Source organism: Apostichopus japonicus, chromosome 6 (genome assembly GCF_037975245.1).
Source record: "Apostichopus japonicus isolate 1M-3 chromosome 6, ASM3797524v1, whole genome shotgun sequence".
Lineage (NCBI taxonomy): Eukaryota > Metazoa > Echinodermata > Holothuroidea > Aspidochirotida > Stichopodidae > Apostichopus > Apostichopus japonicus.
In genome coordinates, this window is record NC_092566.1 from 12,464,041 (window position 1) to 12,608,219 (window position 144,179).

A 144,179-nucleotide genomic window follows, 5' to 3' on the forward strand; every position below is an offset into this window, starting at 1 on the left:
CCTTTCACGAGATCTCGACAAATGCATTTAGTTTCTGCAAATTTAAGAGTTGCACCCTTTGACGAGATCTCGCCGAAGGCATTAATTTTCTGCAAATTGAAGAGTTGCACATTTGCACGCATTTCCAGATAATGAACGTTTTCACGAGATAACAAATCTCGTCCAATGCATCAATGTTCTGCAAATTGACGAGTTGCGCACTCTTGAGGAGATCTCGACAAAGTGATCGAAATTCCATAATTTAACGAGAAGAGCTGATCTCGTCTAATGCATCGATTTTGCACCCTTTGACGAGATTTCGCCAATTTCATTAATTTTCTGCAAATTGACGAGTTGCACCCTTTGACGAGATCTCGCCAAAGGCATTAATTTTCTGATTTCGAGATTAGTTATCTCGTCAAAACGTCAATTATCTGGAATTTTGGTCATTTTGTCGAGATGGCGGCAAAGTGTGCAACTCGTTAATTTGCAAAAATATTGATGCATTAGACGATATCCGTTATCTCGTTCAAATTCGCTATCTCGTCATATTTCTGGGAATTTGTCGCGATTTCGTGAGTGTGCAACTCGTTAATTTGCCCGAAATTTATGCATAAACTCATCAATTTGCAGGAAATTTATGCATTGGGCGAGATTACGTCAAAATGTGCAACTCGTCAATTTGCGAAAATTTAATGCATTGGACGAGATTCGTTATCTCGTCAAGACGTCAATTATCTTGAATTTTGGTCGTTTTGTCGATATGGCAGCAAAGTGTGCAACTCGTCAATTTGCAAAAATGTTAGACGATATCCGTTATCTCGTTCAAATTCGCTATCTCGTCTAATTTCTGGGATTTAACATCATTTTCTCGAGATGGCAGCAAAAGTGTGCAACCCGTCAATTTGCAGAACGTCGATGCATTGGACGAGATCTCGTCAGAGCGTGCAACTCGTAAATGTGCAGAAAATTGATGCATTTGACGAGATATCGTCAAAGGGTGCAAAATCGATGCATTGGACGAGATCCGCTATTCTAATGCATCAATGTTCTGCAAATTGACGAGTTGCGCACTTGAGGAGATTTCGCCAATTGCATAAATTTTCTGCAAATCTACGAGTTGCACCCTTTCACGAGATCTCACCAAATGCACATATATTTTGTAAATTGGCGAGTTGCACACTTTGCTGCCATCTCGATAAATTTCCAGAAAATTGGCGTTTTCACGAGATAACAAATCTCGTCCAATGCATCAGTGTTCCGCAAATTGACGAGTTGCACACTTGAGGAGATCTCGCCAATTTCATGAATTTTCTGCAAATCTACGAGTTGCACCCTTTCACGAGATCTCGACAAATGCATTTATTTTCTGCAAATTGAAGAGTTGCGCACTTTGAGGAGATCTCGATAATGTTCTAAAATTCCTGAATTTAACGAGAATAGCGGATCTCGTCCAATGCATCGATTTTGCACCCTTTGACGAGATTTCGCCAATTCCATTAATTTTCTGCATATTTAAGAGTTGCACCCTTTGACGAGATCTCGCCAAAAGCATTAATTTTCTGCAAATTGACGAGTTGCACATTTGCCCGCATTTCCAGATAATTGAACGTTTTCACGAGATAACGGATCTCGTCCAATGCATCAATATTCTGCACATTTACGAGTTGCACGCTCTGACCAGATCTCGTCCAATGCATCGATGTTCTGCAAATTGACGGGTTGCACACTTTTGCTGCCATCTCGAGAAAATGATGTTAAATCCCAGAAATTTGAACGAGATAACGGATATCGTCTAATTGCATCAATTTCCTGCTAATTGGCGAGTTGCACATTTTGACGTGATATCGCCCAATGCATAAATTTCCTGCAAATAAACGAGTTGCACATTTTGACGTGATACCGACATAATGACCAAAATACAAGAAAATTGACGTTTTGACGAGATAATGAATCTCGTCCAATGCATTAATTAATTTTCTGCAAATTGACGAGTTGCACACATTTTGACGTAATCTCGTCCAATGCATCAATTTTCTGCAAATTGACGAGTTGCACATGTTGACGTAATCTCGCCCAATGCATAAATTTCCTGCAAATTGACGAGTTGCACATTTTGACGTAATCTCGCCCAATGCATAAATTTCCTGCAAATTGCACATGTTGACGTAATCTCGCCCAATGCATAAATTTCCTGCAAATTGACGAATTTATGCATAAATTTCGGGCAAATTAACGAGTTGTACACTTTCACGAAATCTCCACAAAATCCCAGAAATATGACGAGATAGCGAATTTGAACGAGATAACGGATATCGTCTAATGCATTAATATTTTTGCAAATTGACGAGTTGCACACTTGGCCGCCATCTCGACAAAATGACCAAAATTCCAGAAAATTGACGTTTTGACGAATATAACGAATCTCGTCCAATGTATTAATTTTCTGCAAATTGACGAGTTGCACATTTTGACGTGATCTCGCCCAATGCATAAATTTCCTGCAAAAAAACGAGTTGCACGCTTTGACGATATCTCGACAAAATCACCAAAATCCCAGAAATTTGACGAAATAACGATTATCGTCTGCGTCATTTTCTCCAAATTGACGAGTTACAATACAATAAATTTCCTGCAAACTGAACGAGTTGCACACTTTGACGTGATATCGACCAATGTATAAATTTCCTGCAAATTAACGAGTTTATGCATAAATTTCGGGCAAATTAACGAGTTGCACATTTTCACGAAAACTCGACAAAATCCCAGAAATTTGAAGAAAAAATATTTGCGACATTTGACGAGATCACGCGTGCAACTCGTCAATTTGCAGACAATTTATGCATTGGGCGAGATCACGTCAAAATGTGCGACTCGTCAATTTGCAGAAAATTGATGCATTGGACGATATTCGTCATCTCGCCAAAACGTCAAGTATCTGGAATTTTGGTCATCCGTTATCTCGTCAAATTTATGGGATTTCGTCGAGATATCGTCAAAGTGTGCAACTCGTTAATTTGCAGGAAATGTATGCATTGGGCGAGAGCACGTTATAAAATGTTTAACTCGTCAATTTGCAGGAAATTTATGCATTAGACGATATCCGTTATCTCGTTCATATTCGCTATCTCGTCAAATTTCTGAGATTTCGTCGAGATATCGTCAAAGTTTGCAACTCGTTAATTTGCAGGAAATGTATGCATTGGGCGAGATCACGTTATAAAATGTTTAACTCGTCAATTTGCAGGAAATTTATGCATTAGACGATATCCGTTATCTCGTTCATATTCGCTATCTCGTCAAATTTCTGAGATTTCGTCGAGATATCGTCAAAGTTTGCAACTCGTTAATTTGCAGGAAATGTATGCATTGGGCGAGATCACGTTATCTTGTCATATTTCGCTATCTCGTCAAATTTATGGGATTTCGTCAAGATTTCGTGAAAGTGTGCAACTCGTTAATTTGAAGGAAATTTTTGTATTGGGCGAGATCACGTTATAAAATGTTTAACGCGTCAACTTGCAGGAAATTTATTCATAATACGAGATGGCAGCAAAGTGTGCAACTCATCAATTTGCAGAATATTGATGCATTGGACGATATCTCGTCAGAGCGTACAACTCGTTAATGTGCAGAATATTGATGCATTGGGCGAGATCCGTTATCTCGTGAAAACGTAAATTTTCTGGAATTTTGGTCATTTACTCGAGATGGCAGAAAAGTGTGCAACTCGTCAATTTGCAAAAAAATTAATGCCTTTGGCGACATCTCGTCATAGGGTGCAACTCGTAAATTTGCAGTTTAATTAATGAAATTGGCGAAATCGTCTAAGGTTGCAAAATCGATACATTTGACAAGATCCGCTATTCTCGTTAAATTCTGGAATTTTGGTCACTTTGTCGAGATCTCAAAGTGCGCAACTCGTCAATTTGTAGAACACTGATGCATTGGACGAGATTTGTTATCTCGTGAAAACGCCAATTTTCTGAAATCTTATCGGGATGGCAGCAATCATCTATCTTAAACTATTCTAAACAACTTTCTTAACAAACTATTCTTAACCAAACTAACCCTGGATAAATTTTACCTTTAGTATGCGAGACTGTTGTCACTTCATATTCCTTAAATACGGTGTTAATAAATGATGTATTTCTTTTCCTTACGTCAGTGCATTTTATTTTGACTCCAACATTTGATATGGTTTAACTTTTATGCATTATTGGATCAAAACATGCCAGAATTGTACATGTTGTGGTCAACTTTGGTCAAACTTCTTTATCTATTTTGTTATTACGCTTGTGGTAAGCTACCGCTCTATGGAACAAATATTCAATCTTAAACTATTCTTAACATTTTTCTAAACTCCAACAATTGATATGGCAGAAGGTATGCATTATTTGACCCAAACTATTCTAAACCAAACTAACCCTGGAAAAAATTTACCTCTAGTATGCGAGACAGCGTTGTAAGTTCATATTCCTAATTTCTTTGCAATAAATGATGTATGTTTTTTCCTTAAGTCAGTGCATTTTATTTTGACTCCAACATTTGATATGGTTAAAGGTATGCTTTATTAGACCCAAACATGCCAGAATTGTACGTGTTGTGGTCAACTTTAGTTAAACGGCGTAATCTATTTTATTATCACCCTTATGGTAAGCTAACTCTCTATGGAACAAATAGTCTATCTTAAACTATACTGAACAACTACTTCTAAACAAACTAGTCGCAACAAACTATTCTAAACGACCTTAAACTATTTTGGTGCTCACCCCGAAACAAAATTACCTCTAGTATGCGAGACAGCGTTGTAACTTCATATTCCTTAATACGGTGTTAATAAATGGTGTATTTCTTTTCCTTGCATCACAGTGCATTTTATTTTGACTCCAACAATTGATATGGCAGAAGGTATGCTCTATTTGACCCAAACATGCCAGAGTTGTACATGTTTTGGTCAACTTTAGTTAAACGTCTTAATCTATGTTGTTATCACCCTTATGGTAAGCTAATTCTCTATGGAACAAATAGTCTATCTTAAACTATACTGAACAACCTTCTAAACAAACTAGTCGCAACAAACTATTCTAAACGACCTTAAACTATTTTGGTGCTCACCCCGAAAAAAAAATACCTCTAGTATGCGAGACAGCGTTGTAACTTCATATTCCTTAATACGGTGTTAATAAATGGTGTATTTCTTTTCCTTGCATCACAGTGCATTTTATTTTGACTCCAACAATTGATATGGCAGAAGGTATGCTCTATTTGACCCAAACATGCCAGAGTTGTACATGTTTTGGTCAACTTTAGTTTAAACGTCTTAATCTATTTTGTTATCACCCTTATGGTAAGCTAACTCTCTATGGAACAAATAGTCTATCTTAAACTATACTGAACAACCTTCTAAACAAACTAGTCGCAACAAACTATTCTAAACGACCTTAAACTATTTTGGTGCTCACCCCGAAAAAAAATTACCTCTAGTATGCGAGACAGCGTTGTAACTTCATATTCTTTAATACGGTGTTAATAAATGGTGTATTTCTTTTCCTTGCATCACAGTGCATTTTATTTTGACTCCAACAATTGATATGGCAGAAGGTATGCTCTATTTGACCCAAACATGCCAGAGTTGTACATGTTTTGGTCAACTTTAGTTAAACGTCTTAATCTATGTTGTTATCACCCTTATGGTAAGCTAACTCTCTATGGAACAAATAGTCTATCTTAAACTATACTGAACAACCTTCTAAACAAACTAGTCGCAACAAACTATTCTAAACGACCTTAAACTATTTTGGTGCTCACCCCGAAAAAAAAATTACCTCTAGTATGCGAGACAGCGTTGTAACTTCATATTCCTTAATACGGTGTTAATAAATGGTGTATTTCTTTTCCTTGCATCACAGTGCATTTTATTTTGACTCCAACAATTGATATGGCAGAAGGTATGCTCTATTTGACCCAAACATGCCAGAGTTGTACATGTTTTGGTCAACTTTAGTTTAAACGTCTTAATCTATTTTGTTATCACCCTTATGGTAAGCTAACTCTCTATGGAACAAATAGTCTATCTTAATCTATACTGAACAACCGTCTAAACAAACTAGTCGCAACAAACTATTCTAAACGACCTTAAACTATTTTGGTGCTCACCCCGAAACAAAATTACCTCTAGTATGCGAGACAGCGTTTGTAACTTCATATTCCTTAATACGGTGTTAATAAATGGTGTATTTCTTTTCCTTGCATCACAGTGCATTTTATTTTGACTCCAACAATTGATATGGCAGAAGGTATGCTCTATTTGACCCAAACATGCCAGAGTTGTACATGTTTTGGTCAACTTTAGTTTAAACGTCTTAATCTATTTTGTTATCACCCTTATGGTAAGCTAACTCTCTATGGAACAAATAGTCTATCTAAAACTATACTGAACAACCTTCTAAACAAACTAGTCGCAACAAACTATTCTAAACGACCTTAAACTATTTTGGTGCTCACCCCGAAAAAAAAATACCTCTAGTATGCGAGACAGCGTTGTAACTTCATATTCCTTAATACGGTGTTAATAAATGGTGTATTTCTTTTCCTTGCATCACAGTGCATTTTATTTTGACTCCAACAATTGATATGGCAGAAGGTATGCTCTATTTGACCCAAACATGCCAGAGTTGTACATGTTTTGGTCAACTTTAGTTTAAACGTCTTAATCTATTTTGTTATCACCCTTATGGTAAGCTAACTCTCTATGGAACAAATAGTCTATCTTAAACTATACTGAACAACCTTCTAAACAAACTAGTCGCAACAAACTATTCTAAACGACCTTAAACTATTTTGGTGCTCACCCCGAAAAAAAATTACCTCTAGTATGCGAGACAGCGTTGTAACTTCATATTCTTTAATACGGTGTTAATAAATGGTGTATTTCTTTTCCTTGCATCACAGTGCATTTTATTTTGACTCCAACAATTGATATGGCAGAAGGTATGCTCTATTTGACCCAAACATGCCAGAGTTGTACATGTTTTGGTCAACTTTAGTTAAACGTCTTAATCTATGTTGTTATCACCCTTATGGTAAGCTAACTCTCTATGGAACAAATAGTCTATCTTAAACTATACTGAACAACCTTCTAAACAAACTAGTCGCAACAAACTATTCTAAACGACCTTAAACTATTTTGGTGCTCACCCCGAAAAAAAAATTACCTCTAGTATGCGAGACAGCGTTGTAACTTCATATTCCTTAATACGGTGTTAATAAATGGTGTATTTCTTTTCCTTGCATCACAGTGCATTTTATTTTGACTCCAACAATTGATATGGCAGAAGGTATGCTCTATTTGACCCAAACATGCCAGAGTTGTACATGTTTTGGTCAACTTTAGTTTAAACGTCTTAATCTATTTTGTTATCACCCTTATGGTAAGCTAACTCTCTATGGAACAAATAGTCTATCTTAATCTATACTGAACAACCGTCTAAACAAACTAGTCGCAACAAACTATTCTAAACGACCTTAAACTATTTTGGTGCTCACCCCGAAACAAAATTACCTCTAGTATGCGAGACAGCGTTTGTAACTTCATATTCCTTAATACGGTGTTAATAAATGGTGTATTTCTTTTCCTTGCATCACAGTGCATTTTATTTTGACTCCAACAATTGATATGGCAGAAGGTATGCTCTATTTGACCCAAACATGCCAGAGTTGTACATGTTTTGGTCAACTTTAGTTTAAACGTCTTAATCTATTTTGTTATCACCCTTATGGTAAGCTAACTCTCTATGGAACAAATAGTCTATCTAAAACTATACTGAACAACCTTCTAAACAAACTAGTCGCAACAAACTATTCTAAACGACCTTAAACTATTTTGGTGCTCACCCCGAAACAAAATTACCTCTAGTATGCGAGACAGCGTTGTAACTTCATATTCTTTAATACGGTGTTAATAAATGGTGTATTTCTTTTCCTTGCATCACAGTGCATTTTATTTTGACTCCAACAATTGATATGGCAGAAGGTATGCTCTATTTGACCTAAACATGCCAGAGTTGTACATGTTTTGGTCAACTTTAGTTTAAACGTCTTAATCTATTTTGTTATCACCCTTATGGTAAGCTAACTCTCTATGGAACAAATAGTCTATCTTAAACTATACTGAACAACCTTCTAAACAAACTAGTCGCAACAAACTATTCTAAACGACCTTAAACTATTTTGGTGCTCACCCCGAAAAAAAAATTACCTCTAGTATGCGAGACAGCGTTGTAACTTCATATTCCTTAATACGGTGATAATAAATGGTGTATTTCTTTTCCTTGCATCACAGTGCATTTTATTTTGACTCCAACAATTGATATGGCAGAAGGTATGCTCTATTTGACCCAAACATGCCAGAGTTGTACATGTTTTGGTCAACTTTAGTTTAAACGTCTTAATCTATTTTGTTATCACCCTTATGGTAAGCTAACTCTCTATGGAACAAATAGTCTATCTTAAACTATACTGAACAACCTTCTAAACAAACTAGTCGCAACAAATTATTCTAAACGACCTTAAACTATTTTGGTGCTCACCCGAAAAAAAATTACCTCTAGTATGCGAGACAGCGTTGTAACTTCATATTCTTTAATACGGTGTTAATAAATGGTGTATTTCTTTTCCTTGCATCACAGTGCATTTTATTTTGACTCCAACAATTGATATGGCAGAAGGTATGCTCTATTTGACCCAAACATGCCAGAGTTGTACATGTTTTGGTCAACTTTAGTTTAAACGTCTTAATCTATTTTGTTATCACCCTTATGGTAAGCTAACTCTCTATGGAACAAATAGTCTATCTTAAACTATACTGAACAACCTTCTAAACAAACTAGTCGCAACAAATTATTCTAAACGACCTTAAACTATTTTGGTGCTCACCCCGAAAAAAAATTACCTCTAGTATGCGAGACAGCGTTGTAACTTCATATTCTTTAATACGGTGTTAATAAATGGTGTATTTCTTTTCCTTGCATCACAGTGCATTTTATTTTGACTCCAACAATTGATATGGCAGAAGGTATGCTCTATTTGACCCAAACATGCCAGAGTTGTACATGTTTTGGTCAACTTTAGTTTAAACGTCTTAATCTATTTTGTTATCACCCTTGTGGTAAGCTAACTCTCTATGGAACAAATAGTCTATCTTAAACTATACTGAACAACCTTCTAAACAAACTAGTCGCAACAAATTATTCTAAACGACCTTAAACTATTTTGGTGCTCACCCCGAAAAAAAATTACCTCTAGTATGCGAGACAGCGTTGTAACTTCATATTCTTTAATACGGTGTTAATAAATGGTGTATTTCTTTTCCTTGCATCACAGTGCATTTGATTTTGACTCCAACAATTGATATGGCAGAAGGTATGCTCTATTTGACCCAAACATGCCAGAGTTGTACATGTTTTGGTCAACTTTAGTTAAACGTCTTAATCTATGTTGTTATCACCCTTATGGTAAGCTAACTCTCTATGGAACAAATAGTCTATCTTAAACTATACTGAACAACCTTCTAAACAAACTAGTCGCAACAAACTATTCTAAACGACCTTAAACTATTTTGGTGCTCACCCCGAAAAAAAAATTACCTCTAGTATGCGAGACAGCGTTGTAACTTCATATTCCTTAATACGGTGTTAATAAATGGTGTATTTCTTTTGCTTGCATCACAGTGCATTTTATTTTGACTCCAACAATTGATATGGCAGAAGGTATGCTCTATTTGACCCAAACATGCCAGAGTTGTACATGTTTTGGTCAACTTTAGTTTAAACGTCTTAATCTATTTTGTTATCACCCTTATGGTAAGCTAACTCTCTATGGAACAAATAATCTATCTTAAACTATACTGAACAACATTCTAAACAATCTAGTCGCAACAAATTATTCTAAACGACCTTAAACTATTTTGGTGCTCACCCCGAAAAAAAATTACCTCTAGTATGCGAGACAGCGTTGTAACTTCATATTCTTTAATACGGTGTTAATAAATGGTGTATTTCTTTTCCTTGCATCACAGTGCATTTTATTTTGACTCCAACAATTGATATGGCAGAAGGTATGCTCTATTTGACCCAAACATGCCAGAGTTGTACATGTTTTGGTCAACTTTAGTTAAACGTCTTAATCTATGTTGTTATCACCCTTATGGTAAGCTAATTCTCTATGGAACAAATAGTCTATCTTAAACTATACTGAACAACCTTCTAAACAAACTAGTCGCAACAAACTATTCTAAACGACCTTAAACTATTTTGGTGCTCACCCCGAAAAAAAATTACCTCTAGTATGCGAGACAGCGTTGTAACTTCATATTCCTTAATACGGTGTTAATAAATGGTGTATTTCTTTTCCTTGCATCACAGTGCATTTTATTTTGACTCCAACAATTGATATGGCAGAAGGTATGCTCTATTTGACCCAAACATGCCAGAGTTGTACATGTTTTGGTCAACTTTAGTTTAAACGTCTTAATCTATTTTGTTATCACCCTTATGGTAAGCTAACTCTCTATGGAACAAATAGTCTATCTTAAACTATACTGAACAACCTTCTAAACAAACTAGTCGCAACAAACTATTCTAAACGACCTTAAACTATTTTGGTGCTCACCCCGAAACAAAATTACCTCTAGTATGCGAGACAGCGTTGTAACTTCATATTCTTTAATACGGTGTTAATAAATGGTGTATTTCTTTTCCTTGCATCACAGTGCATTTTATTTTGACTCCAACAATTGATATGGCAGAAGGTATGCTCTATTTGACCCAAACATGCCAGAGTTGTACATGTTTTGGTCAACTTTAGTTAAACGTCTTAATCTATGTTGTTATCACCCTTATGGTAAGCTAACTCTCTATGGAACAAATAGTCTATCTTAAACTATACTGAACAACCTTCTAAACAAACTAGTCGCAACAAACTATTCTAAACGACCTTAAACTATTTTGGTGCTCACCCCGAAAAAAAAAATACCTCTAGTATGCGAGACAGCGTTGTAACTTCATATTCCTTAATACGGTGTTAATAAATGGTGTATTTCTTTTCCTTGCATCACAGTGCATTTTATTTTGACTCCAACAATTGATATGGCAGAAGGTATGCTCTATTTGACCCAAACATGCCAGAGTTGTACATGTTTTGGTCAACTTTAGTTTAAACGTCTTAATCTATTTTGTTATCACCCTTATGGTAAGCTAACTCTCTATGGAACAAATAATCTATCTTAAACTATACTGAACAACATTCTAAACAATCTAGTCGCAACAAATTATTCTAAACGACCTTAAACTATTTTGGTGCTCACCCCGAAAAAAAATTACCTCTAGTATGCGAGACAGCGTTGTAACTTCATATTCTTTAATACGGTGTTAATAAATGGTGTATTTCTTTTCCTTGCATCACAGTGCATTTTATTTTGACTCCAACAATTGATATGGCAGAAGGTATGCTCTATTTGACCCAAACATGCCAGAGTTGTACATGTTTTGGTCAACTTTAGTTAAACGTCTTAATCTATGTTGTTATCACCCTTATGGTAAGCTAATTCTCTATGGAACAAATAGTCTATCTTAAACTATACTGAACAACCTTCTAAACAAACTAGTCGCAACAAACTATTCTAAACGACCTTAAGCTATTTTGGTGCTCACCCCGAAAAAAAATTACCTCTAGTATGCGAGACAGCGTTGTAACTTCATATTCCTTAATACGGTGTTAATAAATGGTGTATTTCTTTTCCTTGCATCACAGTGCATTTTATTTTGACTCCAACAATTGATATGGCAGAAGGTATGCTCTATTTGACCCAAACATGCCAGAGTTGTACATGTTTTGGTCAACTTTAGTTTAAACGTCTTAATCTATTTTGTTATCACCCTTATGGTAAGCTAACTCTCTATGGAACAAATAGTCTATCTTAAACTATACTGAACAACCTTCTAAACAAACTAGTCGCAACAAATTATTCTAAACGACCTTAAACTATTTTGGTGCTCACCCCGAAAAAAAATTACCTCTAGTATGCGAGACAGCGTTGTAACTTCATATTCTTTAATACGGTGTTAATAAATGGTGTATTTCTTTTCCTTGCATCACAGTGCATTTTATTTTGACTCCAACAATTGATATGGCAGAAGGTATGCTCTATTTGACCCAAACATGCCAGAGTTGTACATGTTTTGGTCAACTTTAGTTAAACGTCTTAATCTATGTTGTTATCACCCTTATGGTAAGCTAACTCTCTATGGAACAAATAGTCTATCTTAATCTATACTGAACAACCTTCTAAACAAACTAGTCGCAACAAACTATTCTAAACGACCTTAAACTATTTTGGTGCTCACCCCGAAACAAAATTACCTCTAGTATGCGAGACAGCGTTGTAACTTCATATTCCTTAATACGGTGTTAATAAATGGTGTATTTCTTTTCCTTGCATCACAGTGCATTTTATTTTGACTCCAACAATTGATATGGCAGAAGGTATGCTCTATTTGACCCAAACATGCCAGAGTTGTACATGTTTTGGTCAACTTTAGTTTAAACGTCTTAATCTATTTTGTTATCACCCTTATGGTAAGCTAACTCTCTATGGAACAAATAGTCTATCTTAAACTATACTGAACAACCTTCTAAACAAACTAGTCGCAACAAATTATTCTAAACGACCTTAAACTATTTTGGTGCTCACCCCGAAAAAAAATTACCTCTAGTATGCGAGACAGCGTTGTAACTTCATATTCTTTAATACGGTGTTAATAAATGGTGTATTTCTTTTCCTTGCATCACAGTGCATTTTATTTTGACTCCAACAATTGATATGGCAGAAGGTATGCTCTATTTGACCCAAACATGCCAGAGTTGTACATGTTTTGGTCAACTTTAGTTAAACGTCTTAATCTATGTTGTTATCACCCTTATGGTAAGCTAACTCTCTATGGAACAAATAGTCTATCTTAATCTATACTGAACAACCTTCTAAACAAACTAGTCGCAACAAACTATTCTAAACGACCTTAAACTATTTTGGTGCTCACCCCGAAAAAAAATTACCTCTGGTATGCGAGAACAGCGTTGTAACTTCATATTCCTTATTTCGGTGCAATTAATGATGTATTTCTTATGTAATTTTATTTTGACTCCAACATTTGATATGGTTAAAGGTATGCTTTATTGGACCCAAACATGCCAGAATTGTACGTGTTGTGATCAACTTTGGTCAAACTTCTTAATCTATTTTGTTATCACCCTTGTGGTAAGCTACTGCTCTATGTAACAAATAATCTATCTTAAACTATACTGAACAACCTTCTAAACAAACTAGTCGCAAAAAACTTTTCTAAACGACCTTAAACTATTATGGTGCTCACCCTGGAAACAAGTTAACTCTAGTATGCGAGAACAGCGTTGTAACTTCATATTCCTTATTTCGGTGTTAATAAATGATATATTTCTTTTCCTTACGTCACAGTGCATTTTATTTTGACTCAAAAAATTGGTATGGTTGAAGGTATGCTTTATTGGACCAAAACATGCCAGTTGTACATGTTGTGGTCAGCTTTTGTTAAACGTCTTAATCTATGTTGTTATCACCCTTATGGTAAGTTAACGCTCTATGGAACAAATAGTCTATCTTAAACTATTCTTAACATTTGTCTAAACAAACAGTTCTAAACAAACTATTCTAAATGACCTTTAACTATTTTGGTGCTCATCCTGGAAGAAATTTACCACTAGTATGCGAGACAGCGATGTAACTTCATATTTCCAAATACGGTACAATTTCTTTTCTTACGTCACAGTGCATTTTATTTTGACTCAAACATTTGATATGGTTAAAGGTGTGCTATATTGGCCCCAAACATGCCAGAGTTGTACATGTTGTGGTCAACTTTAGTTAAAGGTCTTAATCTATTTTGTTGTCACCCTTGAGGAAAGTTATCGCAATAGGACAAAATAATATATCTTAAACTATTCTAAACAACCTTCTTAAACTCTTTGTGCTTTTCTGGAAGTTTCCTGTAATATGCGAGACAGGGTTGCAACTTCATATTCGTTAAAAAAAAGTGTTTATAAATTATGTATTTCTTTTCATTTGCTCAAGTGCATTTTATTTTGACCCCAAAATTTTATATGCTTTAAGGTATGCTGTTTTAGCCCAAAACATGCTAGATTATTAGATATGTCGGTCAACTTTGATCAAATTTCAGAAACTATTTTGTTATCAGGGTAACCTCGAGAATGTGAAGTAAACAATCTGTAAATGTATAACCGACCTATTATCTTTCTATTCTTAAATAGCACCCTAAAGCACCATGACCTGAAATCTTTCAGTACCCGAGAGATGTCATTTAATCTTTTATTATGTATTTTCGGTGATTAATCGTTCATTTATTGAAGTCTGCATTGCAAATGTTATTAAATGGTGGTGTAATTTTGATAAAGCTAATGTTGAAAGTAGTTACATGTAAAATGTACGATCTGTTAATGTATTATTGAATTATTATCTTTCTATCTTTGAATAGCGCCCTCAGTGACCATGACCTGAACACTTTCAATACCCGAGAGAAGTCATGAAATCTTTTATTATGTATTTTCGGTGATAAATCGTTCATTTATTGAAGTCTGCATTGAAAATGTTATTAAATGGTGATGTTATTTTGATAAAGCTAATGTTGAAAGTAGTTAAATGTATTGTTTCCTTGAGAATGTAAAATGTACGATCTGTTAATGTAGTATTGACCTATTATCTTTCTATTCTTGAATAGCGCCCTCAATTACCATGACCTGAACACTTTCAGTACCCGAGAGATGCCATGTAATCTTTTATGATGAAATTTCGGTGATAAATCGATCATTGATTGAAGTCTGCATTGCAAATGTGTTTAATGGTGATGTTATTTTGATAAAACTTATGTTGAATGTAGCTAAATGTTATGTTACCTTGAGAACTTAAAATGTTCAATCTGTAAATGTAATTTTGACCTATTGTCTTTCTATTCTTGAATAGCGCCCTTAATTACCATGACCTTAAAACTTTCAGTACCCGAGAGATGTCATGTAATCTTTTATTATGGTATTACGGTGATTAATCGTTCATTTATTGAAGTCTGCATTGCAAATGATATTAATGATGATGTTATTTTAATAAAGCTCATGTTGAAAGTAGTTAAATGTATTGTAACCTTGAAAATTTAATATTTTTCATCTGTAAATGTAGTATTGACCTATTATCTTTCTATACTTGAATAGCGCCCTTAATTACCATGACCTGAACATTTTCAGTACCCGAGAGATGTTATGTAATCTTTTATGATGGTATTTCGGTGATTAATCGTTCATTTGTTGTAGTCTGCATTGCAAATGTTATTAAATGGTGATGTAATTTTGATAAAGCTAATGTTGAATGTAGCTAAATGTATTGTTACCTTGAGAATGTAAAATGTACAATCTGTTAATGTAGTATTGACCCTTTGTCCTTCTATTCCTGAATAGCGCCCTTAACTACCATGACTTGAAAATTTTCAGTACCCGAGATGTCATCTTTTATGATGAAATTTCGGTGATTAACCGTTCATTTATTGAAGTCTGCATTGCAAATGTGTTTAATGGTGATGTTATTTTGATAAAGCTTATGTTGAATATAGCTAAATGTATTGTTACCTTGAGAATTGAAAATGTTCAATCTGTAAATGTAGTTTTGACCTATTGTCTTTCTATTCCTGAATAGCGCCCTAAATTACCATGACCTTAAAACTTTCAGTACCCGAGAGATGTCATGTAATATTTTATTATGAAATTTCGGTGATAAATCGTTCATTTATTGAAGTCTGCATTGGAAATGTTAAAAATGGTGATTTTATTTTAATAGAGCTAATGTTGAAAGTAGCTAAATTTATTGTTAACTTGAGAATGTAAAATGTACGATCTGTTAATGTAGTATTGACCTATTATCTTTCTATTCTTGAATAGCGCCCTTAATTACCATGACCTGGACACTTTCAGTACCCGAGAGATGCCATTTAATCTTTTATGATGAAATTTCGGTGATAAATCGTTCATTTATTGAAGTCTGCATTGCAAATGTGTTTAATGGTGATGTTATTTTGATAAAGCTTATGTTGAATATAGCTAAATGTATTGTTACCTTGAGAATTGAAAATGTTCAATCTGTAAATGTAGTTTTGACCTATTGTCTTTCTATTCCTGAATAGCGCCCTAAATTACCATGACCTTAAAACTTTCAGTACCCGAGAGATGTCATGTAATATTTTATTATGAAATTTCGGTGATAAATCGTTCATTTATTGAAGTCTGCATTGGAAATGTTAAAAATGGTGATTTAATTTTGATAGAGCTAATGTTGAAAGTAGCTAAATTTATTGTTACCTTGAGAATGTAAAATGTACGATCTGTTAATGTAGTATTGACCTATTATCTTTGTATTCTTGAATAGCGCCCTAAATTACCATGACCTGAACACTTTCAGTACCCGAGAGATGTCATGTAAACTTTTATGATGAAATTTCGGTGATAAATCGTTCATTTATTGAAGTCTGCATTGCAAATGTTATTAATGATGATTTTATTTTGATAAAGTTTATGTTGAAAGAAGCTAAATGTATTGTTACCTTGAGAATGTAAAATGTACGATCTGTTAATGTAGTGTTGACATATGACCTTCATGTTCTTGAATGGCGCCCTCAATTACCATGACCTGAACACTTTCAATACCCGAGAGAAGTCATGAAATCTTTTATTATGTATTTTCGGTGATAAATCGTTCATTGATTGAAGTCTGCATTGAAAATGTTATTAAATGGTGATGTTATTTTGATAAAGCTAATGTTGAAAGTAGTTAAATGTATTGTTTCCTTGAGAATGTAAAATGTACGATCTGTTAATGTAGTATTGACCTATTATCTTTCTATTCTTGAATAGCGCCCTCAATTACCATGACCTGGACACTTTCAGTACCCGAGAGAAGCCATTTAATCTTTTATGATGAAATTTCGGTGATAAATCGTTCATTTATTGAAGTCTGCATTGCAAATGTGTTTAATGGTGATGTTATTTTGATAAAGCTTATGTTGAATATAGCTAAATGTATTGTTACCTTGAGAATTGAAAATGTTCAATCTGTAAATGTAGTTTTGACCTATTGTCTTTCTATTCCTGAATAGCGCCCTAAATTACCATGACCTTAAAACTTTCAGTACCCGAGAGATGTCATGTAATATTTTATTATGAAATTTCGGTGATAAATCGTTCATTTATTGAAGTCTGCATTGGAAATGTTAAAAATGGTGATTTAATTTTGATAGAGCTAATGTTGAAAGTAGCTAAATTTATTGTTACCTTGAGAATGTAAAATGTACGATCTGTTAATGTAGTATTGACCTATTATCTTTGTATTCTTGAATAGCGCCCTAAATTACCATGACCTGAACACTTTCAGTACCCGAGAGATGTCATGTAAACTTTTATGATGAAATTTCGGTGATAAATCGTTCATTTATTGAAGTCTGCATTGCAAATGTTATTAATGATGATTTTATTTTGATAAAGTTTATGTTGAAAGAAGCTAAATGTATTGTTACCTTGAGAATGTAAAATGTACGATCTGTTAATGTAGTGTTGACATATGACCTTCATGTTCTTGAATGGCGCCCTCAATTACCATGACCTGAACACTTTCAATACCCGAGAGAAGTCATGAAATCTTTTATTATGTATTTTCGGTGATAAATCGTTCATTGATTGAAGTCTGCATTGAAAATGTTATTAAATGGTGATGTTATTTTGATAAAGCTAATGTTGAAAGTAGTTAAATGTATTGTTTCCTTGAGAATGTAAAATGTACGATCTGTTAATGTAGTATTGACCTATTATCTTTCTATTCTTGAATAGCGCCCTCAATTACCATGACCTGGACACTTTCAGTACCCGAGAGATGCCATGTAATCTTTTATGATGAAATTTCGGTGATAAATCGATCATTGATTGAAGTCTGCATTGCAAATGTGTTTAATGGTGATGTTATTTTGATAAAGCTTATGTTGAATGTAGCTAAATGTTATGTTACCTTGAGAACTTAAAATGTTCAATCTGTAAATGTAATTTTGACCTATTGTCTTTCTATTCTTGAATAGCGCCCTTAATTACCATGACCTTAAAACTTTCAGTACCCGAGAGATGTCATGTAATCTTTTATTATGGTATTACGGTGATTAATCGTTCATTTATTGAAGTCTGCATTGCAAATGATATTAATGATGATGTTATTTTAATAAAGCTCATGTTGAAAGTAGTTAAATGTATTGTAACCTTGAAAATTTAATATTTTTCATCTGTAAATGTAGTATTGACCTATTATCTTTCTATACTTGAATAGCGCCCTTAATTACCATGACCTGAACATTTTCAGTACCCGAGAGATGTTATGTAATCTTTTATGATGGTATTTCGGTGATTAATCGTTCATTTGTTGTAGTCTGCATTGCAAATGTTATTAAATGGTGATGTAATTTTGATAAAGCTAATGTTGAATGTAGCTAAATGTATTGTTACCTTGAGAATGTAAAATGTACAATCTGTTAATGTAGTATTGACCCTTTGTCTTTCTATTCCTGAATAGCGCCCTCAATTACCATGACTTGAAAATTTTCAGTACCCGAGATGTCATCTTTTATGATGAAATTTCGGTGATTAACCGTTCATTTATTGAAGTCTGCATTAAAAATGTAATTAAATGGTGATGTTATTTTGATAAAACTTGTTTTGAAAGTCGTGAAATGTATTGTTACCTAGAGAATTAAACATTTTTAATCTGTAAATGTAAAATTGACCTATTGTCTATCTATTCTTGAATAGCGCCCTTAATTATTAGACCTGAACACTTTCAGTACCCGAGTCATGTAAATGTCATGTAATCTTTTATGATGTATTTTCGGTGATTAATCGTTCATTTATTGAAGTCTGCATTGGAAATATGTTAAAAATGGTGAGTTACAAACCTTAAGTGGCACTGTAGGTAAAAGTGAATCACGTTATTCTATGAGGTATTGGAAAGATTATTATGTGCTCGTGTTACCGATCACTTGGCGTAAATTAGGCCCTGTTATCAGAATGTTGTTTACATGTGCAAGTTATTTGTGAGCGTTTGCAAATCATCTTATTCATACTGCTTATTAAATGTAATTTTAACTGTTTATTATAAGATGATGCTTGGATGGCTTTGCCATGACATACATATATAGATACTTGTTCAATCATTTAAGCTACTTTTGAGAGCATGAAGTCACGATTAGGGGTTCATTGTAGGTAATTCTTTGCGGCGTACTACATAGAAATGTCCACAACGTGACTCGTTGCTAAGGGACGTCACCTCGTCAATGTTCCACTTCACTAATGAATATTCATTAGCCTCGGATTATCGGCTTTATGGTACAGTGTTTATGAAACTATTCCTAACAGACTATTCCATTCTAAACAAACTATTCTAACAACCTTCTTAAACTATTTTGGTGATCATCCTTGAGGAACTTTACCTCACCGGGACATTAAACATCTATTGTGTTCATTTAGAATTTGTCGGAGAGCAATTGGTAGAGTAAAGACCTCCAGCAAAGTATTTTTTGAAAACTTCTAGCATTTCAAGCATGCTATGAATGTATAAATCAACATCAATAATCAGGAAATATCTTTTTGACATACACAATTTGTATTTCTAAGCTTGTCATTACCATGAGTACTCGATAGGACCAACAACAATTCCAAAAATTTTGATAAAGCTTATGTTGAAAGGAGTTAAATGTATTGTTACCTTGAGAATGTAAAATGTACAATCTGTAAATGTAGTATTGACCTATTATATTATATTTCTATTCTTGAATCGCGCCCTCAATACCCATGACCTGAAAACTTTCAGTACCCGAGATGTAATGTAATCTTTTATGAAGAAATTTTGGTGATTAATCGTTCATTGATTGCAGCCTGCATTGTAAATGGTATTAATGGTGAGTTACAAACATTGAGTGGCATTGTAGGTAAAGGTGAATCACGTTATTTTATGAGTTATTGGATAGATTATTATGTGCACGTGTTATCGATCAATCGGCATAAGTTAGGCTTTGTTATCACACTGTTGTTTACATGTGCAAGTTATTTGTGAGCATTGGAAAATCATTTCATTCATACTGGTTATTAACTGTAATTTTAACTGTTTATTATAAGATGATGCATGGATGGCTTTGCCATGGCATTCAGAGATAATTGTTGAATGATTAAGCTGCTTTAGAGAGCATGAAGTCACGATTAGGGGTTCATTGTAGGTAATTCTTTGCGGCGTACAACATAGAAATGTCCACAACGTGACCTGTTGCTAAGGGACGTCACCTCGTCAGTTCTCCACTTCACTAATGAATATTCATGACCTCGTAGTATCGGCTTTATTACACACTGTTTATTATTTGTAACTTGTTTAAATGGTACATTTACTCTAGATTCGTGGCGGAATTCACGCTGTTTATTAAGACTTAAGTGCTGAACGTGATTCCATGCAGTAAATTTGGCATTCAGATATTATAAATTAGAACGTTAATTTGTTGTTTTACAGGAAACCTACAAGCAGTGACACATCTTAACTTATTTAGCAGAGAAACGCAGAATGGCAACCAAGGTTAGCAATGTAGCCAATTCGTACCTATCCGTGTTTAGAATATTTTGTACTGGTTAAAGTGACGTAATTAACTGTTTTGATCAAGATGTTGTTTCAACATTTTATGTAAATCCCTACCTTAATTCTGACTCGGTCAGATTATTGTGATAGCACATTTTATGTTAAATGTTCATTTAGTCAAAATGCACTATGTGCCGGGTTTATGTACTTTGCTTTTCTTTTCTTCTCTTTTCATTTTTAGTTTTCATGTTGATGTTTCAATAAAGTGGAATATCATCAGTAAAGAAATCTTATTGTTACCATTTCTGAGTCTGTAAATGCTACACTATCCTTGTAATGATGCTCGTCTGTTTGATGCTATAAATTTCATTAAGGAAATTAAGGCCTAGCTGAATAGCAAAACGTATATATGCACATGTAGTATAGCAATATTAAATGTATAAATCTACATCAATTATCAGGATATAGCTTTTTGACACGTTTTATGTCCTTTAATACAATGTTTTACGTGAGCCAGTGCGTTTGAAGCAAAATGTTTACCCTCATATCTGATACAAACAAAATCAAACAATGTAAATAAATGATAATACTTACATACATTTCACGGGATGATTTCTTGCAGAATCCTGTATTACGATCCCACAAGTTTCAGAGACCTTAAAGCATGCCCCCAACACGTCACGTTACTCTTTAGGTACAAAATTGAAAGGGGAAAGTTTTGATATCCATGTCTGAAATTGCTTGAAAGAAATAATTCTCTATGAAAAGTTCAATAAAACTAGAAAAGCAAATCATGTACAGACAATTGGGGTAAAGAAAAAAATCAGAGGTACTTGTTGCAAACAAAAGAAAACCCCCGAAAAGCATCAGTGTTAGCTTTTTACTTTAATGAATAAAACTTCAATAAAATTAAGCTCTTCTCTATATACAGACTAGTACAGCCATATTAAATCAGGAAATATCTGTTTGACATATACAATTTGTATATCTAAGTTTGCCATTACCTTGAGTACTCAAAAGTGCCACAACAATTGGAGACATTTTTGGCCAAGCTGGTGTTGAAAGTAGTTAATGTATTGGTTCCCTGAGAATGTAAAATGTACTATCCTTCTAACCATGTTCGTCTGTTTGATGCTTTAACTTTCATTAAGTCCTAAAATAAGTCCTAGTGGAAAAGCGAAACGTATGCGAGACAAGACAGCATTGTAAATTGATATTCCAAAGATACTGTGTCAATAAATGATGTATTTCTTTTCATTAGTTCAGTGCATTTTATCTTTACTACAAAATTATGTTTAAAGGTATGCTGTATATTCACGAACATAAATTACATTACATTAACACATATAACAAATTAATTTCAATTACTTGCAATAGAATGAAGTCGCTGAGAACCGGGCGTGGTTCCTGGTAGGTTGGCGAAAGTTGTTCTGTACAGTTTGGCTAGTCAGGTTTTCGGAAGAGCGTGGTTTTGAAATATATATTTTGTAGAAAAGTTTTTCTTGAAAGTAAGATTTATATACATCATAATCCAAATTGAGAACATCCAAATGAACGAGAATATCCTCCAGGTAAATGGATTGACGGAAAGTAAGTTCAACTAGCGAGAGAGAGATATGAGCCGTCATAGATATATTCATTGCGTATGATACAGTAAAAACCACGTGAAAACAGGCACGGGCAGAACAGAACGGCAATGTAAAATTCGGCAAAATAGAACGGCGTTGACAGATAATTAAAAGATAGGCAACATGTGTAGTGAAGAGAGGACACCCTTCTTGTTGGGAGGACCGAATTGAACTTGGCCAATTCAATTAAATCTATTGCCAAAGAGGAGCTTGCACGGCGTAGAGATTACGTAACACTTTAATTGTATTAACACAGCTACTGCCAATGAGGAGCTTACACGGCGTAGCGATTACGTAACACTTTAATTGTATAAAAGCAGCTACTGCAAAAGAGGAGCTAGCACGGCGTAGCGATTACGTAACACTTTAATTGTATTAACACATTCCTAAGGTTGACACAATCAATTAAACTACTTACGTTGTTTAAATGTATTAATTCATTCACAAGGTACACAAAACACAATTAACTACGTACGACAGATGTACATTCCTCGAATAGATGCACAGACCTCATAGCACTAGTACAGCCATATTGAATGTATAAATCTACATCAATAATCAGGAAATATCGTTTTTGACATAAATAAATTACAAAAGTACTCCATAGAGCCACAACAATTGAAGCATTTTTAAAGCTGCAGTGTTGAAAGTAGTTAACGTATTGGTTCCCTGAGAATGTAAAATGTACTCGCATGTTCGTCTGTTGTGTGATGCTTTTACTATCACTTTCATGTAAGACAAGTAAGGCCTACTTGAATAGCAAACCGTATGCGAAACAGCATTGTAACTTCATATTCCTAAGAAACTGTCAATAAATAATGTATTACTTTTCATGTTATTTTGACTCCAATCTTATAAAGGCCTATGTTCAAAGGTATGCTGCATTGGCCACAAATATGCCAGATTTTTAAATATATGGTCACCTTTGGTCAAACTACTGAAACTTTTTTGTTATCACCCCGGAGGAAAGTTACCTCACTGGGCACCCGATACACATCTGTACATTTTTTTTTTTACCACGGTAACAACTCGTTCGTGCTGGTAATTCCGCAGCATGTGCTATGAGATACACGGTAGGTAACTGTACCCATGCTATATAAGTCAAAGAATTATCGGGAGCAAGTGCGTTTGTAATCAAGCAGTTCCGTCGTCTGTCAAAGTGCAGGTCCATCGTCTTCCAGCAGTATTGCTTGCAAATCCGGGTGATTCTTCTTTTTTAAATTAATAATCAATCGAAGTTAGAACTACACCCAATACGTGAGAAATGTCATTGTAATTATTAGGAAGCCTAGGCCTAAATGGTATAATTGTCAAAATATTCGTACTCAGTTATACAGTATGCTATATAGCCTAGGCTGAGCCTTAGTATAACCAGAACTAGCTGTTACTATAACACTATGGCATGATAAAGACAGGTCAGACAACTGTACGTGGCTATACACACCTCTATCAAAAACAATAGGGATATTTTACTCAATGTTATGAATCCACACCAAGTATTAGATAGGTGTACACAATTTCCATCGTTACATATCATGTAAAAGGTTTTCAGAGTTTAACCTCTGGTGACCTATAGGAAATTTGACCTCACAAGCAATAGGATTCTTGTACTCAATATGGCAAATCCATATTTATGACAAGTATCCATGATTTCTACCATGAGAAATCATGTTTCCAAGGCTTTCAGGCCTGGACAAATATTTTTGAAAGTACTCGCTATTTGCCGACCGTGACTAACAACCTACTTGCCAAATTCCACTCGCCTATGATTGTTGGTCAAGTCTACAAAGTACAGGTCTGCAACATCAATACTTTCTATGAACAAAGGCAAGGCAGTTAGGCAGATGCATGGTGCTACGCAATTGCGCATTAGAAAGTCATGTTTCTTAGCAGTACGAAATCAAAACTTATTCCACCAAAAGTAAGTGTTAAACAAAGTAAAACATGACGCAGAATCATAAATTAGCAGCTATAGGCCTACTGTAATGTCTCAAACAATTAAAAATACAACATTTGTAAAAATACCTACAAAGATAGCTTGGCTTCTGTTACATTACGGCTCCTATACTTAACTAGGTATATACTATACAGAAACTAGGTGTGTGGGAGTCCTAAGCATATACAGTACCTCACTGCTACTTTGAACAGCTGCTCAATTAGAGCGGCGACTTTGTACAATTTCCCAATTAATTATCTGTGTTTTAGCTGCAGATTGATGCGCTAAAAATATAGCTATTACTCCATTTCACTGCCTAAATCAAAGCGATCTTTTACGCAATGTTAATCTGAGGTTGTAAGAGCATATTACTTCCAAAATTCCTAGCAGTAACAACAGCAAACTTGTCTCAAAACTCATTAAATTGTTCTATAATTTGGGAATTATATATATTATACTTTGCGACCCTGTCGATGGTAGTTTCACAAGTTATTGCCCCAAAAAACACATTTTGACCTTTGGTGACCTTGAATCACACCATGTTTATTTAGGGAAAACGTGCCCCTACTTCTTGTCCAAATATATCCATGTCAGACTTCGTGTTGCAAAAATTAGCATAATTTGGCAGTATTTTTGCACATAAGCACCCTTGAATGGCATTGGATGACCTAATGGTTTTTATTAAAAATGTTCCCCTTGATGATGTGCACTCTGGCCTAAATTTGTTATTTGCTCCGATGTAAACACACAATGTAATTGTTAAAAAGTTATCAAAACCAACCTTTGGCCCCTCATACCTTGAGAACCTGGTGTCCGATTGAAGCAGGAATTGGTTTCCTCTATATAGCACACAGAGCTCTATCTTATATCAAAATATTGACAAACTTTTTTTCTTTGCCCTGTATCTCCCAAAATGAGCATATTTTTCAAGATTTGACCTTTTGACCTCATAGTAGGATGTAGTTTGACACACTGATCCAAAAAGCAACATGGCAAGCTTGTAAGACCATCCTAACCACATGTAAGTTTATTTAAACCAACCAAACCTTGACCTCTGATAACTGCGCACAGGAACGTCGCACAGGGTCAACCCATGGACAATATTGATCAGAAGGTACCTTTGAGATTTCAATAAGGCTACAAAAATTCAAATAACCAAAGAAACTAGTACAGGTCACTGGAGGTCAAAGGTTACCCAGATGCGGGTTGGCTATTGACATTTGGTTCTCAAGTTATTGCAAAAATACTAATTTTGGACCACTAATTGACCTTTGTGGACCTTGGATCATGTTACCATTATGTATGGAACAATCCCTTACCCCATTCACAACTAGTCACAAAATATCAACCATGTCGGACCCAGTCAGTGGTAGTTCACAAGTTATTGAGGAAAAAAACCCATTTTGACCCATAAATGACCTTTGGTGATCTTGGATCACATCACGATTATTTTGGAACATGTGCCCCTACTTTATTCACAACTTGTCCCAATATACCAGCCATGTCAGACTACCTGACTAGAAGTTGTTGCAAAATTAGCATAAAATGGCAGTTTTTTTGCACATAAGCAACCTTGAATGACCTTGGATGACCTGATGTTTTTTATTAAAAATGTTCCTCTTGATGATGTGTACTCTGTCCTAAAATTTATTTTTTTCTAAAATGTACAAACATAATGTTATTGCTAGAAAGGTATCAAAACCAACCTTTGGCCCCTCATAACTTGAGAACTGAGTGTCTGATTGAAGCAGGAGTTGGTTTCCTCTATATAGCACAAAGGGCTCTATCATATATCAAAATATTGACAATATTTTTTGTTTTGCCCTGTATCTCCTTAAATGAGCATATTTTTCAAGATTTGACCTTAGACCTTTTGACCTCCGGGTCAAATGTAGTTTGACACTCTGATTCCAAAAAGCAACATGACAAGTCTGTATGACCATTCTAACTGCACTTAAAAAAACAAAAAATTTGACCTCTGATAACTTCTCACACAAAGGTCGCACAGGGGTCATACCATAGACAATTTTGATTGGAAAGTACCTTTGAGATCCGATTATGGCCACGAAAATTCAAATAACCAAAAAACTAATACAGGTCACTGGAGGTCAACCTGAGGTCAAAGGTTACCCAGATGCGAGTCCACTACTGGATTACAATAGTGTAACTCCAAAAGTTGACGGACATTTTGTTCTCAAGTTATTGCAAAAAATACTAAGTTTTGACCCCTGATTGACCTTTGTTGACCTTGGATCACATTTCCATTATGTTTGGAAAAGATCCCTTACCCCATTTTCAACTTCTCCCAAAATATCAACCATGACCCTGTCAGTGGGAGTTACAGTATTGCTTGTTTTAATATTTTAGATTTTGGCCTCTAACTGACTTTTGGTGACTTTCACAGGCACCAAAAACAATAAGGTCCATTTACTCAATATGGTTCTCATAAACACCAAATATTAGAGTGGCCCAAGCTTCCCTTCTTGAGATATCATGTTTACCAGCGAGGCCTCACACACACCCATGTTTGTATTACATGCAGACCGAGGACCCCAATTTATTTTCCATTGTTCAAATCCACGTACCCTAACCTTAACAATATCCCATACAATAGAATTCAACCATGGACCTGGAATTCTTTTGTTCAAGTCCTTGGTCAGAATACAAAGCAAACGCACCCACACACACCTACACACACTTTCCGCCTGCATGAATGCATAGGTTACGATTATCATCGAAACCAAAAAGATATGCAGGCTCACTGCAACTTCTTAGGCCAGCTAGACTATGTAACTTATCCATGTAGTAAAATAAGCCTGGTAGGGGTAGTCCTTGCATTTAAATTTCTAATATTGTTAGGGCTATATAATTATAACAACATTTTGTGAGTTAAGCATGATTAATGCATTGGCCCCAAATTATAGCATGCTAAAAATTCTAGGTTTCAAAATGGAGCCTACTAAGTACCTGGATCAGGCCTTTAGTTTTAAATTTGTTAGCTCTCATGAACACACAAGATGATTGAATGTTCCAGCGAGGTAAATTTTCTCCAGGGTGGTAATAAAAACACTGATTCAAGAATTTGGATCAATATTTGTAGTATATAGTTGGCATTTACTCAACTTAAAGCCCCATCCTGCATTTGGTGTAAACAAACTTCAGTGCCTGCAACCACACCTTCTAATTGATAATTCTTTCTTGGCTGTTTTGCAAGTTCAGACCTGAACTAGCTGAAGCAAGCTCTGTTTACAAACAAAACCATGTTCAAATGATATTTTGATCCATGCAATCCCCGTGTGCACGTGCTTGAAGCCCACTGGCACATTCTCTGCATGAGCACTGCACTGTAAATTAACACACCAGCTGTTCTCATTATTTTGAAGATATTTCCTCATACTTTAAATTATTGCCAAAAAATGTGGAAACTGAATAAGAAGTTACTAAGTGAAATGGTTTGAAATTGTGGACTATCTATCAGTTCTGAGGGAGTTTATTATTATTTGTTTAATATTGTACATTCAAACTCAGTATATGGATTTTTAAGTCGGATCCTATATGCAGGTCCGGATTAAATGCTTAATGATGTTTCACCATGTATAATTGGCAGTGGCGTAGGAAGGTACTTTTGAGTGGGGGCTGAAGACTGATGGCCGGCCTGGGGGAGGTGTCTAAGGGGAGGGGGTGTCCCCCTCCCCTTTGGAATTTTTTGCATTTCCAGGTGGCCTCAGATGCAATTTGGTGCAATATAGCACACTTCAACACCCACTCCATTTTGTAAACTTAATTTTGTATTTTCACCTGGCCTTAGATGCAATTTGGTGCTCCAAATGAGATTTTTTTTCTCATTTGGAAATGAAAAGGAGTTTTCTGACTTGCGAAGCAGGGGGCGGAATGATACTTCCACCCCTCCACATTTTTCACTGGGGGGGCTGGAGCCCCCCCAGCCCCCCAGTTCCTACGCCCTTGATAATTGGCACCGGACAAGGAAAACAGATATTTGTTTCCACATGCGTGGAGATCTATAAGTGTTACTGTTATTTTGTCCATGTAGGTTTGTTAAGCCACAGCACCTAGTTGTTAGCCTAAGTATATCCCATGCACTTACTCTCATTTACATTTCTGAAATTTGACAGCCTCCATGGTGATATTGGATAAGACGAAATTTATATACCTTCTCCAGTAATGAGTGGAAGGAGCAATTTTATTTTGCAAATATAGGGCACCTTCAAACTTGCATTAGCTCAGGCACTTAATAATTGGGCACGACAAATTGAAAAGGGGGAGGGGCAGGGACACATGCCCCTGTAACCCTGGCAATCCACTACCCAGCTGTACACCACTTATCTATAGGTGATACTATGCATCATGATTTGATTCAGTGTAGAAGAGGATTTTTACAAAATTTTAGTTACTCTTATCTTATAGAAATTAATGATCTGCATAAGTTGCTGCTATATCACTTTTACTTAATCATGAAGGATTTCATAGCCATGTCCATATTGATTAAAATGACAAAAATGTATTTGTTCCCGGCACAGAAAATATGCAACGAAAGCCAAAAAAGCAGAAGCGTCTTTGTCCACTTAATACCGAAACCCCGGATAGAACAGTGACCAAAACGCCTTGAACTACTTTACTGTAGGTGCTGCTGACAAGACATCATTAGACGAGACTTGTTCCAATGATGTGTTCCATCATAAGGCTGACAAAATGCAATAACCTGCCAGTATAATACAGAAAATCATGGTTGCCGGACAAATACGCCCCGGACAAATACCCCCCCGGACATATACCCCCTGGACTCATACCCCCGGGACAAGTACCCCCCGGACAATCACCCCCGGACAAAAACCCCCGAGGACGAATACCTCCGAGGACAACTACCCCCCGGACAAATACCCCCCGGACAATCACCCCCGAGGACAAATACCCCCGAGGATAAGTACCCCCCAGACAACTACCCCCGGTACAACTACCCCCGGACATACACCCACGAGGAAAAATACCCCAGAGGACAATTAACCCCACCCCCAGCAATTACCTCCGGGAAAACTCTACCCGCACAAATACACCGGCACAGATACCTCACCCAGGTTACTACCCGAACTAAACCAGAATACGCCCCAGCCCCCCCCCCACCACGAGTCTGTTAACCAAGCGGACCTTTAGCTGGTGAACTCCGTAGTACGAAAGCCCATTAGCGCCTGAAAGAACATTTTTTTAATCTGGTATATCAGATTATTATTCTGATATATCAGATAATTATTCTGATATATCAGATTATTATTCTGATATGAAACGTTAAAGCATCTGACAATCAAAAAATGCATGTAGTAATTATACTGCGAAAGGGACCACTGGCGTAGCAAGCGGGGGACAGAGGAAATAATACCATCAGAAATGTTGGGATCGCAAAAGCGATTGTGAAAAGAACGAGCGATCAAAAACTATTTTAGTACATGGATGTGTAACTGATTGCTCCGATTTGCATCCAAGGGCATTTCGAAAAGAGATATATGCAGGCCCATACGCCGGGGGGGGGTGGTCGAATGGTTCGGACGACCATCATATAAATAAATATTGAAAATAAAGGGGCCACCCCTCCCCTATAAGACTCCTCCCACAGGATACAGATCAGTATCGTGAATTCGACCCCCATGGCGAAATCATGCGTGCGTGTCTGATTTACAAAGCAGAGTGGAAATGGGGAAATGGTGATGGTCGTGGGGAGGAGTATAAGGGAAAAGCGCATTTTGCACATAATGCGAAGAACGCGTATTGTATGTAGAATGTATGTAGCTCTAGATCTCATTTGAGAATCACGTTACATGCCAGTGATATCCAAAACAGTACACATGACAAATTTCTCCTATCCCCAGTCTCTTTTCGGTCCAACAACAGCGAATAATTGTCGAACAGTGGCACTCCAGGCTTCTGTGAATATTTAGTTTAAATGAGAGTTAAAGATTGGAATAGAAAGTAAGAATGCATATGATGTCATGCATGTATTACAAGTTGCAAGTCTGATTTAATCATTTTTACTGCAACTGTTTTCATTTATGACAACTGATGTCTCTAACTTTGTTTGTTTAGCCTACCTTCTGTTTGTATTTCAACATGACGTCATATGACCGTAAGATCGGACACGATAATACGGCTGAAAAAAAACTTTGCGTTTCGTGCGTAATCGAGCTCGTGCCGCAGTCGAAATTTATGGGCTTTAAAGACTAACCCTAGTCGATTTTTTTTTAACTCTACAACCCCAATCCTAGTCCTACCAGTCCTAGTCCTACCAGTCCTAGGTACTTTACTCAGAGTAGCAGTTCCATGGAGCGACGTCGCGCAAGTAATTTTGTGTGTATAACGAATTTACATATACCAGACTTGCGTGTATACTAATTTTGTGTTTATATACCGGGGCCCCTTGTCGACTTGTCTCGTTTGTGATTTAATCTTCCTTGTAGTTTCGCACAGAGCTCAGAGTACAAGAGAGGTATGGCGGGCCATCGGTCTCAAATCATGGGAGATCGACTTATACCGATTTAAATCAACATATACCAGTTTCCTTCGACTTATACCAGTTTCATTCTACATATCATCGATTTACTTCGACATATACCAGTTTACTTCGACATATCATCGATTTATTTTACTTATCATCGATTTAAATCGATGATAATTAAATAAATCGATGATGTGTAGAATGAAACTGGTATATGTCGATTTAAATCGGTATAAGTCGATCTCCTATGATTTGAGACTGATGGCCCGCCATAGAGAGGCAGGTCTGTAACTATTACAATATGATCCTGTTCCTGGGGTCGTCATTTAATGTCCCAATCCGACAGACGTGAGTCAATTCTCAGCCTTTAGCCACTTTCCGGAATGCTGAGAGAGTAGGTAGCAACCTGTCCGTCGCCACTGCAGGAAAGCCTTGTCGAACCTAACTAATGAACACAGTTAACCCGAATCACAGTTAATCCACTACAACTGCAGTACAGCTATTGGACTGCACCGGAAATTGAAAAAAAATAACTTTACAGCTTTTGACAGCCATACTCGAGATGGGAATTGAACCTGTGGGACCAGCGTCACAAACACACAAAATGGAGGCGTGAAGAAGCGAAGACCTTAGGAGACATTTTAGTAGGGGTGGGGACCTTGAGGTGTAGTTAATAAAAACACACGCTCAATGCTGATTGTGTATATGTGACATCACCATGAATTTGGATGCCCCAAATCCCCCAAATTTACCAGAAACTCCTGGCGGCGCCAATGATGTTAGTATAGTCTTGCCTTAGAAGGGTAACATATTACACCATTTGGCATCTAAGCACACTTTCGTACAGTAGAAAATCTCTTAAAGGTGAAGGGACACCCCATGAAAAATCCCGGGTAAGCGCCAGCCCCTACCGGCCTTGGTAAAAATTATTACAAGGAAAACATATTATTTTTTGGCTTATGGGTGGCAATTTGTGGGCAATGTAGCAATCACTAATCTGTTTATAGTTGGAATGTAGAATTATTATTTCTAGGGAAAATTAAATTGATTTCTTAGATTATCATCATTCTTTTTGCAAACAGAATGACCAGAGAATAGGTTTTTTTTTCAAATGGTAGTGACGTCGTGGTCTCAAGCCTCTTTCTTTACTTATGTTTCATACAATCGTACATACTATATATTATGAAACCTTACAGGCAATTCTGCTGGAATAACGGGCTACACCGTAACCGGGTTTGACCATGATAGCCCAGCGGTCCATGAAACAATGAATGGGGGGGGGTTATGGATGATTATGCACACCAAACTAGAGGGGTGGACGTGGTTGTGCTTGCCCCGCCCCTCCCTTCTGCTCCTCCCATCCTAAAATGGCGTGCACTGACAGGAAAATAGCTTAGAATAAGCAAAACAAGAGGAGCGTGGAGGCCGAGAGGCTAATGCTTTTGTTTTATATACAATACTGTTATGTTGTGTCCTTGGGCAAGGCACTTTTATCTCGACTGCCCCTCTCCATCCAGGTGTATAAATGGGTACCTGTGAGGTAACTAAGGTGTGTGCGCTGGATTCTCAGCAGCCAGCCTGATGACCAGGGATTCAAAGTGCTATGCGATGGCTGTGCCATATAAAGCGCTATACAAAAACTAACATAACATAACAAATCATCAAGTAAAATTACTCAGAAGAAAACTTGAAAATGGTAAGTCACAATAAGCCGGAATTGTTCGGAGAATAATAATACAGAATAGTGTCACTATAACAAATAGTAAATTAATAGTTACTACCAGCAGTGAGCAATTCCCAACCCAACCCCCGGGCCTCGGTCCATTGTCAAACCCTATCCAGGAGTTTTGGGGCTTATATATGAAAAGCTCGAATCTTTTTAAAAATCGGGAGGAGGTTATAAGGGCCAGGGCAAACGACGACCCTAGTGGTGCCAGTTTAACCGTCACCCTGCCCCCATTGTAAATATGCTCTCGGAGTTGCCCGAGGGAACAGAGTATATACTGAGGCCCGCGGGAAACTAAACTAAAACTCGGCGTATCCGTCGCTGCATCCGTCTCCTATAGTTTACGGCATATGTCCAGGGGTATATTCGTCCGGGGGTATTTATCCGGGGGGTAATTGTCTAGGGGGTATTCGTCCGAGGGGGTAGTTGTCCGGGTGGGTACTTGTCCGGGGGTTTTTTGTCCTCGGAGGGTACTTATCCGGGGGGTATCTGTCCGGGTGGTAGTTGTCCTGGGGGGTAGTTGTCCGGGATGGTATTTGTCCGGGGGGTATCTGTCCGGGTGGTAGTCGTCCGGGGGGTTATTGTCTGGGGGGTAAACGTCCGGGGGGTATTTGTCTGGGGGGTATTTGTCCGGTCACGAAAATCATAAGTGCACGTTGAAATTGACCCCTGCCTTATAGTGTTAATTAATTTGATATTTTCAACTTCTCAAGGTACTTCTCTTTGTTTATCCATTGTAAAGGGAATGGATGTCATGCTGCAATCTAACTAAGAGATGCAGGAGGTCTGTGCTACATGTAGGTATATCACTGGAACTATGATGTACTTTAAGTGGCATACTCTGTACATACATGAACATACACATGTGCAGGGACCTTTTTATGAGGTTCCTCAATAATGCTCAAAAATGGCATTTGTGGGTTGTGCCCTCATTTGGCATTTCCACCATACACTGCCCCGCCCCCTTGTTTTGGTAAATGTAAACACCCACACTTGTGCATGATGCCAAACTCAAATTGTAATAGTCATGTTTCAACCATGTGGTTTGTGTGAGTAAGTGTTAGGAATTACATGTTTTGTGGTTCGCTTGCCCATGAACTGTTATGGGTCTGCATTGTCAGTTTCTTTTTGTGAATAAGCACTTAGCATAATAACAGGGACATATATCCTATAGCTAACATATATACAATCTGGCATCAAGATGTATTATGCCATGTCATAAGTCGTCATGACAACAAGCTATCCCAAACTTGTGCGTAACTGCCAGTCCCTTTGCTACTCGTAAGAGTTGTGATTTAAATAATTCTTATTGGCTTGGTGTTTGTTGACTTTACCCAATTTCATCCCCGCTATAGTTGTCGTTTCTACTGACACTATTAGGCAGTGGAGATGTCAGGATCATTCAGGCCCACAGAATTTCAAAAAGAAAGCAGGTTAGTTTCTGGACCATCCTTTTGCTCATTCGTGATAATTGCGTTCTTTAAGAATGCTACATGGGTGCAGCTTTTCTCAAGAGAAATTCATTGAGGAAAGTAAACCTCCTTATATATATAGCAGTTGATGTAAGGTAATCTTAATAATAAAACACTCTAGATCAGGAATCTGTGTATCTCAATAAAAGGAACAAATGTAAAAGTTACATTCAGATCCCAGTCTAATGACTGAATTAATTGGTTCAGAGTGGTACTCATGTTCAACTCTTGGCATTACTCGCACATACAGGTTGGTCTTCTTGACCGGTGCTGCATATGAACCAATTTGAAGTCACCTGCAATTTATACTACATGTCATTGCAGTGTAGGAACTGCTATAACAGTTGACTAGTATATCGTTCAGTGTGGTGTGATCTCCATGCATTGCGCTGGATTATTACCACTGCGTATGGACATGCTGGTGTTGACAATGAGAAGATGTTAAACTGTATTAACAAGTGTTTTCTGCGTAGTCAAGTAATGCCGTCCGGTATGTGTCTCAAGTTGCAAGATCTTCATGCATTGAACTGTAGCAGCTAGGCATATTTTCCAAATAAGAATTCCAAAAATTGTCTCTTGAGGCTTCAACTTGTATTTGCCTGCAACTACAGGCAATTTTAGCTGTCTTCGAGATTTAATATATCGCAAAGGAATGATGGGCCAACTTCATGAATTTATCTATTTGGATGATGACTGCATGCATATATGCAAAGTAGTAAATGAATTAAATCCATCAACTATTTATATACAAGGGATTGGCGACCCTCTTTTCTTTTCAGTAATATTATGTCATCACATGTTTCTTTGTTGACAGTCTCCAAATCCACATGGAAATATTGTCAAATTTACATCTATTAGCAACTCAGGTGTGTATTAGCTAGGTTTTGTAATTTTCAAATGATTTTACCTTTTAGTCTTAAAGACAATGAATTATCCAAGGTCTTTATGATAATAAAACAAAGCCAGTTATATTATAATAAACACAGCCCCCCTCCTTATCACAGGTGCAAGGTTTATTCATCTCCCTAGTCCAATTTGAATGAATGCAAATTTTATTAATTTAATTCTTTCAGCCTTGAATTAGCCCTTACTGAGGATCCTGGAAAAATAACTCTTCTAAATGCTCATATCACAAGGTTAGTACATTTTTACCTATTATTGAAGATCTCTTTTTACTGCATCCTAATATTATGTGCTGGGATGCCCATGTTGGTCACTGATGTTCAAGTTTCAATGCTTACATATGTATAAGAATACTTTTGCTATTGCTTGTCCACATTACCATGTAGTGCACTTCATTGTTCTTACTAGCCTATATTTTAAGGCTGCTTTACTTCCAGAGGTGGGGAACTCCCCAGTCTTGAAAACAACCCATGGATTTAAGCGCTATTGATTGAAAACCAGCCTACAGTTTCATCTTGACCTCAATACATGATAAATAACATCTCACAAGCTATACAAAAAAAGGTGAGCTTGTGTGTGCTTACATGATGACTGCAGCCATGCACAAAAGATCCATGGTGAGCACAGTTGCAATTATACATTTGATGTCTGTTGAAACTACCCATGCAAGAAAGCACACATTGAGACAGGACTAACAGCCGAAGCTGGGTATAACTATAATAAATTTAAATTGTTTCTCGTATTGAACTCAACCAAAATGTGCACACACTCTTATCAAAGATACTTTAATTAAAGATCCAGGATATGGCCCATTCAGACACAAAGGCATACATACAATGTGTGATAGCTAGGCTGACTTGAATATCAGAGCATTTTGAGCAGTCCTATCATGATGATCTGTAACCGATGGGGTTGACCGGCCTACCTAGTGCCATGCCTGACAACAAGGATGCATCCAAACACAAGTAAAATGCTAACAACTAGTACTATGTTATGGCAAGCCATGTGGGACAAACACCGCGTAATATATCCGCATATTATTATGAATATGAATATATATACATGAATAATTCAAATATATACGCTTATATATTATTGGCCATATGTTTCAAATATATCCGCGCATTAATTCGAATACATATACATATTAATTTGAATACATATGAGGATATATACATGTATTAAATCAAAGATATGCACAGATTGATTCGCACATACACGCATTTGCTGTGTGCATACATCCGCGATAAATGTTTCAGTGGCGGGTTTAAAACACGAAACTGCACAAGTACAACTTGAACGATCGCACTATTGAAAAGATGGATGCGCTACCAGCAATTTTACATGCCCGGAATAAACAATTAATGATATAGGACTCAATCGAAATTCGCTCAACGATAGGCAATGGTCATTTTCAATTACACCAACCTTTGGCATTAGTTTTGTTTATTATTAGTGAAAGCAGGTGTAAATTTGTAGGCCTATGGTCTAGCTCCATAGCCACTTCAGTACTAGGCCTTACTGCTACTACTGTGTACTATAGTTACTAACGTTGGGGCTTATTCGTGGCAGCATTAATAATTCCATGGCTTAGCTACATCAGGTAGCCTACTGCTGTATGGTTAAAGCAGATTTAACCTCCCCACCCCCCTCCCAAGAAGGCTATTAAGCCTCAAGTAAACATGCAGAAAACTAGAACAATCATAGGTGTCAGCACTCATTTGTTTGGAGAAATACCAGTCTTGATAGAGGTGAATACACACTGATCAAGAACTTTAGAAAGTGAAAAGGATCTGTTATGGTGAATTAGTAGTATAGAGTCAGTAAGATAAGTGCTAGTAGCAGAAGTATAGTAAAGGCTCCATAATTGACGCACCTTCGTAATTGAAGCGCCATCAAATATTACTAGCAATGATACAGCTGGCAACCTAAACTTTTTGCAGTCAAGCAAAATTACATTTTAATGAGTTTGAATCCATTTCAGCTATTTGACCAAATTGTGTGTTTTTTCTAAAGCTTTTACCACCCTCGCCCCAGTTTTACATGTTTTTTGGGCATTTGGAAATCTTACACCCTAAAACAACATTTACTCAATATGATACCACTACTTTCTGGGACCTGACCTGTCTGAGCTTAGAGGCTCAGAGCATAGCAAACAGCATCCAAAGTCAATGGATGTGTACTAAGGCCTACACGACAGTTAGCTTATCGAAAAATGTGTCAATTTAGTAGGGGTATGAAAGAATTTAACACGGCAGACATTTTGTGGTCAAATTCTGCTCAATTGTACGTTCTGTTGGCAGAGAACAATAAATATTTTGAAATCACTGGATTTCTGAGGAACTGCACATATGAAAAATGCACACAGTTGAGTGTTTTGGATTTTTCCTTGATAGATATCATTGATCAAATCTTTAAAGAAGAACGATAGTGACAGATAAAAAATCTCTCATTTTCATATATAATGTAGTTTGTAAGTTACCAAGCAACATATTTTTTTAATTTTCCAAATAGCACACCGGAAAGTTATAAAAAAGGGAATTAAAACATCGTTTTTTCGCCTCCGTAATTTGGGAATTTGCAAACACTGCAACGACCTTGAACAGCCCTCAGGTCAGTGAATGACGTCACTGTGATGATCTTTTTCTGTTGTGAACTGTTCAGTACGGAGCTGTGCGTGCATTTCGTGTCAGCATAACTGTTATTTTCCGGCATAATGTTCAAGACAGAAATAGATAATGAATATCATAGTGTTTCTTGATTTCTTCACCACGTGTTTACAAGGTTTTTTTTACGAAATTTGCGGCGATTTCGCAACGATTTCCCAATATCTGAAGAGGTAACTCGCAAGCTGACCCAAAGTAACGTAAATCTCAAGATCACGTTTTTGGCGGGTTTTATACAGAGTGATGTATGAATGTGCTCACTTACCAGTCAAACTGGCACAATAACAATAGTGATGATAGTCTCAAACGTAGATTAGTATAACATCCGAAAGAAAATCCAAAGTTCTAAACAAAGTAGATTCGCTTGTATGCACTAGGCCTACTGTAAAACATAAACGTTCCTTGTTCCGTGCGTCATGAAATCCAACAGAAAGGTTTCATTGAGCTTGAAATACAACTGCATTTGAACTCAATCGAGTTGTTAGTCTAGCTCGAACAATTTTCTCACTACATGCAATGCCTATTACGTTTATTCACATGCGTGCCTCGTGGTTTGGGCTTCAGGAGGAATCGTATTCTAGCCCAACTTCACGTAGGTCCGCAAACGGTACTTTCACAGGCTGTGCAAACATAAGTGACAGTGTGCTCTACCGTAAGTAATACTTACATGATGTTTTGTTTCGCTCGAGCATACACACATTTCCTATTCGTATTACATTTAAAGTGGTTTGCAGGGTATGAACACATCTCTGCCCCAAAAAAACTCTGCCTAAGCGACGTCCATGCCCCAATTGAAAATTTGCACGTTGATTCTCTCCTCACATACCGTAGTCATTAGGTTGTTCACGTCTGACATGTCTTCCAGTTCCAACACTTACTGTTGCATTTATCGGGATATATATATAAATAATGCGGCATAAAAGCATCAATCTTTCAAACTTTTATTACTTTAGTGACCTTGCCACACGCAAATTTCAATTGGGCCCGAGAAGCATCTTCTGTGAAGTGGGCAGAACAAACTTTCACATTCTTGCCATGAGAAACTCCTGGTGCGATGAAGTCTTTCCTGGTTCTCCTCACAAATCGTATCCAGAGTTTCCGATATCTCTCACTACTTTTTCCGCTTGGAAAATTGAGAAAATTTATTGTAGAGTCCACATTCGTTCTGTTGCATCCCCCTACAACGCAATTTCTTGGATTTTGCTAGTGGTTTACGTTGTTTGTCGAGTCTAATATAGAGTAGGTTGCAACTAAACTTACACACTAAGTGCACACTGCTGAAGTACACTACGCCGAGCTCACGTTGTTATCACCATAATGACGTCACATGTCACTGTAGATCACGTGATCATCATATCGCTTTTCGCGAAAAGCCCAATTTTTGTTTAAAAATCAACGAGTTTAGGAATTTTTTTTAAGCCTTTCCCAACATCGGATTGACTTGAATTTTCACATGTGTAAAATGGAAACCAACTAGAATACTCTTGAATAAAATCGTATTTTTTCGTCGATGGTGAAAAATCACTATCGTTCATCTTTAAGTGTGTCAATTATGAGCGCACCAATTTTACATGTCTATTCACTTCAGTTTGAGAAAAAGTAATTAAATTTTTAATTTGAGCTCATAGTCCTACCAGCAATGGTCCATCTGTTCATCTATCTTTTCAAAATTGTTCAAAATGATCAGGACTATATGCTTACATGCAATTACAGAGTTTGATGCAACTTACAGACAATGAACATTTGTGGATGGGCCATCAGGAGTGGTGAAAAATTTAGGTCAAAGTTCATCGAGAGGTTGAGCTAGCCGAAACCCTTAAATAAACCAAAGCTAGTTGTATATATGATCTTACAGCATATGTATATATGCGATTACACATTTAAGGATGACCATCCAGGTGTGAAATTTATTTAAATGACAACTTTGGACTAACATGGATCTGTGAGTATTTGTATTTCAACAAACCATGACAGATGCAGGTACAGTATGTCATCTTGTCGGCCCAACAGTTTTAATCCATTTATTAACTTCCAGGTTTCATGTAAACAGGGAAGCCCCCAACCATCAGGGCACAACACGAAGAGGCTTAAACGTGGTCACCCTGCAAAGGCGGATAAAATGAAGATTGTCACTTAGTGGGATCCCGAAGCAACAACAAGGCCTTCTTCATGGAAAGCACTGAAGGGTTGTCCAATGCTGGCTTAGGTTTGTTCAAATTAATTTTCAGAATTGTATGCAACTTGGACAACAGTTGTGTACAGTTTTTATGTGGGTAGTGCCCAGTACATTCTGCGTCTCCCATGTCAATGGATCTCTTGTGATTTGGTCACAGGATTCCATGGGGCAGGGGTGGCAATCAGGAGTTTGATTTTAAGGCTTATTGTTGGGGTCAACAGTGGTGGAGAGATCTTTGTGAAACTCATAAAATTTATCTGGCAGTTTGTATTCTGTATGTGTATGAGGCCTTTAGTATTTAGGACTGGAAACATTTAACATAATAACATAATGTCTTCAGCTTGAGAAATACTAGTCTACTTTCAAATTCAAAATGACTTAGGCGGAAGATATATCACTTCATATTCTGTCATAATGAACTGCTTTGCTCATTAAAACAAAATTGTAACCTTTACCAAATTATTATCTACAACAAAACAGGTGACCTTCTTTCACAAATACTAAACCTTTTCAAAGGTACGAACTGCAGCACATTTCAATCCATTATAGACAGAAACTTATGGTAGGTACCTTGCAAAGGCTGTGCAATTTTGATGCATTTCTAATTTTTTATTTTTGCCTCTTCCAATACCGCGTAGACGCCGCTATTGGTTGAGAGTCCCGCACAGCACTGTGTCAGTCGTAACGTGTTTGTAAACAATCAATCTATTTTTAGATTACAACTTATTACGCAAATAAGGGTAGGACCAACTGTTGGCTATTTTCAGAAATGTCAGAAAAAAATTCAGAAATTGGTGAAACATTAGAAAACGGGGAGAATAGAATATGAAACCGGGTTGCCGTGAGATTCGGGTAAAAACCGGGATATTTGATGGGTTTGCTGATGAGTTGTGTATGTTTAAAGAACAACTGTGGAGACGCAAATTTTTATTGGGATTTTCCATTAATTTGGGAGTTTAGATACCCATAATCAACATGTGTAAAAAATAATCTTCGAAAACCTACTATAATCCATCAAAAAACGGGGAGAATAGAATATGAAACCGGGTTGCCGTGAGATTCGGGTAAAAACCGGGATATTTGATGGGTTTGCTGATGAGTTGTGTATGTTTAAAGAACAACTGTGGAGACGCAAATTTTTATTGGGATTTTCCATTAATTTGGGAGTTTAGATACCCATAATCAACATGTGTAAAAAATAATCTTCGAAAACCTACTATAATCCATCAAAAAAACGACCACGAAAATGGACATTTTGGGTAGTCACGTGACATGAATCTCTGGAATGTCTGAAAACAGAGATTGACCCAAAGGAGCCTCTGGTCACTGTGTGATGTCATTGTTTGTATACCGCAAAAATCAAACGCTGAAATAGGCACTGTTTATACACAGATAGGGAACAATTGTACTGTATTGACTTCCAATTTCGAGCGTTTGAAAAGCTGTTAGCTTAAAACAGGAACACATACAGATAAACAACTAGTTTAAAGACAATTTTAGGCAGAAAATTTAGTAGATTAGGTTATTTTATTAACAAAATTTCCACTCAAATGGAGGCATCGTTTACAAAGCGGAGCGTCAATAGGTACATACAGTACAATATACTGTAGAACATGCAAGCAGCTTGCCGATTCCGTAATACAATTTGATCGCAAGATACCGAAAACTGAACAAAAGAATAGACCTAAAAGATGCCTCATGCTTGATATGTGACGGGAAAATGGCTTATCTTACTGTCAACAAGTTACCAAAAAGACACTAAACATAATCGAACAACTACGAGAAGACGCTGACCCGAATCAACCAGGGTAGCATATTCATGACTAAGCTTCAGCTGAACATAGTACTTACTCGTTTTAATATCCAAAAGTACAAACAGAAAAAGTATCCTTTCAATAAACCAAATTTAGCAGTGAATATCCAAATCCACATTTCTCGTTCAATCCTGGGCGAAATACTAACGTGACTCTGTGTAATTCCAAAGAGTTAGGTCTAGTTGACCAGTAAAATCCTACAATCACAAGACAGTCTCTAACGAAATAAAACGTCCAATCGCTACATAGAACCATTTTTATTCAACTCCTTGGACCATGCAGATGGTGGAATAAACATGACAGACAATATAACACATAATCACGAACTCACGATACTGGAATACAACAAATGAAATAGATAAATGCGATGAAATTCTAACATGACTATTTACACATACTATGTGTGCAAACCCTGACTCACTACAATTACTAACAATGCTACCCTAGGCACGGTATATACCACTGACCTCAGTGGTATATACACGGTCATCTCTTGCAGTAAATATTATACTGTCAATTGCGTGATATAATGTTACATGTAAGGACGTTCAGGGCGTGTATACGAGGAGACTTGAAAGGGTCAATTTCACATTAGCTATGCCCGACACAGCTGTCGACAGTTATATAATTTTCGCAGAATGAGACATTTGCAGCTTATACAGAGGCAGGGTCATGCACATAGACTCATGGGCATGAGATACTCCGGGTGCTGAAAAATCTTTCCGCGTAGATCTCACAAAATTGATCCAAAGTCTATGGCGTTTTACGTCTGTTCTTCTACTCGGAAAGCTAAAAAAAGCTGATGCTTTTGTTGGCTGAGGTATAACTGCAACCTCCAACAACACAGAATTGTGGCATTTCGGGGAAGAAGGAGTAATATCGTTGATGTTTTTGGCAGCTCAAGTATACAACTTTACACACTAAAAGTATTGTTGTGAGTGAGGTATACCAACAGTGACGTCACATGGTCACCTGATATCTTAGGAATGTTTCAGGAATGGTTTCTTAAAAAACTGACTTTTCTTCCCATTTTTCACGTATTTAACGTCCGAAATTGGTAAAGTTAATTACAGCAATGTAATTGGAGTGAGTTAAGGATTACATACATGCAAAATGGTGGGATTTTATGTTCATCGAAAAGTCTCCATAGTTGGTCTTTAAAGAGGCTATGAAATGGAATAAAAATTCTTTATGATCGTATTCTGTACACTCGTAGCTTTCCAATGATACCCACTTTGTGTCAAATGAAGCTTGCATACTCGAGGAATAAACGATCAAAAATTCGAGGGTAATAAAATTCTAAATATTGTTGTATTTACGGTAATGCAGTGTGACGTCAGTCGAGGAACTCAGCTCACTTCCGAGAACACTTCCGAGAACACACTACAATACACCGTTGCAGTGCTCCGTATTAATTGAGATTTGATGTTTGGAGTTTTGTTTTGACGTAAATTTATCTCGTAACTGTTAAATATGCCGAGCCGATATGTGGTATCAGGTTGCTCCACCACAAGTAAAGACGGATTTCTACTGCAAGCTTTTCCAAACGATGACAGAAATCGAAGAATTTGAACATGACTCGTTCAAAACACTACACATACACAACGTTACGAGTGCCTGTAGGCCTATACTGTTGCCAAATTACTTGTTATGACCATAGCTCAGGCCTCCTCGATGCAGCAAATGACGATTTTTTTTGGTTGCCTAATATTTTGCACAAAACTTAAAGCCAGTTTGTTTTAGAACAATCACTACTAGATCTGCAAGTTTTCTTTGGTGGTAAAACTGGCGTTGTGTTGTGATTTTGCGTAACAGTTGGATGATACAAAGACACGGGCTAGCCTGTTATACAATGTCTATTAGTTAGGTCTAGACCCATGGTACCACTACTAGTAGGCTACTATATGGTTGCACTTGCACTTTACAGAATGTCATATTTTCCTTGCACTGTAAGACACAACATTCTAGAAGCTTCACTAGGAAGTTAAGTAGCAGGATCATCGACATTCAAGATAATTTAAATCAAATGAAGGTCTTAATAACGGTGGTTTTGTTTATGCTCAACCGACCAGTTTCGGTTCAGGGTCGTCCAACCGTTCTGCTCTGGGACTTTGATCGGCAGCGACGAGTCTCGGCCATCGGGATCGTATTACAATTCTTCTGCAAGGGGCTTAATTGAAAGGGAAAAACACCGATAATATCTTCATCACCCTCGAAAACTATTTCCTCCTGTTCTTCTTCAAGAAAATAATTTTTGTCAAAGCTAACGAATGTCCTGAGAGGTGAAGTCCCATTTCCTCGGAATCGGAAGATTCGGGAGAAGACATTTTCGATTGATGAGAAGAGTGTTGTGGTTACATGTATATTAAACTGTATAACGCCGTATCGGTAAACAGCGGGGAGTCGGCTTTGGCTGAAATGGTTCCTTTGATGATGTCAGATGAACTGCGGTGGGCAGCTTTGCTTTTTTTTTTACGAGTGGCAGCTTGAGAGGTCTCTAGGGAATACTTTGACAGCGAATTTCTGGCGTTTGAAGCCGTATTTATGGAAAGTTGTGCATGGGTATGTCAGGTATGTTCAGGTATGTAAAGTTACATATTTCCATTTACATAAGTGGATCACAGGCAGAGATCCACAATGTCATCTTTCCAGAAGTTCTTGAAAAACTTAACATTCGTCATGCATATATCTTTTATTTATAATGATCCGGATCAGATGTTATCAGATGATCATCTCTCCATGGAGTAAACTTATGCATTGATCTAGATGCATTACACTTGAGTTGTACTCTGATCCTATCCTGCTATTCACCAGATGTTGGTAAAAAAATCATATTGGAAATGTGTCATGTGCAGCTGCTGATCGAATAGTACGTATACTCCAAAATGATCGTTGTCATGGTTGCATAGCCTTAGGGTGGCAATACTAGAGTATGCATGGCCCACACGCACGCAATCTATTTAGGATTTAGCACATGCATGATACAGGACTGGAATTTCCTGCAAGAATGCATGAGGTCACCGGATATCTCGGGTCACTGTTGATGCGGGAGTGTTCACTTTGCAAATTAATCTCGACATCCAGAACAGATCCTAGTCTCTGCCAGCATCAAAATAGGAGGATCTGATCCGGAACTGCGTTGAGGCTACAACCGTGATCTGATCCGGATCTAGTGAAAAAGCACCCTAAGAGAACCGGCAAAATGCAAAAGAACATCTTTATAGAATGACCAGAATGATGTATTTCCAGTGAGGGCATTTGTGCATTCCCACACAAAACTGATTAAAAAAGACTTGTATTTAATAAGTCCTCAAAAGTCCCAACACACGCATTCGGTTCGTTACCAGTTACAACCCCCTCATCAAATCTTTCATTCGCTCCATCAAACAGGAATTTGCTGTATTCCAAGACAATCAGTCTGTAGGAGAATTGTTCAAGGTACCCCCCATGCTAGCATTTCGTCAACACCCCAACCTTACATTTCTTCTCACTTCCTCTAGACTCCCTCGCTCAGTTTCCACCTCCTCAGGCAATTTTCCTTGCGGTAAACCTAGATGCCAAATATACCCCCATATTACCCCAGGCACCGTGGTCAAGATTCCCAATGTTGACTTTAGTCTAAGACCCCCTTCCCTCTCTTGTGATTCTATTAATGTTATTTACATTTTCTATTGTGTACTTTGCAAAGAGCGCAATTATGTAGGTGAAACAGGCTCCCGGTCCGCTTACGTTTTAATAATCACAAAAAATCTATTCGTGATAATTTTGCAGGATTCCCAGTTTCCGAACATTTCAATCTTCATAGTCATTCTCTAAAAAACCTAAAATGTATTTTAATTGCTTCGAACTTCAAATCAACTACTGAACGTAAACGTAAAGGAATCGATTGGAGCTTTCGTATTAAGTCTCACATCACCGGCCTCAACAAAGACTTGGGACCCCTTAACAACTACCAGTTCTACAAGCATATGTAATCCGTTCTTTGCTCCTTAATCTGCTTCCTGTATAGTCATGGTTTATTTGGTTTTAATTCCATCATTGCAACTTACACTTATCTAGCATCATACTTTCATTGTGTCACATTTTGTACTTTTCATTCGACTGCCAAGTATTGCTGACGAAGGTCCCAGGGGGACCGAAAATTCCAATATATTTTCTAAAACTTACTCCTTATTTGTCAATTATGAGTCATATCTTATTTCTCTGGTTTTCTCTAATAATGTTTTCTTTTGGAGTAAACGTGGTTTTCGTTATATTATATATATATATATATATATATATATATATATATATATATATATATATATATATATATATATATATATATATATATATATATATATATATATATATATATATGTTCTTGATTTTCCAACTCATTACGATTTTCATTTATATATTCATTTGCCTTTGTCGTTTACCTCCATTGCATTAACATAAAGTCTGTTCAAAGTATCTCTTTCGAGATCCGGCTTTAGGAATCACAAATGATTTCGAGTTTGTTAGCATCATGTTTGATCTCTAGAGTAAGGCAAAATATGTCACCAAAAACAGAAGTATAGTATTGTTCGATACAGGTGACAAACGCCTACAGTGGAATTACGACCTTCCTTACCGGTTTCGAACCTCTGGACATACAATCAGCGTCCATAGCCTAGTGGTTAGGGTGTCCGCGTACAGAGCGGAAGGCCCGTGGTTCGAATCCCGAGGCTGGAGGCTGGAAGTTCTTTCACTGTTCTTGATTTTCCAACTCATTACGATTTTCATTTATATATATATATATATATATATATATATATATATATATATATATATATATATTATATATATATATGTAAGGGTGTTAGCCACTGAAAATAATTGTTTGTTTCTTGATCAGAGAACCCTGGGTTTGGTGTGATGACCAAACACAGAGCAAGACGCATAAAAAAATGGAAAACTCAACTGGATTGGATTAAATTAAATTATAATTACGAATAACAAACAATATACAGCTGATCTGGGCCCAGAAAAAGAATTAAATAAAAGGACTTACAGTTGTTAGGTGTGCACCCCAATAGTTAATGTTATTACAATATGTTTAATTTAAATGCTGATTCTGGTTGGCTGGCCCGCTGGTGTCATCAAGGGTGTCATCAGATCTTCCACGACATCAGTATAAATGGAGTCCTCCAATGGTCAAATAATATAAAAGGAAATAGTGTTCCAGCATAGGGTTCGTCAAATTACAATATAAAAGGAAATAGTGTTCCAGCAAGCGTATTACAGAATATCCATATATAACAAATATTGTGTCCCAGACAGCCAGATAAAACAGTGGATTGTAACAGTGTTCCGGACAGCAAGATAAATCAGCGATAGTAACAAATATAGTGTTCTGGACAGCCAGATAAAGTGGTGATATAAGTAAAAAATATAGTGTCCCAGAAATCCAGATAAAATAAAGAAGGATTACAGAGTTTTCCAATCAAATTTGGCATCCAACACCCCACTAGACATTGGTCTGGAGGCATCATGCCGAGTAAATGTGTTATGGGTAAGTTTTAATTGCAAGCAACTTTGGTGATATCTCTATTTTTATAATAGTTATAACAACGTCATTCAGTTCAACAACATGTGAATGAAAGTGAAGTTGCATACTGAAAGTAGACATATTTACAAACTTGTTAAAATTATGAAATTACTGCAAAATATCAAATTTCAGTGAGTACAATAATTGTTGAAGTCTTCCACTATGTGACAATTTGCAATTAAGTAATATTAAAGTGACATATGTTATCCAGCATGCATGTTGTCTTTTCCTTTTGATACTACTGTATGTTGACATTCATTACACGGTATGGTTGAGGTTCCCCACCCCTTCACCCCCAATTGAGTATATTGTGGTTCCCCACCCCTACACCCCAATTTAGTATATTGTACTGTCATTCATTGCACTTTAAGGACACTGTGACCTGTTAATGGTCACATCCTATATGGGTGTCACCACGATAAGATCATAGCACCTAGAGTTCCTGAAGGAGTATCCAACAATATGGATGACCCAGCTTTCAGTTCAATCATTTATTATATTGTTATCTTGTCCAATTGTATTACAACTCATATATCTTATGATATGTCAAATCTTTGTATCTAGTCTACTGTTTCATATTCTATTTGTGGCTTACAGTCTCTTCACTCACTTGGATGTACACTTACATCATTAGATTCAGTATGCTTTAAAATCAGCTAGAACACTACTGTCAGTCATAGTATACTACTTGTATTGTCCTCATGTTTTAGGTGCTCTTCCTATGTACATGTGCGGTCACTATTATCAGTCACAGAGGCCACACAAATAGTGTCCTCACATTAAATATTCTCTTCTGTAGTACATTTGGGACACTATTGCCAGCCATAGTGTTCTTATTTATTCTATTTTAACATTTTAAATTCTAGGCTTCAGTACATTTGTGAACATTACTGTCAGTGAAATTGTCCTTACTTATATTGTCATCATGTTTAACAACAATTCACATCCCTTAGCATTCCACTCTAATCTGATTTGCATAATACTCATCTAGCAAATTTACATGTCAGTTTTATTTTTACATGTACATTTCTACCTTTTCTGTGCATTTCCAGGCTTTGCTTTGACACAGCAACTTCTCAACTACTTCTAACATTTGACCATAATCTGATATTGGTTTACCATATTGATTACTATTTTGGTAATGATCAAAAGTCATTTGAGTTCAACAGGGGTTAAATTCTGACCACCTTGTATACACCAGAGCTAGAATAGAAGCTTGGACAGGTCTCATATTTTGGTACCGTTGTGGAACATTGATTAACAAGGAGCATTTTCTGGGCTGATGATGTTAAAGGTCCTCTCAACACCTGGGGTTAGAAATGAAAACTGTTAACATGATATTTCAAGACAGGGAAGCTTGAAAAGATGTCATGTTTACTATAGTGATGAATTGCATTAATACAACAAGTCAGTGAATTGTTGTATTAATGCAATTCTTCCTTAAATTTAAGGTCAGTAACTGTCATTGTCATTAGACTTGTTTTATTAATGTAATTCATCCTTAAATTTAAGGTCAGTAACTGTCATTGTCATTAGACTTGTTGTATTAATACAATTCAACCTTAAATTTAAGGTCAGTAACTGTCATTGTCATTAGACTTGTTTTATTAATGCAATTCTTCCTTAAATTTAAGGTCAGTAACTGTCATTGTCAATAGACTTGTTGTATTAATGCAATTCTTCCTTAAATTTAAGGTCAGTAACTGTCATTGTCATTAGACTTGTTGTATTAATGCAATTCATCCTTAAATTTAAGGTCAGTAACTGTCATTGTCATTAGACTTGTTGTATTAATGCAATTCATCCTTAAATTTAAGGTCAGTAACTGTCATTGTCATTAGACTTGTTGTATTAATGCAATTCATCCTTAAATTTAAGGTCAGTAACTGTCATTGTCATTAGACTTGTTGTATTAATGCAATTCTTCCTTAAATTTAAGGTCAGTAGCTGTCATTGTCATTATACTGTTAGTCACACCTAAGCTTTTTGCTGCACTACTAAGATCAAGTATATTTTGCACATTCACTCAACAGTATTTCACAGTAAAAAAATAATACTCCTATTACAACATCCACAAGGCATTCCTTGAACTTTAGTTTTCCATTGATATCTATTCACCAGCAAACTCATGACAGTGACGATGATTTTGAAGTTACTTTACCTGTATTGGAAGATGACTTGATAACAGCCATTAGTGAAGATCTTCAAGATGTAAGTCATAAATTCGAAAAACTTTTGAATATATCACAATTGTGGGTATAATAAATGATGTACGAAATATAAATTCAAATAAAATAAATTTCTCAGTATCTGTTGATATGTCAACAAACATATACTTATAATATTTATAGCTTGCTTTGCATGTTTTGGGTAACATGTCAGCAGGGGCAGTAGATGAAGAATCTTTTACATGGTATGTCTTATATGGCACCTCTGGACCATTTCATGCATGGATGTGTGGTCAGTACGATTGAAATATTTGCAGTTGTGGCATCATTTCCCCAAAATATCACCCTTCAAAGTGGGTATAGGCTGCCATTTGGACATGTGACCAAACACCATGGTAGGAGTATCATGTTTGTACCTTGTACACCACTTGGCACATACAAAGGGGTATATGATGGTTAAACTATTTAGGGGTTATTCTATAGCCCACGAGAGGACGGTATATCCATTTCGCTTAACATGAGTCCAGAGCGCATTTCATATCCCATTTTCGGAGTCTTTGTTTACCACCATACATTTAGTGTTAATATATATGGCACCAATGCTATCATGGTATATATCTGGTGTGAAAGTAACAAAATTATGCATTCTATAAGGGAGGATGCTCCAAATATATTTTGCATTGGTTCACTGCAAGCCAAGGGTGGAGGAGGGGTAAAGTGGTGGCTGGAAACAGGGGAAATGTTTTGGAGTGGTGTAACACTATAAATAGGCACAGTTATTGGTGAAATACCAAGGAATACTAACTATGACATTAATGTACCATGGTTACCAAAGACGAAAGGGAGGGCACCACACCCCTTCCCCTTACTTCCATGAAAAACAAAGGGGAATCATTCACAGCCCCCCCCCCCAAACGGTGTGTATGTTCACCTCTATATATATTTAGTGTTATCAGATATCGCATTAATGTTTTTAAGGTTTAAATCTGGTTTAAAGAAACAAAATTATGCAATCGATATAGGCGGCAGCTCCCGATGTGATTCTGCATGTCAGTGGTGGATGGAGCGGGGGGGGGGGGATGGGGTTGTGAATAAGGGTGGTGACTGGGCACAAAGGGGAAAGTGTAGTGGAGTGTTGAAACAGCACAGTATATATAGGCAAAGCTATTGTAATGAAATTTCCTGGAATACCAACTTTGATGCAATGTACAGGTAACCCATAGACAATAGGTAGGGCAGGACGCCATGTCCAATTAGCTGCATGCAAAACAAAGGGAAATTATTCACAGTTCTTACAAGGGTGTAGGTTAACCTCTATATATATTTATATAGTGTTATCAGATATGGCATTAATGTTTTAAAGGTATATTTCTGGTGTAAAGGAAAGAAATGCAATAGATAAGGGAGGCAGCTTCCAATGGTATATTGCATTGCTTCACTTCACGCAATGGTTGGAGGATGGGGAAGTAAGGGTGGGGCTGGACACAAGGGAGAAAATGTATCGGAGTTGTGTAACATTATATATAGGCAAAGTTATTGTAGTGATATATCCTTCAATACTTACTTTGATGTAATGTACAAACAAAAGGAAGGCCAGCACATCCCCTCCCCTTAAGCAGCATGAAAAAACAAAGAGATATAATTCACAGCCCCCAAAAGTGGGGTGTATGTTAACCTCTCCATACATTTAGCATATGCAGATATGGCATTAATGTTGTAGGCTGGTCCTTATCTGGTGTGAAAGAAACAAAATGATGCAATTATTAAGGGAAGAAGCTCCCATTGTGATTTTGCATTGGTTCACTGCATGCTAGGGGGAGAGGATGGGTAAGGTTGGCCCCTGGACATTAAAGGTAAAATGTTTTGGAGTGGTGTAACATCATATAGGCAAAGTTAGTTGCGAGATCATCCTGGAATACTAACTTTCAAGTTAATGTGCAGGTAACCCATAGACAACTGGTAAGGCAGCACATCCCAGGCCTCTCCTTAGTTGCATAAAAAACAAATGGATATGATTCACAGCCCCCCCCAACCAAAAATGGGATGTATATTAATATCTACTTATATTTAGTGTTATCAGATTTAGCACTTATATTTGAAGATCTATATCTGGTGTAAAAGAAACAAAATTATGCAATCGATAAAGGAAGCAGCTCCCAATATAACTTGGATTGCTTCAGTGCATGCCAGGGATGTAGGGGGCGGGGGTAAGGGAGGATGGACACATAGAGGAAAATGATTTGAGTGGTGAAACAATATATTTAGCCAAACTTATTGTTAATGCTTAAGGAATACTAACTTTTATGACAATGTACAGGTCACATAGAAAAAAAGTAGGGCCAAAACCCCCTCCGCCTAGTTGCATAAAAACAACAGGAAAGGCTTCACTGTCCAAAAAGTAGGGTGCATGTTAACTAGTATAATTATTGTCTTTCAGATATTGCATCAATGTTTTCAAGGTCTATTTCAGTTGTGAATTTAAGTAACAAAACTATGCAAATAATACAGGAGGTAGCTCTCAATTTGATTGTGCATTGGGTCTGCATAGCAGGAGATGGACAATGGTTAAGGGTAGAGATTGAAGAAAAAGGGGAAGGTGTTTAGAGTTGGTAACATAAGTAAATGAAATATCGAACACTGTTAATGGGTGGGCAGGCTTTGTACCTCCCCCTTTTTGCAAGACAGATACATTGATTCACTGCATACCAGGGGTGAAGGATGTGTAAGGGCAGCGATTAAGAGAGAGAGGAAGATGTTTTGGAGTAGGTTCATTTAGTTTATAAATGGTATAAGTGAAATATCCAGGACTGCTACTACCTTGACCTCAATGGACAAGTCAGCCACTGAAAAGGGAGGGTGATACATAACACCTCTCCTAAGGTAAAAAACCAAGGTAAATTGGACAATTTTCCACCCCCTCTCCTATAGTATAAGGTTCAATCATGGAAAACAAACAATGAAGCTGAAAGTACTTGTTCCAAATTAGTAGAAGTGTTAAAAACTTTGAAAAAACACCTTCCTCTCCAGTGTAAATGTACAAAAAGACAAGGATGGGGAAATGTACTGCAAAGTGAATTACTACATTTTCCATCTTGTTCCATCTGGTTGCCTACATAATCTACAAAAGATTACAAAAGCATAAACACAAATGAAGACATACTAGATGCTACTTTAATTGTCACCTTTTATTAGCGTACACATGGCTCCGTAATCTTGTCTCAAATTCTTCCCCGGTTTAAAAATAAAAGTAATGCCTCCCTCTGTCCTAGCGACAACAGATTCATTCCTTACATGTGGCATTCTCATCCTTATCTATAAACAGGATGTGGATCTGGGCACTGTTACCGCAAATTTCTCAGGTGTCCGAAATTCCAATCCGTATCTCAGTTCTGGATACCCTATAGGCCTACTGTGTAATCCTAGTGTGCATTATGTGCGAGCAACTTCCTGCTGGTTCACGATGGTGCTAGTTTTACGGAAGCTGGTCACTTCGCCACACAATCATTTCACCCAACTGCCATTTCGCCCAACCTTACCATTTCGCTCAACCAGCCTGGTCATTTCGCCCATCCTTGATTAAATATTATACTTCAAAAAGGAAACTTTCGGGAATTGTTAACGTTACGGGATATGAACCGAATATTAAGGAAACTTGAGAATGGATCAGTGTTTTAGGATTTAGGTTTGATAGGTTTGATAAGAAACGTTCGGGAATTGTTAACGTTACGGGATATGAAGCAAATATTAAGGAAAGTTGAAGTCATGGTTACATTGATACAATGGTTACATTGATTAAAGGTAAGGGTTCTCAGCTAATCTTGTCTCCCCGTATTCCCCCTGTATTCCCCGATTTCAAAATAAAAGCAATGCCGCCCTCTGCTATAGCGACAACAGATTCATTCCTTTATTGTGGCATTCTCATCCTTAGCTATAAACAGGATATGGATCTGGGCACTGTTACCACAAAGATCTCAGGTGATCGAAATTCCAATCCGTTTCTCAGTTCTGCGTACCCTATAGGCCTACTGTGTAATCGTAGTGTACGTTATGTGCGAGCAACTTCCCGCTGGTTCACTTGGGCTTTAAAATTTTTTTCTATTGGCTATGAAACAATGCATTTAATAAGGGAAAAACAATCCTCGGTGCGACGGGGGCAAACCCTTTTTATTCGCTGGCATGTTGTACGACAACTACAGACCAAGGGATCTGCTGCACTTGAAATAATTGCATCGCTACTTTGTGATAAATTGCTCTAATCCATTATGTAACTGTTTCATAGATAAAAAGTAGTATCCTAAGGGTCCACACTTTTTTAGTTTTGTAGCTGGCAATCCACAAAAAAACAAACCAAATAGTGATAAATGGCCTCAGCACAGTTTGGATAGGTCTAATTTACGGTAGCCAAAAAGAAAGGCGCGGTATGTTTTAATTGTTTTAATGAGCAATGAAAACAACATTATTGATAGAATGATTTGCGCTAAGTACTGAATGGGAAGGTCATCCGAGAACTTCAGGCTGTGCATTGGTATACATTTCTTCCTTTTTGAGTTAGTTGAGGCTTCATACCATAGGTTCTGTTTCTGTAGTAAGGTGTGATTAGATATGGGTAAGATCAGGGACTCCTTGTTAAAGCAGTATTTTGCATTCTTTTCTATGTTTTTTCTCAACCTCACTGATTCCACGATGCCATAACGACATACATCTATTCAACTTTGTTCTTCTCGAAGATATTTTCCGTTGGGATCCAAATAAACCTCGCCCATAATATGAATATTTTAAAGGTACGAACGTCATTGGCCAATACGTATTACAACACCACACTTGATTTGTGTAGATTGTCTACGGCAGTTGTACCAGGGAGCTGTTAGAGTCCAGCTCGCTGGTTGTACCAAGTTACCAACTCGACGTTTGAATCTATTTTAAGCAATGGCTCATAACTAAACCTGCATCTCTGATTGGTTGGATTCAAACTAGGGGGTTGGGGGAACTGTATGCGATTAATATAAAATGTGGAATTTGTTGGTGGACACTTTTCTCATTATCTGCAAATGTCCTTAATTACTCGCCAATAAACGCTTTTGGCAGGGAAAAAACTTGGCTAATATTTTAGTTTGCTGTTTTGTGATTGCATATATGTAAGAAACTTGATGGAGGTATCAAAAAGTGGAAAACGGAGACAAAACGAAAAATGCTGCTTTAAGATAAGGCCTTTGTGTGTGTGGGGTGTGTTAGTGTGTAACCACATTGCCAAAATGAGGCGGTGGGAGTACCAATCTGAGGGAGGGGTAAGGGAGAGAAAACCCCAAAAGATGAATGACCTTCAGCACAGGGGTAAACTGGACTCCTCCAGCTGTCTTTACTACATTTTACTGCATTACTACAAACATATGGTGGCTTCCACAGCAACTCTCGACCAGGTATGCCGTATTAGTCCCAAATATACAAGTTTTAAAACTGGTTTTATTACCACCTTTGAGGAAATTTACCTCATTGAGACATTCTGGCATCTTATGCTTTCAATTAGAATGCCTTAGAACAATTTGGACAGTAAAGACCTCTAGGAACTTTCTTTTTCTAAATCTTCTAGCAATTATAGCATGCTAAATTGGGCCAATACTACATAGCCTAAAAAAAATGTAAGTGAGATAGTGGTAAGTTTTCCCTGCTCATGGTTATTGTAGTTGAACTCAATGTAAAGAACTGGACAGATGCAATCAATGTGTTTAAATAAAAACATGTTACAATACTGACTTACCTAACTTTAGAATAAGCAATACAAACAAAACTAGGGCAGTGTTCCAAATACGGAATGCAGGAACATATACCCAAATAAAGGCTAGGAGACGCCCTGCCTCCGTTGTGGTGGACCTTTCTATGATAAGTTTAGCAGCTTTACATCGAAAGAAACTTTGACAAAACATATAATAAATAAATGCAGTGAAACCAATATTCAATCATTTAGTTTATTAATATGACACAGTTGTAACTTTTATGACATCAATTATCTTTACTCAAAAAATTCTGCGCGCTTGGTGCCAACCTGTGGTGGCACTCCACTTAGTGTCGAAAGCGCCCCTACAGACCATTCTCACCCCCCCGACCGATACCTCTTGCTCTGCCACTGCCAGTCTCCACTGGGGTACAGCTGCTGGAGTGCATCAGCCTCTGTTGGGGCATAGCCTTTTGTTGAGGAACTGGTGTTGTCTTTTTGGTGGATCAGTTTGGATACCAACCTCTCAAGTTTCTTAATTGGACACACACCTTCGACTGAAAAAGACAAATAATACCGGGATATGCAGAGTTAATAATATATCAGAATGCATACTGTACACGTAGCAGGGATGTGCTCAGGAATATTTGAGTGCCGGGCAGATTGTGCGGTAGTGTGATCCACACCCTGGGAGAGGGATCTCATGGGTGGGGTACCCCTCCCCACTGGAAAAATTTTGCACATGAAGTATGCTTAGGGTGGTGCTATTTTTCCTATTTTGTGCCATGTATTCTCCCAGATTTTGTTTATGGTAAAAATTTGTTAAATTATCATCAAAAAAGTGCTGGACGGAAAAGGTTAACATACTGTTTGTGCTGGGCGGCATTCAGAACTGCTGGGTGCAGCCGCCCGGTGCCGCTCAGTGTGAGCACATCCCTGACATAGTGAATTATATAACTTCCAACATAAATTACTGAATACCACATTTTGCCCATTACTAAATAGTCAACAATCCACATCATAAATTCATCACACCTGCTTAATGTTTTACAGTATGTATAGTGTCAACTCTGCAAGGATTCAAGAATGGTTCATTTACTAATCTAGTGCAAACCTAAACTAGTGATGTGCAACAATTTCTATTATTATTTTTATTTCTATGTTAGTAGTATACACCTGCAGTATAATAACTTATCTACTAATACGTTACATTCACTAAATGTTGTAACGTTTGATGTTACAATGGCAATGTCCCAGTAGGCTTGTTCATACACTAATATGTCACCAAATGTTATCAGGGATGCATAATTGCATTAAAAATATAGCTAGAATTTGCTTATTTCCAAGACTAAAAATTACGGCATATGCTACAGTTGTGCCCTGAACAATAAAGTTTTTAAAGACAACATTGAAACATGATATGGTATTTTATGGGCGACCATTCTAGTTCTCTCACAAATCAGTAGTATCACTCAGCGACGTAGCCAGGAATTTGAAAGGGGGGAGCACTTTTTGTGATTGATATGGATTTTCAAAGTTGTAGGTACGACTATCTGAGCGGAGCGCCACCATCAATGGGCGCGTAGCGTATAAGAAAATTTTTGGTTTTACAGATGGCCGGAAACGGCCCTTCCCGAGTGTTCATTCTGGTTCCCTGGCTTCTTGCTAACTTGATTCACCTCATTCAATATCACTTTTAAACCCCAAGAACAAACAAGTTAATGTATTTAAAATTAGCCAAGTACATGTACAGACTAGTTTTACTTTTCAACTTCTGATACTTGTAGATACAAAGATAGGCCAGAAATGTTCACGGCGCAAAAAAAAAAAAAAAAGTAGGACTAAAAATGGCAAAAAATAAAGAACCAAAATGAAACAAGCAAGTAGGCTAAATGTGACTACTCTGGCATGGCAGGGGTCTTGTTTTCAAGCTCAGGAAGTGCCATTTCCTGCAATCTGGGAGGCATATTTTCAAAACTAACTCCATTACGCTACGCACCAACCATGGTGGCGCGTAGCGTAGTTTGACCTACCAATCGTCCCCCTGATAATTATGATAGATGGCCACACTCTGATCCGCCGTACCAATCCCAAATAGCTTCCGACGCCCCTGGGTAGGCAATATGTATTTTATTATGCAGTGGCCAACTGTAGGCTTGTAATAGGCTATAGGCTAAATTTAGCTAATTGCATCTGCCAAACTAAGTAAGTAGTTGAATCAGTAGACGTGAATGTTACTACGATTATAATCCAGTTGACGTGTAAGATCAAAAGAGCACTAACAAAATACCATGCTAAAAAAAACAACAGTTTTTAAACTTTTTTTCCGACACTAAAAAGGGGGGGGGAGCAGTCGCTCCCCCTGCTCCCCCCTGGCTACGTCCCTGGTATCACTTTCCTTTGTATAATTTTTAGAACTGCATGATCAGATTATGTGAACAGTAGAGCTATGAAGCCTATGATGTTATATTTTGGCAAATGCCTTTAATTTTTATATCATGATGAAATTATCAATCATTGTAAGACAAACTCAACGACCCCACAGAATGGTGCGTCATATCCGATGAATTGTGTGACTAAGGGGTCCTTCAAAGCGCACATTTGGTACGTGATTACAACTACAATATGTGTGCCAGTGTGGGTCAATGTACCATGCAGGGTCCATCACTGTCACAGGGGCGTCGGAAGCTATTTTGGATTGGTACGGCAGATCAGAGTGCTCAAGAGTGTTGGAATAAAAACAATTTTCACCAAAGGTGACCATATTTGAAATCTGGCCAATTTTGGACCAACACAGCAGAAGAGAGTAAAATACTACCAATATGAGCTGAAGTATGACTCATTGCTGTTGAATGTGGGTTCACAGGCTATGTGAGGGAATGGTACACAAATACGGTGCTACTACATGCTTCTATACTGCTTTTTCTTGTTGTAAAAATATACACCAAACAGAGTCATTTTTACTCCTGAAAGTGAAATTCCTCCCCTTTCTTATGACTTTTGAAGTAAATAAACCATGGAGCTTTATAGCTCCATGAATAAACCAATAATACGGAAAAGAGGATATGCAAAAGGTTTTTCCTCCAGTTTATTCAATTTCAGGCATTTGACAGACCTTTTGAAAACATCTTAAAAAAAATCTTATATTAAAGGAGAACACAGTTAATAATATATGCACTTCTATATTCTGGTTAAGTGACACCTTGTTTCTTTGGCTTTCTCTGCTTATAGTAAGTATATTCTGCTCTACTTGTAAAGGAATCAAAAGATAGATGATAAGAAAAGGGTCTTAATATGATGACAGCCAATGAATTAAATGGATCTATAGAGGGTTAAGGGTTGTAAATACATTATAAAAAGAGGACAACAGTGAATCAACTGCCTTAAAATGTGTAATAATGGAAGGGGGGGGGGGGCTGCCGCATTAGAGAGAGTGCAGGGAATTGATGTGTATATCCTTTAAATTGGGTACAGTCTGTGCTTGTGCATATACACTCATCATGTGATATAAATATATATACATATGTATATATATATATTTAAACCAAATGTCAATACGGATGCAGTCCGTTTAGCTAATTTTGAAAAAAAGTAAAAACTACTTTCGGTCTGTGACGTTTTTTAGTGATATTTAGTAACAAATTGTGACTCGATTAGACAGGCGCATAGCGAGGAATTTGCCAAGGGAGGGGCGAAGATTGTAGTCAAACTATCTAAGCGTAGCGCCACCATGTATTGGCGCGAAGCGTAAAAGAAAATTTTGGCTGAAAATGCCTCCCAGATCGCTGGAAATGGCACTTTCCAGGCTTTGTAAGTTGCATCTAAGCATTTTCTATTTGGAAATTACTAGCAATATCATAAACAAAATATGCTCGAGGGGAGGGGAGGGCGGGGCGCTGCAGGCCAAAAGTTTTTGTGAAAATTCTGGCAATATGCTGAGAATTTTTGGGGCACCTACTGAAAGTATAATAATTTTGCAATGTGTTTTTCAATGGTTAAACTTATATTATTAGTATAGAATGTTATTGGCATGTGATGTAATAACCTATGAATGCCTATATGATATGCACATTAACATGTTGAACCCACAGGGAGCGCGTAAAAAAATTTGTTCATATTTTAAGGGCAAATTGTTACAGACCCCCAAATCAAATTAGGCTCCTACGCCTATGGTGCCGCCGGCGCCAAATATGATTTGGATAAATAATCTCATGCATTATTTTCTATTTATAGCCACAAAAAAAAATCTATGCCACCAAATATTGGAGGGGTAATTAGATACTATATCCCCCCACCTAAAATATTGGGGGGACATGTCTCCCCCGCCCCCCATGATCACCGCCCATGCCCAGAACTGCAATTACAATTCCTAATTGCCAAACAACCGCACTCAGCGTTGCCTAAAATTTAATGTCAGAATTGATTTGACGGCTGCATGTAAAAAATATAAAACTTTTTATAAGTTTCTCTTATACAGGTACATATATTTTTTCCTATCCCATGTCAATAAATATTATTCTACAATCTGTATCTGTATTCCATTCATGGGTGGTGAGAGTCGGGTGTCTTTTGAGGAACTTTTAATTTTTGCTGCTGCTCGTGAATCTGTGCCTCTTTTGGGATTTGATCCAATTTCATCTGTAGAGGTGTTGCAAAATGATGGGATCTATCCAAGGGCATAGGAACCGGGGGGGGGGGCTGGGGGCGCCAGCCCCCCAGTGAAAAATGTGGAGGGGCGGAAGTATCATTCCGCCCCCCCACTTAGCAAGTCAGAAAACCCCTTTTTCATTTCCAAATGAGAAAAAAATCTCATTTGGAGCACCAATTTGCATCTAAGGCCAGGTGAAAATGCAAAATTATATACAAAATGGAGTGGGTGGGTTGAAGTGTGCTATATTGCACCAAATTGCATCTGAGGCCACCTGGAAATGCAAAAAAAATCCAAAGGGGAGGGGTCACTCCCTCCCCTTAAACCCCTCCCCAGGCCGGCCATCAGTCTTCAGCCCCCCCACTCAAAAGTACCTTCCTACGCCACTGGATCTATCCCACTGCAAACACTTGTTCGTTGGTTCTTCGGGTACCGAGGGTCCATACCACATACAATGCTTGGAGGAATCATATGGAGACTGGAATTTTAGAGTCTCCAATATTTGGTTTGGGATAAAATTAGTGTATCCCATTGTCCACATCATACATGTTATCTTATTTACTTACTGTATAGGGTGTATATGAGTGTTGGCTATGTGGGAATTAAATTTCATCCTGAAAAATAGATTTAAGTGCAATCCATACAGTAGAAATGTTAATGTGCGTGCATTTCTGGCTCCTATTGGGGATAAATCTTAAGATACACACCCGTCAACGGGGATACTCTGAGAAACAAGGATATCCCCTATTTTACTCATCAAAATACAGTCAAACGGAGTGTCAATAACATGCTCTGAGGTTGTTAGTGAGATCTGAGCATGTTCCCCACTTTCCAGGGTTTAAATGGCATTTAGGTGTAAAAAGTGGGCCTGGCATTTTTTCCATACACTGGTATAAGCCTGTTTCACAACATCCGATTGGCACGCCACAGTTCCCGGGCTCTCCACAGACTGTGTGTACACCGAGGACGAAATACACAAAGATATTGATCAACCAAATGCAAGTAATTTTTTTTTCAAATTTAAAGAAGGAGACGACTTTATAGTTAGAAATCAGCCGACTGGTATATCAATATTATAAAAAGTACACAAACTAGCAAATCTAACAACTTAAATAAGGGTAGAGTCGATGCAGCAACTTAGCCTTAATGTTCATGTTAGGCAAGTATGGGCCTAGCTTTAATTTTAACGTTGCGGTACACCATCAAGTGCCTTTTTAAGTTAGGCTACAATTGGACCAAGAGGGGTTTTCAGGTAGAAATGTAATACTTATATTAACAGAAGATAAAATGTATCAATTGGTCAACATGTCATTTTCTTAGATTTTACATGTTTCACTGGGATCCAAGGGATGTTTAATTAACTGCCATGGAATTGTGGACAACCAACGTTACCATCAGTGCATCACCTCCCCACATTGATGATCGTGTTATTACTACATGGCTTATGACATAGTTTAGACTAAATTAGTACATGCAATGTCACGTATTGTATTTGTGCAGGTGTAGGCCTACATGTAGCCTAATACTTTTGGTCCAGTCTTCATTCTATGTGTAATTAACACTTAAGATTTATCTAGGACAATTAGCATTAATTAGTCCTTGAAAAGCTGTGTCATTGAAGTGGAAAATGTTTTACATGGAAAGGAGTTGGGGGGGGGGGTAGTCCACAACTACATGTATGATGTGCAGTATGTTAACACTATTTGGTAGAAGACAGTGATTGAAAAATGTAATTAAAAGTTTGCTGTCCATAAATCTTGGTTGACATTTGAAAATTACATGAGATGTTCAGACAAAAACTATGGTTCTCTACATTGCTAATATGGTGATGAAATCTGTTTCTCTGTACAGTAGCAAACATGCGATTGGCATTGGCAATGGAAAAAGTCACTGTTATCATACAACCTCTTTTTTATCTCGAGGGGAGGTTGATGAACGATAATATTAGTCCATGTGTCAAACCAAAATGTTACGGTATGCTGAAATTACAAAATTAGCTAAACTGTCTACAGAGGTCTGTGGTTTTCTGACATGCGAAGCAAGGGGGCGAAATGATACTTCGGCCCCCCATATTTTTCACAGCTCCCCCGGTTTCTACGCCCTTGCCCTCACCAATAACCATAAACTGATTTTATTTACTGCAGGTAGCGGAGTCGTAACAGATTCCTTTGAAAAGGGGGAATTTCTCTTACAATACAGTGGAAATTTGCTTACGGCTACATAAGGAGATCAGCTGGAAAATGAAATACATCTGGGTTCAGATTCTTCATCAAGGGCAAGGAATATTGGTAAGGCATTGGGTACTGTGAGAAGTGTATATACAAAGTCATGTTAAGTTCAAGGTAATTTTTTGTTACTTTTTTCCTAGCAATCCGTAGTTGTTGAAAGAATCTATGAGTTTTATTTTCATACTCGGGAGTCTACAGTTAGTCTTCGTCCCATAAGGACTTATTTTAGGAGTTCTCATTTCTTTCGGCCCTTTATTGTTAAACCGTTTCTTCTATTGTTCTTGATTTGGAATCCAAATACTTCAATAAAATCTACCACTGGAAGAAATGAATCTGATTTGTTTCCGGAACTGTTTCTTATATAATCTCGTTATTTCAGACTTATCCTTCGGACATAAGAATCTTGTGTAAGGTGCCCACCCTAAAACGAACTAAGTATATTAACTAAAACCTGGCCTTTCAGTCTTTTTGTTGTCATGTAACTGTCAACTTTGCTCTCAAGATTCCAGTCTGATCATCAACAACACTTACTCTTAAAAGATGTGAACATTGCAATTCATTTCAGTTCCAGCATTTCCGGTTGCTGTAGGGGAAATCACTCTGGGAGAAGTTGAAATGTATGGCTTACCCTGTATTTGTTATAGCACATGTATCCATTTATTGACCATAGTTGAAGGTAATTGAGATAAACTGCAACACCCATTGAAATAATGTAATCAAGTCTGCATTTGTACCTTCTCTCCCTTCATTTATCCAGATAAACAATGTGTAATGTATATGACACTACTTGGTTTACCTAGGAGTTATTAAGGCTGCAATTTTAATAATTATCTTTATTGATTCATTGTTATTAACAAACACAGCTATTTCATTTATAGTATTGATGCAACTGAAGAATCAACGTCTGGTCGTAAATTAGGAGGACTAGTAAAACCATGGAGAGAAGAGAGAAGTGAATGTCAAACTTTCTACCCAGCATTGTGCCTGATTTTGCATCACAGAATATTGAAAGGGGTGAAAAATTGCTATATGGCGTTGGAAACTTACCGTGGAAGAATTGCACCCAGGTAAGACTATTTTTTCTAACATAATTATCAATTTGCTTCTTCAGCTGTCTTTGACAACCCACACAAATTATTTCCATCATTTATCACTTCCGCAAACTCTAAAATCATGGAACTGGGACCACTACCACCAGTATCCTACATGGTCCCAGTTTCTTTACCAAAGGGGTATGGCTACATGGTAGGAGTTAATTTCCATCTTCTTTGTATCGTTAACTGTTGTCAAAGAATACAAACTACAAGATCTCATAGCCATTCCATTGACCAGACTGTTATATTACAATATATTGAAATCTTAAAGTCAAGTTTTTCATCGAAAATGAAAATGAAAGTGAAAGTTAATATCGATTAATATTTTTTCCTAGCAGACAAAACAAGGCAGAGAAAGTCCCCAACATCCACGTTGTGTGGCAGGAGATGTGTCTCGAAGAGTGTCCGGGAAGTCTAGTAATAAAGGTTAGTCAAAAAACTTACATTTTATCTTCAACACCTATTGTAAAATTTGAAAAAGACTTAATTAACATATATATTATGAACAATTAAATTCACAAGGGCAGTAGAGGTGACCCCAGCTCAGTGGCATAGCCAAGGGGGGGGGGCATGAGGGGGGGCGACCATGAAAGCTTGTCACCCCCAGTAAGAAGACACCCTCCCAGTAAATGGTCAAGCTTCCCCAGCGCCCCCCACTGAAAGAAAACCTGGCTATGCCACTGCCCAAGTTCCCTTAAGTATAGCTTGGATGTATCCCCACTTTCAGTGTACACGTTCCTCAATGAACATATAAAGATGTATAAGATATATGTGTATGCATATATATATATATTTATATATAGTAGAAAAGATGAGGACAACATGTAATGCCTTTAAATCCAACATAATATTTAGAATAGAATAGAAATAACTAAACGCTACACAAATTTTCGGACACCCTGGTCCTTCGTCAGGCATAAAAAGAGTGATTGAAATCACGATGGTCTACCGTAAGCCCCAGACTGCTCAAAGTGCTTAAACCCGGAAATATATATATATATACATATATATATATATATATAGATATATAGATATATATGGATATAGATATAGATATATATATATATATCTACATATATATACATATATATCTTCATATATATCTACATACATATCTATATATATATATATATATATATATATATATATATATATATATATATATATATATATATATATATATTATTAGAGAAAACCAGAGAAACAAGATATGACTCATAATTGACAAAAAAGGAGTAAGTTTTAGAAAATATATTGGAATTTTCAGCAATACTTGACGAAGGTCCCAGGGGGACCGAAAATTCCAATATATTTTCTAAAACTTACTCCTTTTTTGTCAATTATGAGTCATATCTTATTTCTCTGGTTTTCTCTAATAATATTTTCTTTTGGAGTAAACGTGGATTTTCATTATATTATATAGAAAAATATATATATATATATATATATATATATATATATGTAACGACTACTCGCCATGTACCTACGACATAGGAGCAGCGGGGTTAGGGGTGTTTACAATGACTCTAGTTGTCAGCTAGAATAGAGACGGAAGCTTAGAAATTAATGAAAAACATACACAAATCAGTAAGCAAAAACATTTATGATAGGGTACGACTGGCTTCTATATTCAGCAAGGTCCAGCAACCACTCAACGACACATACCATCAAGGAGCAGTACTGGTCTACTATAAACTATATGGTCTGAATATGAACACATGAAATCATAAACACAAATAATAATGATAACGACTCAGTTTGTGTGAATACATATGCATTGTAGCATTCCCACAACTTCAAACTGATCAAATACGACAAACTCTCTCTTGAAGTCTGTTATGACTAACGACACTATATAACTAAAAAAATACTGCACTCGGACATATGCGCTGTCGTGCCGATCCAGCATCTCTAGACCGCTCGGGGAACCATTGGGTGGAGTAGCCCCTTCCCTAGGTAGTTCAATACAACCAGCGTCTATATAGGAACGACCGGCGTCTATAAGTATTACCCGGCGTCTAACTGCCCAAGGCAATCAACAGAGTGTGTATCTCAGAGTACATGTATACAGTACGACCTGAATAATCAGAATATGCAGTATATCATGAAGACATATGAAATTGTCTTCAACTCTCTCAGGAGTGGTAAAGGTGTTGCCTCTGCTTGTGTCGGCAGGTGAGAGATGCATCCATTGGATGTAGCTAGGTTTTTAAGCCCTAAACATCTTAACTTCACCCTTAGAATTATAAGGTGGCCGATGACCACAAACAAAGAAGAGTTGTTTTGCCTTTACAGTTGAGAGAAGCCAGATGCTGCTTCCTAACAGGTATAACATAAGGGGTGTTACCACAAAACACACATTGGGAGCGCAGGAATGCGTAAGGGATGAGAACAGGAAGCTCAGAAGTAATCAGAGCCAAGAAAATTAATAAAGGGAAACAAAGAAAGAAAAGTGGATAAAAGATAAACATCAGGCCAGAGATAGACTCCTTGTCTCTCTCTAGTTAACCACTACTTACTCCCAACAGACATCCATTGTATTAGGAGTCAATGCCCTATGTACATGACATAGTTACCAGTACAAATGGAGGAGTTTGACCACATGGGGAAAAAATAGTAACAGTGGCTAAAATAGCACTCTGCTACACACATATATATATATATATAGTTATATATATATATATATATATAGTTATGAATGCGGGCATATGTTTACATTCATGCATGGTAGCTGGGGCTTATGTGTACCTTGGGCATATGCTTACCAACTTCTTGGTAAACATAAGTCTGAGGCATTACCAATTCAAATATCGTGCTTTGTGTAAACAACTTTCACTTCGTATGTAGCCAACATGATGGTATTTATCAGAAATTAACTTAGAATTGTTTGTATGTTCTTGCTATAAAGAGCATATTCAGTGCAAATCTGAGCCTTTCTCAACAGTGTATATAACGATATTTTAGCATACGGTGTAGGTATGATATATGTTAATCTCAACTTTCCGAGCAATATACGGGAAAACTAGGATATATATATCAGCGACATTCAGAATTTGTATTATAGACACATGATTGCTATTCTTGGTGAAATTTGGAATATTCTGGTTGCAAAATAACGAAAATTGGCAATTTTAGACCATTGCAGTACGAGACTTCTAACGACATGGCGCCATCAAATGTTAGACACAGCACAGAGGTAAACACTGTTCGTACGTATGCGAAGTAGGCTACGACTGTTGTACACATCCTGAACATCACCCAGCAACGTAAGTATCTCATTTTAGCTGTAATTTTATCGGTGAAAGACTACCTATAAGGTGCTCACTTGAAACCAACGCTTACACATTACCTGAATATCCAATATACTTCTTCATGGGAAACTTGTCGCCAATAACAGCAGTATTATTGGATGGAAAGTGTGCATATTAGCCGGTTGTACGGCATACCTTAGGCAAGCCTAAGCTAGGTACTATAGCCTTAGGGTAGGCGGTATCGAGTGTGCCAAGCCGAACAAGTACCTATCTCATTCATTAGGCTACTTGTTTATATTTAAAGGTCATGAGTAGGGGGCTTTGGGGCTTCCTTGCTGTTCTAAAGAATGGTAGCCTAAATTTACGTGTTACTACTAGTAGTATCATGGTGGGCTCATAATTGATGCACTTAAGCATAGGATTATGTGTTTTTCATATGTGTAGTTCCTCAGAAATGTAATGATCTCTAAATATTTAAGGTTCTGTAGTGTAGGCCTTAGTATATACATCCATTGACTTTGGATGCAGTTTGCTATGCTCTGAGCCTCTAAGCTCAGACAGGTCAGGTCCCAGAGATAAGTGGTATCATATTGAGGTAATGTTGGTAATTTTTAGGGTGTAAGATTCCAAATGACCAAGAAACGTGCAAAACTGGGTGGAGGGTGTTAAAAGCTTAAGAAAAACCACAATTTGGTCAGCAAATAGCTGAAATGGATTCAAGCTGATGAAATATGTAATTCTGCTAGACTGCAAAAAGTTTAGGTGGCCTGCTGAATCGTTGCTAGTAATATTTGAAGGTGCGTCAATTACGAGGATTACTATACTATTACTACTGCAACTTACGTGTAATGTATTGCATGGTGATACCTAGTACTACGTACTACAGTACTGGTAGTCCTACAACTTACAAACTACGTGTAGGCTAATCAATCGCAAATTCAACTAATTCAATGCATAACTCACTAAGAAAGTAAGTATCACATATATCATGCTGGCAAATCAAAGCAGCTGTCACCACTGCCATTACCACTCAACAATTTGAACAATAAAGTACTACTGTAGTAGTATTGGGCTATTTTCTTTGAATAAAGGACCCAAGGAGTTCTCAATCATCGTATTTTTCTGATGAAATGCAATTGGTTTTTGATTTGTTAGTGCAATGTGAATTGTGTAATTTCAATCGAACAATGCTTTGATTGAGAAATATTGGAAGGTTTTGCTGTCAATTAATTTGGACTTAGGCTGGGCAATTGTTTAATCAAAATCTTCATGGCTTATGGAAGTGGATTGACTTCATTTTAGTCCATATATTTATAAGATTCAATCAACAGGGAACGTAATGAGTATGCTCACGCTTCCACCTACCTTTTGGAGATAAAGCCCACCAGCCTGCTATGCTTGACTAGTGTAGAATTTTTTACTCATTTAAGGCCAGACACAATTGTTCAAATAGTGCAGATTAGAGAAAGGTGTCTTTGAACTCAGTCACATCTATGTATAATACTTATATAGTAACATAACATATCCTAGGCCTATACTGTTACTTTAGTCTCAGCTGTTTGTGACCATCCATCTTACACCTATTTTGTATTTCAGACCTGTAGATGAGGTTATATCCAAGATTAAGAAAAACTAGCCATTTGCAGGCAGCTATTAACTACTGCAAAGAGAAAACAGATCACACTTCATTGACATCTTGTTGGATAGATGACAAAATAGGTACAGTACATTGTTAAATTTTGTATATTTCCCAGTTAAACTTAGTACAAAGCATTTTGTCAGAGTTTATATAACTTAAAGATGTGCTAGCTATATTCCAAGTTCCAACATTCAACATGCCAACTCTACAAGAGATAATGCTCAAGCCAAGCTAGACATGATCTGAACCTCTCAGAAGCAACCAGTTTAGCAACATTCATTATTTCATAGTCTTTGTAAACTGAACTGTACCAGAAGAACACATACTAGAGAAACACATTAGAAGAATGATGTATATATTTTCAGGCTAATTTGAAGTCAGAGCTTTTCTTTTTACTACTACTACAGTCTACAGCTAGAATGTAATCTCATAAGCTTTGAAAGTGATAGCATGCTTAATATGGGGCCAGTAAGTACAGATCTTTAAGATACAATTAGTTGATTTGTTGCAGTTTCTGTGATCATGGGAGATGTATAAGTCTCACATCTCAATTGCTACACATACCAATTTTCTGCAAAATTTTAAGATTTTGTGTCATATGTTATTATACAGAAAAGGTCTTGATCCGGATTCAATAGTCTCTTTAAAGCTTTGATATGAGTTTGATATAAACTAGTGTTTGCACAAGTAACCCAGGTACCCACCCAACTGATTACTACCTGGTTTCGAACATACTACCCGGTTCCGACGTAAAATGTAAAGTTATAGTTTTGTACAAAATGTATAAGTTAATTTTTTCAGGAAACCTATTGCCGCATTGTTTTAATGTTTGCCACAATGCCCCCGAAAATAAATTACAGTTACTGTAGAAATGTTGATATGCCTCGAATCCATAGTCGCCATAGTCACAAGCTGCTATTTCATCAGTAAACACGTCTGATTCTTCTAGAATTGATGTATGTTACGCCTAATGTTCAGTTGTAACGTAAGAACAGGCCTCGGAATATGGCCAATATTTTTGCTCAAAGTAATGATGCACAAGTAAGTGCAAACTTCCCAAGTTAGTTTGGAGTAGTTTTTAGTTGTTATGACTTCTTTATGTTATGTTCTGTCTGGTAAAGTACCGTTTGGTACCTGAACCTCCCCCCCTTCTCCTTCATATCTCTACTTTCATCAATTCCCCCCCCCCCTTCTCCTTCATATCTCTACTTTCATCAATTCTTTAAAGTGCATTGAATGTCATTGATATTCAAATGAATTGAGGGGTATTTTTTTCTCTTTAGCAGCTAGAGAATGAGGAAGAAGCTACAGACAGTGATGTCAGAGATAATTCTGTAGTACCCTTAAGTTTTTGTTGCACTTGTTTTCCATTCTGTTGTTTCGGACAAACTTGTTTATAAGTGTAAGTAACAGACATTTATGGATAGGGTGGCACCTGTACATTAGCTCTTTTTACCACACAGAAAAGTGATGCTCTGATAAGCCCTTTCTCTGGAGAGTTAAGACTTTGTATTTCTTTGGAGGTGTGTGTGTGTGGGGGGGGGGGGGGAGGGAGGATAGCATGGGATTGGCTGGTGATCAGTTTGTTCATGGCTGAGTGCATGAATTTCTTGTTGGTTCACCGGTCAAAAGTTGGCTGACTGCTGGTTTAAGTACATTGGTTTGAAACCACAAATCTATTTCATATAATACACTTATATTTAGTGTTGCCCTTTATTTCAAATACTCTTTCATTATACTTCATTCAAATCTACAAAATGAAATTTCTTCCAGGCAGTAACCAATGACAGTTCCAGCCTGGAAAACATGTCCTTTTGTGGCCTTATGATTGATCATCTAAGAAAGATTCATCAATAGAAATTAAAGCTGTGTAAAACAGAGCAATATAATCATGCTCATCTAATTAATACTGTACTTCGTTTAACAGCCTTTACTGTACATTAACTTTGACAAAGGCTTATTTATTGATTGTTTACTTGGTTGATTAGTTGGTTATGTTTGATTATTTGCATATCTATTTTTATTGCAACCCCATTAAAAGAAAACATTTAATAAAATGGATAAATCTAGGACTATGTCAATGTATTAAAACTATAAGATGTCTCTTTGCAATTGCAAAGCAAGAAAGCAAATTGAAAAAGCATGTGTCAATGGAGCAATAGGATCTATATAGTTCATGACCCTGACCTGCTAGGATCATCTGAAATAAACTTAATGTTGACATTGTAATAATGTGTCAGAACTCATTCATGCTTGCTTCATATGTTATTCCATACAGATAGCAATTATCCCTTACTCATAACTTAAACCTAAACCAGTCCCATGATGAAATGTTGAAAGGAATAATATATATATCCTAAAGTATTCACTAGAAAGCGGACAAGTCAATACCAAATAAATTGGAAAAAGGCAAAAAGAGTACTGCATAGAATCCAATATTAAAGCACTATAGTGAGGTTGATCTGTATACATCTTATTGCCATTTATGCATTTGGGATTTCTAGTGGGTAAACTTCATGTTCATAGTGTATATCTGATATCTGTAAATGTTTGTTCATTCATTCAATAACTTTTAGAAATTGTGTATGCCCAGTTAGAATACTCACTCCACCCCTGTAAAATCACATTGAGAGTTGCTTCCAATGTTGATTGCCTAATTTTGTTACTGCAGGCAATACTGCATGTGCAGAGGTTAACTTTGACCCCTTTTTACCCTGTTTGTAATGGGGAGAAACATTGGGGCTGTGAAAACTTATCCCTTGGCTTCTGTTTTGCAACAAATGGCAAGGGGAGGGGGATGCCTTGTCCTTCATTGCTCTGTACATTAAGGTCAAAAGTAGCAGTGCTGGACATTTCACTATTAATATGGCATACTTAATAATGTTTCCCCACTCCAAAACATCTCCCCCTTTCTCTTCAATCTTGACCCTACCCCTCCTCTAAACCTGTTATGCAGACCCAATGCAAGATCACCTTGAAAGTTTCCTCCCTTTTAGATTGCCTTATTATGTTATTGATAACTTTCAATTTATGAAGAGGTAAACATAGACCCCAATGATCCATATTTGCAATGGGCCACAGGGATTTATTGTGGGCTATCAAATGTTCCCCCAGCTGGCTACCATCTGGAAGCTAAGGGTAGATTTCTTGGTGGTCCTGATTTATCCCCCCCCCTCCCTCTTATCCTCCCCTCCTTGTGTGGCTAAACTACAGGATATATCCCTACCCTACTTTTCTTCTTTTTTATTATCTAACCGATTTAATTTCACGGTAGTATTCTATATACTTCTCTAATATACCTTTGCCTAGCCCTATATGTAATAATGTTAACCTACTCCCAAATATCTTTGTCACATTTTTCCTTTAATCTCTACCCTCACCCATTCTCCATGCCCTTGTATGCATGACACAATGTAAAATCAAATTGAGAGGTGCTTCCTTTATTGATTGTCTAAGTTTGATAACTGCAATACTCAATGTGTAGAAGTTAACATAGACCCCAATTTACACTGTTTCCAACAAAACGAGCGGAAGGGGGGGGGGTGATCATTGGGGCTCTGAAGTGTACCCCCAGCTGGCTTCCATCTGGAAGCTGAGGGTAGACTTCTTGGTGGTCCTGATTATGTTTTAAGGTCTTCCCTGTGGATGCTCTGCCTCCTCCTCCCCCCTTGTTTGTCTAAGCTACTGGGAATATTCCTGCCCTGTTTTTTTCTACCTAAGGGATGAACAAATGTCAGCGGTATTGTTTAAAAAACTTCTGTTATACCTTCCATCTGGAAGCTAAGGGATGACTTCTTGGGGGTCCTGATTTTATTTCTACGTTGTTGTTTTTTGGGTGGGGGGGGGAGGGACATTCTGCCTTTACCTACCCCTCTGGCTAAGCTAAAGGGTTTGCCACACCCTACCATTTTCTCTGCCTGACTGGTACAATCAAATGACTTTTCAAATTAGGTAGTAGTCCTGGGTACATATTTCATGTTGTGTGTGTAGCCCCATTCCAGACTTTACCTTTCTGTTCAGAGCATCTCTACCCTGACCCCTTCTCCACCCCTAACAAAGAACCAATGCAGACTTTCATTGACATCTGCCCTCATGGAGTGCCTCATTTTGTTAGATCTGATGAAAGTCAATGTGTAAAGGTTGCATTGACCCCATTTTACCCTATTTGCACTGGTCCCTTGTGAATCATTGGGGAGGGGGCTGGAATGTTAAACGAACTTGCTGGCTTCCATCTGGGAAGCTAAGGGTAGTCTTGTTGGTGGTCCTGATGTTGCTTCCAACTTCACCTGGGGATGTTCTGCCTCTGCCCCCCTACCCTTCCCCTTGCGTTTGATCCCCTTCCTTTTGATAAGCTACCGGGTATATCTCTGCCCTCCTTTTCTGTTGCCTGGCCGATAAATTAATGTCAAAGGTGGTATTCCTATAAACTTACTAATACCTTTGCCTATATGTACTTAAGTTATCCCAACCCAAATTATTTCTCTTGATCACTCTCAATGTTAAAGATGTATAGGCCCCTAACTAAATGCTATACTTGCTATATGATTTCAAACTGCACTTTTCCTGGAGGCATTACCCTCTAAACTTTTCCCATAATGCTAAATAAGCAAAGAAGATGGCTGAATGTCCCAGTGAGGTAAATTACCTTCAGGGTGGTAATATGAAGAGTATAAAAATTATGACCATATTCAATGGACCATATTTGAAAATCTTGCATATTTGGGGTCAATACAGCATACCTTTAACATAGACCCTTTTTACCCTGTTTGCAATGGGAGAATTATTGGTAGGAGCCGGGCTGTGAAACATTTCCGTTCTGTCTTGAAGCTAAGGATGTTAGGGGAGGGGGTTTGTTGGAGTTGCCTTGACCTCCATTGCTTTGGCTATCCTGTATTTTGAGGTTAAAGGTTAAGCAATAGTAGTATTTCATTTATGTACTATTTTAGCCCATGTTAAAGAACCCTCCCACTTTCTGTTCAATTCCCACATTTACCATCATCTACTCCTGGTATGTATTGAACCAATGCCAAATCACATTGAGAGATAACTCCCTGATTGATTTGTAATTTTGTTACTTTTACACAAAATATTGTATACCTTGAAACTTTTGCTATAACCTGTGTAGGTTTAGTGTACACCCCATCGAAGGGTAGGGGGAATGGTGATGGCAAAGGGGCTGTAAATTTGTATCTCTTGGCTTCCACTTTGCAGCTGAAAGGATGTACATACCACATGGTATATGTCCCACCTATTTTCTCTTGCTATAAGAATTTGACTCTCCTGTACAAAAAAGTGCTATAATAATAATAATAAATGAGACTTATATAGCGCCAAATCAGTAAACAAAAGTTACTGCTCAAAGCGCTTTACAGAGAAAGTAAATTAATTTACAAAAGAACAAGTGAAAAAATGGGTCTTAAGTAGACTTTTGAAAGTAGAAAGTTTATAGCATGTTCGAATGTGATCTGGTAACTTGTTCCAGAGATAAGACCCAGAGTATTGGAAGCTTCTGTAACCATAGTTCTTCAATCGTGGTTTTGGAACAGTTAAAAACAGTTTGTTGGAGGAACGAAGTGTGCGAGTTGGAGTATATGGCCTGAGAAGTTGTGACAGGTACACAGGCCGTTCAAGATGATGAGCACAGAAGGTGAGAAGAAGTATTTTATACTGGATTCTGTAGCTGATAGGTAGCCAATGAAGTTCCTTCAGAAGTGGGGTGGTGCGACACTTTCTTCCTTTCCTTTTCACAATACGGGCAGCGGTGTTTTGGATCTTTTGGAGTTTCTTGATGGTCGAATCAGGAAGGCCAAATAAAAGTGAATTAAGAAAATCAAGCTTTGATGTCACAAACGCATGGACCAGTATCTCACAAGTCTTATTATCGAGGTAATTCCTCATCAAACTGATTTTCCTAAGTTGCCAATTTGCAGAACGACAGAGATTAGTAACGTGATTTTCAAGTGACATGGTCTGGTCAAAATATGCACCAAGGTTTCTAACAGTTGAGGAGATATTAATAGAGTCTTTACCAACAGTAAGTGGTGGAAAATTAGGTGTAACTTCAGAGAAACGTGATCGAAAAACAATAAACTCTGTTTTATCACAGTTTAGTTTCAACTGATTAGTTGTAAGCCAAGTGTTTACAGCACTTATACAGGTTTCCATTTTATGAAAAGCATTTGGCACATCATCCTTATCGAAAGCAAGAAGTAATTGAGTATCATCCGCATAATGATGGAAATGAACACCATGGTGCCGAATAATATCACTCAACTCCGCAAGATATAAAGAAAAAAGAACAGGTCCAAGTACAGAGCCCTGTGGAACACCAGTAACTAATGGACGAGGAGACGAGAGAACATCTTCAATTTTCACCTGTTGATAACGCTCAGTAATATAAGAATTGAACCAGGATAGAACAGTACCACCTAATCGATACTTTTACTGCAGTCTTTCCAACAAAATGGAATGATTAACTGTATCAAAAGCTGATGATAAGTCTAAAAGAACTAAAAGGACAAAGCAGTCTTCATCAAGCTTGGATGTAATAAAATTATGAACTGCATTGAGGGCAGTTTCCGTACTGTGACCAGACTTATAAGCTGACTGGTATGGTTCGAGAAGATTCTCCTGTGTAAGATAATCCATTAAGCGAGATAAAACTGTCTTTTCCAGAACCTTTGAAACGAAACTCAAGTTCGAAATAGGGCGATAATTTTTTAAACAGTTTCTATCTAAGCTGGTCTTTTTAAGTACAGGAGTCACATGAGCAACCTTAAAGGAATCAGGTACGGTTCCTGTTGACATAGAAGTATTGACAATATTCGTGATGAGAAGAATGAGTTCTGCTGAACAACCTTTAGCTAACCATGTTGGCAGCGGATCAAGCATACACGATTTTGATGGAGAGTTTTTGATAATTTTAAGTATTTCATCTTCAGTAGCTTCAGAGAAACTGTCGAACGAAGATGCAGGCAATGGCTCAGTCAAACAATTTGCAGAAAGATGAAGACTTTGACGATTTAACATAGTACAAAGTTCCGAGATCTTCTTGGAAAAATAAAGGGAGAATCTCTCAGATAACTCTGTATGGCAGGAATAGTTCGGCAGGATGGCACACTTCTGTTTATTTGAAAGAAAATCAACAGTCTTGAAAAGATCTTTAGGAGATGATGTATCCGCAATAATAGTGGCGTAATAATTTCTCCTTGCAATATAAATTTTGTTCTGCACAACTTTACAATGTTCCTTAAAAAGTTCTCTATGAACAGATAAACCTGTTTTGCGCCACTGACGCTCGTGCTGTCTCCTAACTTTCTTAGCTTGGACAATATCATGACTAAACCAAGGTTCAATTTTCTTGTCAGGTTTGACGACCTTCCTAATAACAGGGGCATGTTTATCAAAAATAAAACTCAATGAATCATAAGTAGAAACAAGTTCAGGGAGTGAACCCTTTTGATCAACCCTGCAAATTGGGCTATCATTGATATCAGATCTAAACTGAACCAAGTCAATATCTTGTGTCCTACGATAACATATGACTGGTTTATTCACAACAGTGGTCTTTGCACAGTTAATGCTACCGGTAATAATCATATGATCAGATACATGTGGATCCATGACTCTGTATAGTAAGCAATTACCCTGACATGTCACACAATTGAATAGAAACATGCTGATAACAGCTAATCATATATGGTGTAAAACAGTTTTTGAATAATCTATCATTTGATTTTAAAATGTTGAATATAGGACTTTTGACTTCATATACTATTTTAATTGTACATTACACTATCTCGTTCAGCTATAGTTATGTTCAATCTTCCTGATCTTCCAAAATTATGATGTGTTGGATATTTGTTTTACAGATACACACACAAACTGACTGCAACAACAAGACAGATGGAAAATATTCAGTCTCTAAATCAGATGAGGATGGTGAGTTCTGACTGTTTCTCCACAGGATTGTCCTTAGCCGGCTAAATAAATGTAGCATCTTGTAAAATTCCAGCTAACTGCACTCTGCTTGCTTTTATGTCATCTTTATGTTACTGTACAATAAACCACATATAAAAAAGTGAGGTATATGACTAGAACAGAACAACTGTTGAAGATATAATCTTATCTAGGTCATACTGCTGTATTGGCCCCAAATATAGCATGCTACCGCAAAAAAAAGTTTCCTACAATTATGTAATCCACCTGCCATGGTCGTAAAATGACCTCATTTTAACAGTTATCCTGCACTGCCTGGCTCATATCTTTCCTTGTATCAGAATCTTTGTGTATAGACACTGTTTGGTAAACTACACTGTAGACATATAACGATATATTACTAGGCAGTGTTTACACGAAGAACCTCAGTGTCAACAAACTGTGGAGGCTACTTCATAGTGACCAAGGTCATTTATGAAAGTGGCAGGTTGATAACATAATTACGAAACTTTCCTAGCTATTGCAAGTTATAAGTGGTCACAACACAACAGATTTTGCAATGTAGCATTTACACATATGGAAATACAAACTTTTCTTACTTTGGTAATAAACTGGAAACAACAATTAAGGTTATTTAGGGACCATTTTCATCTAAAGGCTAGAGGGTTCAGTTGAAATTCAAGGCCAAAGTCTGAAAACCTCAAGTAGCAGTGGGTACATTGTTTAGATATTAACTCTTTATCTTTAGACATTGATCAATTTATAAAGAAGAATTCCACTCAAAAACTTGCCTGAATTCATCCTTTCATATACGAATCTAGTCAGACTATAATCAAGCATTCACCTATCAGCATGTCCGATATGAGGAGAAGGAGCATGGGGAAATTCATCCTCATCACAGTAAGCTGGTCTACCATTAATACTCATTTACATAATGACAAACACACAATCTGTAGGCATACATGACACTTTAAGAGGGGGTGAAATGGACAGATTTATTTGAATCATCATTTTCTATACACTCGTAGCTTTCCAATGATACACAATTTGTGTCAAACAAAGCTTGCATCCTCCAGGAATAAACAATCAAAAATTCTTGGGCAATAAAATCTTTCCAAAAAATTGTTGTATATATGGTAATGCGCCGTGACGTCAGTGGAGGAACCCAGTGCACTTCCGGGCGCTATTTTTACATTCTTAAACGTCTGAGTACACACAACAATTGGTACACTGAGTACACGTAACAATTGGATGATACAACTTACGAAGGCTAGCCTGTTATACAACGTCTATTAGTTAGGTCTAGACCCATGTTACTACTACTAGTACTATAGGGTTGCACTTGCATTATAAGTAACACAATTTCTAGAAGATTTGCTACTATGTTAAGTAGCAGGATCATCGACATTCGAGTAAATTTAACTCACATTATGGTCTTAATAATGGTAGTTTTGTTTATGCTCAACCGTCCAATTTCGGTTCAGGATAGTCCAACCGTTCTGCTCGGGGACTTCCATCGGCAGCAACGCGTCTCGGCCATCAGGAACGTATTACAATTCTTCTGCAAGGGGCTCAATTGATAGGATATAACACCAATATCTTCATCACCCTCAAAAACTATTTCCTCTTCTTCCTCAAGAAAATAATTTTTGTCAAAGCTTTTGAATGTTCTGAGAGGTGAAGGCCCATTTCCTCGGAATCGGAAGATTCGGGAGATGACATTTTCAGTCGATGAGGAGAGTGTGTTGTATTTACCTGTACGTAGTAAACTGTATAACGCCGTTACAGTAAATATCGGGGAGTCAGCTTTGGCTGAAATGGTCCCTTTACTGACGTCATATGAACTGCAGGTTTTTTTCATAAGTGTCTGCTCGGGAGTTCTCTAGGGAATACTTCGACAGCGCATTTCTGGCTTTGGCAGCTGCATTTACGGGAAGTAGTGAATGGGTGGTGTTGAAGTAATGTAGATGAATAATTCTAAGACATGAAAATCCACCATTTCGTCCCCTCTTTAACTTCCAAGTTATGTCTCATACAAGAGTTGAAGTTTGGTTAAACTCATGTGTTTTTGCACCATATTGACTGAAAAAAGCTTGCTTTGCTTTTGGAAATGTCAAGAAGTAAAACCATAGTCAACCAGGAAGCTCGTAGCCCATAGTTTTTATGTCTATGTTACTTCAAATTTAAGGCAATGAAGACTCGCCCCAAACCGTGTGCGGCCATCTGAAAAAAATTAAATTTCTGTTGCTTGCAAGTGTCGCTACAAAATGCCGACAGTAATGAAATGTGATACCTTGTTATCTTTAGCTGGACCTGAGATGTCCATCGCTGTATCGTTTGTATACTGTGCTGTGGGTATTGACGGTAGCTGTATATACTGACTGTACACTACTGTCTAATTACCAATGGTAGCAAGCTGTGTGTATATTTTATGGCATTGATGATGGTGTCTAACACTTCTGTTACACCTCATTCGAAACTAGGTCAGATAACAGGCATTAGATGTTTCTTTTTGCGCGAGTCTTCACACCCTTTAATTGCCATCATAGTTTGTTTTGGGTCAGCCAGAATAAAAGTTTGAAACAGCTTAGTGTAGTAAGAAATTAAGTATTTTGTTTTTCGTTTAAAATGTAAAAGCCTGTATTATTCATTCACTTCATCATTACATACCGTTGCTACACAACATTGCTAATCTGTCATTCACATGTAGTATTGGTTTATTGCAATGTGAAATCAAGTGGTGAAACACACACAATGGACAAGAGTGGACTAACTACACTGTAAGACAAGCCTGGACTAACTACACTGTAAAAGTCCTTGTCCCTTAAATCATTCTGAACCACAATATGGCTATGTTGATGAATAATCCAACCAGAGTTCATAAGTATTTTAAGCTGTTATCATATATACCACAGGAAAATTTATACCAGAACCTGATGAAAGAAGCATGGAACTGGGAACACTTCATGAAAGTTGTGAAAGTGTCTTCATCTGAATTTATTGAAATCTATATTTCTTTTTAATTAAAGAAGACATCAATGTTGATATCAGTAATGATTGGCTCTGTGTACAGTGAATGTAATTGGGCAGTTTGTGGTGACTGTGGGTGTTACCAATGCATTTGCAACCATGGTTTAAGTGCAATTTGTCATTTCTTTTACTTCTAATTTACAGCTCATAAACCGCTTCAACAAAGGCAAGGATGTCCACAGAGATTGTCACAGTGCCCATTCTGTTCAAAGACCTTGGCTGGATCTCGACAAAAAGAAATCAAGAACCATTTCAATTAAGAATTTTGACCAATGGTGACCATATTTGAATATATAGCATATTTGGGGCCAATAGAGCATACCTTTGATACACTGTTCATTTCTATCACTTTACCTCCATTGATTCATTAATGTGAAATTTAATTTCTTATCAGTACAACTTTCATGTTTAATCAAAGCAAAATTGACAGTCTACTGTTCATGTGATGCTCATTTGGATGAATCTCAAATAATAGTTAAAGTAAATTTCACATGGCTTTACTAATCAGCTTAGTTTGTCATCAATATATCATCATGATACACTGTTGTTACACGATGCACATTACAAACATTGTACCATGGGTGATTCATTAAAATTGCATATCTGATCATCAGCACAATCTTCCTTCTTTCAGAGCAAAAATCATTTTTATTCTAGCTGTTCTCTTGTTGTTATGTGACTGTTCATTGCCAATTTTCCAAATTATTTATCAAAATGTTCTTCTTTTTCAACACACAATATTCACACAACACATTTTTCTTAGAGAGTTTTGTTTATTTCCCCTTCTTAATGGTTGAATCAATGTGCCACATTGGAATAAAAAAGAGACTTTAAAAAGAAATAAAAAAGAAAAAAAGGTTTAGCAAGTTGTTGAACAGTCAACACCAATTGACTGTTATTAGTCACAACAAGTTCAACAAGATACTTACAAGTTTATACAATAGAAAGCAGTAGAGGCTCCTGCTGTGTTTATCATTTAAGTCACAACAGGTTGAAACAAATTTCATTGGAATTTTCTGTATTAACGGCGAGAAACCAAATATGTCAATTCGATAAAACCAATACTAATCGATGCCCTATTGTATGCCACTTATTTTGGCTCTCATCTCTTAATCATAAGTGTCTGCATGTGTTATGTTGAGACTCTTGTCACTGAAGCTAATTATCACCAGTATAGCTGTCTTCATTCTATAAATTGAATATATTATATTGAATTGTATTGAATTATTGTAATGAAATGACCTAATGTTAATATACATTTTTCATTGGATCATTTTGATCTCTGGAGTTGTTTTTGCATTGTTGACTTTAATTATTCAACAAGGATTTTCCTAAAAATAGATGACATTTGCATTCAGTGTTGTAGCCTTAATTGACATAATTTTGCATGAAAAAAATCACCTAATATACTGTCATACATTAATTATCTCATGCATTCTGTGTTGTATCTTTGACCTCCTATGCATAAAATAACCAAGCAAAGTGTCAAACATTGGAATTCTTCATTTCATGCATTTTGTGCTGTAGCCACCATGTACTCCACTTAATGTTAAAGAAAAAGCACCCTGGTAAATATGCATTCTTCATTTCATGCATATGTATTGCAGCTATCTTTGATCACCTTCGCATGAAAAGAAATCACCAAACCTACTGTGAAAGTCAATATTGAAAATGACTTAAAATATGATATAGATAGTCCCACCGTTCAGATATAATTTGTTTATTTAAATGCACACTGAAAGTGCCTTTATACTTGGTATGTTAAGGATCATGTATGCACTTTTAACAGTACAGTTAACAATTGAAATGGTAATAACTGTCTGAAAATTGCCCTTTAGTCATTGTTGTCTAATCATTCCCAGTAGCTGGAGTACTACTCAGTCTAGCACACATACACTAATACTTTTATGGCCTGCATTGACAATCCCATGTTCAAAGACATTCACCATTTATGAAGGACAAAAGGCATTGTAGTCAAGCCTAAGTGGTCTTGTGGAGCCAGATTTGCTGATAAAACATTTTACCCTTAGGTTTGCAGGTTAAAGAAAGCAACATGAAAGCTTGAAAATAAAAGATAAAATAAAAAAAATTATATAAAAGACAGAAGGAAACAAATGCCTCATATTCCGCTATTTTGTGGTACCGGTATTATAAGATATCAAGGCCAGAATTCTGCCTTAATTAAGCATTTCATAGTGATGCAATCCTCTGTTTCAGGTATTGTTTAAAGTGAAATGTCACAAATTGGTATTGTCCTATATGCATAATAGACCCATTCATTAATGGTTCATCCACCTGTCCTACTTTTGAATATATTTGTTAACTCACAATTGAAATATTATGTAACATCTTGCCAGTCCAAACGCTTTGCATAAGTTTAATCCTCTTGGGATTACATAACAGAAGTAAAACCCTTTGTGTACGTTAATAAAATGTGACAAATTAAAAAAGCATGTAGTATGTCTTCATTTGTGTTAGTGCTTTTGTAATCTTTTGTAGATTATTTAGGCAACCAGATGGAACAAGATGGAAAATGTAGTAATTCACTTTGCAGTTCATTTCCCAATCCTTGTCTTTTTGTTCATTTACACTGGAGAGGAATGTGTTTTTTCAAAGTTTTAAACACTTCTACTCATTTGGAACAAATAATTTCAGCTTCATTGTTTGTTTTCCATGATTGAACCCTATACTATAGGAGAGGGGCGTTAAAATTGTCCAATTTACCTTGGAGGAGGTGTTATGTATCATCCTCCCTTTTCAGTGGCTGACCTGTCCATTTAGGTCAAGGTAGTAGCAGTCCTGGATATTTCACCTATACCATTTGTAAACTAAATGAACATACACCAAAACATCTTGCACTTTCTCTTAATCGCTGCCCTTACACATCCTTCACCCCTGGTATGCAGTGAACCAATACATCTGTCTTGCAAATAGGGGGAGGTACAAAGCCTGTCCACCCATCAGCAGTGTTCGATATTTCATTTACTAATGTTACCCAACTCTAAAACACCTTCCCCGTTTTCTTCAATCTCTACCCTTACCCATTCTCCATCTCCTGCTATGCAGACCCAATGCACAATCAAATTGAGAGCTACCTCCCATATTAATTGCATAGTTTTGTTACTGTAATTCACAACTGAAATAGACCTTGAAAATTTTGATGCAAGATCTGATGACAATAAATATACTGGTTAACATACACCCCACTTTTTGGACAGTGAAGCCTTTCCTGTTGTTTTTATGCAACTAGGCGGAGGGGGTTTTGGCCCTACTTTATTTCTATGACCTGTACATTGTCGTAAAAGTTAGTATTCCTAAAGCATTAACTAACAAGTTTGCCTATATATATGTTTCACCACTCAAAATCATTTTCCACTTTGTGTCCACCCCCGCCCCCTACATCACTGGCATGCACTGAAGCAAAACAAAATCACATTGGGAGCTGCCTCCTTTATTGATTGCATAATTTTGTTTCTTTCACACCAGATATAGACCTTCAAAACATTAGTGCTAAATCTGATAACACTAAATATATGTGGAGATTAATATACACCCCTTTCTTGGTGGAGGGTGGGGGTGTGAATCATTTCCATTTGTTTTTTATGCAACTAAGGGGAAGGGGGTGTGCTGCCTTTCCTTTCGCCTATGGGTTACCTGCACAAAGTTAGTATTCCAGGATAATGTCACACATAACTTTGCCTATATATGATTTTACACCACTCAAAAACATTTTACCCTTTGTGTCCAGGGCCCACCTTTACCCATCCTCTCCCCCTAGCATGCAGTGAACCAAAGCAAAAACACATTGGGAGCTTCTTCCCTAAATAATTGCATAATTTTGTTTCTTTCACACCAGATAAAGACCAGCCTACAACATTAATGCTATATCTGCAAATGCTAAATGTATGTAGATGTAACATACACCCCAGTTTTGGGGGCTGTGAATTATTGCTCTTTATTTTGTTCATGCTGTTAATGGGAGGGGGTGTGCTGGCCTTCCTTTTGTTTATTTGTAACCTGACATTACATCAAAGTTAGTATTGTAGGATATCTCACTACAATAACTTTGCCTATAATGTTACACAACTTTGATACATTTTCTCCCTTGTGTCCAGCACCACCCTAACCTTCCCCCTCCTCCAACCATTGCGTGCAGTGAAGCAATGCAAAATACTATTGGGAGCTGCCCCTCTTATCTATTGCATTTCTTTCTTTTACACCAGATATATACCTTTAAAACATTAATGCCATATCTGATAACACTACATATATATATATCTGTAGAGGTTAACATACACTCCATTTGTAAGGACAGTGAATAATTTCCCTTTGTTTTGCATGCAGTTAATGGGACATTGTGTCCTACCCTACCTATTGTCTATGGGTTACCTGTACATTGCATCAAAGTTAGTGTTCCAGGAAATTTCACTACAATAGCTTTGCCTATACTGTACTGTTTTAACACTCCACTACACTTTGTGTCCAGTCACCACCCTTACTCCCAACCCACCCCCCCCCCCCCCCCGCTCCAACCACCACTGCCATATAGAAGCACATTGGGAGCTGCCACCTATATCGATTGCATAATTTTTGTTTCTTTACACCAGATTTATACCTTACAAATAGAAGTGAGATATCTGATAACACTATATATATATAGAGGTTAACATACACCCCATTTTTGTTGGGGGGGGGGTAGGAGCTGTGAATCATTTCCCCTTTTTTTCATGGTAGTAAGGCGAGGGGGTGTGGAAAGCCTTCCCAGGGATGTCTCTAGAGGGGGTGTGGGGATGTCTTACCCCCCCAATCTTGGTAAAACTGACGATAGTTGTAAAATTTGAGTGCGACAGTCGGAATTTCCTACTGTCACACTCTAATTTCTCCGACTGTCGCACTCTAACTTTCATACATTCTTGTAATTTTTGAGTGACCTAAAATTTTCAGTCAAAATTGACCTTTAATCAGTCATATTTACCACGTTTTCCTTGTCACATTGAGAAATTGTGTCTCGCGATCCTTATACCCCACCATACAAAACTTTGTATGATATTGAATACTCTAAAAAAATGCCTAATAGAACTACTGTGCAATGTAAGCAATTATAAAACTCAATGCTAATCTACGGAAGCTTTAAAGTGCCATCAACATTTGTTGATCAATTGTTCACTTCATTCCATCTGAGCAATTGAAAATTTTTTTGCAAAATGTTTAATTGACAACTTATCGTATCTCGTCAACTCAACATTTTTCTGCAAAATATTTAATTGTTCACTTCCAAACGTTCAGTTGGAATGAAGTGAACACTTGATTTTTTTCTTCATGTGAGTGATAAATAGCCCCAACCCTCCCCCCCTCCCCCTTAGAAAATAATATTAAGCGCGCTAGGAAAAAGCACTGCATTTTTTGGTAATTTACTATGTCGTCAAATATAATTTGTTGAAAAAAAAGTTTTCCCCTTTGTTACGTTAACATATAGCTTTTGTACTTAGTAGTCTATGTAGCCTATCAAGTAGATAACTTAACTATAAACAGTTGCTTACTTGCTTAACCAGAGTGATTAATACGATTGTGAAGTGAGGGCCAGTGGTACAAATGTACCGAAATAAAGATCGAAACAAAAGTGCAGTTGTGAAAGATAGGTACCGTGTCTGACTGACACTGACCGTATCGTTGGCGAGGATTGCGGGGGGGGGGGGGGGTACAAGGCAGCAGTCGCAATTTTCTGGCTCCAAAACCCATCCAGTTGGAATTTCAGACAGTACACCTCCCCCCCCCCCCAATGATCAGGCCTTAGCTACATCCCTGACCCTTCCTTTCGTCTTTGGTAATCGGTACATTAATGTCATAGTTAGTATTCCTGGATATTTCACCAATAACTGTGCCTATTTATAGTTTTACTCCACTCCCCTGTGTGTCCAACACCTTCCACCGCCTCACACACCTCCCCCCACTCACCTTTCACTTTCCACCGCCTGGCACGCACCTTCCACCGCCTCGCACACATCTCCCACCCCTCCCACTTACCTCTCCCCTGCCTCACCTTCCACCGCCTCGCACGCACCTTCCACCGCCTCGCACCCACCTTCCACCCCCTCCCACTTACCTCCCCCCGGCCTCACCTTCTCCCCTCGCACTCACCTTTACCCCCTCTCACTCATCCTCCCCTGCCTCACCTTCCACCACCTCGCACACACCTTCCATCCCCTAGCACCTTCCATCTCCTCGCACACACCTTCCACCCCCTCACACTCACCTCCCTCCTGCCCTCCTGCCCCACTTTCCACCGCATCGCATGCACCTTCCACCCCATCCCACTCACCTTCCACCGCCTCGCACCCACCTTCCATCTCCTCACACACACCTCCCCCCACTCACCTTTCACTTTCCACCGCCTGGCACGCACCTTCCATCGCCTCGCACACATCTCCCCCCCCCCCCCCCCCCCGGCCTCACCTTCTCCCCTCGCACTCACCTTTACCCCCTCTCACTCACCCTCCCCTGCCTCACTTTCCACCACCTCGCACACACCTTCCATCCCCTAGCACACACCTCCCCCATCGCACTCACCTTCCAACGCCTCGCACACACCTCTCACCACTTCGCACACATCTTCCTACCCCCCCACTCACCTCCCCCTGCCTCACCTTCCCCCCAAGCACTCACCTTCACCCCTCCCACTCACCTTCCCCCTGCCTCACCTTCCACCGCCGCGCACGCACCTTCCATCCCCTCGCACACACTTTCCACCCTCACCCACTCACCTCCCCCTGCCTCACCTTCCCCCCTCGCAATCACCTTCACCCCCTCCAACTCACCCTCCCCCTGCCTCACCTTCCACCACCTCGCATGCACCTTCCATCCACTAGCACACACCTCCCCCCTTGCACTCACCTTCCACCGCCTCGCACGCACCTTCCATCCCCTCACACACACCTTTCCCCCCCTCGCACTCACCTTCAACCCCCTGGCACACACCTCTCACCGCATCGCACCCACCTTCCACCCCCTGCCTCACCTTCCACCGCCTCGCACCCATTTTCCATCCCCTCCCACGCACCTTCCACCCCTTGCACTCACCTCCCCCCACTCACCTTCCACCGCCTTGCATGCACCTTCCACTGCCTCGCACACACCTTCCACCCCCTCACACTCACCTCCCCCCTGTCCCACTTTCCACCGCATCGCATGCACCTTCCACCCCATCCCACTCACCTTCCACCGCCTCGCACCCACCTTCCATCTCCTCGCACACACCTTCCACCCCCTCACACTCACCTCCCTCCTGCCCCACTTTCCACCGCATCGCATGCACCTTCCACCCCATCCCACTCACCTTCCACCGCCTTGCACCCACCTTCCATCTCCTCGCACACACCTTCCACCCCCTCACACTCACCTCCCTCCTGCCCCACTTTCCACCGCATCGCATGCACCTTCCACCCCATCCCACTCACCTTCCACCGCCTCGCACCCACCTTCCATCTCCTCACACACACCTCCCCCCCACTCACCTTTCACTTTCCACCGCCTGGCACGCACCTTCCATCGCCTCGCACACATCTCCCACCCCTCCCACTTACCTCTCCCCTGCCTCACCTTCCACCGCCTCGCACGCACCTTCCACCGCCTCGCACCCACCTTCCACCCCCTCCCACTCACCTCCCCCCGGCCTCACCTTCTCCCCTCGCACTCACCTTTACCCCCTCTCACTCACCCTCCCCTGCCTCACCTTCCACCGCCTCGCACCCACCTTCCATCTCCTCGCACACACCTTCCACCCCCTCACACTCACCTCCCTCCTGCCCCACTTTCCACCGCATCGCATGCACCTTCCACCCCATCCCACTCACCTTCCACCGCCTCGCACCCACCTTCCATCTCCTCGCACACACCTTCCACCCCCTCACACTCACCTCCCTCCTGCCCCACTTTCCACCGCATCGCATGCACCTTCCACCCCATCCCACTCACCTTCCACCGCCTCGCACCCACCTTCCATCTCCTCACACACACCTCCCCCCCACTCACCTTTCACTTTCCACCGCCTGGCACGCACCTTCCATCGCCTCGCACACATCTCCCACCCCTCCCACTTACCTCTCCCCTGCCTCACCTTCCACCGCCTCGCACGCACCTTCCACCGCCTCGCACCCACCTTCCACCCCCTCCCACTCACCTCCCCCCGGCCTCACCTTCTCCCCTCGCACTCACCTTTACCCCCTCTCACTCACCCTCACCTTCCACCACCTCGCACACACCTTCCATCCCCTAGCACACACCTCCCCCATCGCACTCACCCACCCTTCCCTGCCTCACCTTCCACCACCTCGCACACACCTTCCATCCCCTAGCACACACCTCCCCCATCGCACTCACCTTCCAACGCCTCGCACACACCTCTCACCACCTCGCACCCACCTTCCACCCCCTCCCACTCACCTCCCCCCGGCCTCACCTTCTCCCCTCGCACTCACCTTTACCCCCTCTCACTCACCCTCCCCTGCCTCACCTTCCACCGCCTCGCACCCACCTTCCATCTCCTCGCACACACCTTCCACCCCCTCACACTCACCTCCCTCCTGCCCCACTTTCCACCGCATCGCATGCACCTTCCACCCCATCCCACTCACCTTCCACCGCCTCGCACCCACCTTCCATCTCCTCGCACACACCTTCCACCCCCTCACACTCACCTCCCTCCTGCCCCACTTTCCACCGCATCGCATGCACCTTCCACCCCATCCCACTCACCTTCCACCGCCTCGCACCCACCTTCCATCTCCTCACACACACCTCCCCCCCACTCACCTTTCACTTTCCACCGCCTGGCACGCACCTTCCATCGCCTCGCACACATCTCCCACCCCTCCCACTTACCTCTCCCCTGCCTCACCTTCCACCGCCTCGCACGCACCTTCCACCGCCTCGCACCCACCTTCCACCCCCTCCCACTCACCTCCCCCCGGCCTCACCTTCTCCCCTCGCACTCACCTTTACCCCCTCTCACTCACCCTCACCTTCCACCACCTCGCACACACCTTCCATCCCCTAGCACACACCTCCCCCATCGCACTCACCCACCCTTCCCTGCCTCACCTTCCACCACCTCGCACACACCTTCCATCCCCTAGCACACACCTCCCCCATCGCACTCACCTTCCAACGCCTCGCACACACCTCTCACCACTTCGCACACATCTTCCTACCCCCCCACTCACCTCCCCCTGTCTCACCTTCCCCCCAAGCACTCACCTTCACCCCTCCCACTCACCTTCCCCCTGCCTCACCTTCCCCCTCGCAATCACCTTCACCCCCTCCAACTCACCCTCCCCCTGCCTCACCTTCCACCGCCTCGCACGCACCTTCCATCCACTAGCACACACCTTCCCCCTTGCACTCACCTTCCACCGCCTCGCACGCACCTTCCATCCCCTCGCACACACCTTCCCCCCCCTCGCACTCACCTTCAACCCCCTGGCACGCACCTCTCACCGCATCGCACCCACCTTCCACCCCCTGCCCCCCATTTTCCATCCCCTCCCACGCACCTTCCACCCCTTGCACTCACCTCCCCCCTGCCCCAATCCAGTGCTATATATATATATGTATATATATATATATATATATATTCCTGCTACTCCTTGTCACTTTCGGTGATCATGCACTGAAGAAGAGCTAGTTTTGCTCGAAAGCTCTGCAAAAACCAAACATTGGCTGTTTTACTTCCAATCACTTACCTAATTCAATTATTGTATCTCACTCGAGATCCAGCCTTTCTCTAAATGCAGCATAGTTGTTTAACAGTTTTTCCGTTATTCCTATATATATATATATATATATATATATATATATATATATATATATATATATATATATATATATATATAAATATATATTGGAATATCACATGTAGATACCATGACTACAAATCTATCCGTCTGTCAACAATTACATACAAATTGCTATTACTTGTGCATTCCTTTGCAGATAGGATGCACTTGGTCACAATGATCACCAAGTAAGGGGGCATCAGTGGTGGTGTTCAGGAATTAGAGGTCAAAGAACATAAAGGATTTATATTCAGCTATTTTGTGAAAACACAAGTTATAATGATTCAACAATTTGAATGGGGTGAAAGTGAGAGTTGTTAAAAATTGTCTTTGACTTTTCCACATATGGGATGTCAGGAACTTGAGGTCAAAGGTTATTTTGGGTCATTCTCTGCCATTTTAGGAAACCACAATTGTTAGATGTGTAGTTTGCACATATACTATGAAACTGCTTATAAAGGTTTGTTTGCAATCAAAATGCTATTGCATAAAACGGCTTCAATTTTCACTTTCAATGTTCTAATTTTTGCTAATCTGGGTAATTTTTGTCTTCTTCAGTGTAACTCAATAAATGGAATACTTCATATGATCCATCGCAGCAACATTGGTGATGCAGTTTTAAGTTGTCTAGTTAGCTTAATTAATGTTAACAAGTGCTTTTTTCGTTTTGCCCTTTTCTCTCTAAGGTACTGCTGAAAAGTCACCCTTCTTGTAGAGGGTCACACAGATCCAGTGACTGATACCTTGATGGCCAGCTGCAATAGGAAGAACATCGTTAACTTGGCAGAAAATGCCTCACAAGCAGCAGGTGAGGACTTCATATCAGTAGCAGGTTTGTATCCAACCATAGCAGAAGATGTGCTGTCACAGAATTAACAGGAGGTAGATTTGTAGTAGATAACAGAGCTTCAGAGTCAGCAGAGATGGGTTCAGGGTTCAGAGGATGGTAATCCAGAGTCAGCACAGGGAGATACAGAGTCAGTAGATGGTGATCGTGAGTCAGTGGAAGATTGTTCACAACCAAGCAGTGACGATTCTGATGTTGAATCATATGTTCCTGATTCAGATGATGAATGTTCTGTGCATTCAGATGTTATTCCATTCAGAAGATGGGCAAGGTCTGTTCCTATCAATGGTCAAGGACCTCCTGCTCAAAGCTGCTCAACTGCAGAAGAAAAAACAGCCCTAGCAAGAGTAAAAATGATTCTGACAGCTATGAAACAGCAAGCACATCACATTCATGTACCCAGACGGAAAGCAAGGTCTATGTTATGACAACCCATAATACTGCAAACGGTAGATGTTATGACAAATCCGCGTACTGCTTTGTTTGCTCCAGGCTTAAGAAATATCTAAATGTTCACATTCTCCAGCATAGCACTGCAGCCCAGGTGGCTGAGTGGTTGACTGCAAAAAAAGGACCAGAAAAAGATAAACTTTGGATAAAAATGAGAAACTATGGAAATCACTTGCATAACTATGAGGGTACTAAGCAAAGAATAGGGTGAATTGATAGTTGTATATCGACTACAGAAATGTGGAGACCCCCAATGACTATCAGCCTTGCTTGGATTGTCTTGGTTAGCTGTCTCGTAATGAATTTTACATGCACAAATGTAAACTTAGAAGAGAGCAGGATCATGAGGAGAGTGAAGAACAGAAAAGAAGACATTCTTTCCTCCAAGATGCACGAATGCTCTTACCACCACCAATAGGTGTTCCTGCTGGCGATGTCATTCACAGACTTTTGAACTCTTTGCTATGTGATGATGTATCGGTTTGTATCAGAGGGGATCCTATTATAGTAGAGTTGGCTAGAAAAATTTGTTTCAAACATGGACATGACAAAGAGCAGTTCAAAACCTTAAGGACCAAGCTAAGAGAAATAGCTTGTCTTATACTTGAATATCAACAAATCAGTGGACAACACAGTGCTACCTTGGCCGATCAAGGTTTGAACTTGTGTGTTTGTGGATTTGATGAAGAGACCCACCAATACACTAAACTAAGTTTGGCACTTAACTTGGGCACAGTCTGAAGAAAGTGGCTATGCTTGCAGTCAGCAAGGCTTTGATTGAGGAGAACAAAGAAAAGGAGAGGCAGGCCCGAGATGTCATCACCTTAGTCAATGAAATTGGGATTGGGAAGTGTCATCTCATGCCTTGCGGACATTGTACGAAGGCAAAAGAAACAACCCCAAACTGGTCCCTCTAACAACAGATGTTGTTCTTCTCTTCAAATATCTCAGAGGAGAGGCAGAGAGCAGCTATGCTGATTTGAAGAAAGCCAAAGCTGCAGAGAAATTAAGAAATGTCGGAGAAACCTTGCTGAAGTCACACTGACACAGATACTTTTATTTAACCAAAAACGGCAGGGCGAGATTTCAAAGCTGACAATGGAAGACTATGCAAAACTAAAGAAAGGAGAATCACATGTTCTAGACATGCAGACTTTAAGCAAGTTTCAACAGAACCTGGCAAAAGTCATTTGGCCCGTAGAAATTGTTGGAAAACACGGCAGATCTGTTCCTGTTCTGATCACAGAGAATGTAAAAAGTGCTGTCGATGAGCTTGTAAAGCATTGAGATGCTGTGGGAATAGAACCCCAAAACCTCTTTGTATTTGCTATCCTAGAAGGGTGCATAAATTCTTTTGTGCATGTGGTGCAAAACAACCAGAGTTGGTTCGATCAACACAGCTAAGGAAGCACATCGCAGCCATGTCCCAAGTAATGGCCCTGCAAGACAACGAACTAGATGTCCTTGCCAACTTCTTGGGTCATGACGTAAGGGCTCATCGCAAGTATTACCGCTTACCTGATGCAACTACCCAAGTTGCCAAAGTTTCAAAGCTTCTGATTGCTCTTGAGGGCGGCAGTGGAGACCCCGGACAGGTTTTGCAAGGAAAGAGTTCGGAACAACTAGACTTGCAGGAAAATTAAGGTAAAGTTGGATATGTCAATTCCCCCCCCCCCATATTAGCTACCTCACAAAATGTTGTTTAATTATCCATGGGCCCTGAACCCTTCAAAATTTAAAACTTGGGAATCGCCATCAAACACAGATCCCAGGATTTTGAAAAGTATGGTAAAGTCAGTTCAATCACTAGATTTTGTGCTAACAACAATAGTAAAAGTGATTTGCTGTTTACTTACATAACATACCATCTTTAGACACTTTCCTTGAATGCATGGAGTATCATGGTTCCCGAAATCCCTCCCTTCTCCCTCTATACCTACACCTCATGGAGCTTTTTAACTGGACAAAGTTGCTATAGGAAAGCCAAGAGGGCAGTTAAGATATTTGGTACTAAGTTTTAAACCATGAAATTCTGGTAAACTGCTGGAACTGGAGGGAGCGTATTTAGTGGGGATACACACTGTTAAAATCTACTTGACAGGGGATGTCCACAATAACATCAACTATGATAGAATGACTACTTTATTTTCAATTGATATACATATCCGTTGGAAATTGGATAGTAAAGTGGGGATGCACACTTTTGTAAAACCAGTAGGTATAACTTAAAATATGACAGTTAAAAATTATTGTTTAGAATGACTACTGTATTGTCAATTGATATGCATGTCAGTTGAAACCTGGGGAATGAAGAGGGGATTCACACTTTAATAAAACCAATAGACTCTGTACATCTAAAATAACATCAAATATGACAGTTAAGAGTTATTAATGTTAAGACTACTGTTTTGTGAATTGAAAAACATATCAGTTGGAGCATACAGAATGAACAGTGGCGTAGCTACGGGGGGGCCTGGGGGGCCGAGGCCCCCCATGAAATTGGCTGGCCCCCCCCACTGGCCCCCCACTGGGAATGGGGTAAAAATATGTTGTAAAAGGAAAAAAAACACTCATCAGTGCGATTCACTAATATTTTTTGTTCAATAATTTTGGAAATAGAGTTACACAATTTTCTCGTCTACATCTGGCAGAATAAGAATAAAACAATATCTGTAGTAATCATGAGAATGGTCACACAGCATGGCATGGCAATGGTCGATGCGACGATTGCGACCATACACCACAAACCTTGTGCATGTGCTGCGCGATATCGATATCTGCTGAAAATATGTTCAGTGCTTCCACCTAGCGCAACAATCTATCAAAAGATTGGCTCCGTTTGTACTGAGCCGAGGCATCAGGTATTCATATATTGCCTCAAGTCAAATGAATATATGTCATTGAATATTCCACAAAACAACTTTTTATGGCCACGAAACTGTCGAAACATGATTTTCCACTACTGGTAGAGATATAAAATATTGGGAATTCTGAAATTCCTGCAAACATGCGGCTGTGCCTGTTCACTACTCACTACTGTATCGCCTTAAAAAATGATGAGTGGAAATTGTTTCTCCAGGACCGTATCGTATCGTGGGTATCGAGTGCGTCTGATATACGAACGTATGTAGTACGTACGTCTATGATGATATGCACTGTACTGTACTGATCACGCGTACGATAAATTTTATTCACAAATTACAGTCAGAATATGAGAAGATTTCGGAACTATTCAACATGCACGTACTGTAGAACATCAGCCGCATCACCCCGTGACCAAAAACGGTAGTACTTGCTACACTCGATGTCGTCGCCATGTATACCAATACTCCCCAAGAGGAGGCATTAGATATATGTCAAGAAGTCTATGAAAGACGGAAAAAGCGAATATGGAATAAATTAAATATCTTCCATATCCATGCGCAAACTAATTGAACTCATCTTCACAAGAAACTGTTTCGAGTTCAATTACCAATTCTATCTACAAAAGATCGGTTGCGCCATGGGTAGCCAAGCCTCTCCGGAAATCTGCGATATCGTCATGCATAGACTTGAAAACCAGATTTTACCGACAGATAATAAAATCTTAAAATGGCTCCGCTATAGAGATGACATTCTATTGCTCTACGACGGTACACATCAGGAACTTGAACAACTAGTAAAAAGGTTGAATGAAATTCACCGCTTCTTAAAGTTTACCGTAGAAATATCACACACCTAGGTAACATACCTAGATTTGAAAATCTTCAAAGGTCCAAGGTTCGAATCCAATGGGTTATTAGACACTAAAGTCTACACCAAACCCACGGAAACCTTCCAATACCTCGACAGAAACTCTGCACACCCACTTGCCACTTTTAAAGGCTTCATTAAAGGGGAAATATTACGATACACACGTCTCTGTAACAACGAGACTGATTTCTTACAGAAAAAGAACGCGTTCACAGAGAAACTTTTACTCCGTAACTATAAGAAAGAGGAAACTGCCTCAGCCACGAAAGGCATAAAATTTGAAAACCGTAGGCATTACCTCACTACCAAACCTAAACAAAAGAAACCACCACTGGTGTTCAAGCTTACCTATACACCCCATATCAAAACCACGCATTTGAAAAAAAGCACTTTTGACACATTGCCACTTAATTTCGCAACACGCGGAATTATCCAAACTGTTTCCAATAGAACCGATTCTTGCCTACGAAAGGGCCCAAAATCTCAAAGATTTACTTGTTAACTCAAGGTTTCGTACTAACGAAGAATCAGCTGACTCTCAAGGTTCACACGAAGCTCTTTTAGATGCTCTTATAGCTGCACTATGTGTCCATAAAAACTTGTGCACAGAAAATAGATGCATTTTGAGAACGAGACGCTCATGCCGAATAAAATATTCAAAGGCTTACTACTGATGAAGCTCCTCCTATAAAGTTTGAGAGCAGAAACCGGTCTAGTTGGTCATAAGAACCTACGCTAGTCTTTCCTACTATTAAAAGTACACTCAATTCACCTAATAGGTGCAATTATGTTTCACCATGAGGAGCATGCTATAAGTTCATGTTCCTCGGGCCCTCCCTTAAAAATACTTCAGGTTCTTGGCGACTAAGTTGCGTTAGATAGTGTACAACCGCCTACACCCCCATTTCAAACCCAGATTCTGATGACAGCTGCCTCAAGAAACCCAATAAATGGCCTAATTAGCACTGAGCCACCAATGTGGACCATTACCGAAACATTGATGCGTGTTAGTCTTCCATCCCCTTCCTCTAATGCTATTTAAGTCCACATGTGGGCATATCCTGCAAACCTACCGGTAGCCCACAGGGGTTTGAGTTGGGAGAAAGGCCTTGACACCTTGAAACGACAAATGATGCCAACTTCCCTCAAGTTAAAAGTCTGGCTGAGTTGGCAAGGCCAGTCAGCATGAAAGAGAAAAAACTTTTTTTGCATTTCTGTCACCAAAGTTGCACATTTTTTTGGTTGCTATTTTGCCTCACAGGTGCCATCTCCTGCGATCTGGGGGGTGCTGAAATCTCAAATTTTCTCTGTACGCTCCGCGCCAACCAAGGTGGCGCTCCGCTTAGATAGTAACCTCCGGCCCCCCCCCACAAGAAAGAACAGCCCCCCATGGCCCCCCACTCAAAAAATCCTAGCTATGCCACTGAGAATGAAGTGGGGATACACACTGATATGAAAACCATAGACTGGGGATATCTACAATAACATCAAATTTGACAGTTAAGAGTTCTTAATGTTAAGATCTGTTGTACTGTCAATGTAACTCTTTTACTTTACTTTACCTTACAAGTACCATTTCCCTGTAGGACATCTCATGCTACATTGTAGGAATTTGCAAGTAATATCAAATGGTACTTCTCTTAACACAAGGTGCACGATTATGATTGAGCTTAAATTGTTGGCCCAAAATGTAGCTAATCTAGACAAAATTACTCATGGGCTCACATGTGACATGGTGCACAGTTACCATTGCAGAAGTTATTTATAGCATGGTATAGGTAGGGCCAATACAGCAGATCTTTTAGTGAGAGGTTTACTTAGCAAATGAGGTTCTTGATATTGTGAGACGGTTAAAAGTTGGCTTAAAAACACTACTGTAAATGCTGTGCATTGGCTCAGGTGGTAGAATATGTCGTAGCAGACTGTAGGGGACAGTGAATGGGTTTTAATTCTATTATTATGCCAATCAAATAAAATGCCCAACTTGTTTCACACTAATATCAATCTGTCCTTTGCCAACTTCTGATTATAGTAGTATTTGCCTCAATCAGGTAGTTGAAGAGTTACACCCCAAATTTTAGTCGTAAGAGCCTGGTAGTCCATCTAACTGCATTCACCAGTGACTCTGATGCGATATCTTTCGCACAGGTTGTGGAGAATGCAGGTCCTTGTTCAACTGTGAAGCCAATTTCTAACCTTCCTCAATGCTAGCCATCAAAAGTCTTGATCCTTGACCCTACTTATTATGATTTTCTTTTTTCATGTACAGAAGTTGCAGCAGAAGTAGACTATGAGCAAGAAGATTCTGATCAAGATGACTCAATTGATCAGCCTGGTGATATCAAAAAAGGACACTCTCTGAATTATGCTAAAAAATTAGGTATAGAAATTTACTGGATTGAATATCTTTGAGCTCTGGTTTAAAGTTTAAAAAAAGAAGAAAAACAAAGAGAAAGCTTAAATTGCAAACAAAATTGAATGCTTTTTCCTGCTGTGTGGTCCAGAAGATGTCAGTTCAATAAATTCACAACTTTGTAGATGATCAGTTGGCATTACATCTAGAACGTAGAGCTTTGAAGAGCAAATTGGAACAGTATGCTTATGAAATGGGGAGGAAAAACAAAAACGTTTTGAAAGAAAAAGAAATGTCAAACGTCAATGCTTTGATTCACATTAATACTCCTTAGTAGTCATGCTGTTTAAAACACAATACTTAACAAGCTGAGATTTTTTATTTGAAAATGTAAAAGTTCTCATATTGCTTTTATATATCGTCTCTCATTGTAATTGTTTGGAAAGTGAAGTTTTGTTTACATGAAAACTATCTGTGTGCGCAATATAGTTACTATCGCAGTACATAACATGAAAGGAGACATTGTCATCATAGCCGACCACCTGAAGTGCAGCTTTAAACAGTTTCTGTGTCTTGATCTGTACTATCTCTTTCAACTTTTTTAGAGCCAATGCCCAAAGACAAACAGAAAAAACACCTTGGACCACTCAGGAGCAAGCAGCAGTCCATCGTCACTTATAGGTCACTACATTTGCAGCATCAAAGTTGCCTGGAAAGTCAGCAATAGTGAACTGCATGAGTCTGGAACCATGTCTTTGTAATTGAAGGTGGACTAATATTAAAGATTACATCAGAAACAAAATCTGTTGTATTGCACGAAAGGGATAGAAAAACTTCGTACAAAAGTAAGGAGTTCATATAATAACTTCTTTACAGGTTGCAGTCTGAAATTAATATATTTATTCATTTCAGACTGCAACCTGTAAAGAAGTTATTATCAGTGAATTTGACGCAAGAGTTTTGGACACAAAGTTCACTTCTCTGCGACCTTCTGTTTTGTTTGAAGTAGTTTAATTTTTTTCAGATGGAAGCTTTTACCTAATATTTCTTAGGGTTTTAAATGTTTTTGCTTTCTGATATGTTCCGTCATATTATGCTTTTTCTTCCTGTACACTGGAAGTAATATCTGCTCAAATGCACAAAAATGAAGGAAGTGTTTCACAGAAGTTAAGGAGTTAGTATTCATTTTAGCAAGATCCTTCTGGATTTTAACCTGCAAGGAAGAATTTTTTTTGGCGTATTTTTGTTTGTTTGATATCATTTAAAACTGTTCAATGGCCTTTAAGTATTTAACAAGTTCACTGAAAAAAGCTTAATAAACGGTATTGTTAATTTTAAGGTATTGTTACAGAAGGATTAGTTACCTATTGAAAACTACCGGGACCGAAACCTTAGCAGATTATGTAGAAAGTCACTTAGTTAACAATTGGTGTGGAACAAGTTGGCAACTTTCGCTGTTCATAGTGGCATATACCAGAAGCTCCTCATATTGAGCAAAGCATTCACTGAAAAGAAAATGATTTGTTATGTGATATGTCAGGTGAAAGGTTGCCCAAGCATAAATGACTCTTGCCAATATTGATTTTAACATTTTTCTGTTTGTTGTTTGAAGTAGTTTACTTTGTATGCCTTCAGCTTTAAATTTTGTTTTCTTTATTTGTTCTGTCTGTACATGCTTTTTCCTGTACACCAGACATTATATCTGCTCAAATGTACAAATGTGACTGATTTAGTTTGTGTGAGTTAATTAGTGTTTATGGAGATCAGCAAGATACTTTACACCGCAAGGAAGAAAGAAGAAAATCGCTCTATGGCCTTTGAGTATTGAACAAGTTCACTCAAGTAAGCTTAAAATGTGGTATGTGCCATTTTTAAGGTATTGTTACCTTTTCAATACATGTGGCACCAAGCTTTGACAGTTTATGAAGGTACACCCATGTACGGTTAGTTACTGAATGGTGAAAATCAAATTGAGTTTGCTCATCAGAGAACAACTTTGTCATCAGGTGATATGTCATGTGATATGCTGCTGAAGTGTAAGTGACAGTATGTGACAAAATAGAAATCATCTTTCTACACCTTATGTTTTTACTTTCAAGTGGTTTTGTTTTTGTAATACATAAAATAATGCATTTGTCTTTACTGAAAGTTGCTGTTTTGTTTTCAACTGTTTTGTTTTTAACTTTGTTGCTAAACTAAAAATAAAGAGGGTGAAACTTAGAAAAGGTGTGAATCTTGTTTGTGTGCATATCTTGACTCAATATGGATGCAATAATATCTGAGGTAGTAGGTGGATATGGGCCCATTTTTTTTCTTACTCAGATGTTTCATTGAAAACACAGGTACAGGATTTATAGCAAGAAAAAGAAATGATATGGTTTGTGTGTGTATAAACTGACTCCTTGCCTGTTTCCTGCTTAAATAGCCTCGAACCACCAGTGGTGTCTGTATTTTTATAAATCTCTCACTTTTGGGCGAGACCATTACCAGCTACTAACACTGTTCACCATTGCTTCCCTTTTTTACCACAGCTCCCCTCAGAACATTTACAAATATTCATAAACCTCAACATCTCGCCAGTAAGATTCCATCAACACAATCATAAGATGATGGGAGATAAATTGTCTTTTTCGTATGAACTTGGAAGGAAAATTGCATCGTTAAATTGATAGAAGAGGAAGTAAGCTCTTTATAATCCTCATTTGATACCCTCATTCGTCACTGTAGGCCACACTTTCTTTCACGGACCCTACATGCTCTCACGAACCCCACTCTATCTAGAAGGGTCCGAAATACCAGGTTCAATACCACTGGTGCAGACCTGTGATGTTATGATCTCTTGGAAAGCAGTCATTTTGTCAGATATATTACACTGTCAAAGTTTATTCTTTGACTACTAAAAGCAATGAAGGCATCTACTGTAGGCAGTGACGTAGCCAGGGGTGGGGGGCGAAATCCCCCCATGAAAGCTTGTCGCCCTCCAGTCGCCCAACCACTGGGAATTACACGTGCGAAAAATATTTCATTGGTCTGAAGGTCTCGAATCTCTATGATGACCACTCATGAACAACCCTTTGACCGCGGACCGGCAGTAGGCTATAGTTGCTGAAAAACAGGACGTGACAAAGCACATAGGCCAGGTTTTACTTCTGGGACGTACCCTGATGCTCTCAAAACCGCTAAAAACCAAATTTTTAAGAAAGGAGACCTATCGTTGAGAATCAGTCAATCACCCTAATAATGTTTCAGACGCAATCTTTGATGTCAGTTTGACATATAGTTTGTTAGGATATTTAAGAACATCGTTCCTGTAGGCCTATGTCTGGGGCCCTGGGGTCATTCCTCGACCAACTTGGTGCAATATAATGTGCCCATTTCGAAGTAAATTTATACACAGATTGTTAGTTGTCATGGGTTTGAACAAATGCATATTGAGGGGTATTCTATCCTGAAAAATGGGGCTGGGGTTTCCAGTTCGCCGCATCATTTGTCAATTTGCACTTGGTTCTAATGTTCATGTCCATTGGAATCACTAATCACAGAAATAATCCACCAAAAATTAAGGCCGCATGAACTTTATTGCAGATTTTCTGATTGATGAAATTGTCATATTCTCCTGAAATCACGTAACTAGATGGCTGATATCCAGCCTGGCAAGTGCCATCTCCAGCGATCTGGCAGGTATTGAAATTTTCTTGGTATGCTGCCAAGGGCGGCGGAACCGGGGGGGCACAGGGGGCACGTGCCCCCTCACTTTTCCTCAGGTTAAATATGTGCCCTTTTTCTACATAAAAATTGAGGTGTCTCAAGTTAGCAAGAGGCCAGGGAACCAGAATGAACACTCGGGAAGGGGTGTTTCCGGCCATCTGAGGGGTTTGTAAAACCAAAAGTTTTCTTGTACGCTCCGCGCCAACTGATGGTGGCGCTCCGCTCAGATAATCATGAATATAACTGCAAATCCTGGCTACGCCCCTGACTTGTAATGAATTTCTGTGGGTCAAACTCAAAGCTTTTTCGAATGGAAAAAAATTGTTAAGATATTAACAAGGAATAAACTCTAATTCGGAAGATTCCAACATTAGCAACTAGCATGATTTCAAATCATTTTGTCTCAAAAGAAAACTTGTTCCTTGTTTCCCAATTTGCACATTGGATATTGCAGTGCTAGTATGCATATTTTCCTTAAGGGGGGGGGGGGGGCGTTGATGGAGTGATGTGTATACGCAAATAAGATAATACAATAAGAGTTATGAAGGGTATTAAATATACGGCTGCATCAGTCGAATCGAATTTCTGCAAAGTGCCCTTTGATGTTGGTGCCCCCCCAGATTAAAAGTGCTTCCGCCGCCCTTGTATGCTGCGCACCAACCGATGGTGGCACTCCGTTTAGATAGTACTTGCGTCCAGAATACTCTGATCGATTACGTCCCACCCCCCCACGTTTAAAATCCGACGCCCCTGCTTACAAGGCCCAGGAAGTGCCATTTCCTTAACAGTACAGACTAAAGCTGTCAATTCGATGAATTCTTATCAATGAATTTTCCATTGTTTGCTACGTAGAAGGTTTAAGTTATCAATAGAAAATTGAAATTTTATTCCACTGTCTGCAGCCCACAAGGTATCCTGGCACTCATACAACATGACCAAAATAAAGCATCAATAGGTCAATTTTCATATTCCTCTATTTTAAGTTATTGTTTGGCTTCTAATACCAATGAAGGCATCTACTGTAGGCTGCATCTTAGATATATTGATATCACATTTAAGTTCTGTACCCCACAAGCTACACTGGTACTCATATTATATTTTGTATGTCCTACTGGGCCAATAATAAATTAACAATACAGATTACCACTGTCAATCCAATGAATTCCCACAAGGAATTTCTATTTCTTTTAGTTCTCAATAGACAAATTGAGATTTTATTCCACTGTCTGTACCCCACAAGGTGTCCTGGCACTCATACAACATGATCATGGTACAGCATCAATAGATTAATTTTCATATTCCAGTATAAATACACTGTCAAAGTTATTGTTTGGCTTCTAAAAACAATAAAGGCATCTACTGTAGCCTGCATATTAGATGCATTAAGGTATATTTGTATAACATATAAGTTCTGTACCTCACAAGCTACACTGGTATCTACATTAGGCTGGAACTTAGATGCATTGAGGTATATTGAAGCCAAACAATAACTTTGACCAGTGGAATATGAAAATTCACCTATTGATGCTGTATTCTGGTCATGTTGTTATGTACCCACAAGCTACATTGTTACTCAAATAATATTTAGCCTAAGCTCATTGACTTGATTCTTTTATACCCTGACTTGACTATATTTGACTTAATTCCAAGCAATCGTTCTCTGCCCCTGATCTATAATTCAATGCAAGGTATGTTGTTTAACCTTGAACTTAATTAGTTTTTCTTTAACACCACCATCATTATATTTTTTGTCCATGGTACAGCTTAAAACTCTTTCAAGTATACTAAGTTGAGCTACAGCAAATCACGATTAAACAACACCACACCATACAACATGATCCGAAAAAGTTTCATTCAATTTAATTAACTGTCCAATTGTTTAATTAAGGAATAATTGAAACGCTAATGTGTATGCTAGCCACCATTGTTCCTCACAAGGTATCTTCATCCTCACTGTTACCCCTAAGGTATCCTCACGCTCATTGCTGTTCCTCACAAGGTGTTCCCCATAAGGTATTAAGTGTCAATGTGTGTGTGTGAGTGCGTTTGTGATGCCCAGATTGTAAACACAATATCTCAAGAAGGGAAGGTCAGACAAATTTCATATTTGGTGTGTAGAAGTACCATATTGAGTATAAGAAGTCAAAGGTCATTTGGGGTCACCAGGGGTCAAATTGTGAAAACGTGAAGTGGAATTTTTCTGGTGTGTTATTCTTTATTGATTTACTATATATATATATATATATATATATATATGTATGTATATATATATATATGTATATATATATATATATGTATATATATATATATATATATATATATATATATATATATATATATATATATATATACCACTGTAATCTGCTTATAACTGTCAATGAGTTCAAGACCTACAGTGCATGCTCTATGCTTATTCATGGTTTGTTTCATTTATTAATAGTTGCTGTAATTCTCCTGCTATTGTCATGTCTATTACAAATGCAAAATGTATGTTAAACCTCCCCAGTGAAATAAATTGTAGCAGATGGTTGGCATGCTCAGTAAATAAATAATAACTGTCTCTTTTTATAGGGAATTCAGTTTTTGGAGGAGACTGGCTATAGTTTACTCAGTGATGTATGGAACGCCAAAAGGGCAATGTATTTTGTTGTCTCCTTTGATGTCTCCTTCGATGCTGTTGTCTAATTTAATGTTGTTGTTTACTTTTATGTTGTCTCCTTTGATGTTGTTGTCTACTTTTATGCCGTTGTCTACTTTCATGTTGTTGTTTACTTCAATGTTGTTGTCTCCCTTAATGACGTTGTCTCCTTTAATGTTGTTGTCTCCCTTGATGCCGTTGTCTACTTTTATGTTGTTGTCTCCTTTTATGTTGTTGTCTCCTTTGATGCTGTTGCGTCCTTTAATGCCGTTGTCTACTTCAATGTTGTTGTCTACTTCAATGTTGTTGTCTCCCTTAATGCCGTGGTCTACTTTAATGTTGTTGTCTCCCTTGATGCCGTTGTCTACTTTTATGTTGTTGTCTCCTTTTATGTTGTTGTCTCCTTTGATGCTGTTGCGTCCTTTAATGCCGTTGTCTACTTCAATGTTGTTGTCTACTTCAATGTTGTTGTCTCCCTTAATGCCGTTGTCTCCTTTAATGTTGTTGTCTCCCTTGATGCCGTTGCCTCATTTAATGCTGTTGTTGTCTACTTCAGTGTTGTGTTCTCCTCTGATGCCGTTGCCTCCTTTAATGTTGTTGTCTTTTTTGATGCCGTTGTCTCATTTGATGCCGTTGTCTACTTTGATGCTGTCGGCGCTGTTCACCAAAAGCAGTATGGTATGACGTCGTAGTACGTAATATAGCGCGCATATATGGATTGATCAGTATGTACGTGCACATAAATGTGACGGCGCAATCAAGTACGTTTATGTTCAGAAGCCAGAATAGACACGCAAAATGTCAGAGCGAAATCAATTAGCCCATCTTGTCCGTCTCGGTTACACCAACAAAATAATAGCAGAAATGATGGGAGTCTCTGTTAAATCAGTCAAGAACTTACGAAAGTCCTTCAACTTGAGAAAAAAAGATATTTGTGGTCAAGTTACAGGTACGGGCCTAGGCCCTATGGCCTAGTCTTTTTATATTTAATACAAATAATAATAGTACTAGGCCTATGTAGCTAGATAATACTGCTAATGCACGGCTCAACTCTAGTAACTCAAACTGTATTGTATTGTAATATACCTACTACTAATAGTAATAAAAAGTACTAGGCCTAGGCTCATTACTATACAGCCTGGTACCTTGAGTGACTCAAGCTTAAGGTCATTACATTCAAATTCAATGGGAATCCGGGTACCAATATATGTAACACTATATATATTACAATATTGTTGACCTTGTTAGGGTTATTAGGTGATATATTTTGAAGTCCTTCTAATATGCAAAACATTCATAACTGACAGTGCTTAGTTTATTTTCTCATTTGATTCTAAATACAGTGCATGGAACTTGTTCAATGATACCTTAATCACCAAATCTCTGTTTTTTCTGCTTATAGATCCACAACTCGATGAAATGGTGACTGCAGCCTTGACAAGAAACCCAAACTATGGGGAAAAGATGGTTCATGGACTGCTAGCTTCCAAAGGAATTAAAGTTCAGCGGCAGAGGTTGCGACAGTCTCTTCGCAGGGTTGACCCACAGGATGAGAATAATAATATTGTTATTGACTTGATCCACACAAGTGGTGTGTGTGTGCATGTCTCTGTCTGAAGTTAAATGGGATTACTCTCCAACGTGGTATGTATAGCTTTGAATTTAATGAGCACGAGAATTCTATTGACATTTTTGGTCAAAGGTCATTTGCAGCCAATAGAGGTCAAACACTGAAAACCATATAATCAGACTTGCTCAACCATGTCAACAGAGGTCAAACACAGAGAAGAGGGAGGTTTGGATGAATCTCAACTTCTATATATTGAGAGTTGATGAACCATTCGTGATAATAGCATAGACATCATTATATAATACCGTACCTTCTCAACACCTGTACACTCACTGTGTCCAGAATCATAATTGAGCCAAGTTTCTTAACAGCCAAGGTACAATGAAATGTTGTAAATTCTTGTTTTCAAATGACCCCATAATATCCAAATGAAGTAAATTGATCATTATGTTACTTATTTGGTCTTCACAAAGTTTGACCACAAGAAATAAATTTAGTAATATGATAAATAATATAAATGTGGCAGAGGTTTATTGATGTACATTTGTCGTCTATGTTTGCATGTGACCTAAAATATGTTTTAACATAACTGTAAGCTAACTTGTGTCAGTAAAATCATTCCTTTTCTTACAGGAGTTGAAAGGAGAAAGGCAACAACATTGCACAGAAGGCAGTATCATGTGGAAGGACCAAATTCTGTTTGGCATAAAGACGGCAACCACAAATTGATAAGGTATATACTAGTGTTTGCACCGACTACCCGACAGTCACGTCACTACCGGATCCTATTTTATTACCCGATTTCCACCTTTAAAAATGTAAAATTCTGGCATTTTTCACGTCTGAGCGGTACCGGGTAATGTATCCGGTGCGCCAAGCGGTATCTGGCAGTATAATATCTGGGCGTGCCGGCCACTAAACAGAAGTACCAGGCCTGGAAGAAAACACGCCCGGCAGTGCTCGACTTTGGTAATTACTGCCCTGAACATTAAAATAGTGCCCGGTGCCCAAAAATTTGGTACCCGGGTACCCGACAGGTAGCAGGGTCCGGGTACCCTGGTACAAATTTTCTACCCGGTGCAAACAATCGGATCAAGTTTTATACATTCACATGGAATGCAATGAAATTAACCTAACATGTGATTAGAGTAAAAATATGTCCTGCAGGAGGGGCAGAAGAAAATTTGTGGTCACTATGGTCTAGTGTTTACACGGGGTTACCCGGGTACCCACCCGACAGAATGCCACCTGGTTCCTTATTTATCACCTGAACCCTCAAAATCATCATGTGCAGGTCTATCACTCATCAAATTTGCAATAAATTTGAAAAGAAACCATGAAAAATTATATACATAATGTACCCAATTACAAACAAACTGTTTAATTATCAGTTTCAATGACAAGTATCTTTGAATACATCCATTTTTGCTGGTACAGAATGTGCATTACCAGTATGTGATACAGTGCATTTAGTGTTACACAGATCATAGTGGAAATAAAATTAGGGTACCCGAGGGGTAATGTGTCTTATTACCTGAGTCCTAAATTTATTACCTGTGTAAAGACTAATATATACATGCACAGTATTGGATAGAGTGAACATTAACAATTATTTAATGCATTCTGGGGACCAACACTAAGAGTATATGATCACATGCATTATACTCTACATTATGTCATCTCACTATCACTAATAATTCCCCCCCCCCCCAAAAAAAAAAAAATACAGCGGCAGCATTGAATTTAGTAAAGTCATATTGTGTAGTAAAGTCAAGTTGTATAGTATAAATGCTATGTAAAAGGTAAATTGATTGGCAAATGTTAAAAATGGTGGAGCATTTTGCTATATGATACCAATTAAGTCCAACACTGCATATCGGTGATGCAGGGGCCGCCTGGTTCATAGACATTCGTGATGAACCAAGGGCCACTTTTGATTGATTAGGGGCAAGTTAATACAAAGAGTATGGTCAATTGGGCTCTGTATACAATGGATGAAATTCAAATTTAATTCCAAATATGTTAAAGCCTATGCATAACTAGAATAAATATTGCTAAATTATTGCAGATTTGGCTTGGGTATGTGACATTGGCCCAAATTGCTGGCTTTCTATTAAATTTGCTTTGGAATGACCAGGAGCTACTTTCTCTCAAAAGTGACCCCTGGTTCATAACCATTCTAGTAGAACCAGGGGTCACCAGGGGCTAAATGGCCCATGGCTCCTGCTTATTTCGAGCCTTGGATGCAGTAGAATTGAATGTTTGGTTTAGCATGCCAATATAAATGTACCCATTAATATAGATTTATGCATGTCAACCTTGTGTGACCTCAAATGTCCATTGATTACTCCCAAGTGATGTTCGCTTCATTATTATTTGTGTACTCATTTTACTCAATACGGAGTAGTACTTACAGATACCTAATGGTTAATTACTATATGGTGACCTGAAATGATATTTATTTCAAATTTACATTTCATACTATACAATTTTTTTCAAGGTGGCGGTTTGTCATTCATGGTGGCATTGATGGCTATAGCAGGATCCCAGTCTTCCTTCGTTGTGCTTCTAATAACAGGGCAGAGACTATGCTCTCATCATTTCAAAGAGGGGTATTAGATTTTGGACTCCCAGCAAAAGTGCGCTCAGACAAAGGAGGTGAAAATGTTCTGGTTTGTTCATTCATGATGAACCATCCTCTTCGTGGGCCCGAATCAAAGCCTTTCATCACAGGTCGGAGTGTCCACAATCAAAGGATTGAACGCTTATGGAGGGATGTTTTCACGGTAGGATGATATGTTTTACAAACTTTTTTGTAACTCTTATTTATGTTAGGGAAAATGCACATTGTACTGTCATCACATCTCCACATTTCATGATAGATGTCAATACAATTTGACACTTGGCTTATTTATCGTTCTCCTATTTCACATACCGTATATGTTCTTGAAACAATACTGAAAAAATTATATGACTCAAACCCACATATAAAGAATTATATTTTTCAGATACAAGTTTATGATAATTACAACAAACATATCAACTTACTGCGCAGTATCCAGTATTTTTGTTATAAGCGAAAGTTTTCTGTTCCATGATAGTGAATTCAGTTTGAGATATCAGCCTAAAAACCTCAAGATATGCACAAAGGCATTGTTATTCCTTGCCGTATTGGTTTTGGTGGGTCAAATACACGGTATGAACAGTGTAGGAACTAAGCGAGGGCTGAGGGCGATTATCCCCCATTCAAAAAAGGCCCTGGAGGGCGAATTTGCCCATACATATAGTGTAAGGAAGACAGATTTGGGCAAATTTTAGCCCCATCAGTCACAAAAGAGCCCTCCTCAGCCAAAATTTATTTGATACCCTGGTCAAATACTGTCTTGCAAAAATAACTTGAGAATACAAATGCCTACTACATCAATACTTGGTATGTGAGTTTTTTATATGGAGTACAAACACTGTTCTGCCATTCAAGTAATTGTTTTTTTTTATCGCCTATCGGGCAGGTAGTCCTGTTTTCAGTACTTATTCATTTTTCACAGGGATTCAGTTTACACTGTACTACTCATGTTATTGTTTATACTTCATTAAGCAAGCCACCTTTGACTCTTCTTATCTTTCTCTCTGCTGCCTGCTCTTTGGTCAGATCAGTTTGAGCTATCTGTAACTTCATAGCACAGCTCTGTTATGAAAGGTCAGCAGGGGGCAAGTCAGGATGGAAGAGTTGTTGATAACTTTCTCCTTGACCATACATGAGGAGGGTCTCATGGTAATGGGAGATTCACACTTATTTCTTTTCTCAGAGACCTGTGTTGTTTTTCATTATAGACATCATTCTGTTTTCAGCTTTATAGTAAGCAACACCGCATCCGCCTTACATATCGTATGCAGTTTCATTAGCTAACGTTTTCGACCTGGCTCAATTATAATCTGTAAGTTTTCTCTTTGTCTTATATGTTAGGTTAATTATTGTACTACCTTGCTTACCATGCACATGTCAGTTAATTAAGATTGTTAATTAGACATAATTAATCTATTTGTTTTCCAATTAAGAAGTATTTACCTTGTTTGCAGGTTTGCACATAATATGTTGTTTATTAAATATGGGCGACGCCATAACTATAAATATTTACTTGTGACTTGAATAAGTTAATATTAATTTAGTTACACTTGGGTTTTAATTACCTTAACCCCTGTTCAACTATGTTTATGCTCACATATTCATGTTCCTATCAGAGTTGCGTAATACTTACGTTGCGTATTTTCCGTTCGTTGAGATGGATTGTTGTTACTAATTAATCTTAATAGTTTTTGCTCATTTGATACTCTGTTTGTTCTTTAGTAAACTTTGTTATTAATTCTTCTTAAGACAAGTTAAGAGAATTAATTGAACCCCAGAGTTATTCGACTCTCATCACATTATAGTTATTCAGTGTAGAATATTGTACTGTGGTGAGCTTCATTTGGCCTATGGCAAGTTCGAAGTTCACCGTTATAATCTTTCATTTAAAACATTCATAGTGTTGTATTTAGCATCATTATTATTCAAGTTTATCATATCCTTTTATTTCAGTTTTACCGCGATAACATGAGTGAGGAATCTCAATACAGTTTACAGAAACGTACTCCTGTCTTTTTCTCGTCATTTCGCTGGTTAGCTAGCTGTCTAGTGTCGCATATCTAGACGCGTCTGCGAGGGCAGCATAAACACCATATTGTTTGTTGTGATATTACAAGGTCAACAGTGGTCAATGAAAAACTTGTAAACACAAGAACAGTGTTTTACCAAATCCATATATGTAGGCTGCCCATATGGTGTACAAGAGCCTTTTGATTTTAGTGCCTCTTTAAAGTCATTTTAGGTCAACAAAGTTCAAACTCACCTTGTACGCCTCCCATCTTCAGAAGCAATTTTTAGCTACGTACCCAATTATGGTGACTGTCTGACTGCATAGATTTCTTTCGCATCCGGCAAGGAATAAAAATAGCTATGCTAGGATGACCTCTCCTACAAATTGGTTATGTGCATACAGATTTGGAAGGCATTTTATTATACTTGGGTATTGCTTGTTCTGGTAGTTTATGGTGACGTCATATATATTTCATTCTTGATGAGTCTCAAGGTGTAGGAATACTGTTAGCATTTGTCCCTGCATGTTGAGTTTGTTACATTTGTGAAAATCTCCAACCGAAAGTTAGAATTTATTCATACTTGGTATTAATGTGTTGGTAGAGAGTGGGTACATGGTAATACATGTTCAAGTTGATTGATGCATATTTATTAGGGGGCGGGGCTTAAGTTTATTTTCTCTAAAATAGCTTGTAAACATTGTTACTGAATAACAACAAGCTGGATTGAAGTCATACTTGGTATATAGATGCGCCATAGTGAGTAGAAGAACCCTATTGATTTTGGTGCTCATATCAAGAATATTGTTGAGGTCACAGGGTCAAATGTAAACATTCTGAATCATACTTTGTGTGGAGGTCATAATCTTTGAAGTGCTAGTTTGTGCAGTGTTTAATGTTTTAACATGGCAAGGAATCACAAAATATTTTTTTCTGGTTACCACTACTGACCACAGATGATTTTCGAAACAACTGGGATTTCATAACAACACATATTGCATGAGGTAACTAACTGCATACAAAGCATTGGCTCAACTGCAAGTTAGCATTGTATTATAGGCTGATTGTGTTCTTGGTATTAGCACCCAATTTAACCTCATAAAAATAACCCTATGAATTTTGTTAGGGGTATTTCATGTCAACATGGGTCAAACCATGAACACTTTGTAACATTAAAACGGAATCATAGTTTATTCTGGTTTTATTTATTTCAATTTGTTAATGTTTCAACAGGGGTGTGCAAGTACATACTACACGCTTTTCAGCAAACTAGAGGATGACGGCCAACTAGACATCGCTGATGATATTGATCTGATGGCATTGCACTTGGTGTTCCTTCCAATTATAAATGACCACTTGGGGATATTTCAAAGAAGCCACATGCATCACAAGATCAGAACTGCAAACAACAAGACCCCCCTGCAGCTCTATCATACAGCCATAGATGAAGGACATCATGTGGATGTTATCAGTGAGGTAGATATATATATATAGTAAAGGTGGTGGCACTCATAGTGTTCACAATTTTCGTTACACTGGATATGCAAAGTTTGTATGAGGTTCATGTGGACTCACCATTCTAAATCGTGATAACATAAGAAAGGTATTTGAGGTACTTTGCAAGTATGTGATATTTAATAGGACAATGAGCAATTTCAACGTGGAAACTTTACGAGTGCCAACCCCTTTAGATATTTAAAATTGACAGTGCATCTTCCCATTGTCAACATTTTGTAGTGATGGAGTCTCATTAGATTTCCAATGATGCCAAGAGAATGCAGCTGGAATCTACATACTTATTTTGAGGCAGTAAATATTCCACAGACTATAAATATTTAAATTATCAGGTTAGGGCCGCCTAATTAAACAAAACAAATGCAAATTAAAATGTACGAACATAGAAACATTGTCAGAGATAAATACACTTCATATATTATGGCTTACAATATGCAATTTATTAAAAATAGCAATACCAGAAGGTAAATAGACAAATTTTTGGATACCCGACGGTTCCCATTTTTTTGTACCTGTGTAAACATTAGTATCTATGAAGTCATGATGGTGTGTGTGTATGTGTGTGACGCTCCTTGTAGTCACCATAAGTAGACAATGCCTTGGTGAATCAAGTTCGTACTTGGTATGCAGGTTCTCCATAATGAGTTCAATAATCCTACTGTTTTTGGTGAAAGTCAGAGGTCAAACTCTAACATCTGTGTGAATTCCTTCTAATCGGCTCATATTTGGTATATTGATTCCTTGTGGTTAGTACATAACCACTATTGTTTTTGGTGTAGGTCAAAGGTCAGGAGGGGTCAAACACTGAAAATCTGGAAATATCGAATTGACAGCTTGTAATCAGCATAACTTAACAAGGTTAGCTTGTAGCCACTTTATACTTGTTTCTTAAACATGTATACCATGGGTATTAAACTAATATAAGTATCACATACACACAGGAAGTCTTGGATATAGGAGACAATTAAGTGCCCTTAATCTGAGAAGGATATAATGAATTTTAGGTGTGTTTGATGAGGGGGGGGGGGGATGGTAACCACCAAAATTGTGTAAATATCTTGTCAACTGGATAATCCAAGCTGGACGTGCATAAACCTGTCAAAATTTGCAATACTGGTGAGCTCAAGTGATGTTATATATTGCACATTAACCAATAGTTACAACAGTTAGTTATGTATCCTGTGATCTCAAATTCTCTTACATGAATTATACCATAGTCTGATTATTACATATCGGTTATTCACAACTTATATAACGTGACATAGACTAGCTCACAGTGATGTGTTCAAGGGGTGTGGCATACCCACACAAACCCACTCCTACCCCACAACCCTGGAAATTATGCACACACCACTGAGAGTATACTCATTATGTATAGGCCAAAACTATAGCTAGCGTTAATTGTAGAGTAATAAGTTCTTCAACTCCAAGCTTTATTTAGCAAGTAGCTGGGCCGAGTAGTGGAGTAGTATACTCAATAATTCTTCATAGTCAAATATACAATCTTACTAGCTACTGTGTATTCTGGTTATTGAGAGCCAATATCCTTAAAACCAATGTGCTGGATTATGGAGTGTGCCCTTGGAGCATGAAAAAGCAAAGCAAAAAATACAGCAGCCACATAACCAGAAGAAGAGTCTTAGTCTAGGTTGGGAATTTGACCACGAAGATGACCACATATACATCACAACACTTGCCATACATGTACATTTTCAATAAAATTCATTAAAAAACATATGGCAAGGAACAAGGAACCACTATGCACAGTTGCGTTCTTATTTTTCTGTAACATTCTTTCAGGAAGAGATGGAGCACTACAGACATCAAGATGCAGGTTTTGTTGCTGATGCTGTCAACGTGCCAAATGGAATTCAGCTAACAGAGGACCAACAAGCAGCATTCACCCGTGAATTCAACCTGGATGTTTCTGCACTTCGTCTGGAACAAGACCAGATCTGCTATTTCGTTGCAGCCAAAGACTTTTTGCACAACATTCTCAACAATTAATTGGCATTGAAAACAAGTACTGCAGATGAGTGTGAAGAGGATGTTACACTATACTACAGTATAAACACAAAAACAGTTTTTAGCTCAAACCAGCATGCTGGTGTGAGCTATTGTTACAGTGCGGCGTGTATCACTCTATCCGTCAACAATTGGTAAAAACCGCTCCCACTCGCAGTGTTTAATGCAATTTCATGAAACTTGGACACAAGGACCATTGGGTATAGGGCCATCAGAGATGGTCCGAAATTGTTAATAGAGAAGTGTAAAAGGGGGAATAGTATAGCGGGGAAGGAAATGTAATTTTGTGAATACACTCAAAATGCTTCTTTTCCTACCAATTCTATGGTACTATTTAGAGCATTTGTCACATTGGTACTTTGCTAGTGCCTTCTTTGGGTTGTTTAGGATATTTTGGGCCTAAGTCACCTTGGGGCCATAGGGCCATTTTATGAAATCACTCAAATTGAGTTGTTTCCTACAAATTTCCGGAAATTTGGTTTGGCCCTTACATTTTTGGGCCCTTAAATTTATTAGATATTTTGGGCCCTCATTTTTTTCAAAGGGGTGGGGGGGAGTGGGGGTCAAAATTTTCTTTGAACATAAAATTTTTGGCCCCATGGACCCAAAATTGGTGGAATCTGAAAAATAGCCAGAAATTTTGTGGGACAAAAAGTTTTGTGGGCCCTACATTTTCGGGGCTCTGGAAGGTATGACCTTATGCACCATTTGTTGATTCCTTGACAGCAGCAAAGTCACGGTCAAGCTAAAGTGGTTACAAGCAAGGGATGTCACATGTGTGACAGCCCTTGCTTGTAACCACTTTAGCTCGAAGTGTAATATATTTAACTTGAGTGGAATTCAATTAAGCTAAAGTGAAATAAAATTTGACTTAGGTAAAATGTATTTACTAAAGTGTAATATATAGAGTGTTAAGAAAATCCAAACTCTCTGTCCGTTTTTGGTTGCAAAGAGGGTGTAAATTGATACTAGAGAACTAATGGTGCAGAGCTCACACCATAAGTGGGGTCATGTTATGATACTGTGCAACACTCCTTAGAAGAGGAGGCATTTTCTAAGGTGTTTACACAAAATGACACCCAAATGACCACTACATGACCATTGACCCCAACTTCCTGAACACCCCCAAATGAAGCACCACGATAGTATCAATATGACAAACAATCAAGACTGCGCCATAAACACTGCAGGAAAAGAATCTTTTTCAGTGTTTTCATGAAATTACCCAAATCCCCACAAGATAGTATCAATATGACAAACAATCAAGACTGCACCATAAACACTGCAGTAAAAGAAGCATTTTCAGTGTTTTCATGAAATTACCCAAATACCCACTGACCCTAAATCCATGAACACCTCAAATGAAGCACTCCAAAAGTAGCACTATGACACACAAACATGACTGTGTCATAATTATTCATTTCTATGGCAGTTTTAAGCTAGATACAGCAGTTTTAGGATAAAGTATATACATATAAGCATTGTATATGCTAGATAACGTAAAATGCAACGTTACCTCAGGATAATACTCGTCACACCATGTAGTATTTGTGAAGGTAGGCTGCAATTATTAAGGGCCAGGTCAAGGAAAATCAGAACAAAACAAACTCTTATAATCTAAAGTCCAATTTTGTGATCAAAATCAATGAAATTTGTCAATGGAAAAAAAAAAATGTTTGGAATAAAACAGAATAACAACAAACATTTGCATAAGATATGTTTCATAGTAAATATATTAAACAATGGCATCAGTGATTCTGTAGCACAAACTTACTTTGGTCGAAGCCTTTGACCATTAGTGACAGATCCTGTATGATCTAAATAGCATCCCTCAATATTGATAGAAAAACATTATGGATGGAATGAAACAGATACCTAACATAGGCTGAAAGAAATAGTTACTGCACACAATATCAGCAAACAGAGTTTAGGCTATATAAATCACATAAGATAAAAAATAAATAACCATAGGCGTAACTGCCCTTCCAGTTTCGGGCAGTCAGGAATTTTTTCAGGAAAATAATAATTGCGTTTCTTCAGGAAAAGAAATTTTTTAACATAAATTTACTTGAAAAGTTGCCAAATATAGCACCAGATTGCATCTAAGGACACTTAAGTATTCATAGAATTCTTTAAAAGGAGGGTGACACCCTTTCAAACTTTGGCCCCCCCCCTCCTTGATATACTACATCCGCTGCCCATGGAATTATCCTTTCTATAAAATCATGCAAATGTTTATTTTGTAAATAATAGTGACCTAGCTATTGTTGTGAAAATAGCATCCCTGAATATTGATAGAAAAATATGTTACGGAATGTATAAAACAGCACTATAACGTAGGCTGGCAAGAATAGTTATTGCATAAAATGTCATCAGCAGCAGCAGTAATAGATGCAAATAAAATGTTTATAAATCACACAATGTTTGAGCTTTACATAAATAAGTGTCCTGCTATATCTATCCTTGTGAGAAATAGCATCCCTGGATATTGATAGAAAATTATGTTATGGACGGAATAAAAACAACTACCTAACATCGGCTGGCAAGAATAGTTACTGCACACAATTTCAGCATCATGGTTAAGTATTGGATGCAAATAAAATGTTTACAAATCACACAATGTTTGAGCTTTACATAAATAAGTGTCCTGCTGTAGCTATCCTTGTGAGAAATAGCATCCCTGGATATTGATAGAAAATTATGTTATGGACGGAATAAAAACAACTACCTAACATCGGCTGGCAAGAATAGTTACTGCACACAATTTCAGCATCATGGTTAAGTATTGGATGCAAATAAAATGTTTATAAATCACACAATGTTTGAGCTTTACATAAGTGTCCTGCTGTAGCTATCCTTGTGAGAAATAGCATCCCTGGATCTTGATAAAAAAATGGTATGGGCGGAATAAAAACAACTACAAGTGATAGCCTGTCAAATAACATACAGAACATGCCATATAATAAAATGCCAACCTTTACCTGTTCCAAAATCAACAGGGTTCACATACTAACTCGGGGCAACTTGCATACATGTACCAAGTAATATATTCATTAAACACACTGCTGGTTTAGAAGGTTACAATGTCTTCAGTTTTTTGACAGATTGAGGGCACAAGATGGCCTCCGGCCGAAAATTCCCAAACATCGACAATAAAGAAACCTTATCTGAATAAAAATTATTTAAAATGATATTTGACGTCCTCCATATGAATATAAGTTGTCCTCTCACAATGGGCAGACTTAAGTGCGAGATTTATCCAATGTTCAGATGACCTATTTGTTTGCGAGCTAAATTGTCAAAATATTGTTTATGCTATGCCATTCATGAATATCAATGAGAGTTTTACATGTCATGTGGGTATGTGTCCCTGTCATACAACCACACTTGAGTTTGAACAAAATCAGACTTACGGTTATGGAGATATTGAAGTTAGAGGAAATTCACTTTAAGCACCACCTACTCATTAATATTCATGTAATACCCATGCTTTTAGTGACTGACCCATTGATCTCTAATGACCTATCACAACTAGTGATTACACATGTATACCTGTCAGATAAATTGCTACACGGTTCCTAATTTGTTACCTGAGCCCTCAAAATCATCATGTACAGGTCTATCACTCATTAAATATGATAGGAAACCATGAAAATGAAATATATAATATATTAATTACAAACAAACTGTTGAATTATTAGTTCCAATGACAAGTATCTTTGAATACATCCATTTTTGCTGGTGTAGAATGTGCTCCAGCATTACCAGTATGTGATACAGTGCATTTAGTGTTACACAGATCATAGTGGAAATAAAATTAGAGTACCTGATTACCTGACAGGTAATGTCTCTTATTACCTGTGTAAACACTAATCACAATTAGTAGATTTCAATTACTCAATCTGGGCCAACCCACATACTAAATATGAGATCAAGTAAAGTTCAACTTCTTGAGATATCGTGATTACGCATTGATTATGCATTTCAGTTTTAACCTCTACCAAAATCAATATGGCCTGAGACCTTAATATGAGGAACCTATTGAATACATCCTGTTAAAGGTTTTCACTCTATGATGACATTTGACCAGACCCCAAAACAATAGGGACCTAGAACTCATTATGGGTAATCAGCATACTGAGTAAGAAAATAGTTGAATGTTACTTTATCGAGGTATCTTGATTACAAGCAGCTTTACACGTACACACACCATCATAATTGCATAAATTCCCTTTGCCTATAGCAAAGAACCAAATGCAATAACTGAAAATCATTATTGCCAACTCCTAAAACTTATTACAAAGCTTATTTTTTTATGCAGCGGCCCCAATACTTAAAAATGATCTTTCATCATAAATGCGTGATCATACTTGAAGAATCTCATGATCATCATTTCAGTTTGCATGTACGTGCTTCTAACTACTTTGGTTAACTAATTAAAACAATTTTGAATAGATATATATGAGATAGATTGTGAACTATTCATAACACCACCACAATAGTTCAAACAAACTGATATGAGCTAAGACGAGCAGCTGTGTTGCACAAGTCTACATCTTGCCAAAGCCTGGAGAACACAAAATAGCCTCCATCATCATGTCTGCAAAGAACTTGGTGTCTTCCACACCCCTTGGGAGGTGTAATTCCAGCCCGCAGGTTGACGCAATTGGGAGGGGTTTTGTTCCATCACGGACACTGAAAAACTCCATATCTATTTGTTTGTGAAATCCTGTTGGGGGTATTCCATCAGCGCCAGTGCAGAACCGGAGGATATGATGTAGTTCAATTTTAATGTTGTCTGTTGTGCCATCATCCAATTCTATGTCCTGAGAGCAATCACCAGCTATACATGAAATAGAATATAAAAGTTGCAATAGATCGACTTCACATATTGTAACATTGCTTACCCCCAATACAGATATGCTAGTCTTCAAAATATATTCCAGTGTTCTTAAACCACATAATCATTATTTTTTTAGTAACAAGAACGCAACTGTGCGTAGTGATTCCTTGCCATATTTTTTAGGAATTTCATTATTGATTGTTGATAAAGATTGAAACAATATTGTGGGGGTTGAAACATTCCAGTGTGGTATTTGTGGTAGCCAGTGGTGACAGAACCAGCTGGGTGACAATTGAACAAGTTTGATTGTTCGTGGCCACAAAAATTTGAATAACCAAAGAAACTAATACAGGTCAGAGGAGGTCAACCTGAGGTCAAAGGTCAACCAGATGCTGGTTGACTATTAGACTACAATAGCGTAACTCCCAACCTTGACAGACATTTTGTTCTCAAGTTATTCAAAAAATACTAGTTTTTTACCCCTAATTGACCCTTGTTGACCTTGGATCACATGACCGTTATGTTTGGAAACGATCCTCTGCCATATTCACAACTAGTTCCAAAATATCAACCATGGACCCTGTCAATGGGAGTTATTGCTTTTTTAAATATTTTGGTTTTTGGCCCCTAACTGACCAAAAACAATAGGGGTCATGTACTCAATATGGGTAACCTTCATGCCAAATATGAAATGTGTACAGGTTGTCGTTCTTCAGATATCGCGATTACTAGCAAGTGTCACAAACATACATATATACATACATACATACACACATGAAGTGACCTTTGACCTCTTGGTAATACCTGTAGGGTGGATATATTTAATATGAGTATAAACCTACTCAATACGGGCAACCAACATACCAAGTATGACATTCAATTAGGTTTCCCTCATTGAATTATCATGATTACTACATTTTTTACTACATCTGACTTATGACCTCAACCAAAACTAGTAGCATTTATCTACTCATTATGGTAAACCTAAGTACCAAATATGAGCTTCATCAAACTTTTACTCATTGAGTTATCTTGATTACAAGGTTCTCAGTGTTTAAACTCTATTGACCTCTTGGTAAAACTTGTACCGTTCATCTACTTGATACTAGTAACATACATACTAAGTATGAGGTTCACCCAAGTTTCTCTCATTGAGTTAGTCTGATTACCAAAATTAATAGCACTTATTTACTCCTCATGGTCATACTATGTTCCAAATATGAGCTTCATTTAAGTTTCCTCCATTGAGTTAGCTTGATTACATGGATTTATCATGATTTGACCTCAAATGACCTTTGAACTACGGTAAAAATAATGGGTTCCTCCTCAATATGGGCAACCAACATAATAAGTATGACATTCGATTAAATTTCCCTCAGTGAATTAGCATGATTACTAAATTTGTTACCATAGCTGACCTTTGATCTCAACCCAAAAGAATAGCATTTATCTAGCTATGTACCAAATATGAGCTTCATCCAGGTTTTGTGAGCTTGATTACAAGGTTTTCAGTGTGTGACCTCTGTTGACCTTTAACCTCTTGCAAATTAAATAGCTTTCCCCCATTTTCCCCCATTGAGAAAGCCTGATTACAAGCTCCTGTCACACATACATATGCAGTCATGTCTACATAGATTCATTTGGATGTTGCCAAGGAACCAAAAACAAATATATTTTATTTCAACCATTTATATTTATGACACTTACTCCAAGCCTTGCGTAGGAACTCTTCCCAGCAATATATGGTCTCCTCCTCCTTGTCACGATGTGCACAATTCTCTGACCACCTAATGTGAAATAACTTCTTGACAGAAGAGAAGGTAAGAGGGTGGTCACACATGACTAGAAGGCACCTGAATGGTGCAGGGTCTTCATGGATCATACTCCATAACTTCCCAACACTGTCGAGACCTCGCTTGAAGTCATCTATTTCAGACTTGCATCTAACATGAGAGAAAAAATCCACAATGATGATTACAGGGGTGCAAAAAAAAACAAATCGACAAACAACATTTTATCAATATGTAGAAAATAAAGTTGCCCCAATACACATTACAAAGGAGTACTAACTGTCAAAAGTATGTCATTTTCAACCAATCAGCATAAGCAAGACACAGAATATCCATACGTTGTCATAAATATATAACACTTCATACATGATTTCTTACTCAGTGTATTGGACGTTGCTTTGGAGCGACTATTATGTTCCTTTTAAAACATTGAAAAATGTTGTACATAAATACAGTTAAAGTTGTCATACATAGCACCATTTATTTATAATAGCACCCTTAGACCTCCACATTACAAGTGCAATTACACATTTGCACTACCAGAAGATCATATATGGCTTAGTTGGCAAATGAAACCCTTATCACAGAAAGTTGTAATCTCTTCATCTGTCATGCATCAGTATTACATTTAAATGGTCTACCGGTAGAATGGAGTGGCAATGTACCATTTCACAACCTAATGTGCCTATTGTGGGCAATTATTGATTTTATAATAATCCGTCAATATATGATTTTTTCAGAAAGAGTTAACAGACTGTAGACTGATAGGAGGATAGATAGATAAATAAAACAGAGTGGTTTCCTGGTATGAGCTAAATACTAGCAAATATACCTGTAATAGATGTGCTGTTTGAAAAGGGTCTGTAGAATATCCTCCTTGTTTGCCATTGACATGCTGTATATAGCAGGGCATCCGTTGTTGGCAGCCCAGTCACCAACCATAGTTATGGTGTCTTCCAGCAAGGCTTCTGATGAACAGTTTTCTATCTGCAATGCCAATAAACATGACTCTTCAGTTAACCTTGTTGGTATTTAAGTTTATACAATTCACCAAAAAACTAATATTGGACTGAAGGTGTGTAGTGAAGGTTAAATATAGGGCCACCAATGATGATCCATTAATTTCTTTAAAGTGAAAAACTAAAAATGTAGAGGTCCCAAGTTAATTTCTACATTATTATTGAACATATCTACATACATAGGTGAGACAATCAAAGCATGTTAGACCATCCGGCCTATGACACTGATTACAAAGAATCTGTAACCGTACAGGTGATTGGGATGAATGCAGAGGATCAATTTGATGAGCAATTGTTGACGGATAGAGTGATAGACGCCGCACTGTAACAATAGCTCACACCAGCATGCTGGTTTGAGCTAAAAAACCACATCGGTTGTACCATAGAATTAGCCTAGTACCACACAGCAATTCTTATGGGGGAGATTTCAATTTTGGACTATTTCAGGGGCTCTTGTCGGTATTTCCAGTGCAATTTGTTTTCCATGCAACGATCATTGCTTACAACTTTCACAAAGATCCCCAAATGTGTTCTGCTGAACATAGGAGGGAATTTCCCCTTCCCACTTTCACACCCCACACCATTACAAAAGCTCACACCAGCATGCTGGTATGAGCTAAAAATTAGATAAACACAAATACCCTATATGATTACAAGATGATTCTAACACTGATTCTAACCCATTACAACGAAGAGCCCATTCAGCTATTACCTTCTGCAAGTGACCCATCACATCTGGATCAGTAACATCTTCAGTGGAGAATTCCTCACTTGGTTTATTGTCACACATCATAGAATAGAGCCAGGGGTGTAGCGTAGGGAAACCAGGACCGCCATGAAGAATACTCCATGCAATTATTTGACCAGCAAGTCGATAAAGGCCTTTTTCTAAAACAACAATATCATGGGTGAAGTATAGCTTGCCAGTCTTGCCCTCAAAGATTCCCAGATGTGATAATTGCTGTGTGGCTAACCTGATGAGAGATAATGTATCATTATTTCACAATTGATTGAATGCAGGCCCATTTGAAAATACTTCATAATAATGATATTTTATCTTGTTTATAGCATACTAGTCATCCCATACAAGTTACGCACCAAGTATGAAGACAAACTGAAAAGTGGGTGGGGGGGGGGGGTGTTGGTCAGGATGAAAAGCCAAAATTTCAGCGGATTACTTTAAGCCTGTTTATTGTCCAATTCAAATTTCAAGTAAACACTGCTGAGAAATGTGACTATGAGGTTGCTATTGTTTAACCCCCATTGACTGCAAATAACTTTTAATCTCTTATATTTGCACAAATCATGTTGAATTTCACTCAGCTCACTGACAATTCTTTTTAGAATATAGAAATTACCCAGAAAAACAACAAGGTTTTGTGATTCATTGCCATGTAAAAGCAAAATAGGTGTCAATATTAAAGTTCTGTCAGGTTGGCACAACTTGGGCTTGCTGGTTTCAAAGTTTCCAGCATTTTACCCCTATTACAATCAAATGACTTGTAACATGTAGCAGAATCAGTAGGTTCATTTTCACACTGATAAGTTATGGTGGTTACAAGGCTTTCAGTTTTTGGCCCCTCTCAAATGACCTTTAGGGATCTTGTACTTATTATGGGGATTGGGGAACCTACACACCAAGTTTGAACTCATTCCACCAAGGCATTGTCCATGTATGGTGCTTGCATGGAGCCAGGGGTCGCATTTTTGTGCGTCTGTGCATCCAGGACGCACTGATCACGCTGTCGACGCGTGAAAAAAAAATAGCCTCTTCTCAGTGCGTCCGAGTATTTTGAAATTTCCTAAACTGCCGGAAAAAGTGCATATCGCCTTCTGTTTTGGTCCACATTTTTGTTTACTCCTCCTCTCATACTTTGGATGTTCATTTTTTGGCATGACATCTCCGAATTTGGAAAGTGCCCTCTGTGGGTCAAAATCGCCCCAAGCCATTGTCCATGTATGGTGCTTGCATGGAGCCCTCTTCCACAGGGGATTTTTTTTTAGGAAAAAATTGAAAAGAGCCCCTGTTAGGCAAAAATTAAATCCTACCCTGGAACGACTTTGAACTTCCGCTTACTGGCCTACTGGGTTAGTGAATAGTAGCTCTCATCGTTGGGAAAATGGCAAATTGACTGTTGAACTCGGACCCCTTAATATTAGTCCTGGACCCCTTAAAATCAGAGGTAGCAATTTTTAAGGTGTCCAAAAACATGAGTTCGGACCCACTAAATTTGGGGCTTGTCGCTACCCCTGCATGGAGCATCACCCACACATATAAACACACCATCATGAATGCATAGATTCTGCAAGGAATAAAAAATCACGCAACAGTACAGGTGTGACAACTTGACAAAGTCTGATTTTCACACATCAGGTGGTTCATGTGAAGTAGCCCATTTAATTTATTGACAGACATATAGATAGACTTCTGCACATTGTCTTAATCTATTGGTATATAGCCAATTTAGTCTAACACAAGTTACTCACGTAAAAAACTCTCTTCTTGGACCTCCAAGGTCAACTGCCTCCTCCCCAGAAAAACAAATGACTGGATCCTTAAAAAATGAAAACCCTGCTTGGGAATTTATGGCATCTGCTGCACATTTGAGAATTTTCCTCCACCTAACAACAACGTGGAATTTCTCCTCCTCTCGCAACAAATGATATTGCCCCAACTTCTCCTGCATCCTTGCTTCTAGAATGGTGTCATCACTGCAAATAAATTTAAAAGAATAATCTTAATTGCACTTTAAGAACGGTAGAACATATTCTACAATAAGTACCAGTGCTGAAGGACTCGAGTCCGGACTAGGTCTCGAGTCCTTTTTTTTAGGACTCGGACTCTGACTTGAAGGACTTGGACTCGGTCAAAATGACTCGAGGACTCGGTCCGAGTCCAGGCACAAGTCCTTAAAAAAAATTGTCAAATTTGCACCTTTGAGTACCTACCCACAAGTTTCAGACAAGAATTATAAGCTGTTCCCTCACAACTTTTGCATCTAGGGTTTTTCTATTGAATACTTAGCGAGAAATCAGTTCAAGTTGGAACTTCAAAGTCATGGCTTTTACAAGGGGTGTCCACAGACTTTTCAGTGTTTAAACCATGTTTACCTAAAACGACCACTGACTCAAATAAAATCAACAGGGTTCTTCTACCCATTCATTTCAACAAATATATCAAATAGGAGAAAATCCACAGCTAGAACAATTCAGATATGACCATGACAAGGTTTTCATTTATCGACCAATGCTGACCCCAACTGACATTTTACTTGGACAAAAAATCAATAGTGTTCTTCTACTGAATAGGGGTAACCTATTTATGAGTCCAGTCCAAGTTAACTCCTCAAAGTTAAGTTTAATAAATAATTATTTGTTATACTCGCATTGGCTCTTAGAGATTACCATATAATTTACCGATTGCTATCTATGTCCTTCAAGCTGTCTTCTATAACATGCTGTAATTCATCATCACTTGAATCATCCGGCTCAAGCAGATCGATATAATCAGCGACATACCTGTAGAAAACAAGAGAATGAAGACAATTTGTGATTCCTTGCTGAGATTCATCCTAGTTTCCCTCATTGAGAGAGTCTGATCATGAGCTCCTGTCACATACACACACGTACCGACAAATACGCATTCGTGATTACATATATTCCTTCGCCCATCGCCAGTGAATCAAAAATGTTTTCACTCATTTTGTGGCTACCACATAAACATGACTGGCAAGAAGAACATTACAATTATTCTGATAATATGTCAAATTGCTTGCAAGAACAAATAAGGATTTATTTCTTGCATCTTCCCATTCCGAAAATTTGTCACATTGCTCTTTCGTGATAATTAATCTTACTTTGCATACCTATCAGCAGGAGTTGAAGGAGGTTGTCTTTGTTGTGTTGATCTCGCTGGTGCTGATGGACCTGCCAAAGCACTACTGTCTCTGCTGTCAGAAGATGATTAACACAAAATAATATCAACACATAATTAGAAGTGACTTTCACAAACTACTACATCAAATCAATATGGGGTTTACCACTTGTCACTATGCCAACAACTACTATGTTAGATATTTCACCTAAATGCTAATCATATCACTCCTAGAACTTACAACATTATATGCTCATGCTTTCAGATTATTTATATGTTGGATGACATTATGTTATGGGTCCTCATTCATGTTGTAGCATAGTTTACAGTATGCCATAACCCACCAACTCATGGATATTAATTAGATCAAAAGTTTATTTATTGCAAGCATATGTACCACCTTCAAATGATTCAAATTTTTTTCAGTAAAGTACTTGTATTTGATTGCTCCACAATATATGTCTCCGAAATTTCATGCTTCAGTTCCCCTTTAATCATGGAGAAAAATCATGCTTACAGTTGCAAAGTATTGAAGTTTGAATGAATTTATGTTAAGCCCAGCCTACTCATTATTATTCAGTATATCAGCATTGAAAACAATAGGGACCAGTTACTCACTATGAAGGACCTATACACCAAGCATGAGCTTATTCAAAGTTAGACTTCCAGATTTCATGTTTAAGAGCTAACATTGCCAAAATCCTGCTTGGCTCTGCCCACTCATGAATATAACTGACGGCTATTTAATTATCGCTTTAGAATGTGCCCATATACAACTGTTACTATCACACCAAATTTGAACAAAATCAGGCTTACGGATGTTGAGATATCAAAGTTTGAAGATTAAACTTTAAGTACTGCCTACTCATTAATATGTGATACACGTTAGAGCTGTTCTAGTTACTATAGAGAATGTTTCAAGCAAGTATGAATCTGATTCATGTTAGCTCTGTTAATAACTTATTGTGCATACAAAAAAAAGTTTGCAAGTTGACCTCATATGACATTTGACCTCAACCAATATCAACTCCCTCTGGAAAACCTATCCTTAAGGTATGGGCTATCATGTTTACAAGGTTTTCACTTTTCGACCTCTGTTGACCCCAGATGACTGCATACATTCCTTTGCCTCAGGCAAGGAATCAATTACTTGATTTTTAAGGTAACACAAAGTCTTAGCTTACCTATTAGCAGGAACAACAGATCTTTGTGGTGTTGATACCATTGGTGTCAATGAGGGACAAGGCAGATCAGTGTCATCACTGTTGTTTAAAGATAATTACAAGAAGTAGTGTGAGTATATATACATAGCACACATACATGCTATGGAGGATACATAAACTTCTCTTGCAAAATCTGACAGTAACAAAAACATTTTTACAAGTCCAAGTGATACCCATGTATTCCTCAGATATACAGTACCAATATAGAGATAAACAGCTTACATGTAGCTTACCTATCAACAGGACCTGAAGTAGGCAGTCTCTGTGGTGCTGATATCACCGGTGTTGAGGGACCAGGCAGAGCACTGTCATCTCTGTTGTTTGAAGATAATTACAAGAAACTAGTTATATGACTATCATACATAGATGAATGGATTATGCCAGGCATGAACACTATTACTATAGATAGGCTGTTTGCTGATATGATAGCATGCTAGAACGGGATGAGCCATTTGTGAGCACCCTGTATGTTGTTACCAGCACAGGCAGACCCATTCAAGTGTGGCGGAATGAGCTAATATTGGCAAAACTATGCTTAGCCCCGTCCACTCATGAATATTAAAGAGATCAAATTGTGCATAGTACAGGAATGCATACCATTCTCAACTGACTCAATCACAGAAAGTTTTAACAATATGAGACTTGCTGTTACGGGGATATTGAATTTGGGATAAATTTAGGTTAAGCACCCACCCACTCATTAGTATTTATAACAGCAGCACGAAAAGCAACAGGCTTCTAGTACTATGTGTTGGCAATGTGTGTCAATTATGAGCTTAATCAAGGTTAACATTGTTGAGAGTTTGTGTTTATAAGCTAATATTGGCAAAATCACAATTAACTCCGCCCACTCATGAATATCAATGAGATCAAATTTTGTATACCTGGCAATGATGTGTACCACTATGAGCTGACTCCATTACAGTATATGGGCAACACTCCGCAACACATATGTGCCAAGTACCACATTAATCCAACATTTCTGTATTGAGTTATCGTGTTTACAATCCCAAAGTGTCACATACACACACACACACGTACCAACCTGATTACATTGGTTCCTATGCTATCATTATTCATGCATTCCAGGTTTACAAGCATTCTGGCAGATATACACCAACCCCACCCCAAATGCAACGACTGGCCATCTAAATTTGTTCACTAATAAAAAACACACATGGCATACCTTTTTCCATTGCAACTTTCCCTGTGTTGTTTCAGCTTTGTTTCAGGAATCTCCACGTGACAAATGAAACATTCTTGCAGCGTATCATCTACTACAGATACATCCTCCGTCTAAACAAACCAGAAAACCGAAATGTTTTTGTGATTATATGATTATACCAAACTCCTGAATAGTTAGTGTTTACACGGGTGATCCGGGTACCCGCCCGACGCAATAATACCCGGTTCCTAATTTATTACCCGAATCCTACGCAAAGTGTGATTTCAAAAAAAAAAAAAATTCAAATCTACGGTTAGGCAGATTTCCCATTGACTTAGTGTGGTGTTAGGCTAAAATATGTGGTCGAAGATAACAGCAATAACGAAGGTACCCGCCCGACGAGATACTACCAGGTTCCTAATTTATTATTCGAATCCTACGCAAATATAACTGCGTCACAATTTCAGCGAATAAACAGATGGTTAGGCTTTGCTAGATTTCTCATGCATTGACTCAGTGTGGTGTTAGGCTACCATGTGGAAGAAATTATTATTTATTCATTGGTTTATTTCATAGAAGGAAAGGCTGACAAGGAATTTTACGACATGTTTATGGATTATAGACGGGATAACTAAAAAATAATAATCGTAAGTGGCTTTTTAGTAATCGTGTATTCCAAATGCGATCAAATTGCACGAATTGCGTAATCTCGCTGCTAATGCGAACCCTGGGCCTGCATAGTAGATCTAGTAACAACTGAGCTAAAGTAAAGGGATATTTTATGGTCTGATCCAAAAGACGTGGAGAGGAAGAATAAGCAGCGGCGGCAATGCGATGTTAACAACATTACTACTAATTAGTAGTAATGTTAATTATATTAAGTAATTAACAAGTTTATTACAGAAAAAAAAGCAAATAGATATTATTGAGGAAGGTTTTATCCCTAAACCTAAACATACGTTTTTGAACATAAAAACATTGTCAGTAGAGAATATAATTCATTTATTATAGCATTTAATAAGTAATTTCTTGAAAATCGTGATACACGGGGAAAACATTTTTCCCCGGGTACCCGACGGGTAACGGCTCTCGGGTACCCGGTTCCCGATTTTTGGACCCGTGTAAACACTACTCCTGAACAACCCAAATGAGGCACTGGCAAAGAACCATAGTGACAAACCCTGAAACCCACACAATTGTACCATAGAATTTGTATGAAAAGAAGCATTTTGAGTGATTTAATTAAATGGGCCATATGGCCCACATATGGCCTCGAACTCAAAAATCCTAACGCCTTGAGGGCACCACTACCACAGTACTATTGTGACAAACCCTCAACATTGTACCATATAATCTGTAGGATACATTTTGCATATCTACACAAAATGGCCCTAAAATGGCCCTTCATGGCCCACATGTGACCCTTGACCCCAAATTTTGGACCACCACTCACTTATGACCCATCATCCAGTGGTCATTGTGTCCAAGTTTCATCAAAAAAAGAAGCAGTGCGCTACAGAACAATTGTGAACAGAAGGCTAGATACATAGATAGATATATAGATAGATAGATAGACAGACAGACAGACAGACAGACAGACAGATAGCTGGTTTGAGCTAAAAAACCAAATTACTCAAGAAGGGAAATGAGAACAATAACATTGGCAAATGAATAAGGTTGATGTACTCAATGCGGCCAAAATACATACCAGTTATGAGAACAATCCAATTTGGCACTGCTGAAATACGGCCATCGCAATGAGAGCATCACATACGCAACACAAAAACCCACGTGATTGCGTACATAGATTCCTTTTGCCATGATATCAATAAGATGAATACAGCAAAACTGTAATTTAGATTCATAATGCATACCTTATCAAACCTAATTTATCTTAACCGTCCCAAATGTTATTGTTTCACTGTCTGTCAAATAAGCAGACACATAACTAAGCAATCTCATATATGGGGAAATTTCAAATAAAAGGTTTAAAATTTTGACAAAGTATTTCAAATTCAATGTTCGGAAGAGAAGCATCAATCAAAACCAAAGTGCATCAATGCACCATGTAGTTAGTTATTTTCACATGCAGTAAAAAAATGGATGTTGTTCACAAATCTAGAATTGCTACTTACCACAGCGGAGAGGTCCAGCTCAGCCTGGATTGGTCTGAGATACACTTTTGCCTGCTTAACAATGGCCTTTATGTTGGCTACGCTGTAGCCGCCACTAGGAGCCAATGGAATGACCTCGAACACTTTATGCTGGCCAGAAGTTTTCAGGTATTGAAACCCTCCAGCATCCCTCAACTTTGGGTATTCATCAAAAAGATGTTCCCGTAGCTCACTGGCAGTCATTGCCGAATCCAGTGCCAGTTTTTTCTTTCCAAGGCCTGCTGATTTTAGGATCTTTTTGGTCAAATCAGATGGAATGCGTTCCTGAAAGAAACGTGCCCATACAATCAACATTAATAAAAAAGAAATGTTTTTTTGAATTTGAATCCTGATCATTATCTCATCGCCCCGATAGTCAAACATAAAATTCTTTACATATTGTTACTTCAAGTTGCAAAATATAACACCAAATTGCATCTAATGACCCTTAACTAATGAAAAGTTTAATTTAGAGCATCTGTCACATTAAGTTTGGCTAAAGCGTAAGTAGCACATGTCCACATACTATATCCATGTACAGTGACTGCTATGTCATAGAGTGTAGTTACTGTAGTATATGAATATCTCACTGTTGGGTGCACACGACTCAACGATATGGTGGATGCAAACTTATGCGCATCTACCCACATATATACGATGCTGAGATATTGTCATTTTAAGGAATTGGCTCTAAGCCCCGCCCACTAATAAATATTCATGACATTGGCTCCAAAATAAACATGCCTCCAGATCAACCCTTACAGTAATGTTGCATCTAAAAACCCTTCAAACCTATTGCTTGGTGGGTTTTAGGTTTATTGACTTGTATCACCACCACAGTCATTACAATATGCTACCACTGAAGTGTACAGGCAGTGTGACCTTGATAATTAGGGATTGTCTACTCACTATGGGTAACCTATCTATGCACCAAGTATGACATCAATTCACCTTGGGACTGCTGAGAAATCCTAATTACAAGCGTAGTGTCACACAAACATGCCGAATACATACACACACACGCAGTGGCGTAGCCAGGAATTTGTTGAGGGGGGGCCCTTAAGAATTTTGTGATCGCCCTCCCAGGGGGAGGGGTCTAAGGGGAGGCGGTGTCTGCCTCCCCTTTGGGAAAATTTTGAATAATTAAGGGTACTTAGATACAATCTGGTACTATATTTTGCAACTTTTCAAACAAGGTTCGATTTTGGGCCGTCCAAAACCTGTTTTTGCTGGGACAGTGGCAAAAACCTGGTTTAAACCCGTCTAAATGCGTCCAAAACAATAAAAGAACTAAATTTCACCAGAGAAAATTACCTGAAAAAATCTTTTTAAAGAGTTTTGCCACTTTTAGGTTTTGGACACGTCCAAAACCTGTTTTGGACGGCCGGTTTAAACCGCGGTCAAAACCATGGTTAAAACCACCGATGTCCAAAACCTGGGAACCCTGTTTTCAAGTAAATTTATGTTCAGGAAATTCATTATTTTTTTATTAGTCTGTCCGTATTTACATTTTTAATTGAGGAGGACAAAAAGTCATAAAAAAATGGAAATGAACCCTTTTGCTTTAAGAAATTTTTGAACAATTAGGGGTCCTTAGAAGCAATTTGCTACTTTATTTGTAACTTTTGAAGTAAACTTAAGGTCCAGAATTTTCTTATTTCTTGGTTAGTCTCTGCAATATTTATGTTTTTAATTAAAGAGGACAATAAGTTATACAAAAAATGGAAATTAGCCCTCTCACTTTAAGAAATTTTTTAACAATTAGAAGCAATCTGGTTCTAATAATTGCTTCTAAGGAGCCCAAATTGTTCAAAAACTATATTTTGTAACTGTTGAAGGAAACAAGTTCAAGAATTGTCTTATCCCGAATTTACGATTTTAATTAAGACGCATAAAAAATTATACAAAAAAATAGAAATTATACCCATTTGCTTTGAGAAAATTTTGAATAACTAAGGGTCCTAGATGCAATCTGGTGCTACATTTGTTATCTTTTGAAGTAAAATTAGTGTCAGGAATATACATTTCTTAGATTATTAAAAAAAAAAAAATTGAAAAATCTGCCAGGGGGGGCATGGCCCTGTGCCCCCCCTCCTGGCTACGCCACTGCACACACTCAGTCGTGACTGCATACTGTAGATTCATAGGCTGGAGCCATGGAATAAAAATTAATCCAAATTTGCATGACTTAGTTAGCTTGGTTAAATGGGTTTCAATGTTTGACACTGTTGACCTATAGCAGAACCATATGGGGTCATCTACTCGCTATATATGCAAACTTCTTTCAAATATGAGATCAACAATGAATTGTACTGCTGTGATCAAAGTGTTTACAAGGCCTGTCATACACACACACATATCCCACTATGATTGCATAGATCCATTTCACCACTGGCAAAGAATCAAAAAGGTTACTCACTGAGGAAGGCAAAGCGAGGCACACAAATTCCAGTGTCACAAGTGACTTCCTTTTCTTTTTTTTGTTGGAGTATGGCTGGAACAGATTGGAAACTGTAAGATGATTTGCAGATGCTGTATTCAGAAAGAAATGTTAGGGTTGACTTAATGTGTTTAGAAATGTTGTAGAGATTGACTTCAGATGACCTCTCTCAAAAACAATAGGGATCATGTACTCATGAGGAACATACACCAAGTATGAACTTGATCGAACCGGGCATGGTTGAATTATCGTGTTTACAAGCAAAAAATACCTTAATTTCACAAAATATCTATTCTGACTACAAATGAGCCCATACCTCCACCAAGTCAAAAGCATCACTGTAATCATCATGAGAAACACACACACCAAATTTCAAGTTAATCGGCCAGAGGGTGTTTACAAGGTTTTCAGTATTTGACCTCTACTGACCTGCCCCAAAACCAATAGGGATCATGTACATTATGAGGAACATGTACATACCAAGTATGAACTTGATCAATCTCGGCTTGGTCGACTTAGAGTGTTTGTTTACAAAAAGTACCAAAAATACATAAATTTTACAAAATTTCTATATTTTACCACAAATGAACCCAGAACTCCACCAAATGGAGTGTTTACAAATTTTTCAGTGTTTGACCTCTGTTCACCTCAAATGACCTCTCTCAAAAAAAATAGGGATCATGTACTCATTTTGAGGAGCATACATACTAAGTATGAACTTGATCCATCCAGGCATGGTCGACTAAGAGTGTTTACAATGAGCGTCACATACACACATACACAAACACATCATCTTGACTGCATATATTCCTTTTGCCTTCGGCACGGAATCGAAAAGCCACAAGGCTTTCAGATGAAATTTATAATTCAAATGCAAGTCACGTCGATGTGAAACGAATCATACCTAAATAACAAGTCTATGACCCCATTTGTTTCATAAAGACAGTTAACCCAGAACAAAATTGTTTGAGTTATCTACCTGTCACCTCCCATCATACATACCATACCTGTTATCATTATTGACCACTGTTGACCTGAACTGACATTTGACCTGGGGTAAAACTAATACAGTTTTTCTACCTATTATGCTCAACGAACATACCCAATACGAGAATATTCAATTTGAAAACTGGTGAGGTTGTTTTATTGTTTGACCCTCAAATGACCTAACACCAAGGGTTAAACCATTACCAACAAGGTACTACTACATATACACTTAGCTCAACCACTATACCAAGTATGACAAGAATCAAAGTTCAAACTGCTGAAATATGACTGTTACCATATATACAGTGTTTGACCACATTGACTCCGAATGACATATGACCAAGAGTAAAATCAACATGATTCTTTCTTTTACCTACTAAGCAATTCCCCCCTGGAAAATTTTTCTCCAGACAATTTCCCCCGGACAATTGCCCCCCCCCCATCGGATTAAGGTTGGGTTAGGGTTGGGGTGGGGATTAGGGTGGAAATTTTCGGGGGGAAATTGTCCGGGCGGCAATTGTCCAGGGGGTCGAACGATCATGAAAACTTCCTGACAGTAATATTTCAGCAGAATGTAACTTTGTCTGTATTATTTAACTTATCATTTGTATGTACTATGTATAGTTTCTAATAACCCTACCTATGGTGAAAACATTAAACTATGATATTGGTTTTTCAACGCTAACCAAAGAATTATGGCAAGGAATCACAAAACCTTTTGGTATTCCTGTTTTACTTGATCTGCATCTTATTATCACATTGTGCTTGTATTCTAGAGTTTCATTCTACTACAGGTATAGTCTCAGTACTATAATCACAGGTTGTTAATAAGTATTAAGCTATGCTACATTGTAGCAGAACTAGAAATAATCAGTTAATTACCTGCACTGCGACCAGCAGAATCTTCAATGCGGAGCATATATGCTCGACACCTGCTTATTAGGATGGCCTGTCTGCCCACACCTTCTACACCAAGTTGCTGAAATTGCCCCGAATTCATGAGAGTTGCAGCTTCAGGAGTGACCTGTAGAATTTATCAGAACAAGTAATAAATTTCCTAAATTAAAAGAACAGTGCCTACCATTTGCAATTAGTAAAACCATTCTTATGTCCGTTGAGTTGTCAAGGGTCTCCAACAAGATGGAATATAGTTACAGCCAGATCTGATCAGTGATGCTATTCAGAAGCATCAATGTGAAGTGTAAAAGACATTACTTATTTATTTAAGCCTTACAGTGTGAAATTCTGACTTGTGTGGTCAGTGATGTAGTGAAGGGACTTTGAAATGTAGTGAAATATCACAGTCCATAAATATATATTTTTTAAATATTTCCCAATTTGTATGTCAAACGTTTTTTTTTCTTCAAAAAAGACGCATTGGCATTTCGCAGTGTTCGACTGACTGTATCTAGCAGGTGTGTACCCATATCATTGATCTGCATCATGCACCGATTACCGAAATTATATATTCCAGACCAACCAGGGTTGTTTGACTTAAATCACAGTTGATTAAAATCACTGGTTTAAATCACAATTTTAATCAAATAATTTTTTTAAATCACTGAATTAAATCACCTTTTCCAATATTTTTTGCTGAAAAAGTTGGTTTAAAGTCAATGCAATCATTTGGATCAACTGATACCACCAAATTACACACTGTAGAATGATGTTAACCCATATGTACCCCTCTAGAGCAGTCAACTTCTAAATTTTATAAAATTAGGTTACCCAAATACACTTGTTTATGAATAAAAATCGAACTCATTTATAAAATTTAAAAAACTTAATTTTTTTCACGATCCCTTCTGCAATTCATAGTTATGGTATAATAATGATGATGTTGCATAGTAATATAGGCTAATGATTACAATAGAATCCCAAGGCATTTAACATATATATATATCTTCATTATAGTGATGAGAGAAAACAATAATGTGGCTTCTGTTTTCATCAAAGTTTTAGTTTTATTCGACCAATGAACCAATGATCATGTCATTGAAAATCTTACAATTAAGTGGTAGGCTACATGTAATATTCTCACTCACATAATTTTGATCGATTCAGTCAGGTGGTAATGAAACATCACACAAAGTAGCAATCTTTCTATATAATGTTGTCGATGTATGCAATGTGCAGTGTAATTTCCATGTAGCATTTAATACAACTATAGCCTAGTATAGCCTAGACCTAGCTCTTATGCCTAGCCTAGCCATAATAGTAGTAGTATTGCTATGTTAGATAGGCCCTAGGCTGGCCCTAGGCTATACTACTTATATTAGTACTCCAGTAACACAGCCATGTTCAATGACTAGGCCCTAGTAGCCTACTACTACTAGGTCCTTGTAACAGTAGGCATAGGTCCTATGCCTAGTATGGTTCTAGCTAGATAGGCCCGGGCTATGCTGACTTTATTACCCCCTCTCTTCTAAAGTTGTCGATCACCAGTTGATTATACTCCAGTCTGGATAGAATTCCTTCCATACTTCTGAGCTGTTGTGAGAACCTAAATAACGGCAGTACAGGTGAAGCACGACAATAAGAAAACGCAGTAGACCTAGGCCCTACATGTATTCTCGGCATATGCGAATTGCGTGACTTTACTACGTACATTTACATCACTCACATCAGTCTATTACTGTCTAGTAACCGGTCGTGCAGCGCACCACTGCTCCGTATGCATTACGTACACGTTGTATCCAGGGACCAGCTTAGACCTCAACGAACATTTAGATTCCCGCCATTTTACAAGAGCGCTTTTATATACTAAAAGTAAACAACATATTAGAGAACGGCATCAAATGAGACAACAACATCAAAGTAGACAACGGCATCGAAGGAGACAACGGCATCGAATGAGACAACGGCATCGAAGGAGACAACGGCATCGAAGGAGACAACGGCATCGAAGGAGACAACGGCATTAAAGGAGACAACAACATTAAAGTAGACCACGGCATTAAAGGAGGCAACGGCATCAGAGGAGACAACACCATTGAAGTAGACAACAACATTAAAGTAGGCAACAACATTAAACGAGACAACAACATTGAAGTAGACAACGGCATTAAAGTAGACAACAACATTAAAGGAGACAACAACATTGAAGTAGACAACGGCATTAAAGGAGACAACAACATTAAAGTAGACAACAACATTAAAGTAGACAACTTCATGAAAGGAGGCAACTGCATCAGATGAGACAACAACATTGAAGTAGACAACGGCATCAAATGAAACAACGGCATAAAAGTAGACAACAACATCAAAGGAGACAACAACATCAAATGAGACAACATAAAAGTAAACAACAACATTAAATTAGACAACAGCATCGAAGGAGACAACATCAAAGGAGACAACAAAATACATTGCCCTTTTGGCGTTCCATATATATGCGCTCTGTATTACGTACTTCGACGTCATACCATACTGCTTTTGGTGAACAGCGCCGTCAGCATCAAAGTAGACAACGGCATCAAATGAGACAACGGCATCAAAGTAGACAACAACGTTAAAGGAGGCAACGGCATCAGAGGAGAAAACAACATTGAAGTAGACAACAACAGCATTAAATGAGGCATCGGCATCAAGGGAGACAACGGCATCAAGGGAGAAAACAACATTAAAGGAGACAGCGGCGTTAAGGGAGACAACAACATTGAAGTAGACAACAACATTAAAGTAGACAACGGCATAAAAGTAGACAACATCAAAGGAGACAACAACATCAAATGAGACAACATAAAAGTAAACAACAACATTAAATTAGACAACAGCATCGAAGGAGACAACATCAAAGGAGACAACAAAATACATTGCCCTTTTGGCGTTCCATAGTGTGCAGAGTAGATGCTGCTGGGGTAACTCTCCCTTCAAGGAAAGTGCTGAGGAGGAGAGTATATAGAGTTGAAAGGCCCAGTTCCCTCTGGCATTTGGACGGAAACCACAAACTGATTCGGTAAATATAACATTATGTCAATGAAATAGTTTGTGACTGGATTGAGTTCATTAGACCTTTGCACATAGCCAGGGGCGTAGCGAGCGGGGGGGGGGGTGTGGGGGGTGTCACACCCCCCCAATAATTTGGTCGCTGTCGGCAAATTTTGGGTCTGTCGGCAAAAGGAGAAAAGGTGAAGAGAGCGGAAGGGGAAGAAAGAAGGAAAGCTGAATAGAGAAAAGGAGAACGGGAGCTTCTTCCGTGCCAAATTTGACTTAAAATATGCACCAGATTGCATCTAAGGACGTTACAAAACTAAAAATTTTCCAAAGGGGAGGGGTAGACCCCCTACCCTTAGACCCCTCCCCCATTTCAGTCACCACTTCCAGATCCGTCGGCAAATCAAATTCTCCACACCCCCCAACAAAAACCCCTTCGCTACGCCCCTGCACATAGCCAGAATTTTCTAAGTACTAACAGACTAAAATTAAACGTGAAATTTTAATGACCCGCATCAGACTACAGACACCCACTGGCGGATCCAAGGGGGGGCCAAGGGGGGCCATGGCCCCCCCAATGGTGAGCCAAAAAGTGTTTCCGAACATCCGCTAAATCATATGATTGGAAATTAAAAAATCGAGAGGAATAGCAGTGGTAGACTAGTCTAAACCTTTTCGTTTTCTGGTTTAAAATTAAATGCAGAGCTCCCAACTGACCCGCAATTCGCGGGAATTAGACCCGCATTCTAACACCCAAACCCGCTGACCCGCACAAGCGTCCGAAAAAAACGCATTGTAATTGTCAAGTATACATAAAAAAATTTGCATCAATTTTTGACTTAGCAACCATCATTTCTTTAGCATTTAGCATAATAGAGTATAAAACCTCCTTTACAGCATCATTTGAACCTCAAATTAGCCTATATTTCTTTTCAATGGGGCGAGCAGCGAACATTTTCATGCCACAGGAAAGAATGAATTATCACCTACTATTCAATTTATTGATGTTACACACAAAAATGCAAATATCTCAGAAAATTTTGGGTGACAAAAGCCTTTCTAAGTGCCACCATTTTACATGTAGGCATCACCAGGATTCCAAAAAAAATCAAAAGGGGAGGGGGACACCCCCTCCCATTAAACCCCACCCCCAGGACGGCGATTCGTGGCATGGACCAGCATTTGCCTTCTCAAGAGTTGGGAGCTATGTAAATGTATGCATGGGCGGCAATCCCGGGGGGGGGGGAATATTTCCCCCCATGAAAATGGGTGGAGGGGATGTAATACACCATATCCCCCCCCCACCAAATGCCAGGGATACGAATATTTTCATGCCTACATTTATGCATCATCGTGAATGTACGGCTCTTTTTTAGCTTCATTTCTCGCCTACCATAAACGCAGTGCGATCTTTTCAAATAAACCGTCTTTATCTTTATCACGGTATTGATATAGTACATATATGCACCCTCATAGTATTCATATAGGCCCTATAGTAGGCCTACACACGTACATGTTCCCTCGAACAGCTGAGAATCTCATGTTACCAGGGTAATGCTTAATACACGTTTCACCTGGATGCCCTAGCAATCGGTACCTAGGAATGTAACTATGTGTAATTGTGTATTGCATGTGTATAGGCCTATAATAGCCTGCATGAGGCCATTTTCTTCATCGAATAAAAGAGCTCTCGAACATTCTAACGTAGCGCCTGAAATAAGATTGACAGGGGCAATTTTCCCAAAATAACACCCGAAATTAAAAAAAAGTATTTTGGATCCTGATTATGAGATATTTCGGACATGATATCCCTATTTTAAAGTTGGGTATATGCCGCTTGGAAACCTCGGGAAGTGCCGTTTCCGGCCATCTAGAGGGTTTGTAAATCCCCAAGTTTTCTTGTACGCTTCGCGCCAACACATGGTGGCGCTACGCTTAGATAGTCAACAAGGTCATATCCCCTTTCACTCGGAAGTACGGATCGCCGCCCATGAATGTATGAGCATGAGGATTTACAGTTTAACACAATTTTGCAGTTGCAGGCTGGTTGTAAGAAATTTATAACCTATGAGAAATAAAATTTCTTGAGAAAGATGATCCCAACTTTGTTTTATAAATATTTTAGAAAGTTACACCTGGGAAACATTTTTTTAGAAGTAAATTAACATCACCATTGTACACTTTTGTCGCACCAAATTGCATCTGAGGGCATTCAGCAATAGAAAATTTTCCAAAGGGGAGGGGGGCACCCCCTCCCCTTAGACCCTCCCCCATATCACTCTAATGCCATTTTGGCCCCTCCCAAACAAAGGCCCTGGATCCGCCAGTGCAGACACCCCATCAGATGCTTATTTTGCCACTGGTCTCTAAATGTTAGGTGGCTCAGTTTAAATTGTTAAAATGCATTTTAGTCTTGTTTTAACATGGGGTTGGAAATTCAGGGGGAAATAAATGCCACCCATCAATTATGTTGGGTGAATAAGAAATCGTGGTTGATCAGAAACACAAATCAAGGGACCATTAGGCATGTTTTTACACATTGCCCACTGCCAAAATCATTGGGTTTATGCCCCACCTCCCCCTTAACCTTGCAGTTAATACCAATGTGACTAACATAAGTGTCAATTTAGTCCTGAGGACAATATAGCATCTAAAAGGAGGAATAAATTAGAAATGAATTTGGTGTGTAATAAACTACATTTCAAATGTTTATCATTTGAGTTGATACCAGAACAAATGCCCCAATTTGAAAATATACATATATAATATATATAAAGAAAATCACTTCAAATATATCCATAAGTATTTTGGATACTTCTTCAAGAGCCTATAGATTACTTTTAAATATCAACACTGTCTAAGTTACAGTATGCCGCAATCACTGTGTGCAACAATTGGTTTATGGTTCACAGCTGAAAGCAATTAAAGGAACATATGCATTCACAGACCCATATTCAACATGTTTCATGGGGGGAGGGGGGGGGTGGGGAATTATAATGCCCCTCCAAAGTGTTGTTCTTTTTTATCATTACTGGACTAATTCATAGGATTTTCCCAAGGAATAGGTTAATAAAGGGAGTGTCTTGCATGCATGCATTTCATTAAAGTGACGTCCCATACAGAAGGATATTGGAGAAAAAAACTGATGTTTGTATTAATTTTAGTATCTTTCAGGTTAAAATTCCCATTCCTAAAGGTAGTCTTTTATTGACATTTCAGCAGAAGGCACATGTACACCAGCTTTGGAGAGAATCTCCAATGGAAGTTATGAAACATGTTTGTTATATGAACTACACATCTTCCTTTAAGAAATGAATCGTTCTCAAATCTCATATTTACTTTTATATAGGTGTATCAGATTGAGTACAAGAAACCGGTTGTATTTGGTGTTGTTCATACGTCATTTGTGGGCAACAGGGATGAAATGTGAAAATGTAAATAAGGCCACAATGAGACTTTAGATAGATCTTTGTTTAGAAATGCTAATGTATCACATTATTTGTGTCAGATCATACAAGTATGATGCATACAATCTCTATGAATTGTGTTGAATTCCTAACCAAATTAGTCATTGCACACCATCAATAAAAGCTATAAGTTTTGCATTCTGGTTACTTTCAGATGGCAGATAGTAGTGCATGCACACATTGACGGTTTTCTAGGCTGATAAAATTCATTAGACTTGGTGACTGATTAAGTTAAAAATACTGTTAACAGATAAATATGTCACGTGTACGTACAGAATAAACTTAAAACAAAGATAATACAAACTTGATGTCTAAAAAGTCAAAGGAAATGATCACTATATGAATCAATGATGTGTTTACCCTCAAAGAAGTCAATGTAGAGAATATATAGTCTTTTTTATCTACATGAAAACTACCTATGGCAAGAGTTTAAAAATATAATAAAAGTATTGAATGAGAAAGAATGTTTGGCTATACCACTGCTAAGTCATTAGACTTGGTGAATGATTAAGTCAAAGTTACTGTTATCAGATAAATATGTGTACGTACAGAATATATTTAAAACACTGTGTGTGTGTGTGCGTGGGTGTATGTTTATGTGTGTGTGACACCTAGCTTGTAAACACAATATCTCAAGAAGGCAAGCTTGGACCAATCTAATATTTGGTGCACATGAGTACCACATTGAGTAGAAGAACCCTATTGTTTTGTGGGGGGGGGGGGGGCTTAAAGTCATTTGGGGTCACCAGGGGCCAAATAGAGAAAACCTCGTAAACACGATATCTCAAGGAGGTAAACTTGGACCAATCTCATATTTCGTTAGTAGGAGGACCACATTAAGGAGCAACAGCCTATAGTTTTTTTTTTGTGGAGATGAAAGGTCATTTGGGGTCACAAGGGGTGAAAGTGAGTAAACCTTGTTAATACGATATCTCAAGAAGAAAAGAGATCAATCTCGCATTTCGTGTGAAGGAGTACCACATTAAGTTTAAGATCTCTATTGTTTTTGGTGGAGGTCCAAGTCCTTTTTGGGTCACTAGGGGTCAAATTGTGAAAAATTGTAAACACGATAAACTCAAGAAGGGAAGGTTGGACGACTCTTATATTTAGTATGTAGTTGGTACATGTTCAGTACAAGATTTTATTGAGGTCAAAGGTCATTTGAAGTCACCAGACGCCAAATTGTTGAAACATTGTTTATTAAGCTACCAAATCTCCCACAGACCAGCCTATCAGATAAAATGTGCATTATGCCTCATACGAATAGGAGGCTATTGGCAATTGGAAATGAGCTTATGGGCATCGGTAGAATCTAAAACTGAAAAGACGAGCAAACTTGCATTTGCTTTAACGTGTCGCTCGGAAGCCTTATTTTGCATGCAGAAAAGTGTACTTTTTAGTACAGTGGTTCTATTGGACGTTTTCCGTCGTATACGGAGAGCCAAACGTTCCATAAATGTCGAAAAAGAAAGTGAAGTGTCCAAGTTAATATATATATGTCCAAATCGATATCAACATGTTACAATTCGATATCAGCATGTTACAATTCCATATGAACATGTCGAAACAAAATACAATATGCCATTGCGTCTATCAACATGTCAAATTCAACATCAGCATGTCGAAAACTTGTAACAGCATGCCATTACTACATTGGTCATGTCAACATGCTATATTTACGTCGTGCTATAATTTTGGCACTTCGGCGCGCGCCAACGTTTCGTATATGTCGAGATTTATTTCAGTATGTCCAAAACTTGTGTCAGCATGGTGAGCGAAGAGTAGTGAAGTATTGCCATGACAACGTTGCACATGGTTCGTGTCGTTCACACGGTACTATGGTTGAATATACTGTAGCGGAAAGCTACGACTTTTCCTTAGTGAGATACGTTTCGTTCCCTCAGGGGTTACATCTGTTGCGCTCCGCGGAGGTAACGAGAGATGTTTATCCGAAACAGGAACAGGAACTGATTACGTAATTTTGCTATATCGATGTATTCCCGTGACTGGCATAGGCAGGCACGGCGGTGGGTGTGTGAGTCGATCCCATTGTTCGCAACTCATCTAAAAAACTGTGACCTTCACCTGCAACAGACATACAGTTTAAGTACTGTAAAAATATTAAAGCATTCTGAGTACTCTTAACTTTCATGTAACGTTTTTTAAGGGCAAATGGCACATAACCTGCTAATTATCTTAGAATTTGTTCCTCATGTTTTTCAACAATTAATGTATCTTCCAAATTTATGTCGTCTGGAACATCCATCCTCTCAAACTCTTCAATCATCAGCTTCACCATAAATTCAACTATATCCTGTAGCATGAACATTTCTAATGTCCTCGGCGGATGCAAAGTTTTTTGGCAGCCATGTTTCGTGTTAAATTAATTTTGTTAATTTTATAACACTAGGTTCCCAATGCAATAACAAACAGCACTAACGTTATTTGCCTAACGAACGAAGAAAAGTTTTATTTCATTTATTTTATTTTTCCATTTCCTCACAATGTTTATATAATAATAGGACTGTGAAGACAATACCATGCAAAGAAAATAATAAGTAATAAATCATATAAAAGAAAAATAATGGAAATTTCGGAGAGAAAATGGTGGAAGGGCTTGGAAGCCGTAGCTTGTACAAGAAGCCCACCAAAAATAAAGATAACAAGTATAAAGTATATGGGCAAGATAGTAAAGCCCCTTACACTTGACTAAAAGTACCTATTTCGCCATTACTTGTTCATATATTGCGATGAAATATATGCTGAGATAAACAATTAATTATTAAATACGAATCTTCGCATGATTCGGTGAGAAATGAAAGATATATTCCGATCGAAATTCTCACAGGTATGCGTAACGTAACATATATGAGTACTGTGTATACTATTTCAATTACATATACGTTAGGATCGGAGTGTCTGTTGTTGTGTTGTGAGGGACGCTATATACGAAATGACCTTTGTACCAGGATTACGTAATAGCTGATGATGGCTTTACCCGTGTTTGTGCCCTGAGGCATGTTTACTTATGGCGATCAAATTTTGTCGGTTACAATGATACTTCAAAGTGGGTTTTCTCCTTCTGTTTATAGCTCCATGATTCAACCATAGTACCGTGTGAACGACACGAACCATGTGCAACGTTGTCATGGCAATACTTCACTACTCTTCGCTCACCATGCTGACACAAGTTTTGGACATACTGAAATAAATCTCGACATATACGAAACGTTGGCGCGCGCCGAAGTGCCAAAATTATAGCACGACGTAAATATAGCATGTTGACATGACCAATGTAGTAATGGCATGCTGTTACAAGTTTTCGACATGCTGATGTTGAATTTGACATGTTGATAGACGCAATGGCATATTGTATTTTGTTTCGACATGTTCATATGGAATTGTAACATGCTGATATCGAATTGTAACATGTTGATATCGATTTGGACATATATATATTAACTTGGACACTTCACTTTCTTTTTCGACATTTATGGAACGTTTGGCTCTCCGTAGTCGTATTTATTTAAGATTGGATGTAGTTTCATTGTGACCAGGCAGTGTTTATAAAACTTACGGTTCGTCTAGTTAGATTTGTTACTATGACCATGGAGGTCTGTTTTACCTCCATGCTATGACCAATAAAATAATTGTGTAAAATGGTCTCTAGGCCAGCAACGGTTGGGTAGAATAGGGTTGGTTAACACAACAACAGGAAGAATACCAGTCAGAATACCAATACACTTAAGATGGCAAAAAAAAATCTCCTTCATTATTTCTTAAGGCAATTTTCCTACAGGCTATCAGTCATAATACGCAAAGTATAGAACAATTTAAGGAGTTTTGAAACAAGTTTGCTGTTGTTGCTGCTAGGATATTTGGAAGATAGATGCTCTTACAACCTCAGATTTTCATTGCATAAGAGATCGCTTTGATTTAGGCAGTGTAATGGAATAATAGCGATATTTTTTTCGCGCATCAATATGCAGCTAAAAGACAGATATATAATTGGGAAAATGTACGAAGTCCTCCCTCTAATCGAGCAGTGGTTCAAAGTAGCAGTGAAGTACTGTATATGCTTAGGACTCCCGCACTTCTCGTTACTGCATGACTAGTAAAATAGTGGCGCCCTAATGTAATAGAAGCCAAGCTATCTTTATAGGTATTTTTACAGATGTTGTATATTTAATTGTTTGAGACACTACAGTAGGCCTAGCTGCTTATTTTCGATTCTGCGTCATGTTTTACTTTGTTCATCACTTACTTTTGGTGGAAAAAGGCACAGAAACATAATTTTCCAATGTGCAATTACGTAGCACCATGCATCTGCCTAAGTGCCTAATATTTTTCACAGAAAGTGTTGATGTTGTAGATGTGTACTTTGGCGATTTGAACAGCAATCATAGGCCTACTGGTGAGTGAAAATTGGCGAGTAGATTTTTAGTTACGGTCGCCAAATAGCGAGTACTTTTAAAAATATTTGTCAAGGCCTGAAAACCTTGGAAACATGATTTCTCATGGTAGAAATCATTGATACCTTTGATAAATGTTAGATGGATTTGCCATATTGAGTAAAAGAATCCTGTTGCTTGTGAGGTCAAATCTCCTATAGGTCACCAGAGGTCAAGCTCTGAAAAACCCTTTACATGATATCTAACGATAGAAATCGTGGATTCCCTTAGTACTTGGTGTGTGGATTCATAACATTGAGTACAATATCCCTATTGTTTTTGGTGGAGGTGTGCATAGCCACGTACAGTATACTGACCTGTGTTAAACATACCATAGTGTTATTGTATCAAAATGGTGGTTCGGGCCATTTCTATTATAACAGCTAGTTCTGGTTATACTAACAACCAGAAGTCTAGTGCACTGAAGTCATCGAAACCTCAATGCATTTTGCATTCTGGTTTCTTGTGGTATGTACATGTATCCATGGTTCAATTTTTTTTGTTTCTGCATTGTCCCATTAAGCTTATTGTAAATTTATAATCGGTCTCCCAATATGGCATTGGATGCACAATAAAATGACTACAAAACTGGATATGACAAACTGAAATGACTGTTACAATATGAATTTATGTAAAGTAAGGTAAATTATGTTTCACAACACATTTCAAAATAAATAACCTTTTTCTTGCTACCTGATATAGAAAATGTTG

At 38.1% G+C, this 144,179-nt stretch overlaps 3 protein-coding genes across 12 annotated transcripts; 2 read left to right on the top strand and 1 right to left on the bottom strand.

Annotated features, from left to right (window-relative positions):
- Positions 1 to 23,413: 23,413 nt before the first annotated feature.
- On the top strand, positions 23,414 to 97,396 carry LOC139969020 (uncharacterized). Of its 4 annotated transcripts, none has more exons than XR_011793621.1 (12): positions 23,414 to 23,549; positions 33,254 to 33,308; positions 33,867 to 33,944; positions 35,057 to 35,119; positions 39,588 to 39,758; positions 49,236 to 49,325; positions 61,785 to 61,928; positions 62,747 to 62,935; positions 63,301 to 63,388; positions 89,337 to 89,458; positions 95,949 to 96,059; positions 96,638 to 97,396. XR_011793621.1 is itself a non-coding variant. In XM_071973715.1 (12 exons), the coding sequence occupies exons 10-12, from the start codon at positions 89,398 to 89,400 to the stop codon at positions 96,757 to 96,759; spliced, it is 294 nt and encodes a 97-aa protein (XP_071829816.1). In that variant the 5' UTR covers positions 23,414 to 23,549; positions 33,254 to 33,308; positions 33,867 to 33,944; positions 35,057 to 35,119; positions 39,588 to 39,758; positions 49,236 to 49,325; positions 61,785 to 61,928; positions 62,747 to 62,935; positions 63,298 to 63,388; positions 89,337 to 89,397; the 3' UTR covers positions 96,760 to 97,396. The 4 variants fall into 4 exon arrangements, 2 of the variants coding, with proteins under 2 accessions (XP_071829816.1, XP_071829815.1); XM_071973715.1 differs by having other exon boundaries at positions 63,298 to 63,388; XR_011793622.1 differs by lacking the exon at positions 49,236 to 49,325 and having other exon boundaries at positions 63,298 to 63,388.
- A 4,949-nt stretch (positions 97,397 to 102,345) lies between these two features.
- LOC139969017 (uncharacterized) lies at positions 102,346 to 114,742 on the top strand. Its single transcript, XM_071973711.1, has 6 exons — positions 102,346 to 103,327; positions 103,781 to 103,926; positions 104,581 to 104,681; positions 106,449 to 106,734; positions 109,814 to 110,056; positions 111,896 to 114,742. The coding sequence occupies exons 1-6, from the start codon at positions 103,177 to 103,179 to the stop codon at positions 112,100 to 112,102; spliced, it is 1,134 nt and encodes a 377-aa protein (XP_071829812.1). The 5' UTR covers positions 102,346 to 103,176; the 3' UTR covers positions 112,103 to 114,742.
- Positions 114,743 to 114,817: 75 nt separating this feature from the next.
- LOC139969015 (uncharacterized) lies at positions 114,818 to 135,003 on the bottom strand. Of its 7 annotated transcripts, none has more exons than XM_071973705.1 (14): positions 134,030 to 135,003; positions 132,497 to 132,638; positions 130,607 to 130,698; positions 128,170 to 128,472; positions 126,056 to 126,165; positions 125,103 to 125,183; positions 124,831 to 124,908; positions 123,639 to 123,722; positions 123,190 to 123,291; positions 122,260 to 122,484; positions 120,485 to 120,746; positions 119,586 to 119,740; positions 118,671 to 118,906; positions 114,818 to 116,963 (listed from the first exon to the last, which is right to left on the bottom strand). In XM_071973705.1, exons 1-14 carry the CDS (start codon positions 134,222 to 134,224, stop codon positions 116,671 to 116,673), a joined length of 2,358 nt encoding a protein of 785 aa, XP_071829806.1. In that variant the 5' UTR covers positions 134,225 to 135,003; the 3' UTR covers positions 114,818 to 116,670. The 7 variants fall into 7 exon arrangements, with proteins under 7 accessions (XP_071829806.1, XP_071829805.1, XP_071829804.1 ...); XM_071973704.1 differs by having other exon boundaries at positions 123,639 to 123,719; positions 130,607 to 130,719; XM_071973703.1 differs by having other exon boundaries at positions 130,607 to 130,719.
- Positions 135,004 to 144,179: the final 9,176 nt, after the last annotated feature.

Coding starts and splice junctions, on each gene's coding strand:
- LOC139969020 (XM_071973714.1), top strand. CDS start 62,898: ATGGCGTTGGAAACTTACCGTGGAAGAATTGCACCCAG. Junction 63,389..75,723: donor CGGGAAGTCTAGTAATAAAG/GTTAGTCAAAAA, acceptor TTTGTTTTACAG/ATACACACACAAACTGACTG. Junction 75,794..78,964: donor CTCTAAATCAGATGAGGATG/GTGAGTTCTGAC, acceptor TCTAATTTACAG/CTCATAAACCGCTTCAACAA.
- LOC139969017 (XM_071973711.1), top strand. CDS start 103,177: ATGTCAGAGCGAAATCAATTAGCCCATCTTGTCCGTCTCGGTTACACC. Junction 103,328..103,780: donor TATTTGTGGTCAAGTTACAG/GTACGGGCCTAG, acceptor TTCTGCTTATAG/ATCCACAACTCGATGAAATG. Junction 103,927..104,580: donor TTCGCAGGGTTGACCCACAG/GATGAGAATAAT, acceptor CCTTTTCTTACA/GGAGTTGAAAGGAGAAAGGC.
- LOC139969015 (XM_071973703.1), bottom strand. CDS start 134,224: ATGTACGTAGTAAAGTCACGCAATTCGCATATGCCGAGAATACATGTA. Junction 122,485..123,189: donor AAGGACATAGATAGCAATCG/GTAAATTATATG, acceptor ATTTATTTGCAG/TGATGACACCATTCTAGAAG. Junction 119,741..120,484: donor TGATGGGTCACTTGCAGAAG/GTAATAGCTGAA, acceptor TTGGCATTGCAG/ATAGAAAACTGTTCATCAGA.